General features: G+C 41.3%; 3 protein-coding genes across 4 annotated transcripts; 2 read left to right on the top strand and 1 right to left on the bottom strand.

Annotated features, from left to right (window-relative positions):
• The first annotated feature begins 27,564 nt into the window (after window positions 1-27,564).
• On the top strand, window positions 27,565-121,567 carry LOC103722587 (D-lactate dehydrogenase [cytochrome], mitochondrial). Of its 2 annotated transcripts, none has more exons than XM_039117740.1 (18): window positions 27,565-27,929; window positions 28,011-28,104; window positions 29,834-29,934; window positions 39,491-39,539; window positions 39,743-39,835; window positions 57,497-57,587; window positions 63,396-63,456; window positions 63,587-63,623; window positions 63,705-63,766; window positions 69,145-69,241; window positions 70,046-70,120; window positions 79,184-79,292; window positions 83,296-83,405; window positions 87,744-87,806; window positions 95,748-95,827; window positions 96,011-96,141; window positions 105,147-105,190; window positions 121,197-121,567. In XM_039117740.1, the coding sequence occupies exons 1-18, from the start codon at window positions 27,685-27,687 to the stop codon at window positions 121,314-121,316; spliced, it is 1,662 nt and encodes a 553-aa protein (XP_038973668.1). In that variant the 5' UTR covers window positions 27,565-27,684; the 3' UTR covers window positions 121,317-121,567. The 2 variants fall into 2 exon arrangements, with proteins under 2 accessions (XP_038973668.1, XP_038973667.1); XM_039117739.1 differs by having other exon boundaries at window positions 57,497-57,611.
• On the bottom strand, window positions 34,256-35,459 carry LOC120105372. Its single transcript, XM_039117741.1, has 3 exons — window positions 35,060-35,459; window positions 34,906-34,981; window positions 34,256-34,807 (listed from the first exon to the last, which is right to left on the bottom strand). Exons 1-3 carry the CDS (start codon window positions 35,144-35,146, stop codon window positions 34,365-34,367), a joined length of 606 nt encoding a protein of 201 aa, XP_038973669.1. The 5' UTR covers window positions 35,147-35,459; the 3' UTR covers window positions 34,256-34,364.
• Window positions 121,568-133,400: 11,833 nt separating the features above from the next.
• LOC103722585 (probable carboxylesterase 15) lies at window positions 133,401-134,672 on the top strand. Its single transcript, XM_008813189.3, has one exon. The coding sequence runs from the start codon at window positions 133,521-133,523 to the stop codon at window positions 134,514-134,516; it is 996 nt and encodes a 331-aa protein (XP_008811411.2). The 5' UTR covers window positions 133,401-133,520; the 3' UTR covers window positions 134,517-134,672.
• The last annotated feature ends 9,507 nt before the right edge of the window (window positions 134,673-144,179 follow it).

Genomic DNA, 144,179 nt, shown 5'->3' with positions numbered 1-144,179 from the left:
CTCCAAGTATTTTTCGACTCCCAAGTTAGCCGAGTCGACTCCAACAAGGCCCGAGTCGACTCCGAGGCAGAACAGTTCAAAAGACAGAGAATCATCTTTTAGGCCTCTGAGAGCGAGACGTCTCCCGAAGATCTCGAGTCGACTCTCAAGTCAGTCGAGTCGACTCCAAGTAAATCCGAGTCGACTCGAGAAAGAAAGAAAGAACAACAAAAAAATTCAAAAGCTTCCTAAAGACAAAGAAGAAGAGGAAGCTAGATGAAAGAAAGAAAGAGTCAAACAAGAAAATGAAAGCTAGGAGCAACAATGATGATATTAGCTCCAAAGAACTACAAGAGGTAACTAACTTGTGCTTCATGGCACAAGAAGATAAGGTAAAATCTGAATCTACCTTTACATCAAATGATTTTCAAGAAGAATTCCCTTATGATGAATTATTAAATGCTTTTCATGATTTGTATGGTGAATGTAGAAAATTAGCTATGAAGAATAAAAATCTTAAGAAACTAAATCTGAAAATTTCAAAAGAAAGAAATTCTAGTGATGAAATACAAGATAAACTAAATTCTGAAAATGAAAGCTTAAGGTTAAATTTAGAACAATTGATTCAAAAAAATCAGAGTTTAATTAAAGAAAATCAAAACTTAAGTAAAGAAATTAACCAATTAAAATCTTTTATTAATAAATTCACTGTAAGTTCATAAAGATTAAAAATGATGTTTGAAAGCCAATATGTTGCTTAACATAAATCAAAACTTGGCTTGACACCTTTACTTAACAATAAATCTCTAGAGAAAAAGGTTATCAATTCACCAAGCAAACCATTAAATAAGATAACTTATTTTAAACATGATCAAAAGAATGGGCATAACAACTTTACCTATCGTTCTAACATAATTAAATCAAATGGTAAAGTTATTACAATTAAACAAATTTGGGTTCCAAAAGGAACTATATGTCCTAACTCTCAAGGACCCAAGCAAGCTTGGGTACCCAAAATGAAAATATGAGGATGTAGATGTAGGTGTGCCAAGATACCCATGGAACAAATAGAACTTTCATACAAATGGGTGTTCTAGACACACGTCAAAAAATGAAATTTAAAATATATGAAAAGTAATTAAAAAATAATAATAATGAAATCAGTAACCCTTGCATCTCATCATTATTTTTGCTTTAGTATTTGATTACAATATGAATTGCAAGTATTGATCAATTTTGTGATATAAAAAATACTTTTGGAAATATAATCAAATCACTTCATTTTATAGTATGCTTTACTCACTATTGGATAAGTTGCTAAATGATTAATCAATTTATTAAGAATAACTCTATGAATTCTCTATATGCTTGATTGAGAGTTTTTATCCATGGCATTATTGTTTATCGATCATAGATATGAAAATGTGTACTTGGTATGCCTTTGAATATATGCACTATGAATACCAAGATTAAAGAAACCATCTTTGGCATATAAAATCAACTCATGCTAGTATGTGCTTAATCTCAAAAGACCTTGCCATTGGCTTACTTAGATTATCTTCTGAAAGGTCAAAGTTTGCTATGCATGTTAACCAAGGAAACAACCAAAAATCAATTTCTAAATCTAAATATGTTGTTTCCATACTAAGTTTTCAAAAGCTTACATTAGTTTTGTTCTTGGCACTCAAATTGAAATATTTTCTACATTGGCACAAACTCACAAAAAGGGTTCAAATGAAAAAGGTTTGCAAGCTATAAAAATAAAGAAGTATCATGGCATAGTTGTGAAAACCAATTTTGTATTAAGCCGTGCACAGAAAATAATAATGAATACAATTGTTTATGCACCAAGAACACCATGAGTAAAATAGGATTAATAGAATCCTTGAAGAATAAAAAAGGCAATGTTGTATGATGGTCATCTAAAAGCTATCATCATTGCTTGTCATCTATATGGTTTCTATTAGATCTATTTTTTGATGAAAACTCCATTTGATCTTCTGAAAAATAAAAAATGATCTATTGCATATCTGTCATATTTTTCAGCAGTATATGTTATGCTTGATATGGTTTCTTGAAAATAATGCCAAATCTGATAAAGATATTTCTATCTTTGGATATCATTCATCAAGCAATGCATATAGAACATTCAATAAAAAGATTCTAGTTATAGAAATATCAATTCATTTTATTCTTTATGAGACTAATGATTGAGTATCAAGATACTGAAATCAAATTATATATGTATATGGTTAATCTTTTACATATAACAATCTGAAAACTTGTTAATAATTAGAACCAAATTAGATTTTTCAGAAATGCACTTAATAAAGAAAAATTGATGACTACTAAAGGACTAAATCAAGAAAAGATGAAATAGATCTTGATGAAATTCTTGCATGATTAGAAGTTAAGATCACCATTATCATTTGCTTACTTTATGAGCTTTATATTTTGTCAAATGAATGTGTAGAATGCACTCCTATGTGGTTATTTCATTAAAAAAGGGTCTATGTAGAATAACCCCCTTATTTGAAAACACTCATTACAAATATGATAAAGCAATATATGATTTGGAACAAGCATCAAAAGCATGATATAAAAGCTTGAGTAACTTTTTGATAAAAAGTAATAAATCTATACATTAAAAAGAAGAATTTGTGATATCTTGCTTGCTCAAAGCATACATTGATGGCATCCTTTTTGGTTCTACTAATGAAGATTTATATGGAGATTTTACTAAGCTCATGCAAAGTGAGTTTGAAATATGTATAATGAATGAATTAACATTTTTTTCTTGAACTCCAAATTAAGACAAACAAGAAAGGGGATCTTCATTGACCAAAGTTAGTCCACAAGAAAACTCTTATAGAAGATTGGCATGAAGAAGGTATGTCTATGACCCCATCTTGTAGAATTTGAAAAGGATGAGCAAAGTAGATCTATTGTTTTAAAGCTATATTGAAGCATGATAGAATAAGTATTTTATCGTATAGCTAGTAGACCAGATTATATGCTCATTATGTGCCCTTGTGCAAGACTTCAATCTAACTCTAATGAATCATATTTTATTGATAACAAATAAATCATAATCTGAATTTTGATAGAAACAACTGTTTAAGTAAGTTGATTAAAACTTAGCTAGCGTGTCTTATTGATAATTATCTTAAGCAAATAAAATCTAAACTAAATTGATTTTGAAAATAAGAAATTGATTTGACCTTGATGAATCTTCCTATTGCTTCACATGCTTGTCCTTGAACCATCTTGGTTAATGAAACTATCTCTTTAGTTCAAGTGACATATGTTTGCTTATATTCAGGCAATCTCTTGAGTAAAGTGACTCAACATTCAATTATTATCATATCTTATGTTAAGTCACCTAGTTAAGAAATATGCTATATGAATATTTTGTATCTCGAAGAAACTAATGACTTTCTTTCAAAAAAGAAAAGGATTTTGTTGATAATGCAGGATCTATGAGCAAGAAATAAGAAATTTCAACTTGAAGGACACCTCCATGAAAGGTACAATAAACATTCACATGCAAACAAGAGAGAGGACTTTCTTCAGCCAAAAGGTTACACATAAGAAATCTAGTAGGTATTTGACCTGAAGAATGCAGAATGAATCGGTAATTTTAGATACCTCTCTCATAAATTAGCTGAGCAAAGTCAATAACTTAAATCTTATTGTGGCATGGTTAAAATCTTTAATTATTAATTTCTTGATATCATGTCTATATATGTATTAATTGACTTATGCTTTTAGAAATTGATTCATGGTTTGCTCAAACTAAAATATTCCTTTGCCTATATCATAACCATGAAATACACAAGTATATGCTTAAAATGCTGATTTAAAATGACTTGTGAGAAGCTATGAATTCTTGAGCATAATGAAAATATTGTTTGCATGATATACATCTATATGATACATAAGATTATTTCTTTATTCTTCTCTTTCATGTAAATTACTTGAGAATAACAAAAAGAGAGAGAGATAAAGAAAAGAAAATAGATATTATTCAAGAGAAGTAAAATCTAAGTAAAGGCAAATACTCCAATCTTAAGGAAAAGCAAAACAAGCATAATATATTCGGCACATTTATGAGACTTGTGTGAGCATTCTTTTGGAAGGGATAAAATCCGTAATTAATTACACTTAAACAGGGAGAGTTTGAAGTGAACATTTTAACCTTTCTATATTGCTCATCATAGGGATGGTGCCAATGGGAAGGCTAGTGGTAGTACCCGGCACTATTTGACCCAACTATTCGGTGTAGGGTATATTAGGGACGGCACAAGAGGGAGGCTAGTTGTAGTACCTCGTGCCCCTTCCAACTCCACCGGATAGGGAGCAAATAGAGTATAGAGCATAAGAAAGTAAAAATGAAAGACAAAGTAAATGAAAGTATATAAGAAGAATCAAATCAAATTTTTAATCACTTAAAAACACACTTTAAGGATGAAATCAGTGCAAGATTATATTTAAATAGGGGGAGTTTATTTGAAAAGAATTGATTTTGATCATTGACATGCTTGTTCTTAATATTTTAATGCATGACTTAACACATAATATATTTTGCATGTGGCATGATGTCTTGAATTATGGATTCTCAATATTTTGTAATGCTCCATGCTTGGACAATTTGATTGAATGTTTGAAATACTACATAAATTTTTTTTTGGTAGTATTGAAAAAAATTTTCAGATTTGTCGTTCACAATCATCTTTAAAATCTGAAAGTTGAATAAATTTGTAAAAAGGAGAAGAGAAGGATATCTCTATTTAGACAAAATGAATTGATTTTGTTTTATCCTTCAACTTGCCTAAATTTGGTATATAATGTTCTAATTCGTACCAAAACTCAACATTAAATACAAAGATTCTGAATATGCTCTAATATGTTTGAAATATGTGTTTTCAATCGTAATGATTTAAGATGAGCTACAATGTGGAAGATACATATCTCAAATTATGATTTTGAAAGCCTCTATTGAAAATCTTTATGAAATTCAGAATCTGATTTTGTATAAAAGCTTAAACTCAATATGATTTCTAGATAAAAACTATAGTTTAAGAAAAATAGAATAATTCTGATGCCTTGATTGTTTGCCCCGATACGCATCTGAAACATATCATTTCTTATCTTTAAAGTATACTAATATTGGTCTAAATGATGTGTCTTTCGATGATCTTGATTGCAAACAAATATTTTTAAATATATTATTTTATTTTGATATTGAAAAGAGTTATTGTGCTCCATGTATACATTGATGAAAAAACTATGATTAAGAAATTGAGTTCTATAAATATATATACCTCAATGATCATCTATATATTTTTCTCTCCTACATTCTTAAAGACTTCCATCAAAATATATATATATAGTGAATGATCTTAAAGCTAGAAATATTTCAGCTAACTCAAATGATTCTTAAAAGAAAGAAAATGTAAATGCTTTTGAAAGAAATTGAGCTTCAAATGAATCATTTTCTGATTAATATTTCTATACATTTTCTCTAAGATTAAGAGAAAGCATAACTTGTTCTTGAAGGATTAGAAAGAGTAATTGCTACAAATTTTGAATAATTCTAGATCACTCTACATTCTCGATATCATAGAATTTCAGTTCTATTCACGCTTATCATCAAAATCTGAAATTCAACAAATAAAAGAATGATTAAAGAAAAATCCATCTTTTGAGGGGGAGCTTTAGATATTCAATCTAAATGCAAAAGGTTACATCCATTTGATGAATATCTTGAATGTTTTATGGATTGATTTTGATAAACCTCCTTGTGTTGCCATTGCTTGCCTTGAGTTGAGTTCTATAAAGGTTGTCTTATCTCAAACCTTGAGTCTTATGAAAATATGCTGAAACTTATAAAAAATATATTTTCGAGATTGACAATTTTATTGAACATTATCTTTAAATTCTAAACTCTTAAATTGGAACGATCAATTAAGGGGGAGAAAGAAAATTTCAGAAGGAAAGATCATATGGAACTTAATCGCATAAATCCATAACTAAAGGAGCGAGAAAGAATACTAAATGAAAAGTGATCCTAATACTCTCCAATATGTATCATCTGAAATTTAATCTGAAAATCTTTACGATACACCTTGAGGCTTGTTATTTGGTTAGTATATCTTATGCATCAATCATGAACCAAATTGCAATTCAAATAGTTGATCTTAAGAGCCTCTAATTTAATGAAAAAGGGGGAGAATAATGTGTTGAATTTTCTTGAGTATCTCTTAGAAAATCTATTTTGAAATTCACTAATGAGTCCTAATTGGCTTGCTCTTTAGAACTTCAACTTTGTGCCAATTCATATTTTTATGTATCAAATTGTGCTTGTTTTCTAAAGGAATAAAAGAAAGTCTTTAAAAGAGCTCTAAGATGTATCAAAAATTACATGAATCCATATTTTGGTATTTGTGCCCTAATGCTCTTATTACCATAAAAGAACTTTGAAGTCATTAAGAATTAATGATCCAACATGATGATATATTTTTCAAGTATATAAGTTTTGATCTTATACTCTGAAAATTAATTAAATTGCTCTCATGTTGATAAAATACTTAATATATTGGGCAAAAGATCTTAAATGAACAAGCTTTCATACTTATTATTGAAGAGAGGTTAGATTTCCATTCGTGCTTTCCTTGAATATCATTTGTGGTACTTCTTGAATTAACTTAAGAAAGATTCCACCTACACTTGATTTGAAAACTATCTTTGGAATCACATTCGATGTGTTCTCCTCTGAATTTATCTGAATTGGCTCTGGTCTATGCTCATTAATCTTTTTCTAACATTATTGTCTTGAGTTATATGATTCATATTCTTGCAATAATTTGACATGCAAATCAGAGTACAAAAAGAAAAAGAAATATTTGAGTATTCTTCTCTTTGTGCTTAATGTCTCACTATCTTTTTGATGTTGTCAAAAAGGGGGAGAAATATCTAAGTATATGTTCATAATGCTTTATGTGTTGATTATGTTAAGTTGATTAAATCTAAAGCATTATCATGAAGTATATTTTAAAGATATATATTTTCTACTTCAAACAACTTAGCTATGCATTACTTCTAGAACACAATATATTTTATATTGCATATACTCCAAGTTTTGTCATCATCAAAAAGGGGGAGACTGATGACCCAAAGATTGATTTAAAGATTGATTTTGATGATCACAAAACCTTGAAGTATAAATACTAATGTTTGTGTTGCAAGAAGAAAGATAATTTGTTTTGCAAGAAACATAGCAAGTTGGAAAAATACAAGAAGGCCTCAAAAGCTCTCAAGAAAAGTTGGAAGAAAGCTACACTTTATTGACCCAAGTTTCAAGTTCAAATGATTCAAGTTAGAGGAGCAAATTCAAAGAAAGATTCAAAAGAATAGTCCTCGAGTCGACTCCTGGAAGTTTAGAGTCGACTCTGGCACTCTAGAGTTTCAAGAAACAGTGCTCGAGTCGACTCCGATACTCTACGAGTCGACTCCGACTGAGAACAAACAAAAAGACAGAGAGTTGATTTTCAGCGCTACAGTGCTCGAGTCGACTCCTACTTCAGCGCTACAGTGCTCGAGTCGACTCCTACTTCAGTGCTACAGTGCTCGAGTCGACTCCTACTTCAGCGCTACAGTGCAGAGTCGACTTCCAGCTACAGTGCCGACAGACTACTATTCACAAGTGACTCTTGTTTCAGCCGAGTCGACTCCTACTTCAGCCGAGTCAACTCCAGCACGCTGGGAGGCATAACGGCTAGTTTTTTCTTAATTCCAACGGCTCTATTTTTGTCTTTAACGGCTAGATTTTTGTTTCCACTCCCTCTAAAGCTATAAAAACAAGAGGAGAGCTAGGAAAGAAGGTATTGAAGTGGGAGAGAATATTTAGGAAAGAGATTTCAAAGAGATTACAAGAGAAATCTTCCAAAAGCACAAAAGGGCCATTCGAAGTAAAAGAGAGAGAAGAAGAGCATCCAAGTGAATCCTAAAGCTTCCTCTCCAACTGTGTGCTGCCTCGGTGATCCTCTACTTCGTGCAAAATCAGAAGAGGGTTAAGTAAAGAAGAAGCCGAGTTCCTTCATCTACAAATTTGTTTGAGGGCTTCTTCTCTTTACTTTGCTTGTTTATATTTGCTATATTTGCTTATTTGAGAAGCTTGTATTTGATTTAAACTCTTGTTCTAATATCTTGTAACTTGATTCAATCAAGGGATTGAATCAAGGGGTTAAGGTTTGTTGGTGAGCCAAAGAAAAAACCAACGTTGCAAGGTTGTGGTTGGTGAGCCTTTGGAAAAACCAACTGGGTTGATTGTGAATCCGGAAAACAATCGTGGTAAGGTTGTGGTTGGTGAGCCTTTGGAAAAACCAACTGGGTTTGATTGTGAACCCGGAAAAACAATCGGTTGGTTCTAGTCGGTGAGCCTATGAAAACCGACCGAGTTCGTTGTGATCTCGCAAAACAACAAGTTGGGTTGTGAGCTTGTAAAACAACCGGCTGTAATCTGAGGGATTATAGTAAAATTCCCAAGAGGTCTTGGGGAGTGGATGTAGGTGCTGGGGTGCACCGAACCACTATACATCTTTGTGTTTGTGATGCCTTATCTCTTGTATTTCATGCCTTACATTCATTCTTGATTGTGTAATATCTCTAGCTTTGTTTTGTATAGAGTTATAAGTGATTGTTTAGAATTTACTTAGCTTCCTCTTCATTCTTACCATACACATAGATTAAAATTGATCATATAACTATAAGTTAATTTTAGATCAATTGCACCCTAAGGCCATAGTATAATTGCTCTAGCTTAATTTTCTACTACTTTACTTGTAATTGCCTAGAGCTTAAGTAAATAACATCTTATCATTCCGCTGCATTCAATTCAAAGTAAAAATTAGGGAACATAATTTTTAGAAAACCCAATTCACCCCCCCTCTTGGGTTGTCACCTTGGGCAACAATAATTCTACACTAATTTTATCCTTAAGGTGTGTTTTCAAGTGATCGAAACTTCATTTGGCTTTTCACAAGCTTCTTATATACTTTCGTTTATCTTGTCATTCATTTCCTCATTTTTGAATTTCTTCCTTTAAGCACTTAGTGAACATTCTGATCTTCATTTCCTTTTTGTTTTACTTTACTATGCTCTATACTCTATTTGCTCCCTATCCGGTGGAGTTGGAAGGGGCACAAGGTACAACCACTAGCCTCCCTCTTGTGCCATCCTTAATATGCCCTACATCGAATAGTTGGGTCAAATAGTGCCGCGTACTACCACTAGCCTCTCCATTGGCACCATCCCTATGATGAGCAATATAGAAAGGTTAAACCGTTTCCTTTAAAAATGTTCACTCCAAAGTCTTCCTGTTTAAATGTAATTAATTACGGATTTTATTTCTTCCAAAAGAATGCTCACACAAGTCTCACAAATGTGCGGAATATATTATGCTTATTTTGCTTTTCTTTAAGATTGGAGTATTTGCTTTTACTTAGCTTTTACTTTCCTTGAATAATGTTCATTTTTTTTTCTTTATCTCTCTCTCTTTGTTAGTCTCAAGTAATTTACATGAAAGAGTATAATGAAGAAATAATCTAATGTATCATATAGATGTATATCATGCAAACAATATTTTCATTATGCTCAAGAATTCATAGTTTATCACAAGTTATTTTAAATCAAAATTTGAAGCATAAACTTGTGTATTTCATGGTTATACATTACGTAGGCAAAGGCATATTTCAATTTAGGCAAACCATAAAATAGTTTCCAAAAGCATAAGTTAGTTAATACATTTATAGGCATGATATCAAGAAATTAGTAATTAAAGACTTTAATCATGCCACAATCAGATTTAAGTTATTAACTTTACTTAGTTAATTTACAAGAGAGGTATCTGAAGTTACCGATTCATTCTGCATTCTTCAAGTCAAATACCTACTAGATTTCTTATGTGAAAGTTTTTTTGGCTGAAGAAAATTCTCTCTCTTGTTTGTATGTGAATGTTTATTGTACCTTACATGGAGGTGTCCCTCAAGTTGAAATATCTCATTTCTTGCTCATAGATTTTGCATTGTTAGCAAAATCTTTTTCTTTCTTGAAGAAAAGTCATTAGTTTCTTTAAGATACAAAATATTCATACAACATATTTTTTTTTAACTAGAAGACTTAAAATAAGACATGACAATAATTGAATATTGAGTCATTCTACTCAAAAGATTGCCTATCACGGCTGGGAAGAGGCTGGGAGGAGCCGATCACGGCCGCGGTGGAGGCTGGGATCACGGGAAGGATGAAGCCGGAGGGAGCTGATCTGGATGCGCTGGATGCGGGATCACTTGGAGGCCGTCGCAGGATCGTGGGAAGAGTCGATCCTGGCCACGGTTGAGGCTGGAGTTCCGGGATGGAAGGCGCTCGGGGACGTGGCATGGATGCGGTGGGGACGTGGTTGAAACGCGCTGGCAGTGACACGGATGAATGTGCTTCGGTTGGGACCTTGCTGAGAAGAACTCAGGGAGTTGATAAAAAACTGTATGGAAATGGCTGAGAAGATGGCTTGCTTTGAAGACGTTGAGGATAGAAAATCCGTGGAGAACATCCGTTGTTCCAGAAAGATGGCAGGGATGAAGACATGCTTAGTCGGAGGACGTCGGGGAGGTGCTGGCTATGAGTTCGGGCGTTGGCTTGGCCGGGATTGGGCAGCGGGCACTACAGGAAAACCAACCTATCCTGATGCATTTTATGACCTTTCGCAATGCTTATAAGCGTCGGCTAAAGTCCTGCTGACGCTTCTCAAAGCATCACCAAAGCGTCGGCAATACCTGAGTGGGAAAAGTTTTTTCCGACGCTTCTTAAAAGCTTTGCAAAAGGTAGGTTTTTAGCGACGCTTAAAAGCGTCGCTAAAAGCGTCAAGGCCGACGCTTATAAGCGTCGGCGTTAGCCAACATTTTTTTTAAAAAAAAAAATTTCTTCACTAGGTGGACCTGGAGACCGCCCAGTGAAGACAGACATCTAATTTGATCCAGAAACCCTAATTCTATCCAGAAAGTAGCAAAAGATATGAAAGCATACTTTAAGAACATCCGATTTAGAGTACAGGAAATAAAGATCTAGATCTAAAAGAAAAGAACTAAAATTGAGAAGTATGAAGACGGGATCGAATTGGAAGAGAAGGCGACCTTGACCAAACAACAAGAGATAAGGCGGCTATGGTCGTACCTTAAGAAATCAAGGGAAAGTTAGGCGGAATCGGCCCTTCTCCTTCTTCATAGCGAGTAGAAACCACCAAGAAACGATTGATAAAAAGAAATTGGGGAACGAATTAGCATATCCCGAGGCCACCATCTCACTGGATTCTTGAGGTGGAGGATCTTGTCAGAGATTGGGAGGCCGAGCGAGTTCTCACTGGATTCACGGATGTACTCGTCGATCTCTGGATCCATGGTCTCTTGGCCAAGAAAATGTATAAACCCTAGAAATCCTAAATATTTGGCTGCAGTCAAGAAGTAGGGGACCTCGGAAGCCCGAGGAAGAGGGAGTAAGGCGGATCAAGAGAGAACCCTAACCTGGAGATCTGAATGCCTGGAGTCATCTTTCCTCCTCCTCGCTTGCCTGGAGTCATCTGAACGCGGTGGATTGTCGGTGCTGTAGGGAGGAGGAGAGGAGAGGATCGAGAGGGTTATAAGAGCTAAAAAAGAAGGGAGAGGTGATGCCGAACCTGGTGCTGGAGAACTCGTAGAGCTTCATCTCCGTCTTCCACCTCACCATCTTCCCTCCTCCTTTTCCTCCTCCTCTTCAGCGGGATGGAGGTGAGAGAGGGGGGAAGGCGGTGGATTGTCGGGGCCGTAGGGAGGAGGAGAGGGTTATAACAGCTAGGGCATCGATCGATGGGAGGATGATATTTGAGTGAATTTGGCCTCCGACGACGCTTATAAGCGTCGTCGTAGGTCCGGCCATTAACGACGCTTTTTAAGCGTCGTTGATTTCTAAGCTGTACCGACGCTTTTTAGAAGTGTCGGCAAAGTTCAGCGGTGAAGGGGGATTTTCCGACGCTTTTCCCTAGCGTCGGGATAAAAGCGTCGGAAAATCTCCATTTTTCTATAGTGGGGAGGACGCACGCGAAGAAGATGACGTGCTGCTGAGGTTGGGACGCTGCGGGAGGAAGAAGAACAGTGACATCAAAACATTTTCGTAACACTGTTCATATGAACAGTATTTTCACGTAACACTGTTCATATGAACAGTGCTTTCACGTAACACTGTTCAGATGAACATGTGTTCACGTAACACTGTTCATATGAACAGTGTCATCTTGGAACACTGTTCATATGAACAGTGATTTCAGCATGAATAGTATTTCCAGCTATTCTTCATGGGATTGGAGGTTAAAAAGTTCTTTTTCTTTGTGATGAAGTGAGAGTGGGAATCTCTATTCCGGAAGAGTGCGGGTGCTAATCCGGAAAGGAGGAAATGCGAGGATCACTGAGAGATCGCACGCGGGCTTGGATGTTTGGGTGCTAATGTGCTCGATCAGATCATGGCAGGATTGGGCCCGCGCGGTTTGGGACCATGATGCATCCCTCTAAACCCTACCAAATGCGTATTTAAACTTTAATTTATACTAACCTGTGCCAAACAAAAATATAATATTAACTTAGTGATTTTATCGTTATATGTTAGCAGTAATACTAATTTAAGCAGCGTGTAGATCGCACTTTTGTGCTCTCATCACCGGTCGCCGCATACCCCACTGTTCATCTCTCTCACCGCCGGCCGCCTCTCCCAAACCCCTCTCCCACTTCACACCATCACCTTCTTTTCCCCGCCCCTTCCATTTTCTGTCACAAGGCCTACTGTCTCAGGCCTGATCCCTCCACGGGCCCAAGCCCAATCAACCGGCCCATCATCCACCAAGTTATTGAAGCTGCATTCAAGCCTGCTAAGTTGACTGGATCCGACCCTCACGTCGACAACTGGAGAGTCCATCAGCTGCAACCGCGCATCGATCGTCGCCCCAGCCCAAGTCAGGCTTCTTCCCTTACTGCAAATTTTATTTGTTTATCTAAATTTAGAATTAATTAACTCTTATGTGCTTTATTGATATTGCTTTCTGAAAATTCAACACATCCACTCTAAACAACACCAAAACCCTAGTAGTGGCCTATCTTTGTTATTAATTGTAGGGCTACCTAATCTTTGAAAGTTCTTAGAGGCTCTTGTGTAAGCCTGCAACACACTGAAAACTAGTACTATTTGACTGCAACTACTTACCTGAATTTATTAGGTAATTCTAAGCTGATTTCAATTGCTAGAGTTAGCTACCGATTTTATTGAGCATATACTTTGAAATTTCGACTTACTTTCATGCATTAGGTCTACTTAGGAACCTCTATAATTGGTAGGATCATACATATCTTCATTCATTTTATGCATCTACATAGTGATCGTGTCGCATCTCATTCTGAGTACCAATTAGACATGGATTTCAAAATCGAAACTCTATTAAAAGCTATCCAAGACACTAATGCTCAAGTCCAAAACACTAATGCTCAAGTCCAAAACATTAATGCCCAAGTCCAAGCCAACAATGCCCAAATTCATGACCTAACCACAATGTCCACCCAGGTTAATGCCCGACTTGATTCAATTGAGGCTTCACTTCAGAGAGTTATTGAATCCAAGAAGTACCTCCCATTTACCGGGTCTTGAAGGGGACGAAACCCTAGAACAAATTCTAAAACAACAAGGCTCTGTTCGGCAGGGCAATTTTGGTAATAGGTATGTTCCAGGTCATCATCATGCCTACCCTCGCTCTAGAGGACCTGATCCCTTCTCTAATATTGATAGAGGTTACCGACATAACGTAGAGCCCAGAAAACCTCGTGACCATGTTGAAGGTGTGACGAAAGGCATCCGGGTTGAAGCCCCTACCTTTGATGGTCGCAATGACCCAAAGATCTTTTCAGACTGGTTGTATGAAATGGATCACTTCTTTGAGTGGCATAATTTGTCTGAAGAAAAGAAGGTTCGGTTCGCCAGAATGAAGCTCATCGGTCGAGCTAAACTTTTCTGGCAAAGCACCGAACATCTGTTAGCTAGGAGACATCAATATGAAATAACTGATTGGGCAGAGATGAAAGAGAGACTTGAAGAAAAATACCTACCCCTTAACTATCAAAACGATCTACTTAACCGATGGAACACTAAGTCAATATTTGTAAGGCGCCCTGACACATGGAGCACTTCCACGGGCCTTAATTTCTTAGGGTCCAAACCTTCTATAGGGTCCACTATTCCTAGGCCCCCTTCTACTGCCCATGTCTCAGGCCGAGACACTAATGGCAAGGGAATCCTTGGTGAGCCTCTCAAACCATATTCCAAAATTCGGTGTTACAAATGCCAAGATTTTGGTCACGTTACCTCCCAATGTGCTAACAAATTTTTCGTTATTGCTCAGCAAGAGCAGGAAGGTGACATAACTGACTTAGAGGAGCAAATCTATGAACCAAACCTCGATGACATTCAGGACATTGAGGAAAAGTGTGATGACAAACCTGAAACCCTAGGATGCACCCATACTACACCTAGCTTGCTTGCACAGTCAGATAGCGAGTCTAACCAGTTCACCATGAGTGTAGTTGGATATGCCCTCGAACAACTCATCGAAACTGATGTTAGGATTTCTGAGCCTGCATATGCATTTGCACAACACATTCATAAGTTGCATCAGGAAATCTATAAGGCATTCATGCATGTACTGCTCAATATAAGTGCGAGCTGATTTTCATGCTAAAGAATTTCAAACTTGGGGTTATGTAATGATCCATCTTAAGGAATTACAGTCTCTTAGTATTGGACCATTCAGGGTGTTGCACAAGGATGGCACTGACGCCTATATCATTGACTTTCCATTTAATTTTGGTCATAGCCTTACTCTTAATATTACAGATTTGGTTGCAATCCCTGTTGATTCTTTTGCTGCACACTCTCTTGCTCCCGATGTTTATCCTATTATTGATTCCATGCCATCTTCATTTCCTTTTCTCCTCCATCGAGCACAAAAAGAGTATATTGATTCTATTTTAGCCGAGCAAATAGTTTTTGATAGTGATGAAGGCATCCAGCGTTTTCTGGTTCAATGGCGTGGACGACCAAAGTCCGGTTACACTTGGATCCAGCACAAGGAGAGACTGCCGATTGACCCAGACTTGTTGGAGTATTATCGGGGCTTTACCGAGCCGCTTTCGTCGAGGTCGACTTTTTTCCACCCGGAGAGAGTTGGTGTGGACACCAGTGCCAGGTCAGCCGATCGCCACAGGATCTAGCTAGCTCAGCGGGTCCCAGCCGATTCAGCCAGCCTGATTTTATTTTAGATTGATTTATTTTAGTTGAATTTATTTTATATTGATTGGGTTTGTTTGCATATTGTCATTTGGGTTTATTTGCATATTGTCATTTTAGGGCGTTTTTGGAATTGTTTTACTTGTAGGGGTTTATTTGTTATTTTGTGACCCTATATATATGGGTCCATCCTCATGTTTAGGGTTTTGATGAATGATGAATGAAAATTAGCCTCTTTATCTTCTTCTTCCCCCTCCTCTCCTCCTCCTCTTCTTCTTCCCCCTCCTCTTCTTCCCCCTTCCCTTTTCTTCCTGCAGTTGTCCTGCATCACAAATGCTATCATGATAATTTATCATGACCTTTCATTACTTATTTAAACTAATTGCTGCCATTTTTCTCTTCGCCCTTCCTAGTGAATGCACACGGATAAAGTCTCCCATGATCCATTTATAAAATAATTTTTGAAGTAGAATGGCAGCATTTTTGTGGGTCTAAAATAGAGTCTTAAAATTTTATGTGCATTCTATGAAAATTTACCATATAGCCAAATGATGTTGAAGATTGAAATTCGTACAACTTGGATTCAGGAGTTGGAGTGAGGATCCATTGCCTCCCTTTCCCAATGAAGAGCAAACAAAGTAAGCATCTCTCTCTCTCTCTCTCTCTCTCTCTCTCTCTCTCTCTCTCTCTCTCTCTCTCTCTCTCTCTCCCCTCTTTCCACTAGTACCTATGTACCATAGGGCTCCTCTCCACCTCCTTCTCTTGCCTCTCTTTCTCTACTCTTATAATCCTAACTTTGTATAACCCACCAGATCTCCCACGTCTTCAAAACCCCTTGCTTCTCCCAGTGCCACCATTCGATGGCAAGGAGCAAGTACTCTCATGGACATGCTTCGTCATCCCCATCGCCATTGCAGACTCAACCGGCAAAGCCCTTGCTCTTGATATTTGGCCAACCCATTCTCTCAACAACCATGTCCTTGAACACTGGTCAGAACTCTTCTTCTTTCTTGATTGATTCTTTCACTAATTTCATTTATAGATTGGGATGTGACACAAAAATATTAAAAATTAATTTGGTTTATGCCAAAAGGTTGACTACGGAGGCTATTTTTTTCTTTTGAAAGTCAATGAACATGTTCATAGAAAGAAGATAAGATTTTAATATGGTTTTGATTAATAAGACACTTTAAAAGCATATTTTTGCAGATCCATTTTTAGTTTATGTACTCTCATCCTTTGGAAGGGATTTTATAGGCACTGCAAGTATTCTTCCACACTCTAGGACTTCAGCACATCATCATCAATATAGATTTTCCTAAATTGGCCTATCATGTCATGGAAGATAGTATTTATCTAAATTAAGGCTATTTTGGGCAAATTTAACATATTCAGCCTCTCTTAATGAAGAATAGTATCTAATTCTTTCCACTTTGAACCTCATCAAATTTTTTTCAATAGATTCATCAGATTGCTAGGTCAATCTAGCTAGATTGGCTACAGACACTTCAAATTTAGTTTTATAGACCTGCGCATAAAATTGATACTCTAAATCTTGCTAAGTATGAATAGAATTAGGTAGCATATTGACATACCAAGTAAAGGTAGAACCAGTTAGCAAGTTTGTAAAAAGTTTTAATTTGAGGAAATCATTACTTTTTGGAATCCCCAGATAGGACAAAAAACCTTCCTATATGCTCCATGGTTGATACCCTATTATCTCCTAAAAATCTAGAAAATTCGGGCACATTATAGCCCCTAGGAAATTCATAAGCTTGGTCATACCATTTAGGGCTGTCGCTTGAGCAGACTTTGTTAAACCTATCCACGATAGGAAGGATTTGATTTGGGATGGTTTTGGACAAGACAACGTGGAATTGGCTAGTATAATGGATTCCAAAATATATTATAACCACCTATAGCAGCTTGGCATGGCTCCCTCGTCCCATGTTTTCATGCATATCCTAGAATTTGGAAAGGATATACCCACTAGGGTATTTTTCTCCCAAGTAGAAAATTGTAAGGGTGGCTTTCAGGCAATGTAGTGAAAAATTGCCTTCTTTCGGGTGCTTTATAAAGATTATACTATGGAATTTTCGTGGGGCCGGGAAACCCTCCGTTGGCCCCGCATTCCGTAGGTTGGTGCAGTTGCACAACCCTGATATCTATGTTTTGTTTGAGACTCGGATTTCCGGAAGAAGTCTACAGAGGGCTAGAAGGGCGTTGCCGAGGTTGTGGGGATTCTATGCTGTGGAATCTCAAGGATTGTCGGGAGGCATCATAGTAACTTGCGGATTGGGGCGTTGTAGGTTGGATAGTTTCAATGTCTGTAGTCAGGAGGTAATTATGGTGATTTCGGAGGGCAATAGGAGTCCCTGGGTTCTCTCTGCGGTGTATGCTAGTACTGAATATAGGGAAAGGAGGATACTGTGGGATGAAGGTTCTCAGGTGATCAGTGAGGGCCACCCAGTACTGATGGCGGGGGATTTCAATTGTATTGTTGACTCACAGGAGAAGATGGGAGGGAAGACCTTTTCTCACAATAGAAAGGTTAAGGAGTTCCAAGATTTTCTTACTTCTAATGGATTGATTGATCTGAGCTATTCGGGCCCTAGGTTCACATGGTGCAATAACCAGCAAGGGCGGGCCTGAGTTTGGGAGAGGTTAGACAGAGCCTATGCCACAGCGGGGTAGGTTCAGGGTTTTCCAGATCATCATGTTAGACACCTACCGAGGATTGCTTCTGATCATAGCCCTTTGTTGGTGAGTATAGAGGTATATACTCCTGTTCTTTCCCCCTTTAGATTTGAGAAGTTTTGGCTTTACTACCCCCAGTCCTGGGATATGGTGAGGGAGGCATGGGGCGCCCCGATTAGGGGAGATGTTATGTATCGGGTGTCCCGTAAATTGGAATTGACTGGAGGCGGTTGTGGAGGTGGAACCATGAGGAGGTGGGAAACATCTTTAGGAGGACGGAGGAGGAAGAGGAGGTCATTGCCAGGCTACAGTCCAAGGAGGCACAGAGGGGAGGATTATCGGAGGAGGAGGTGGGGGAGCTTAGACTGCACTTGGCTACTCATGATTCTCTCCTCAGACAGCAGGAGACATTGTGGAGACAGAAATCCAAAGTTCAGTGGATCTTGGAGGGAGACCGGAATACCAGGTATTTTCATCAGGCGATGGTGATCAGGAGGCACCAGAACAAGATCAGAGTCATCAGGGGAAGATGTCAGAGGATTCAGACATGATTCGGAGGGTGGTAGAGGGGTTTTTCAGGGCTAGGTGGACGGAGATGACAGGGGGTGGGAGACGAGTGGTGTTGCCGGTGCCTGGAGTCTGGGTGTTGGAGGAGGAGACTGCAGAGCTGATTAGGCCGATGACGGCGAGGGAGATTAGGGAGGCAGTGTGGTCCCTCGAGGGGGACAAGGCACCAGGTTCGGATGATTTTTCACCCTTGTTCTTTCGGAGGTATTGGATGATAGTGGGACAGGATGTGACGGTGGCTATACAGCAGTTTTTCAGTACAGCAGTGATGTCATTAGATTGGCAGAGGACCTTTATCACTTTGATACCGAAGCGATAGGATGCTACTGAGCCGGATCATTTCCGACCGATTAGCCTGTGTACCACATTGTACAAGGCTACAGCGAAGATACTTGCTGTTAGGTTGAGGGATATTCTTTCGAGGTTGATTTGTCCGGAGCAGGGGCTTTCATTGGAGGGCGCAGCATTTCCGACAATGTCCTAATAGCCCAGGAGTTCATGTTTGATTTGGGTAGGGGCCCGATGAGGAGGAGCTTGATGGGAGTCAAACTTGATATGGAGAGGGCCTACGACAGGATGCATTGGGACATTTTACAGCAGTCTTTGCTGGGGTTTGGTTTTCATGAGACAAGGATTCGGTGGATCATGGGATGTGTCAGGGCTCCATCATTCGCCATCCTGGGGAATGGCACGCCGTCTTGTTTCTTCACATCCTCAGGAGGGCTGCGCCAGGGATGTCCCCTATCCCCCTTGTTATTTATTATCTGCACGGATGCACTGTCTAGAGCCTTGCATCAGGCGGTGATTACTTAGGAGCTGGAGGCTTACAGGCCAGTGGTGGGGGCTACACCGATTTTCCACGTGTTGTTTGCTGATGATTGCTTGTTGCTTGCCCGATCGACGCAGCAGGATGCACGGGTTATTTACAGGATTCTTCGGGACTATTGTGCCGCATCTGGATAGCAGGTTAATCTTTCGAAGTCAGCTATTAGCTTCAGCCCGAAGACTAGACAGGCGATGAAGCAGTCTATTCTGAAGATCTTGGGGGTGGGCGAGCAGGATGGTACCATGAGATACCTGGGAGTCCCGATTCTAGGTCGGCGGTTGCGTGGCGGGGATTGCTCTTCCCTCGAGGTCAGCATCAGGCAGCGGTTGGAGGGCTGGCAGATGCACTCTTTGTCGATAATGGGTAGGATCACCTTGGTCTGGTCAGTTCTCTCTTCGATCCCTATCTACTTCCTTTCCAATTCCTTCATCCCAGTGTCGGTGTTGAGGTCTATTGAGCAGCTACTTAGAAATTTCATCTGGGGGAAGCATGGAGGGAGGGGCGGTGTCCATTTGTTGGCATGGGAGGTTTTGTGTCGGCTGACCAGGCTTGGAGGTCTGGGGGTGCAGTCTTTGCTGGTGAGGCGGGAGGTGTTGGTGGCCCGACACGTCGTAAGATTTATTCTAGAGCCTAATAGTATGTGGTCCTCGCTGATGAGGGCGAAGTATGGGGTGTTGTTGTCTGGAGTGAGAGTTGCTCGCCATCACTCACCGGTGTAGAGAGAGATATGTGCCAGAGCTATGTTGGTCCTTCCGGAGATCAGTTGGGCCATTGGTGATGGTAGATACATCGATGTACTGGAGGATTGCTGGGTGACTACGCAGCCGCTCAGCCGGTTGCCGACCATGGTGGATTCTGATCGATTGGCAGGCCACATGGTTAGTGATCTGATGTCCTCGGAGGAGGGTCGATGGAGGAAGGGGCTAATTCGGGAGGTTTTGGGGGAGCACTTAGCGGAGATGATCATGGCTATCTCGGTACCTACTCGGGGGGCACCAGACGGGTTAGTATGGATGCCGACGGGGCGGTCGCAGGTGCGTGCGAGGGACTTACAGGTTTTGTTCAGTGGGGAGCCAGTACGGCAGATCGACGGAGGTTGGATATGGAGGATGTAGATTTATCCACGGGTGGCACTCTTCTTTTGGAAGGTGGCCTGGGGATGCCTTCCTACTAGTAACGTGCTAGGAAGGCGGGGCATGTGGATTCCTGGATGCTGCGGGGTGTGCACGGATTCTGAGGAGACTATTGGGCATGTTCTTCTGTAGTGCCCCAGGGCTAAAGAGATATGGAGAGGGTCACCAGTCTCGCTACCCCAGTGGGTGGTGTCGGTACAGGATTTGCTACAGCTGCTGAGAGACTCGTTTCGGAGCCCTAGATCTGCTGAGGTAGGGGTGATTAGAGCATATCTGGCCTACTACATTTGGTTGGACAGGAATGCGGGCTTGTTTGAGGGCAGGAGGTCTCCTCCGAGGTTGGTGGTCAGTAGAGTAGTGCTTCAGGCCGGGGAGGTGATTTCATGCACGGCTATGTATTCTCTTGGGATGGCCAAGGACATCTGGGATACCCGCTTTGCTGTTACAGCGCCCAGGTATGCTCTTGTTTCTTGGGTGCCCCCACCCCCTGATTTTCTCAAGGTGAACTTTGATGGCAGCGTGTCTTTGGATGGGCGGTCAGGAGGGGTTGGGTTTGTGATCAGAGACCATCATGGTGGTTTGGTTGCAGCAGGGGTCGCGTACTCTAGGTCTCACCATCGTCGTGGCAGAGCTTTGAGCAGCTTGGGAGGGTATATCATATGTGGACGGGTGCTTGGTGCCGAGCGGGTGTACATCGAGGGAGATTTATTGATGGTGATTGAGTGGATACGGGGTGTGGATAGGTTCGGAGATGGTCACCCCCTTATTCCTGACACACACAGATTAGTGGCGGAGCTGGGCGAGTTCCAGGTTGTACATGCTTTTCGTGAGGCAAACATGGCTGCAGACTGGATTGCCTCCTATGTTGCGAGGCATTCTGGGGAGTTCTTGTGGACGCCCACGGTAGAGCTCCCGCCCTCATTGTAGTCTTTACTTTCTTCTGATTTGGCAGGATGTACTCACTTTAGAGCTATATGAATTGCCGTTTTAACCAAAAAAAAAAAAAATTGCCTTCCGACATTCATAATAGGTACTACATTAGCTGATGAGGCACATGCTCCCTAGTGTTCACAACAGGAACTGAATTAATTATTGGAATGACATACCTTCTAGTATTAGTTCCTACCTTCATTAAAGTCTTCCCATTGGTCCCTTGGTATGACATTTCAGGTTCTATCCTAGTTGCCATGTTCGGCCTAAGGCCGGCCAACACAACAATTTGTGCTTGAGGGACTTGATTCATTGCATTTGTGGATATGACATTATCTTGAACATACCCTTTTGTTCCATAGAGTTCAGCTAGATAGAATTTGGCCTTTCCTTTATCATTTATTTTTGCAAGTCTAGCCTCTCTAGAATCTTCATATTTCTATATTGTAGATCATGGCATGGTGGTTTACTAACTACTTGGAGATTTCTTTCTGGCACTTGTGCAATTCGGATGTATTGGAAGATGAATGTGGCAATAGATGCTTATCGGCCAAAACTGTAATTAGCCTCTCAACTTGCTTAGCAATTTAAGTCGAAGAAGAATCCTACTGATTAACAAACAGCCTCATGACTATAGCAACTTGACTTGTTACTGCTTTCAGAAGATCCTTCTGGCTTTTATCCAAATGATACTTGAACTATGTGATAGCATCATAGAGCTGAGTCACTATCCATTGGAACAATCCCACATAAGGAGGTTATCCTTCATGGCCAAGATCCCTTTATGGGGGTATTTCCTATTGAGTTCCAGAACCAGCATATGGAGATTGCCGTATTAGTGGACTATTATGCTATCCCTTCATGGTAGCAACATTTTTCATAGGATTCTTAGACTAAGTGATGCTTGAGATTTGTGCATCACTTCTTTTTTCAATAGTATTCCAAGTAATTAGTCCTATCAGGCATGCCAAAACTTATTTCCCTCTTTTTCAACAAGATGGGATAACAAGCTTGCAATTGGATTGAGAAATTACATGGATGTGCCATTGGTTTGTTATCGGAATTAAGAGGAGAAGATGTTGGGTTTGAGTGCCTTGAACCTTCAAGAATTTTTAATTACTAGAATGCTACCTAATCTACTGATAAACTTTTGATAAGCTAAAAGATAATAAAGAAGAAAATACTGAAAAAATTAAAAGATTCATTCAAATTCATCTATTGTCCGAAGAGTCAATTCTTTTCTTTGCCCATTTTCCTTTTATACTTTTCATTCTCTTGATTAATAACTGTCTGAAAATGTCTAGAATTTAGTCCACTGCATGCATTGGTTAATTATGGCCGGTAATCCACTTCTTATGCTAGTTATCAATTTTAATTTCAAATTTGAAAATATCACTCCAATTCTTCATTACTCACCACTCTCCATTTAAAGCATAATAAAATGTAACCTGGGGCTTAAATATCCGATTAATTTTATGTAACTTTAGCTCCTTAATAATGACAATGTTCGGGCCCACCTTCTAGAATGAATTCTGCCAGGTTGATATCTTTTCTGAGTTCCTTTTCCCCCTCTTCTTATCTAGTACAATGTTATTAGCCTTCAGTTTCTTCTAGTAAACAAAACGTTTAGTCTTCGTTCTTAAATACTATCTATCGGCCAATTTTCATTGACACTCTTAACTGAGGATTCTTGCCTAAAAATGTGCTATATCAAGACATGGTGCAAACAAATGGATTCTCGCCTAAAAATGGCAATCAATGTTGCCATATATGAAAAAGTTCATGATAATTAAAATTCCATAAATATTAGGGGTTGGACCAACTAGCAACCAATCATATGCTGAGTGGGAATTTTTCTAAAGTTTAGGATATTTTTGGAGATCCGTCAGTGGGTATTGCATCACATTTGTTGATTCATTTTTATCATGAAACAGTAAAAAGCAACGTACCGTAGCTCGATCCAATGCAGAAGCTTTGTATAGAGCAATGGCAGCCACTGTATTGCATCTGTTTTATTAGAACATAAGGAGGGGGGGTTCTATATACACCCCCCCTATTGCTAAGGACACCCCCCAAAAACCAAAAAAAAAATACCCAAACTAACCTTTAGTGTAATTACCATATTGCCCTTGAAATTTTCTCAGTACACCCCCCCTTCCTCCTCCTCCGTTTCGTTTTGAAAAGAAAAAAAAAACACCCCTCAAACCCCCCTTAAACCCCTCGATCCATTTACATCGTTTAGGCGATCTTTGAAGGAGATTTAAGCCCCATTCGAAGCATGGACAAGCAACTAGTGATTTGGGACGAAGAATCGGCCGCAAAGGTACGTGTTCCACCTTGTTTCGAAATATTTTTTTTTTCACGGTTCGTGCTCCGTTCGGCACTGGATCGCCGAACAAAAGGCTTCTGTTCGGCTGAACAGTGCCGAACAGAAGCCTTCTGTTCGGCAACCCTTAACCGAACAGAAGCCTTCTGTTCGGCTGCACAGTGCCGGACAGAAGCCTTCTGTCCGGCACTGTGCAGCTGAACAGAAGGCTTCTGTTCGGTTGAGGGTTGCCGAACAGAAGCCTTCTGTTCGGCACTGTGCAGCCGAACAGAAGGCTTCTGGTGCCAAATCGCGTGCCGTGCTGAATTTTGTGCCGAACAGATCCTCTGATTCATTAATTCTTGGTGATAAATTATTTTATATGTAGGGCTATGCTACAACCGAATCGAGTATATAATCCGTGCAGCCAATTCAGTTGAGTTGTGATGCAGAGTTAGATTTGATTGCGCTACGATTCAAGAAGTTGATGGGGCTTCTCAATTGCAGATGATCAAGAAGTTACGAGAGATTGCAAGTCCAGATAGTACACCTCTTTTAGAGCCTGCAAAACGGAAGACCGGTTCACGTGGGCGCGCTTCAATGAAGGTTGATACGTCTACTCGACGTGACCCGTCTGCGTTTGAGTTGGTTCTATCTTGACAGGATAGTTATTCACCTGGTGTTGAGAAAGTTACCATCCGCAATCCATCTACTCAGATTCAAAAGAGGCAGCCCAAGCAAAAGGTAAGTACCAAATATTTATTTCCTTACAATAGGTATTACAACGTCTACGGGACGGTCCGTGCCGTGCCGGTATGTGATGTGCCGATACGGGACATGTCGGGACGTGCCGTGCCGAGATGTGCCGATACGGGACATGTCGGGACGTGCCGTGCCGAGATGTGCCGATACGGGACATGTCGGGACGTGCCGTGCCGAGATGTGCCGATACGGGATGTGCCGTGCTGAGATGTGCCGATACGGGATGTGCCGTGCCGAGATGTGCCGATACGGGACATGTCGGTACGTGCCGTGCCGAGATGTGCCGATACGGGACATGTCGGGACGTGCCGTGCCGTGCCGGTACGGGATGTGCTGAGACGGATAACTATTTGGATATTTCTGCCATTGTTACATATTTTCTATCATTTGATATTATTTGCAGGTTTTTCGTACTAGAGCCCAGTCACATACGCCCATTATCTATATTGATGCTATTCCTTCTGCCTTGAGACCATACATCCAGCATATCAAGGATGTAAAAGCTGATGGGAATTGCGGATTTAGGGCAATAGCTGACTTACTGGGATTTGGAGAAGATGACTGGGTACGTGTTAGGAAGGATTTATTGCAAGAGTTGCAATGTCATTCGGACCACTATCGCACATTATATGGTGTGGAAGGGACGATTGCTGAGATCACTCATGCATTATCATATTATGATGATTGTCCACCATATGACAGATGGATGACTATGCCGGACATGGGTCATCTTATAGCATCCTGCTATAATGTTGTCCTATACCATCTCTCGTTGCAACAATGTCTGACCTTCCTACCTCTCCGTTCTGTGCCAGTACCTCTTCTATCCCGCAAAGATATCGCTATCGGATTCGTAAATGGAAATTATTTTGTTGAGGTACTACGTTCACAACACTTGCGAATATTTAATTTTGCTTATTTATAATTTTGTAGCTATTAATATTTTCTTATTTCTAATTTTGAAGGTGTTCTTGTTGCCGGGACATCCCGTTCCGCCAGTAGCGACCAACTGGCGAAAATATCATCTTCCTTGTGCTACCGGATGGGAAAATTCATATGAAGCCCGGATTCAACAGTTCAAAGAGAGCATCTCACTTAATGTTATAATTAGCGAGACAGTAGAGTTAGATTGATTGTTTATATATGTACAATTTTTGAAAGTTGTAAATTTTTTTGGGCTCTTAGAGTCATGTACTGTAAGCTGCTATATGCGTCCTGAAACTGATCAGGACAGACTCATCCTCTGGACCTCTTGGACATGGTCCAACGGACTCATCGTCTTCGCCCCTAGCGGGCATATCATCATGCTCTGACTCAGGAGAGGGCGATGGCATATGAGCAGGCTCGGGAGAAGCAATCCTAGCACGACGTCTCCTAGCTGACGCCGTAGGTCTAACTCTGGAGGGACCGGGATCCATGTCTGAAAATATAGAAATTCAATGTTAGGCTATATCAAAGAAAATAATTCAATTGCATACATAAATGATAAATGATAAAACAAGCCAAAAAAGAAACAAGTTACTTCTTGGAATCTACATGATTGGGTTTTGTGATAAATAATTCAATGTTACTTCAATTGCATACATAAATGATAATTCAAAAGTATACGACTCGTAAACTCAAGACATAACTCAATAATAGACTTTACCTAAAACTATGCCGCAGTTCTTAGTTTTTGTTTTTAGTTTTTGTTCGTTAACTAATGTTGTGGTTTTATTATTTGATAGAGCATTTGATATGAGATAATCATTCCAAGATCAAGAATGACATCGATGAAGGTAACAAGATCATCATATTTGGATGCACCATGTTAATGCTATATGATAATGATTCTAAATTATCCCTACTTCTCAAATTACTATCTAATCTAGTAATGAAAAACTTGTCCTTGATGTTGGGTATCCAATTCACCCTAAGGACGTGATCTAGGCTAAAATTTGGGAATAAAAATAATCCTTAGTCTAGCAACAGAAAAAAAAAAAAAAATTTGGATTCGGCCCCATGGGGACCAAGATACATTGGGTCGGCCCCATGGGGCCGACCCAATTGCAGCGGGTCGGCCCCATGGGGCCGAACCGAAGGCACTGGTTCAAAGAACCAGTGCCGAACGATTTGGGGAGGCGGGGGGGGGGGGGGGGGGGAGCTACCTCGAGGTGGTCGTGGAGGCGCCGGCGAGGTGCTCGTTGCTCGGGAGATGGCCGGGGAGGTGGTTCCGGGAGAAGCCGGCGAGGTGGTCGGAGATCGGGAGAATGCCGGCGACGAGAGGGAGAAGGGGGAACGGGGGGGTTTTGGGCGTTGGCGAGGTGCTTTGGGCGGAACAGTTCAAAGGGAGACGGAGGGGGTTTGGCCGCCGGCGAGGTGCTTGAGGCGAGGTTTTTTGGGCGGAAGGGAGAAGCCGGCGGGTGTTTTGGAGGGGAAGAGCGGGGTGGGGGGGTTTGGGGGGTGTAGAGAGCAATTTAGGTGAGGGGGTGGGGAGGGTGGGGGGTAATTTAGGAATTTTTAATTTTTTAGGGGTGTCCTTAGCAAATGGGGGGGTGTAGAGAGTATTTAATTTTTTTTTAATTTTTGGGGGGTGTCCTGAGCAACAGGGGGGTGTATATAGAACCACCCCATAAGGAGAAGCCTGAAGTTCAGTTTTTTAGCTGCTCCTAAAAGTATTTTTCTGATTTTTTTTCTCTTATAAATACATTCTTTGATAATATTATTAATATTTTTTAAACATATTTTTATTTTTAAAATTACAAAAAAATTTCTTTAAGTAATATCAAACACATGCCCTTAGCCCTATCATGCCTGCAAATGCTGATGTTTTGGGACCGTCGCCGCCCGTACCCGTAGGCCATTTTTGACCTTGGTGCAACAAAATGCGGGACAAACTCATTGAACACTCACAAGAACTAGCCAGATAGGCTGGAATAAGAAAAATGGGGGGCACGAAAGCACAATGAACGCGTTGAGAAAGCACGTGTCCCAGAGAGCGAGGCTCCTCCCCTCGCTGGCTTTATTAGTGCCTGCGTTTTACTCTCCACTACCGCCGCCACGTCACTCCCACGGATCGCGGCAATAAGGCCAACCAAAAACAAGGAAGCTCTGAGCTCTCCAGACTAGTCTCTCCCATCCCTTCCTCATCGACCATGGGCTTCCTCTCCGCCTGGCTCTCTCGCCTCGCCTCCAGGCCCTTCTTCTACCGAGCCCCCCGCCACCCCTTCTCTCCTTCTCCAGCCATCACTGCCCTCGCTCCTGGATCCGACGCCAAGGAGCGCCTCCTCTCGTGGACCCGCTCGCTAATCCCTCTCGCCGTTGCCGCCGCTTCTGCTGGAGCCCTCGCTCTCGATCTCCGTCCCCATCCATCCCTCTGCGATCCCGCCCTCGACCACCGGTTTCACATCCTTAAATCCTCTCTTCTCGCTCGATTTGTTCATTAATATATGTAGTGATGGTTTATTCTTGACGGTTGTAGAATTGGAGGGAAGGACAGCACCGAGCTAGTGGTACAAGGTTCTCGCAAGGAGCTCCCGAAAGAGTTCATTGAAGAGCTGAGATCTTTCTTACAAGTAAAATAAGGAATTCCTTTTGCATTCTTTATGGTTTGTCTATTGGAGATTATTGGTTTGCTTTCTTTGGATAAATGTTACTTCTCTTAGTAAATTTTGCTTCTCATTTTCTACGTAAATCAGAAAATTTGAAGTCTCCTTTGTTTTTGCTTTTATTTTCTGTTTCTGTTTTCAAAAAGCCAAGAACAAAAATGAACTAGACTGAACAACAAATATGATAAAACCATTTTTGTTTTCTTGTGATGTCTTTAGATCTTCTGGTAGCAACGACTTCTTGCTTTCTAAAGGAGTGAAAATAGAAGCAAGAATAGTAGGAGTTTTGCGCAAATGCTATTTTCATTGTAAATCTCCATATGGTATTTCACTAATTTCTAGAAGCAAGAACGCAAAAACAACAATGATACCAAACAAGTCCTAAGTTACGGGAGTCTCCCCATGTGTTAATGCAAATAGAAAGGCAGCGGGCTACTCTCAAAGATATGGTGAACCTCATCATGGCTGCTTTATGGTGCACTCTGAGAAGATGGCACCATGGTGAATGTGAACCAACCTTAGAACAGATGTGAAGGAAAAAAAATAGAAAATACTCTTAAAAATAGGGATCATAGGCCTATAGGAGTACTCCTTCCCATTTCTTGTTCTCTTGGGGATGCCTTAAAAGCATCACTCCATGAATCTCTCTTCATGTTGAAAATAGTATTTACTTTGGAAGTTTAAAAGAGGTTGACTGTTGGAACCAAGTGGGGCTACCAATGGCTGTCAATTTCTTTTAGTTTTGATGCCTTTTGGAATCAAGCAGATGCTGATATACAGTGGACGCATCTTATGTCTTTCTATATATTGGAATGCCTCTCGCAGGGGCTAAAATAATCTATTTTCCCTTAGATGTTGTGGTTCTGTGTGCAAAGAACCTAGAAATAATGAACATTCTCTCTTCCACTTTTTTGCATACTGTTAAAAGTTTTTGGAGTGACTAGAGGCTAGGGGTGTAATCGAGCTGAGATTAGGTCTGATTGAGCTTAATTTGTGACAATTTTTAGCAGCTCGAAGCTCCTCTGCCTCTCTCTTTCTATCTCTCTCTCTCTCCCCCCTCCTTCCTCCTCTCCCCCTCTCCCTCTCCCTTTCCCCCTCTCTCTCTACTCTTCTTCCCTCTCCTTCTTCCCCTTGCCCTCCCTCTCCTTGTTTCAATAGGCTCCGGCATGGTACGGTATGGACCCGTATTGTACCAAGCTAGCCATTGGCCAGTACGAGCTCCGGTATAGGTCCAGTAGGCCTTGATTGAAAGGACAATGTCATAGATGTGCCTCCATAGCCCGGGCCATTCGTAGGCTTTTTCGTTGTCTATTTAGTATTTGTTTTATGCTTTTATTTATTTTTTTATTTACCATTTGCTGATATAATTAACACATATCCTACACATGTCCTCTTAAATCGTAATTATTTCTGACTCTCCATGTTTCTCTCTCTCGTAAAGGCCACATACCTTCATAAAGAGAGGCAAGGAGGTCCATGCCTCTAAGGATGCATCTTATGGAAATGGTGTTCCTTGGAAATCCACCATATCCTAAGAGATATAACTCTTTAAGACATCCGTAAGAGAAAAGCCAAATTCAGAACAAAATATAAATAAATTTAAAAATTGGAATCACCATATGATTGAAAATTGGGAAAATAATCTATAAATTCTAATAAAAGATTATAAACTTTCTTTGCTGGGATCATTGGACAGGGTAACATCACACTGGACTATGATGAGAGATTCTACCATGGGAAGCCACAAAACAGTTTCCATACTGCTGTAAATGTTCCTGATGTGGTTGTCTATCCAAGGTGCATTTCTTGCTTTTATTTTCTTGTATTCCTCCCCTTCTTCAGCCTACTTTATTTATACATAATGGGATTTATTTTAGTCTTTCATATTGGCTGTTTGTGGTGCATGCGATGATTTACAAAACCTAGCTCCACTCTGTAATTGATAGTTACTTTAATGTGATATGTGTTCTCTGCATGGCCATATGCCTTAAAGTATGATTGGCCTTTCCAAAAGTGACTCTTCTGGCATCTCTCTCTCTCTTCTCTATTCTTCTATATCTTTATACAGGTTTAAAAGGAATTATTCTATTTAAAAAAGGAACTGCATCTTTAAGCGAACTGCACAGCATAAGTTCTAATATGTTTAAGGGCAAAGGAAAATGTTGCAGCAGCATGTAAAGTGTAGAGTACTCAAGGCATTGCAAAATCAGTCATCTTTAAATTGCACTAAGCTGCTTTTATTATCTAAGAGAGGTGATGGATCATGTTCAAAAGCTTTCTGCTACAAAGCATAAAGTGAGAAATTTACTGAACCAAGATAATGTAAGTGGATTTTCTCTTGAAAACAGTCATTGGTTTCACATTCTTTGAGTTCAGTTGTATGCATCTGTTAAAATCTTTTAGTATAGAGTTGATGATTCATTTGATCAGAACATGATGATTCCTTCTTCTATCCAATAACTTTAATGTGAATCATAAAATTAAATATAATGTGCTTGAGATTTAGTTGCACATTTTGGTTAGGTTATTATTTAATGATTAAATTTGGTTTTATGCAGAGTGAAATATGACAAACTAGACTTATAGATACACACTCAAGGCATATTTTCTTCAGTTGTCATAACAATAATTATATGTGTTGCACTTTGTTGACTTATGAAATGGAAAAAGGTGTTTTAGTTGCATTAGTAAATCTCATTTTCTCAAACTTAACGTAATTAAAATACTCTATTGACTTCTATAATGCAATTTCAGTAGGTCAAAGTCAATAACAAAGAAATTTTGTGGGACAGTTCCATTAAATTTCTTGCATGGCTACCAATTGACTTTTAAAGGATTGCTTGTTTATACCACTTCAGCTTATCTGTTGTATGAGATTATTCAAGTTCTTCAAATGGCAATCAATGACTTTAACATTTCTTGTTATACCACTTCAGCTTATGTGTTGTATGACATAATATTTGATTGCCTATGAATGTCTAAGAATGAGGAAAAAGAACAAATGCTAAAAGTTTTTTTGGTATGGAGGTTATAGGCTGGAGCGTTTGACAACACCTTAGATATTAATAGTGATGTGTTATATTTTATTTTACACATGTCATGCTTTGATTGTTATGCAGAAATCGGGGATAAACTTTGCCTCTTGTCACTCCTTAAGATAATTTCTGAGCTAGATAATCCAATTTTGTTTGGCAATTGACCAAGATCTCACACAAATCCGCCACCTTCATGTATTAGCCAATTTCATGTTATCATTGACTATATTTACTTATAATGAGAAATCTAATATTTAATTGGTTTTTGATGGTTGACAATAGTCAGCTGCCTTTGAATTGAAAGTTCCTCGACAATTTGTCGTAATAATGTAAAAATCAACCATCTTTTTGGCTGATGCCATCATCGCATATAATGACCACCATTTTGGTTGGTTGATTTGATGATTGGTGATATTTGACATCTTTAGTTGATAAGTTGATTTGATCAGCTAAGGGTGGCCATTTCTTTGTTTTCAATGACTATTTCTTTGGGTGCTTCAAATATAATAATATGATTGAATTAGGCTAGAAATTACCTTTTTGTTCATCCAGTCATTATGCTTTGGTTTGTACTTTGGTGTATATCAATTACCTAATGTCGGTGTAGAGTCCAACGAAATTATCATATGAATTATCTATGTCTTGTGTAACAACCCATTTTTTCTAGATTATATTATAAAATAAGAGAATTTGATTGTTTTGTATTGAACTTTGGGGTCTTGGCAATTGGGTAATTGAAAATATGAATTATCTCCATATCGGACGCCAGGAGCCCTTACATGATTAGGTGCATTGATCATCACATGAGAGTAGCAGGATATGCATTTCATGGCCAAGGAGGATATTAAGGTGGTCTTCGATTCATCGAGGAGTCAAGGTTCACTCATGCCACATAGGATAGGGACCATAGTACATGACCAATAGGCGGTGAGGATATGATTGCATGCAGAAGATGGGGTCCTTGAAGTTGTGAATGCGAGGTTGCTAAAGATGACATAGCACATGGGGTAGGATCGACGTATCAAGTTCAGAATGTTGTATGGGATCCTATTACCCATAGGCTGGCTACTTTCCTTATTGATATGGTGCTTCAGATATGTCGCCCTCTAGTAGCTACCTAAATGAGCTTGGAGCACTTTACAGGTCGGAAATTCATGCCGGCATATTCAGATGTGTCGCTCCACAATCACTGTATCGAGTAGACAACTCCTAAAGCGACACCATCTGCAACACGGATAGGGACTATCTTAGCTATGTACCCTATGGCAGTCCGATGAGCTTATAGGAGCAGGCGACCATGTGGATAAAGCATTGGGTTGAGCCCATTGCATATGAAGACAATCCCAACATCTATGAGAGACATCGCCACTTCACAAAATTTTAAATATTGATATGTATTTAAATTGACTTTGTATTCTATATTTTATTGATTTTCGTTATGAATATAATGATTTATTTTCTTTAACTGCTTTTACCATTAAAATTATGGTCATTTTGTAAACAAGAAGCATGAAAAAAGAAATGAACATTAAAGAGCATCAAAACACCTAAAAAACATCAAAATTAATGTTCAAATCACTCAAAAACTTCTTCAAACATCATTAAATATCAAAGAGTTTGGAAAACAAAAAAAATGTAAGCCGATTCAGAATTGGTATGCTTGACCATACCGAGTGTCAGTATGGTACCATATCAGTACCTGATTTTTACAGGCGTCGGTATTGGTACAGAAAATCTTGCATTCAAGAATTTAGTGATTATGTTGATGAAAGTTTTTTCTGTTAATAATTTGTGAAAAATACAGTAAGATCCCACCAACTTAACTCAAGAAACATCTTACTCCCAAAATTTTAAAATTGTCAAGGGGCTAATTGAAAAAAATTTAAATTTTGGGAGCAAAGCGTTTCTTGCAAGGTTCACAATCTCGGTACCGGATACCATATTGGTACCTTATTGGTTTGGTATACCTCTGCTTCGGAATAGCTCTTACCTATTTTCTCAATTTTCATCTTGATATGCCTCGGTACGAACCAGTATGTATCTTAGTACGCCATGGTATAGGTCGGTACGCTTCAGTATAGAGTGGTACATCTCGGTATGAGTGGTACGAGCAAGGTTCGCGGTACCGATCGTACCGACGTACCGGTCGGCTCCGGTATCGGTACGGTACCGTTGCCGAACCGAGCCGAACCGATACCGTACCGATAGGGTACATTTAGCGACCCCATCGTCGTTTTTTTTTTTTTTGAAGTTTTTTGGATGTTTTTATGTTTAGGTTTAAGGTTAAAACTAGATGATGCAACTTATTACTTCCAAATGATTCAAATAATGAGATGAAGAACATAAAAAATTTTCAAATTAAGATACAATCAATTACATACGTTTAAATCACTCTCGAATATCTAAAATCGGGTCGAATGGCGATGCTTCTCGTCAATATCTGGATCATCAGCATAATATGGAGGCAGATCAACCCATCCCTCTAACCAAGCGGCATTGTAGTCTTGTATGCTCAATCCTCGAGGAATGCGCGTTGGATCATAAGAACTCTCGGATCTCTCGCTGAAGCTCTGGCTCTGAGAGGTGTCTTGATAAGGGGCCCATCCGAATATGCCGGCACTAAAATCCGATCCGTAAGATCCTCTGGGCTGCACAGGATAGTAGCTACCGGAAGATGACTCTGATGCACCATATCCATAGGCTGGCTGAGGCCGCGGATAATAGGAAGACTCGGAACTTGATACATCAATGGATTCGACTCCATATGGAAGGTCATCTGCAGCTGCATCCTGGCCTCTTGAACGACCTCGAGGAGCTCTTCTTCGATATGCAATGGTATCTGACCGGCCTATATCAGACGGCCTACCGTGGTCCGTATCTTGTGTAGCATGTGTAAACTGAGACTCACCGGTGTATCGAAAATCTCCTTCCGGCTGTGTCTCATAACTAGTACCATACTGTCCTCCACTTCCTCCATGGCTAGTAGATCCATCACCACCAGAATCTTCATCGCTGCTGGTCCAAGTCTCCTCGACACTCTCCATTGGGGCCCTTTCCTTTCCTTTTCTTGTTTGTTGGGATTGACCCCCTCCTGATCGAGTCGACTGGGTAGTAGAGCGTCCTCGTCCTCGTCCTCGCATGAGAGGATCATAACGGGAGCATCGGACCAGTCATGCGGTGACTGGCTCCCCTCTAGCCACTCATATCAGCTGTAGGAGTGCGTGGAATGTTGCGCTCAGCCCATTGCTGTGGATCGACCATAGCCTTGGTGGCTATGATACTGGCTGGTCGTCGAGGCGATCCCGGCTCATCAAGCTCGGGCTCCTGCTGCTGGGCCGCAAGCCAGTCGAGCATAGGATTATCATCATCATCTGTAAAAGTCCTATAGATGGGATCTGCATACTTGAGCTCCACTTCCTCTTGAATGCATTTTAGCCTCAACCGTAGATTGTAGTGCACATAAACTAAGTCGTTGAGGCGCTTTTGTGTCAAACGGTTCCTTTGTTTGCTGTGGATGAGGCCGAAGGTGGACCAGTTGCGCTCACAGCCAGTCGAGGAGACCGTTTGGGAGAGAATCCGGATAGCTATCCGCTTAAGATTTTTTGCGGATCCGCCAAAATGAATCCACCATTCAGCTGCAAAAATATTGAAAATAATTACATTTTATATATATGATGGCCTCATAGTTGAAGATAATTCAGATGCAAAAATGTCTTGCAGATTTGTATTGTACCTGGATTCATAGTTGTCTTGCTCACGACAGCTGGTCGCTGTCCAAAGCTGTGGCTACCCTCTCTAAATAATTTGGTCTGTGGAAAGAAGCTTGTTGTAGTATGTCAATAATATAAGATCTGATATATTTACATATGTTACTAAATCATAGTTACCTCTTCTATACATAACGCGGCGACTTCTGGATCAGGCTCCATCTTATAAATAACATTACGCAGAGCATGAAGAAGTTCATCATCCATACCAATTCCACTCTCGTACTGAAACCGGGGATTCAGATAGTATGCTGTACATAGATGACACCATCTTAGTATAACTATACAAATATATCAATCAATATAATTATCAATATTATCGCTTACCTACTAGATGCAATTCCCTACCCATTTGGGCTCCCCACCGCCGCTCAATGATGTCGATGTACTCCTGGGCATGGGCTACATCTGCCTCCATGATCTGAGCCTTTGCATTCTCCATCATGTGATACAAAAAGCCCATCTGGGGATACCTCTCGCTATCCACGGCCCGCAGCACTTCATATAATGGTTTGATAGCCTTGACCAAGGTCCGCCGTACCGGTACCGGTCGGCGTACCGGTGGCCTGCCGGACCGGTACGGTACCGGTCCGGTCCGGTCCGTACCGGCCGGTACCGGTGGTTTCAAAAACCACAGCGCGCGGCGCTGTGGTTCTAAAAAAAAAAAAAATCGTACCGGTGCGAACCGGCCGGTTCGCACCGGTACGAGGCCCGTACCGGCCGGTACGGGCTCCGAACCGGCCGGTACGGGCCCGAACCGGCCGGTACGCACCCGTACCGGCCGGTTCGGATAAAAAACCGGGAAATACCGGTTTTTTATCCGTTCCGGTACCGGTCTAGGTCCGGACCGGTACGTACCGGCCCGTACCGGCCGGTACGGGCCGGTACGGCATTCCATGGCCTTGACTATCGCATTGGCCCGCTGCCAGAATGACTGCCTGCTTACCAAGTCTTCCATCCTGCTTCCTTCAGTGCCGGCCTGGGCATATCTACTTTCCTGCCACTCGGGACTAACAAACATCTGACGTAGGGCTCCTTTCTTCTCGATAAGGCTATCAAGTGCAATGTAATTCGTAGCAAACCGTGTGACTCCTGGTCTAAGAATTTCTTCCCCTGCATACCTTCTCATTAATGAAAGAACCCAAGTATGGCTATAAATATACCTGGTGATGCGTTGGGCTATCTCCACCGTATGTTGCACCCTACGGATCTTTCCAATATCCATCAGGATGAGGTCGATGCAATGTGCAGCACATGGGGTCCAGAAAATTTGTGGTCGCCGCTCCATCAAGACCTGCCCGGCCAACTTATATTGCGGTCCGTTATCAGTGACGACCTGCACGATATTCTCCTCTCCAATCTGATCAATCACCTCCTCCATAAGTCTGAGGATGTATGAGGCGTTGTGCACCTTATCCGAAGCATCAACTGACTTGTGGAAGAAGGTCTTCGTATCACAGTATGTCAGAAAGTTGATGATGGCCCGCTTTGTCGGATCGGTCCAACCATCACACATCAGAGTGAGCCCATATGTGGGCCACTTGCTTTTATATGAACCAATCCAATTCTCTAGCTCCTCCTTATTGTTGTCAAGAAGCTCACCGTAGATGTCCCTCGGACCTAGAGGATCAACACCGGGACCGGCAGTCTGTATGGCAGAAATGGCAGACTTGTAGTATGTATTGTCTGCAGCATTTGCTGGAATGTGGCTGAAGTGGAACCAGGATCCAATAGCTCGCCACATATCCTTCTTCTCCTTCTTCCACATTGTGTCTACTCTTTGCTGCTTCGAATCTCTTCTGGGAAAGGCATGCGGATCTACATCATGGATTGACGCACCTGGTGGAATCCCTCCGGAAGACTTCTTTCGGCTACCAAAACCACCCAGGATAGATGCAATCCGGCTACGTCCTCTGCCCTCGCCCTTCCTGACAGATGTTGTCCTTTGAAACTCTGGATCTTGTCTGCTTCCACCAGAACCGGCGCTCGACTCAAAAAACGAGGGCCCAAATCGAGCCCGATGCCTCGCCAACTCCTTCTGCTGCCATCGATCATCCAGACTCGCCCGCATGGCAGCCTGGATCTGTGCCTCCTCCTCATCTGGACCCTCGACCTCCCGTGACTCCATCAAGTGATAGGAAGGTGCTTCTGCAGCTTGGCGTTCCACCTCCGCTTTCTGCTTGGCAGCCCTCTCCTTGGCTGCTTTGATCTCAGTGAGGTTTTTCCTCATCAGCTGACGGATGGTCGGTGGGCACTCCGAGCATGCAGATATCTCACGAGAATTACCGGCTAAGTGCTGCTTTAATCTGGTTACTCCTCCTTCTTTGAAGCACTTGTAACAATAATTGCACTGAAACTGGTGACGTTCACCGAGCATCTTCCCATGCTCCCAGCCAATATTATGCTCTTGGGGTTGCCCTCTCCTTGATGGCTCCATTCCTACGACCACATTAATTTTTTTCAATTTTTATTTTTTTGTAATTAAAAATTAATTTTTAAATTTATTAATTAAATTATAAATTATATAAATTCTGTAAAAAAACAGTTAATGTCATTGAATCATTGAATCATTTCCTAATTTTTGGCAATTAAATTAAATTATATATCAACAACATATAAAAATTTCAAAACGAAATGGAATCATTGAATCATTTCCTAATTTTTGGCAATTTTTGACTTAATTTTTTTAAGCAATTTAAATGAAATATTAAAAAAACAATGTAGGGGAATTTTACCTTATTTTGTTTTTGCTGGATTTTTCTTCAAGAAAAACGACGCTCTCCGACCTTTCTAATTTTTTTTCATGCCTTTGTCTTTGCCTTTCTCTTCTTTTCCTCCTCCTTTCTCTTTGCCTTTCCTTCACTTAAGCTGATGGATTTGGCTTCAGCCTTCAGCATTCGGTCGGCTTTTATAGCCAACCGTTGGGTCACTGTGGCACTTTGAAAAGTGCCACTGTGAGCCACAGCGCGGCACTTTCGAAGTGCCGCGTGAAGTGCCGCACAAAGCGGCACTTTCGGTCGCATTGCCGCACAAAGCGGCAATTTAAAAGCGCCGCTTTCAAAGTGCCGCACAAAACGGCACTTTGAAAGCTCAAAGTGCCGCACAAAACGGCACTTTGAAAGTGCCTCTGGCCAGCGCTGTGGCACTATCATAGTGCCACAGCGCTGGCACCTCATTTCCAGCACCGAACCGGTACCGGTGCGAACCGAGCGGTTCGCACCGGTTCGAGCATGTACCGGTGCGAACCAGCTCGGTTCGCACCGGTATGGTGCTCGAAACATTCGGTTCCGACCCATATTGGGTCGGAACCGATTTACACACTGGAACCGGACCGGTTCCAGTCGGTACCGGTCCGGTTCGGGCTGAACCGACCGGTACAGGTCGGTTCAGCAGACCCTGGGTACGAGGCTCTTACCAACTTGAATGTGTGTTTTGTACTGATTTTCTTTCGGTACGGTACGCTCCGTATCGGATGGTACATGGCAGTATGGCAGACCTTAGTTTCTCGAGAAAAGTTGGACGGTCTTACTATATCTTTTCCCTTAAAAATAAGTATTTTTATTAATTTAGTTCAACTTGGTTGAGTCATCATTGGTTTCGAGATGTTTTGTGGTTTCTTTAAATTTCAAGCTAAGGTTGATATGGTTAAATGATGGTGGTATCAAAAGGGGGTGGCTGACGGTTGTCCCACTGCTATGTGGGCGAAGTTGAATATGGCTTTCTGAGTTCTGCATTCAAAGCATAAAAAAGTGTTGCTATTCCACATAACCAAATTTTTTGCCATGGTAAACCTATCCTGTTGCTTGAATATGGCCTTTCAAAACTTGGAAGCTTCATGCTATGAAAGTTTATGGGATTGAACGGAAGTAGGATGATACAAAAGGAAAAGGAAGAATTGAAAAGGGTCGTGAATTCTCCTCTATTTAACTTGGGATATTTGTTACATACAAATGGCACATGTATATTAGACCTTGATAGAATTTGCACAAGTTTTAGAATGCTAATATATTTACTCAGTTTAAACATTCCTTCAAGTTGGAGCATCTGGTGTCTTTTATTTTTTTGTTGGAATGTATGTAAAGTTCTACATAGCTGGAAGATTGTTTTCTGTCAATTTTACATTCTAAAAATTGTCTTTAGATTGGTTAAAAAAAATCTTTTCTTTGCAAGATTTACTGCACACTAGTTTCATGTATCACAAGAAAATGCTTATTTCTCTTTTGCTGAAAGAAAGACGCGATGTTCTTCACTTTTTCATGATGGTTGATTTAAAGTTTTTATGACTTACACCTTTGCTTGCTTGAATATTCTAGTTATGCATGCGCTAAAAGAACATAATACACTTTAGTTCTTCCAAATTTTGGAAATTTCTCAAACATCTTATATGGTGGTACACGATATGATCAGAATTGAGTACCTACTGTGAACAAATCCTCCAATTTACCTCCGATTACAGTAAAAGGTTTTCAGTATCTCCTGAAATCTAAGCAGAACTTCAATCTAATTTTGCTCTTGTTTGAGTAAAAAATATTCAATTTCTTGTAATTACAGGTCACATGATGACGTACAGAAGATTGTCACATCTTGTAACAAATACAAGGTATTGCTTCTTTAATAAAACTTCTTTTTAAGTAACCAGGCTTTTGAGTTTAAATGGTGCTCGTCTAATATCTATATGCTGATTCAGTTTGTACGAAAAGTTCAGTTAAATTCTCATGATTCACACCCTTATTCCTGTTCTGTATATTTGGTCATGTTTGGCTTCTAATGAATGCTTATATGGTAATTTTGCTTTGGAAGCAGGTTCCTATTGTACCATATGGTGGAGCTACGTCAATTGAGGGCCACACTTTAGCTCCTCATGGAGGTGTTTGTATTGACATGTCATTAATGAAAGTATGCATTGAGCTCATAGTGTCTATTTCATATCCTAATTATAATTTATGAGTTATCAAAATAACTGTCTGTCTTGTTGCCATATCATTGCTTATTTTATTTATATGATTATCACATTGTTATGTTAACACTTGCGGAATATTATTTCACTAGGGTGTAGAAGTATCACTAAGTTGAATGCCTTCATATATTTTTATTATGTTAAAGAAAGAGATGGATGTTCATCCATGTTAGTTTATCTAACGACAGTAGTTGCTAAGTTGGTAGAGAGATTGGAAATACAGAAGATATCCTTGTAGATAGGGGATGTAAAACCTAAATTTCCTCTTTGCTTATGTATGCATCAATGGTAAGTATGTAGATTATCTTAGAGATGGCCTGCAACAAAGTAAGTAGGAGATCTTTTAGTTTGTCAAGAAAAATATGAATTTTAGTGGACAACTCTGTTTATAGGGCTTTTGGCTCCAAAAAAAAGTCTTAAGCAAAGTGTTACGGGGGAAATAAGCCGCCATGCCCCACGTGACCGGCACGCGCGCCCAGGAAGACTACGGCTGCCCTTTGATCCAGCAATCCGACCCCGAGTCGGACATCCTCGGCTCCGCAGCCCGACCCCGAGTCGGCTGCCCTTTGATCCAGCGCTCCGACCCCGAGTCGGACGTCCTCGGCTCCGCAGCCCGACCCCGAGTCGGCTGCCCTTTGATCCAGCAATCCGACCCCGAGTCGGATATCCTCGGCTCCGCAGCCCGACCCCGAGTCGGCTGCCCCTTGATCCAGTGCTCCGACCCCGAGTCGGAGATCTCTTGATAACGACAGGCTATTCCCCAGAGGCACGCCGCGGCCTCCTGCTCCACTACTCCCTGCAACGGCTGTATCCGATGCTGCTCCACGATCTCCTGCATCAGCCGTACAAAGCGGAGCCCCACTATGCCCTGACGTGGCCGTACCCGGTGCTGCTCCACGACGCCCTGTAACGGCCATGTCAGTGGCCACACCATCGTGCCCCACGATAACGAACCCCCCTGAGAGACCCCCCCAGCCAGGTATATATGCGGCTGGGGGGAGAAAGGGGGGGAGGTGAGCAATATCTCCCAGAGCACTCTCTTACTTGCGATTATCACCTCTCCTCCTCCTCCAATCTCCTCTGACTTGACCGTCGGAGGGCCATCACCACCCTGGTGGTGGTGCAAGGCTTGTTTGCAGGTTTCTTGGCGGAAGGTGGAGCGCAACCAACACCAACCAAGACAACTCAGACGGAACCCCGTTCACACCGCAGTGCCAATCGTTCTCGGTTTGGACCACCAGCAACAGTTGGCGCTAGAGGAAGGGCCCGAATCTTAGAACGATCATAATGGCACGGCGAGGTGGTCGTGGAGCTTCCAATGCTTCCGGTCGCGGAGCCTCTCGCGCCTCCGGCCGGGAGGCTGCTGCGTCCCCAACGCACTCTCAGCAGCACTCCACCGCCCCTTCTCCCATTCAGACGGTCGAAGCTGCCCAGTTCGACCAGCTAGCCCAGCAGGTTCGCACCCTCGCGGAGGCAGTGCAGAATCTGCAGGGCGTGATCTCTCGGGTGCCGCAACGGGCTCAGGAGCCGCTGCCCCCCGAGCACTCGCCTCTTCCTCACAACCCGCGCTCCTTCCTCTCCCATGGAGAGGAGCGCCGGCGCGAGGAGGATTCTCGAGTGCGGTCCATTCTGCCAGGACCTTCTCATCGGAGCTGTGCGGGGTACGAGAGGCGGACCCGGGCGCGTTCTCAGACACCCCAGTCCTCGAGGGGCCCGCACTCCAGTCGGTCCCCCTCGCGCCGCTCCTTGTCCCCCACCCACCGGTCGCGCTCCCTGGACCGGCGGGTGGACGATCTCCACAGACAACTCCAGGTCCTGAAGGGCCACTCCAAAGATCCCTTCGCTGACTTGGAGATCTCCTCCCAGCCGGCGCTTGCCTCGAGGATCCTGCGGACCCCGAACCCGCCGGGGTTCAAAATGCCGGCGATCGAACCCTACGACGGGGCGGCGGACCCGCGGGACCACGTGGAGAGTTTCAGGACTCTTATGCTCCTCCATGGAGCATCGGATCCGCTCCTCTGCAAGGCCTTCCCGGCGACCCTCCGTGGCCCGGCAAGGGCATGGTTCGCCGGCCTGGAGGCTAACTCCATCCAGTCCTTCGACCAGTTCACCCGCTTCTTCATCAGCCATTTCGCCGTCAGTAGCAGGCGGCGACTGGTCTCCGACTCCCTCTTTGATGTCCGGCAAAACGAGGGAGAAAGCCTGCGGGATTATCTCACCCGCTTCAACAAGGCTACACTGGAGGTCCGGAACCTGAGCCAGGAAGTGGCTCTCTCAGCCCTGAAGCGTGGCTTCCGGAAGGGCAGACTCACCTTCTCCCTGGACAAACGCCTGCCGCGGAGCTTCCCGGAGCTGTTATCTCGGGCAAACCAGTATGCAGACGCCGAGGAGGCAGCCTCCCACCGGAACAAGGAGGCCGCCGAGGCCCCTCTAAAGCCCGGGAAGAAAAGGCGAAAAGAGGCACCCCAGAGGAGGAGCCCGACGCCTCAACGCCGGCGCAGAAGCCCGTCACCAGCAAGGAACCACGGCGCCACACGCCCTCGTTCTCCGCACCGACGCTTCAACCGGTACACCCCACTCCTGGCCCCCCGGGCCCAGATCCTCATGGAGGTCAAGGGGCGGGAGGACCTCCCGGTCCCGAGGCAGATGAAGAAGATCCCTGGGAGGAGGCCTTCTCGGGCGTACTGTGAGTACCACCGAGACCACGGCCACGATACCGAAGACTGCTTCCAGCTTCGGGACGAGATCGAGGCTCTCATTCGCCGAGGGCGTCTCGGTCGATATGTAAACGACCGACGTCCCCCGGCAGACCCGCGTCCGGTCGACCCGGCCCCTCAGGAGCCTCGGGAGCAGAATCGACCCGTTGCGGGAGTGATCCACACCATCACTGGGGGCTGCTCTCGGCCCGTGAGGAACGCAGGGGGCTCGGCGGAAGCATCAGGAGTGGCCGTCGCGAAGAGGCAGCGGGTCGGAAATGTAATCACTTTTTGTGATGAAGATGTAAAGGGGGTTCAGACTCCCCACGATGACGCCATGGTGATCTCTCTCACTATGGCGAACTATGATGTAAGGCGTGTTCTTGTGGATAGTGGAAGCTCAGCTGATATTTTGTGTTACGAGGCCTTCCAAAAGATGAGCTTGTCCCGACAATTGTTGCACAAAACATCCACCCCCCTCATAGGATTCACTGGAGACGCTATCTCGGCCGAAGGTGTCATTGAGCTGCCTGTGACTGCGGGCGTTGCACCCGCAGAAGCCACGGTGCGACTCGGGTTCTTGGTCGTCCGTGTCCCCTCGGCCTACAACGCTATCCTCGGACGACCCGGACTGAACGCCCTTCGCGCGGTGGTTTCTACCTACCATTTGCTCATGCGGTTCCCCACGGCGGCCGGGATTGGAGAGGTCCGAGGTGACCAACCAACCGCACGGCAGTGTTTCCTAGCAACTCTCAAAGGGAAGAAGCCCATAGAGGCCCTAAGCGTCGAGTCCCTTGACGCCAGAGACGAAGTGGCCTTGCGGCACGGGGAGCCGGCCGAGGGCGTAATCGAAGTTCCCCTCGAAGAAGGCCGCCCGGACCGCACGGTCCGGGTCGGTGCCAACCTCGACTTGGAAGCTCGGCTCCGATTAGTGGAATTCCTCCGAGCCAATGCTGATGTGTTTGCCTGGTCGGCGGCCGATGTACCTGGGATCGACCCGGAGGTCATTTCTCACGCCCTCAACGTCGACCCGACCCACCGACCAGTAAAGCAAAAGAAGAGACACTGTGCCCCGGATCGGATCCGGGTGGTCGACCAGGAGGTAGACAAACTCTTGGAGGCAGGTTTCATAAGGGAAGTGAGCTACCCCGAGTGGCTGGCAAACGTCGTACTTGTCCGGAAGGCGAGCGGGAAGTGGAGGATGTGCGTCGACTACACCGACCTGAACAAGGCGTGCCCCAAGGATAGCTTTCCGCTTCCGCGAATAGACCAACTGGTCGACGCGACTTCCGGATATCAGCTGCTGTCTTTCATGGACGCCTTCTCCGGCTACAACCAAATAATGATGGCTCCACAGGACGAGGAGAAAACGGCCTTCATAACAGACAGGGGGCTGTACTGTTACAAGGTAATGCCCTTCGGTCTGAAGAACGCTGGCGCTACTTACCAGCGCCTCGTCAATAAAATCTTCAAGGAGCAGATCGGCCGGAACATGGAGGTGTACGTGGACGATATGCTGGTAAAGAGCCGCCATGCGGATCAGCACATTGCGGATCTGGAGGAGACCTTCGCCACCTTGCGGAAGTTTCGTATGAAGCTAAACCCAGCGAAGTGCGCCTTTGGTGCTTCGGCCGGGAGGTTCCTCGGCTTCATTGTCAACCAGCGGGGGATCGAGGCCAACCCGGACAAAATCAAGGCTATCCAAGATATGTCCCCTCCGACCAAAGTGAAGGAGGTTCAGGAGCTCGCTGGGAGGGTCGCCGCGCTCGGACGATTTGTGGCAAAATCGGCCGAACGCTGCCAACCGTTCTTCAAGGTGTTGAAGCGCCCGAAAGACTTCCTCTGGACGGCTGAATGTCAAGTGGCGTTCGACCAGCTCAAGGAGTACATGGCGTCTCCTCCCCTGCTGTCCAAGCCGCAAGAGGGGGAGATGCTCTACCTTTACCTGGCGGTCTCCCCAACCGCAGTCAGCGCAGTACTGGTTCGGGAAGAGGCAAAACTTCAGAAGCCCGTGTACTACACCAGTCGAGTCCTCCGGGATGCCGAGACGCGGTACACGAAGGCTGAAAAGATCGCCTTCGCGCTGCTGACTGCGACCAGGAGGCTTCGCCCCTATTTCCAGGCTCATTCTGTCACCCTTTTGACCGATCAACCACTGCGGCAGATCCTCAGCAATCCTGAGAATGCGGGACGGCTGGTGAAGTGGGCAGTAGAACTTGGTGAGTTCGACATCCGCTACCAGCCCCGGCCCGCCATCAAGGCCCAGGTGCTCGCGGACTTTCTCGCTGAGTGCACTGTGCAGGAGGCGGAACCTAGGCCGCCGGAAACACCCAGCCTCGATCTCCCGATCTGGACGCTCCACATTGACGGGTCGTCGAACCCTGAAGGTGGAGGGGCTGGGCTGGTCCTTACCAATCCCGATGGAGTGATAGCCGAGTATGCCTTGAGGTTCGGATTTCCAGTGACCAACAATGAGGCGGAGTACGAGGCCCTAGTCACGGGACTCAAACTCGCCAAGGAGCTCGGCATCCGGCGTCTGAAGGTCTTCACCGACTCCCAGCTGGTGGTCGGGCAGGTTCGAGGAGAGTTCGAGGCACGGAGCCCGACCATGCAGAGCTACGTCCGGAAGGTGCAAGCACTCATTCCCGACCTCGGCAGTATTGACATTCAGCAGGTCCCAAGGAGCGAAAATGCTAGGGCCGACAGGTTGTCCCGCTTGGTGGGCGCTGAGGCACACAACTTGTCAAGGGCGATATACCTGGAGACCCTAGATGCCCCGAGCATCGGCGAGGCTGAAGCGGTAATGGCAATTGATCCGGAACCATCTTGGATGGACCCGCTTGTAGCTTACCTCGCCGAAGGGATCCTCCCCGAAGATGAAGATCAAGCTCGGCGACTTGTTATGAAGTCCGCCCACTACGTACTCTACGAAGGGAGGCTGTATCGGACCTCGTTCACCGCCCCCCTCTTAAGGTGCCTCCGCCCTTCGGAAGCGGCTTACGCCCTCAGCGAAGTCCACGAAGGCATCTGCGGATCGCACCTGGGGGCTAGGTCCCTGGCACATAAGATCATGAGGCAAGGCTACTATTGGCCGACCTTATTGGAAGACTCAAAGGATCACGTACGGAAATGCGACGCCTGCCAGCGCCACGCCAACATCCAGAGAGTCCCCTCTGTTCCCTTGGCGCCAATCACCGCCCCCTGGCCCTTTGCACAGTGGGGAATGGATATCCTCGGACCATTCCCCATCGCTTCGGCCCAGAGGAAATTTTTGATTGTCGCCATCGACTACTTCACCAAGTGGGTGGAGGCAGAGCCACTGGCCACCATCACGGAGGCGCAAGTCCGGAAGTTCGTAAAGAAGAACATCATTGTCCGATTTGGGGTACCTCGGGTCCTCATCTCGGATAACGGTCGACAGTTTGATAACAAGCATTTCCGAGACTTCTGCGAGGAGTTCGGGATCGAACATCGGTTCACGTCCGTGTCGCATCCCCAAACCAACGGCGAGGCCGAGGTCACAAATCGGACAATCCTCCAAGGTATCAAAGTGCGGATCGGACGGACGGGGCAAGCTTGGGTCGAGGAACTCGAGAATGTCCTTTGGGCGTATCGGACCACGCATCGGACTCCAACCGGGGAGACGCCTTTCAGCCTAACCTATGGCACGGAAGCCGTTGTCCCCGTAGAGCTCGGACTTCCCTCACCTCGGGTAGCCGCACACCGACCCGAGGCCAACTCGGAGCAACTCCGAGGGAACCTGGATCTCTTGGAAGAAGCAAGGAAAATGGCGCAGGTTCGGATGGCAATGTATCAGCGGAGGGTGGCCCGATATTACAACTCCAAAGTCCGACCGAAGCTTTTCAGAATTGGAGATCTGGTGCTGAGGCGAGCTAAGGCATCTCAACCTACGGAAGGTGGGAAGCTAGCGCCGAATTGGGAAGGCCCGTATAAAGTTCGTTGGGTAAACCGACCTGGCTCCTACCAGTTGGAAGCCCTAGATGGCCGAGAAATTCCAAGGGGCTGGAATTCCGCTAACCTGCGGATGTATTACCAGTAGAACAACAAGGCCAGAAAGACAATTTGAAAAGGTGCAACACTTTTCATTTCAATAATTTCTGGTTACAATGGCGTGCTCGTGTGATTACAAGGAATTCCCAGAGGGGAATTAGGGAGTAAAGAAAGCAAAGAAGAGGTGGAGAATCCGTGGAGCTGAGGACCGAGGATCCCAAACCCTCAACCCAAAGCAGCTGCAATCCCACCGGAAGTGGGTGCTTCTAACCGGAGGCGCCATCCAGCACCTCACCAAAAAGACGAGGAGCCGCCGCAGAAGAAGCTCCCGCTGCCCCCAGGGGAACGCCGCCTCCAAAGGATATTCCCATCCTCCCCAGTGGTAGGAAAGAGAAGGAATTCGAGGGGGAAGAGCATATGGAGGCGCGGTCCCGGACTGAGCGTCTGGTGCAGAGCTCAATCGGGAGGCTGAACTTCAAGGAGGGGAGATGTGATCCCGGATGAAACGCCTAGAGCGGAGTTCCGCCGGGAAGACCCTCCTTGTTGATCCCAGATGAAACGGCTAGTTGGCTGAAGTCGCAAGGGGAGCGCCTTCCCTTTCCTTCAACAGGAGTCTCTCAGTCATATGCCAAGGAGGAGGTCCGCGATCCATGGCAACCTGAACAGCTCCGGCTTGGCAAACTCCATCGTACCTGCACCTGTATTTATAGCCAAACTGCGGCCCCCTGGTCGTTCCGATGCGGGTGGCTCCAATAAATGCAGGCGCATTGAAACCGGAGCCGTTCCGGCTCCCGAGGCGTATCTCCCCGCGATTTCCTAAGCGTCATTCTCCTTAAACCGCATTCTTTGTGCAGGACAATCCGGGTGTCATGTACCCCTAGGTCCACATATCTCCGCTCGCGCCCAGGCCGTATCCTCCTCGAAGAACCCGCGTATCGCGGCCGCTCAACTAACACTCCTCGCAAGCAGCAGCTGGCGATCCGATTTCCCAGGTAACGCATTAATTAGCGTTTAATGCCCTTCTCGTGTTTCCCCAGGCAACGCTTAGAGAAAAGGAGAAACATGATCGCGGCTGGCCACGGAGAAACCCCGTCGGGCAGCGAGCGACAAGCGCACGACCAGCGAGCGGAATTTCCCGAGGCTCGGCCCTCGGATGCCTGGCTAGCCCGATGATCATCCCGGGAGCAGACTAGCCGGAAGCCCCGACCGGTCGCCTCGGCTCGCGCCAGCCTTGGCCGACCAACGAGCGGAATGTCCCGAGGCTCGGCCCTCGGATGCCAGGCTAACCCGACGATCATCCGGGAGCAGACTAGCCTGAAGCCCCGACCGGTCGCCTCGGCTTGCGCCAGCCTTGGAAGACCAACGAGTGGAAGGTCCCGAGGCTCGGCCCTCGGATGCCAGGCTAACCCGACGATCATTCCCGGGAGCAGACTAGCCTGAAGCCCCGACCGGTCGCCTCGGCTTGCGCCAGCCTTGGCCGACCACCGAGCGGAATTTTCTGAGGCTTGACAACCTCGGATGCCAGGCTAACCCGACGATCATCCCGGGAGCAGACTAGCCTGAAGCCCCGACCGGTCGCCTCGGCTTGCGCCAGCCTTGGCCGACCAACGAGCGGAATTTCCTGAGGCTTGACAACCCTCGGATGCCAGGCTAACCCGACGATCATCCCGGGAGCAGACTAGCCTGAAGCCCCGACCCGGTCGCTCGGCTTGCGCCAGCCTTGGCCGACCAACGAGCGAAAATTATCCTGAGGCTTGACGGCCCTCGGAAGCCCTCGGATGCCAGGCTAACCCGACGATCATCCCGGGAGCAGACTAGCCTGAAGCCCCGACCGGTCGCCTCGGCTTGCGCCAGCCTTGGCCGACCAACGAGTGGAAGGTCCCGAGGCTCGGCCCTCGGATGCCAGGCTAACCCGATGACCATCCCGGGAGCAGACTAGCCTGAAGCCCCGACCGGTCGCCTCGGCTTGCGCCAGCCTTGGCCGACCAACGAGCGGAATTTCCTGAGGCTTGACAACCCTCGGATGCCAGGCTAACCCGACGATCATCCCGGGAGCAGACTAGCCTGAAGCCCCGACCGGTCGCATCGGCTTGCGCCAGCCTTGGCCGACCAACGAGCGGAATTTCCTGAGGCTTGACAACCCTCGGATGCCAGGCTAACCCGACGATCATCCCGGGAGCAGACTAGCCTGAAGCCCCGACCGGTCGCCTCGGCTTGCGCCAGCCTTGGCCGACCAACGAGCGGAATTTCCTGAGGCTTGACGGCCCTCGGATGCCTGGCTAGCCCGATGATCATCCCGGGAGCAGACTAGCCGGAAGCCCCGACCGGTCGCCTCGGCTTGCGCCAGCCTTGGCCGACCAACGAGTGGAAGGTCCCGAGGCTCGGCCCTCGGATGCCAGGCTAACCCGATGACCATCCCGGGAGCAGACTAGCCTGAAGCCCCGACCGGTTGCCTCAGCATGCGCCAGCCTTGGTCGACCAACGGGAAGAATTTCCTGAGGCCTAACCCTCGGATGCTTGGCTTAGCGCCGGAAGAGTTTCCTGGGGCCTAACCCTCGGATGCCTGGCTTAGCGCCGGAAGAATTTTCTGGAGCCTAACCCTCGGATGCCTGGCTTAGCGCCGGAAGAATTCCTGAGGCCTAACCCTCGGATGCCTGGCTTAGCGCCGGAAGAGTTTCCTGAGGCCTAACCCTCGGATGCCTGGCTTAGCGCCGGAAGAGTTTCCTGGGGCCTAACCCTCGGATGCCTGGCTTAGCGCCGGAAGAATTTCCTGGGGCCTAACCCTCGGATGCCTGGCTTAGCGCCGGAAGAGTTTCCTGAGGCCTAACCCTCGGATGCCTGGCTTAGCGCCGGAAGAGTTTCCTGAGGCCTAACCCTCGGATGCCTGGCTTAGCGCCGGAAGAATTTCCTGAGGCCCAACCCTCGGATGCCTGGCTTAGCGCCGGAAGAGTTTCCTGAGGCCCAACCCTCGGATGCCTGGCTTAGCGCCGGAAGAATTTCCTGAGGCCCAACCCTCGGATGCCTGGCTTAGCGCCGGAAGAGTTTCCTGAGGCCTAACCCTCGGATGCCTGGCCTAGCGCCGGAAGAATTTCGGGAGCCAGGAGTCAGCAAGACGCTACCGAGAGTTAAAAGAAAAAGAAGGACGAAGGCGAGATGAAGAAACATTCAACTTGCATTAATTTTCATTGTTTCAGGGCCGAGGCCCATACAATTTGGCAAAACGCCGGTATAAAAAAAAAAGAGAAGACAACGAAAGGTACAAGAGGTCAGCTTGGAGGAACTCCCGGGTCGGGAACGTCGGGCTCGTCCGCAGGAGGTAGGGAAGCAGCAGGAGAACCAGCAGGCAATGGCGCCGGAGAGGAGTCGAGAAGGGAAATCTCGCTCAGGTCAACTTCGGGGTACTTAGCCGACACCCTTGCCAGGCCCTCCTCGAAGCCTAAGATAAAGGCTTCGGCCCCCGCGTCCGACGCGTCACGGACAAACTCGTCGGACTGACGATAGGTCTGTACTGCCTCCGACATATCATGAGCGAACTCGGCGGACTGGCGATAAGCCTCTACCGCCTGACGCCCCGATTTCCGCACTCCTCTCGGCCAGCGCCGCCTCTGCCCGCTCCATAATCTGGGCTTTCGCCTCCAAGACCTTCGCCACAATCCGGCCTTCCGCCTCGGTGGAGACCCTCAGCAGCTCAGCCCGAGCCTCCTTGTGCTTCGCTTCGGCAGCAATGCGAGCAGCCTCAGCCTCCGTCAGGCGCGAATGAAGCTCCTGATCGCTCGCACGGGACTTCTCCAAGGCCGACTCCAATTCGCCCAGCTTAGCTTCAAGAGACCGGATTCGGTTGCGGGCGTTGTCGGCTGACCGCTGGGCCTTCTCCCACCTCTCCCGGTAGTCGGCAGCTTTCCGGGACTGCTTCTCGGCCCGCTCATCCGCCTTCTTGACCTCGCCCTCGAGACCCGAGGCAACCTTGAGCTGCTCCTGAGCCTCCAACAGTTGCTTCTCGAGGGCAGCAAAGCCGAGTGCCCGCTCTTCGGCCTCCCGGAGCCTCGCCTCGAAGTCCCCGGTCGTCCTGCCTGCCACAGCCTGGCCTCCCTTTTCCACTGCTTTCAGCCGGTCCTCGGCCTTCGCCAGAAGCCCCGCCTGTTCCTTGTAGCACTCCTCCAGACGGATCATGTACTGGGCGAGCTAAGAAATAGAAAAAATAAGGGAGTCAGGCGGAGAACAACAGAGCCAATAAATGGTGAAAAGCGGCCAGAAGAACACTCACCGACATGAGACAGACACAGCTGGCAGCCCCAACGTCAGAGACCTCCAACTCCCGGATCCGCCGACGGTCCTTCTCCAGCAGCACTGTTTCGATGAGATTTCGGGCGCCATCGGTAGTGAAGGCAGACCCCGATTTCTCCCCAGAGCCGGACGGTGGTTCTGCAGCCTTACCCCTATCCATCGCCTGGGGAAGAGTCCGGCCGATCGCGCTCGGGGCGGGGGTCACCCCAGGAATTGATAGGGTCCCGCTCGGTCGGGGCCTCGGCGCGTCCCTCCTCGAGTCATCAGGAGCCGACCGAGTCGAAGGCCGGGTCGGGGACCGATCACGTCCGACCCGTCCGTCTCGGGCAGGCTCGGATGATACCTCCGGAGTAGCGGCAATCTTACCACCGGAGGGCTGATACAGCGTCAGCTGCCGGTCCGTGCCCACGACGTCTCCCTGATCGGTGGGCCCGGACTCGTCGGTCGGCGTCGGAGGCACCTCCTTACGGGACTTCTTCGCCGGTGGGGCCCCGCTCGGAAGAGCTCGTTTCCTCCTCTGGGCTGCTTCCAGCAGGGACGCCCTACCAACAGCCTTTGTCTTCACCGACCGCATGACGTCGTCGATCTCTGCAAAAAGGACGGGATAGTCGGAGACGGAGAAACCAAAGGAAAGAACGGGACGAAAGAAGGGAAAAAGTCAAGAAAGAATCGGTGGCGGACTCACGGTCGGTGGGGACCGAGCTCAGACCGACATTCACCAAAGTATCCTCGGAAATAAGGCGGGCCACCGGGGGGAGCTGGCCCTCGGCAACCAACCCCTTCAAGGCGGCCAAGCCATCGGACTCCTCCCTTGACAGTCTCGATAGGCCGATCGGAGACTTCATCGGGGTCTCCCAGGTCGCCCTGATTTCCCAAGAGGGATCTGCATCAACAAAAAAGAAGCGCTCCTTCCATTTGTGAATGGAGGTAGGAGCCTCCTTGACAAGGCCGCATCCTCGCCGCGCTGCGAAGCACCACCACCCTTTGTCCTGGGGGTGGCCGCTCAGGCTGTAGAACTCCCAAAAAACATTCAGGGTGGCGGGGATCTCGTGCATACGGCAGAGAACCTGGAAGACCATCAGGGCCCGCCACGAGTTCGGCACCAGTTGCGTCGGTGCCACTCTTAAACCCCGTAGCACCTGCATGACCAAGTCCGAAGGGGGAAAGCGGAACCCGGCCTGGAGAATGCCCTCATTGATGGCGATCTTCCCTGGAGGAGGATGGGACATCCTCTCCTCAGGCCCCGGGAGCGTGGCGTTGCAGGCCTCGGGAAGGTGGTACCGAGCCACGAGTCTGTCTAAGTCTGTGGCGACCAGCTCCGACTTAATTTGGTCTGCTCTCACTTCGCCCATTCCTAATGGCCAATAAACCTACGGTCAGGACGGGGACAGGAAGGGGGGAAAGACCGGAGCGACTGGAGTACACTAGTATAAGAGGGGAAAGTATGGAGAGCCCTAAGTAGAAGAATGGGGAAAACTCACCGGAAAAGAGGTAAGAACGGCTCCGAGAGCGCCAAAGGAGAAACAAGTGAACAGTCCGACGGCAGCAACAGCTGCGCAAAGGGGAAACTTGAAAATATCTGTAAAGAAGAAGACGGACGGGGAAAGGCCCCCGATTAAATAGGCGGAAAGGCAAGTGACGCCTCGATGACGCCAGAGGACGCCTGGCTGCCGAAGGGTCGCTCGCGCCCCAAAGGCGAATCGACACCATTAAGGAAGGATGTCCGCCGAAATCCTCAGACTGCCAGGTCGGCAATAACCGCCATACGCCATAAAAAGGGCGGGGAGCTCGAAGCGCGCGCGCTTCTCCGAGGAACGGCGGCAATCCCGAAACATCACTCCCTTCACCTGTTCTCCTTCTGGTTCCAGGCTCGGAAGTGGGGGGCTACTGTTACGGGGGAAATAAGCCGCCAGCCCCACGTGACCGGCACGCGCGCCCAGGAAGACTACGGCTGCCCTTTGATCCAGCAATCCGACCCCGAGTCGGACATCCTCGGCTCCGCAGCCCGACCCCGAGTCGGCTGCCCTTTGATCCAGCGCTCCGACCCCGAGTCGGACGTCCTCGGCTCCGCAGCCCGACCCCGAGTCGGCTGCCCTTTGATCCAGCAATCCGACCCCGAGTCGGATATCCTCGGCTCCGCAGCCCGACCCCGAGTCGGCTGCCCCTTGATCCAGTGCTCCGACCCCGAGTCGGAGATCTCTTGATAACGACAGGCTATTCCCCAGAGGCACGCCGCGGCCTCCTGCTCCACTACTCCCTGCAACGGCTGTATCCGATGCTGCTCCACGATCTCCTGCATCAGCCGTACAAAGCGGAGCCCCACTATGCCCTGACGTGGCCGTACCCGGTGCTGCTCCACGACGCCCTGTAACGGCCATGTCAGTGGCCACACCATCGTGCCCCACGATAACGAACCCCCCTGAGAGACCCCCCCAGCCAGGTATATATGCGGCTGGGGGGAGAAAGGAGGGGAGGTGAGCAATATCTCCCAGAGCACTCTCTTACTTGCGATTATCACCTCTCCTCCTCCAATCTCCTCTGACTTGACCGTCGGAGGGCCATCACCACCCTGGTGGTGGTGCAAGGCTTGTTTGCAGGTTTCTTGGCGGAAGGTGGAGCGCAACCAACACCAACCAAGACAACTCAGACGGAACCCCGTTCACACCGCAGTGCCAATCGTTCTCGGTTTGGACCTCCAGCAACACAAAGGTATCCCAATTTCTGTGTTTTTTTCCTTTTACGTGGGTTGGGTCATAATGCGGGATTTGCACCCCGTCACCAGCAGAGCCCACACACCAGCCGAGCAGGGGAAGAGAGAGTGTCCCTCAGAAGGTATTGTCCGCTTTGGGTCCGATTTGGGGGTCGAGCGTACCCGGAGCCCTCCTCACGGCGCCTCACGGTTTTGCCCCACAAAAGGCGCCTCCTAAGGGAAGGGTGATTGAGCCCCCCATTATATGGCACAGACCTTCCCGCTGATTAGCCGATGTGGGACTAAATTCGGGGAACCCCCCGTAACACAGCCCCCCCAGCGGGGAGGTCCTGTGCCCGGGTCGGCTCCTTTGCTGGATAGGCGGAGGGCCGAGGCCCTCCTTCTAGCGCCATCTGATGCGGGATTTGCACCCCGTCACCAGCAGAGCCCACACACCAGCCGAGCAGGGGAAGAGAGAGTGTCCCTCAGAAGGTATTGTCCGCTTTGGGTCCGATTTGGGGGTCGAGCGTACCCGGAGCCCTCCTCACGGCGCCTCACGGTTTTGCCCCACAAAAGGCGCCTCCTAAGGGAAGGGTGATTGAGCCCCCCATTATATGGCACAGACCTTCCCGCTGATTAGCCGATGTGGGACTAAATTCGGGGAACCCCCCGTAACAGGTCAATTTGTGGCTTCACTTTTGCATACTAGTTGATCTTATCTCACATATTGCAAAATATTATACTTTCGGTTGCCAAATTGGTAATCTTTGAAATTCATTTTATTTTCGTAAATATAAACAATTAATATTTATTAGGATGATCTTACTAGAGTTGGTATAACACCAAAAGCATGATCCATTTGGATGTCCTCATCTAGTTGACCTTATGTTATTTAGTACTGGATGCTTTTTTGAAAAGCCTTGGTCTGTAGGAAAATGTTGATATGGATAATGGAAGAGGTTTCTAAGTTTCAATGCTCTATAATGGGGAATACTTATGTTGCTACAAGATGAAGGATCCTTGGCCTCCTAAGCAATTTAGGGCCTGTTTGGATGCCTGCACAAACTATTCCATGGATAAAATACCCATGCAACTGATTTTTGAAGAGAGGCAGCAGCTGTAGAGAAAAATTAGACAGTGAAATATCTGGATAAAATACCCGTGAAATATCTGGAGCTTTCAGACCATTGAATTCCTTAAAATTAGGATAGTAGAATCATTATCAAATGTAATTTCCAGTATCTCAACATTTTTATATTCACACGAGCCAAAGTTTCCTTGATCTGAAACATTTCACTCTCTCATGCGAACCTCTTGCTACCGTTTACCATTAATTGTTTATCATCAAAACAGCTTATCTAGGCATCTTAATGTTGTCTACATCAAAGTCCCTGTCTTGGTGCTTGTAAAAATTGGGGATTGGGTCGGTTTGATATTGGGATGGTAGGGTACTGGCACTTTGTATGCATTTATATCCTGATGCATGCACTGGGACACCAATACATTTTATTTTTCTTCCTTTTGATGTTCTTTATCATTGCTTAGTTTTTTTTTTTTTATGTTTGTCTAGGTCATAAGTCAAGGCTATATGAGGTTTTGATGTTTTTCCTATGCTTCATTTTTTTTTAATTTTCAAATTTTCTCCCCTTTTCCCCTCTCTTTCTCCCTTCCCCTTTCTTCCTATCCTTGTTTGAATGCCAACAACAAAAAAGGGAGAGGGGGTGGGTGCCTTTGTTGCCTATCTCGGTAGATATTGGTGCATACTGCTGGTTTTGATCCCCATTCCTCTTGTTACCAGTCAATAGCAATTGATAGTTTGATGCCAACCAGGATCAGAGGGGATAGGGTTCCTCTGTTCGCCTTAGCAATTGATGTTTTTTTTTTTATGTTTGTCTAGGTCATAAGTCAAGGTTATATGAGGGTTTGATGTTTTCCTGTGCTTCATTTTTTTTAAATTTTCGAATTTTCTCCCCCTTTCCCCTCTCTTTCTCCCTTCCCCTTTCTTCCTATCCTTATTTGAATGCCAACAACAAAAAAGGGAGAGGGGGTGGGTGCCTTTGTTGCCTATCTCGGTAGATATTGGTCTGTACAGCTGGTTTTGATCCCCACCCCTCTTGTTACCAATCAATAGCAATTGATAGTTTGATACCAACCAGGATGGCTCGGTACGGAGGGGATACGGTTCCTCTGTTCAACTTAGGACTCCATAAATCACCTGTACAAGCCAACATGCCTGACATAGAGCAATTCTGATTGTGACTTAAAGCTTTGCTCCACACAACTATGATGGTTTTTGAAGATGGAATCATATTGCAGTAGATTTTTCTTGCTTAAGGATTTTGGTGAATTTAAACTTCTTGAGTATTGTTATTACCTAATCGTAGGATTAATCTGATGTTCTCAAAATTTATAATCAGCCATTTGAATTGTTTGGCAGACAAATGTTTGGTATGATTTAAGGAATTGCCAAATTGTTTTCTTAACTGCTCCTGAAAGTACATTTCTTACTAGTTGTAGTTCCTTTGCTTATACAGAGGTTGATGTCAGGAAATATACTGGTTAGATACTATAAACATATTCTCATAGTTTGTTGTACCGGCTAGAACCGAGCAGTATGGGACGTACCATACTGATTCGGTACGGAAGGTATACCGACCCTCAGTACGCCAGAAAGACTCCGTATTGTACCATACCGACACAGTGCTAGTGTGGCACCAGTACGGAATCTGGTATCGAGATGGCGAAGCTTGCATATTCGTAGACATATCATTTGCTTTTCGTGAACTAAAAGAAAGGGCTGGTTGATGCGAAGTTCCTACCATTTGAACTTTAATGGAATATTTTGTACTAAAATAAAGAAAATTAAGACAATATATTTTCAGGGAGAGGGTGGATTTGGTATTGCATTCTAGTGTTCATAATGCATTGATCTTGTTACTACACTTAATATATCGTGCTTACTCTAACTATGCCTATCAAGTAAAACTATTATTCTTGAAAATTCACCTGGCATTTTGAGTACAGTATTGCATGGAATTTTTAGGAATCATTGAATATATAAGAATAATAAAAGTGTAGAAGTGTACTAATATGGAGGTTCCAATACCGAAGAAAAAATTTTGATTACGGGAATACATCTTACTCTTCAATCAAGTGATTTTCCCTGTCTTGAAATGTAGATTTTGGATGAACCTTGTCAGATGTAAGGAAATTTGTAGTGTCCTGTTTCCTCAATCATGAGTCCTATTTCCTCAGTCATGGGTCAAGCCGGTGTGTCTTGCATGTAACCTAGTCTATCAGTAAGTTACCATGCTGGTACCAAACACTTCTAGATATGGTACCATATGGGTGCGCATTATATGCCTTTTGCTATGTGTGCCAATAGGTATACTGTGTCTCAATATTGTACTGTACCATATCAGTAAGGTACCGGTAAGGTTATTGTTGTCCTGGTCCTTGTAGTAAACCTTGCATTCGTATTTCATGGGCTTGAAAAAAATTATCGAGAATCATAATTCATTGAAATTTAAAAATTTGGAAACATTTTAAGGTGCATGTAAAGAAAATTCCTAGGAGACTATACTTTCTTGATGAGTGTTTGGACATCGCTGGCTGCTGAATTTAGCTGTGGCATATTTATGAAACCTAGCTCTATAGATGGATTTCTAATATTTGTAGAGCTTCTAGAAGTGCATCTGCATAGGTGGTGTTTTCCTGGAATTTGTGACTCAATATGATTTCTCTTTTTGATATATATAATTATTTGTTCTTTTGGTTTGACCGTGCCCATGTGCTTTCCCCATCTTTTTGCCTTTATGCTAGCCAGTTATTCACTTTTTGTCAAACTAAGTACCTCTTGTCCTCTACCAAGAAAATTGCTTTTCTATCTAATGATAACCTTTTGATCTTGTCTACTGCAGAAAGTCAAGTCATTGCATGTTGAGGACATGGATGTAGTTGTTGAACCAGGGATTGGATGGATTGAACTTAATGAGTATTTGAAGCCCTATGGTCTCTTTTTTCCACTTGATCCAGGCTAGTAAATGTTTATCGTTGCATTCCTGTTCTCCTATGATGCAGTTTCTTATCAAGTTCTATCAAATAGGGAGCTTTTATATTGGTGATTATTTAATATTTGATATGGAAGCAGCTTGTAGTTTGATCTGAATTTCTATTACTTTTCTGGATTGTTGGCTTGTTTTTATATGATGAACCAGAGTAGCTGTTTTGTCCTTTCATCTGTAATCCTTTTTTTTCTTAATTAATTTCTACTGCATTGCTACTTGGTATCAAAGCATGGAAAAGGGGAAAAGAATCTCCATCGGGGAATGAAATAGAACATGAAACTGTGAGCTCCCAAGCTGTGGGAATGTGATATCTGACTACATGCTTGTTGAACAAATGAATAATAAGGTGTACCTTTTTCAAAAGATACATATAAAACATTGATAATGATTTAGGAGGAAACAATAAAATGATATCAATTCAAGTCCTAGATCTCCAGTTGAGATTTAACACACAATTTACAAAAATGCTGTCATGCATATTTCTTATGCTAGGGAATGGTCATTTATATAGCATTGAGGTCCACTAAAATCAATGCCCTCACTAATACCATATCAGTAATCAAGTCAAGGAATAACTAGACTACACTTCTTTAAGTGTTTCCTGCTCTTTGCTACAATTTAATATTAGATGAGGAACCCATGGTGATGATAAATCAAAGACATGTTGGAAACACTTATAAAATTTGTTTTAGATTATAATTCTGTGTTCTAACAAATTTTTTGTTTATCCATCATCCCTCCCTGACACAAGTGTATACATATATGATCACTTCCTGGTTATAAATTTGACATTTTCTTCCATTAATGTCAAAAGCGAATCTTGAGTTGAAAATTGATTGTTCTGTGTTCATTATCCTATTAAACCAATGCTTGGTAGTACTATAGTGGAGCCAAGGTCTGCAAACTTGGTGTTCAGAACAATATTGGTACCTTATCCTATAAAACCAATGCTTGGTAGTTTATGTACTATAGTGGAGCCAAGGTCTGCAAACTTGGTATTTGAAACAATATTGGTATGCCACTTGTTTGGTATGGTACGGTTGGTATGATATGGTATGCACTCCATACCATGGTACTGTCCGAAACTAGGTGGTATGGTTCAGTACCGTGTGGTACGGGTTTGTATGGATTGGTACGGGGTGGTTTCACTTGGTTCGGACTAGTACGGACTGATTTGGCTTTTATATGGAACCGAAACTGAGCACCATGGAATGCCGTACCGGCCCGTACCGGCCGGTACGGGCCGGTACGTACCGGTCCGGTCGTGGACCGGTACCGGAACGGATAAAAAACCGGTATTTTCCGGTTTTTTATCCGAACCGGCCGGTTCGGAGCCCGTACCGGCCGGTACCGGCCTCGTACCGGTGCGAACCGGCCGGTTCGCACCGGTACGATTTTTTTTTTTATAGAACCACAGCGCCGCGCGCTGTGGTTTTTGAAACTACCGCGTACCGGCCGGTACGGAACCGGTACCAGCCGGTACGTACCGGACCGGTACCGTACCGGTCCGGCCGGCCACCGGTACGCCGATCGGTACCGGTACGGCGGACCTTGCTGAGCACTATACTAGTACCTTACCAATACAGTATGGTATGGTCAATACAAGGTGGTACGGTTGGTAGGCAGACCTTGATTGGAGCTAATCTATCAAAAAGATTTGCAAGCTACATTTAGATTGACCATAAATATAAGTTGAAAAAGAACTATTAAGAGAGCTGAAAGTCCCATCAACTCCATTATATTAAAAAGCAGATAGCAAGCATGGAGCGACTGGGAGAGTTTCATAGTGGATAGTGGATAGTGGATAGCAGATGCTACAATGGGCATTATGAACCCAAAGCAGGCTGTTAAAACATGTGAATTTTTTCCTTAATAAGTATGCAAAATCAATACTTTACATGAACATAATGCAAAAACAAATCAAGGACAAGCTGTAGAACATCTGCCAATCTAACATCATAGTATACTATCAACATTCATATAATATAAAGGTCTACAATGTAGTGACAAATAGCATCATGCACCAAATATAGTAACATCACTCAAAGATTTCCATAATCATATTCGTATAACATAATGTACCAAACAAAACATCATTATCAACAGCTAATAGACTTCACTAGAGTCCAGACAAGAAAGTTAAATGACAAATGATGATTGATTATCTTAATGATCGATCATCATTCGCCACTTCTAGGAGGTTTGCTTCTTTATATCACAACTAGAGGAATCCAACATTTCAACAAAGTCCTCACTTGACTTAGATGACTCGGACACAATCTCATCTTTTGATTCTTTGGTTTCTATGGCTGTAAAATTGAAGCAGCTATTGTATCTCCAACATCCTTAGATCTAGCTCTCTTCCTTGTGTACATCTTACTTGCTTTGAAGCCTTCCTCTCTTTCTCTTTGGCGAAGGTGGTGTGCCAACTATGGAGCACATGGTGTTGGAGTTTTGGTGACACAATGCTTGGAGGGATGCCTTTGTTCTTCGCTTCACTTCTTTCTACTCTTTGTTCGGTTAGGGCACCACATAAATGAACCAGCCATTTTGTAAATGGACCCCTAAATTGGTCAAAATATTGCTTAATTGCTGAAATGGTTCAATTAGAATATGCCCAATCAGCATTGGAGCATAGCACCTACTATAAAGCAATAGCATTGTGGCCGTTGTAGCGGCTTTTCACTTACTATATCAGATGCCAAGATTTGCAATCTTGATATCGGGTACCATATCGGTGCCTTATTGGTTCAGTTCGGTTTGATACACTTCAGTACGAGCCGTTACGTACCTTGGTGCACCTCGGTGCACCTCTGTATGCCTTGATATAGGCCGGTATACCTCAGCATGGGGTGGTACGCCTTGGTACGAGGCTTATACCGATTTAAAGTTCAGTTTTGTACCAATTTTCTCTCGGTTCAAAACTTTATTTCTTAAAAAGGTTTAATCCTTTACCTCTCAATAGCATATTTGAGGAAGAATATACATTCTCACGATTTGTATCCAAAGGCCAATTAGAAATTGAATAAAAAAGATTGGATTATGGATATGGAGTCACGAAGCATAATTTTTTTGAATTGGATTAACTCTTCCAATTGAATGAGTATGAGTAAAGAATCTATGGATGAAGATACAAAAGTTTATTTCCAATCGTAACTAGATCTTCAATTTTTTTGTAAATGGGAAATTGAAGCCAAATAGCTATAAAACGATGGTTTTGGTTTACTAGAACCATCAGCATATTGTTTCAGCTCAGTAGAAACCAATTATTTTCTCAGGATCCTGCGAGTGGAAATAGGGAACGAAGTAACTAGACTAAATGGATTTAGTATAATCCCCCTCCTCTAGAGGGATCATCTAGAAAGCAAGTAGCTTTGGACGGATTCATGCAGAAAAGCTAACATAGATGTTATGGATCTAATTTTTCTCTTTGGGAATACATCGATCTTCTATAGTCATATGGTAGACCAAGTTGGGTGCTATAGGCCTAGGCACTATATGAAGTTGCCATTCCTCATGATATAGCAAACCGCTATAGCTGCCATAATAGCTGATTTGTGAAACATTGATCATCTCAGATTTTAATGAAATAAAGTGCAAAATATGAGTCAGTTGACCAGAGGAACAAGTTCTTTCTTTACCCCTACGGGTAGGAATAAGAGGCTAAACCATGGTATGCCGTACCGGCCCAAACCAGACATCATCTCAGATTTCAATGAAATAAAGTGCAAAATATGAGTTAGTTGACCAGAGGCAACAAGTTCTTTCTTTACCCCTACGGGTAGGAATAAGAGGCTAAACCATGGTACGCAGTACGGGCCGTACTGTATCATATCGGTTCAGTACTGGTACGTGGTGTACCGATACTCAGTATGCCAAAAAAATTTTGTACCGTACCGACAGTATGCTGGTATGGCATCGGTATGGGGTTCGGTATTGAGACGGCGGACCTTGAGCTAAACACTTATATTGAGGTAATTATTTAGTTTCTTTTATTTTTTCATTGGTGGGGAATAGTAAAAATTTCTTTTGCTTTTCTTTATTGGTCAAATTATGGAATTTTGAATGCTTTCCTAGTCTAACTTTTAAACTCTTTAAGAATAAAATTGTACTTAGCCATACCAGATTTAACAAAATGTAGCAATGCTGCAACATTTTTGAAGAGAATAAAATAGACACTAAGATAAATAAGCCTTTAAGAGTAATGATGAAAATTCACTATCCATATGATCTTTTAGGTCTTGTGTTATTCCTGAAGTTCCAATAGATCTCCACCCTTTTGGATCTTGATTTATTAATCTTAAGTGCCTTCCTGGTCAATCTCCATTAGTTTGAGAGATCCAAATTTAGATGAGAAGCATGCATGTCTTGATGAGCAAGTAGTGTTGCTTTCTTAACTCTTTTCAAATATTTGTTTGTCTTTGTCATTTCATTAATAAACTTTGACACCACTTTGTTGAAACTTTATTCACAATTTTCACAATTTTATGCTATTTAAGTCTAAGATTTTTTCCCCTAGGGGTTTCACTATCAAATACATATATATTTTAAGAGGGTGGACCTTGACGCAACGGTAAGGTTGCTTCATTGTGACCTAGGTGTCACAAGTTCGAACCAAGGAAGCAACGTCTACTTCAGTGAGATGTAGGTGTGGGGGAGAACCATTTTTGGAAGAGCAGTACGGGTTCTCCACTAAATCTCATGCTCGTTTACGTAACTTAATAAAGAAATGTCAGTTCAACAAATTTTTGGTCAACCAGGTCTTGCCCTAGTAGTCACATCTCTGCTTAGCAACTAAAGGTTTTCGGTTAGATTCTAGTTGGTGCATCCCAAAAATCTGATCTGGTAATTAAAGTGCGGGTGAGGTCTCCCTCTCCCTCTCCCTCTCTTTCTTAAAACATAAAGAACTTCTGAATGTAAAATCAAACTATTATGGAGCAAATTCCTTCATTAGATTGGTCCTTTATGTCGTCAATTAAAAGAACAAAGATGCCTTGGTGATGTGCATTTATTTATTATGAAAAAATAAACTGCCTTACTTGTGGTGGATAATCAATGAGCCTGTGTTTGGAAAAAAAAGATCATGTGGTGACAATAATTTCATAATATGACCACTTATATTCCGCTGAAGATTACTCTTATTATGTTCCTACGATTGGATTTTTCATATGTATTATAAGTATGTCCACTGATATATGAAGAATTTTTAAAATTGACTGTTTTATGACCTATCTTTTAGACACAAGTCTGGGGACAACCATCTTTTTTTGTGTTAGCAATTTGAATTATATTTTGTCTTAAAAATGAAATAGTTCTTTGTATTTCTTGTGTTCTTGATCCTGTCTAGACTCTCCAAGTCTAGGGAACCTTCAAAGTTCAAAGATTGCCCCTTGGTTACATGAGCATAAATTGCATGACCAATATATAGGTCTCCTACTTGCCGGTTGGCCTTTGAGTGTTATGGCATGATGTCTCTTGCTTGTATTTAATTCTGTCCATTAATTTGAGATGGATTCAAAAGAGACTACCATCAAGTTCGTAAGTCATAACCATTCATAATTTCATATTCCTTTCTTGATTTTTGATGCGATATTACTTGATTTATAAGTCCAACCATGTATTAGTGGAATGAAATATTTTAGTAGTTAAGAATTTGACTTTTTGCTGTTCTTCTCAAAACCTTGGTGTTGGCACCAGATGTCCCTTTAGTTAAATTAATTTTTCCTCATCTTACTAGCCCTTTGACATGCAGGACCTGGTGCTACTATTGGGGGCATGTGTGCTACTCGTTGTTCTGGTTCTTTAGCTGTTAGGTAGTGCTAAACTTTGGCTATTATGCTAAACATTACAAGCTCTCAACCAGCATATTCTTAGCTCAATTTACCAATTATTAGGTTGAATATATTGTTAATTAGAATTGATGATTTAATTATCAGTTTTCAGGTATGGAACTATGCGGGATAATGTCATCAATCTTCAGGTAGCTTTATTAATTTATCCTTTAACTTTTTTTCAAAGAGTAATTTCTTGGTACAAATTTTCAGGTGTTATCTCTTTGCAGGTTGTTCTAGGAAATGGTGATTTTATAAAGACAGGTTCACGTGCTCGAAAGAGTGCTGCTGGGTAGGCTGAAGCTTCTCTTTGATGTGAAAAGATACAGTCTTTACTTATTTAGTCCAAGTATTGCTTTTGGGGCTATTTAATTTAGCAACTACTCAGTGTTTTACTTGGATCAGCTTTTTTTCAACTTAGTATTCATGATCCATCTCTTAAACATTTGAGTTTTTTTTTTCTGTGCATGCCATATTTTTATTCTTTACTTATGTGTATGATCAACTTGACACTTAAACTGCATAAATTTTCAGAGCATATTAAAATTTGATTAATCTTTTACCAACTTTTAAATCCATAATCTCTGAAAAGAATATATTATTCTCTTCTATAGAACTGACAGATAGGAAGTCTTCTTATTGTATCCAAATGAAACTTATTAACTTACCTTATATTTCTACTCAAATAAATGATCTACTGATATATTCTGATATTTCAAGTGAACACTTTCTGTTTGTACATTCATAGTAAAGATATGAATAGCCTTTTTTAAATATTTTTTAATGATCGACTGGTTTAATGATCATGATGAGATGGCTATGTAACAATATCTCATCATCTGCTAGATTACCTGCAAGGTTGTTACCTCTTTAAAAAGGACCATCTATCTCAAAATTATATTAAGGTTCCTTTCAAGAAGTCCGCATTTTATGAAGTTTGATTTCGCAAATGAGGGATGCATGGCGTCGTGGCAGGGTGTCTTTTGAAATTTCTAGTTTTGATTTATTATTGTATGATTTGGCTGACTCCACGAGCTTTAGAAATAAAATTTCTACAACCATTTGTTTGGAAATTTATATCCAGATTATTATTTTAGCCAGGGGTTGAAATATTGGTTCAAGTATGATGGTACCTTTACCTATGCCTAATCCATGAAGTATGGGCCAATGTAGTATTGTACTGACCCATGCTACACATCTTGGTGATGGCACTGTAAAATAGAGGTGAAATTAGGTGTTGATATGATACTAGCATGGGGTGCTTTCTGGTATTGGTATCTTACTGATATTACCTAGTATGGATGGGGATACATTAGCTCAAGGTTTTTTCTCTTCCTCATACATCTGATCTTTCATCATTGTCCTTAAACTCCGATCTTTATGTAGTTGAGAGTTCTCCAAATTGTATTATAAAGCTATGCTACCTAGACATTCATGTCCAATGCTTAGAATCCATGTCGTGTATGTATCCAAATTGGACATACATTTGACCAAGGATCCATGTCTTGGTGGTACAGACGTGCCCCACCAGTAATGCAGTGTTCTAGGAAGAAAATGGTGCTTTGAAGCCTGATGGGTGCTGGATGCTGCTTCTGTCTTGAACTGTGATGCCCCTACAATGTCGATTGCATCCTGACATGGGATGGATTGATAGGGATGAACTAGGGTTTTGGTTCGTCTAGACTCTTGGCCATAATTTGCCATCCTTGTTCCATACTATCCAAGGAGTAAACTAAGATGGGACTAGCACCGAGATTTAAACCCTTGTGTTAGACACTCGGTCTTCATTTTTTTCTTTGATTTCAGGTTGTGAAAATTGGTAAAGAGTTGGATTGCTCCATCGAGCAGTTCAACCATTATCATAATGGTAGGAGATTAGTCAAAAGCATGGATATTGAATTAAATTTGCAAAATGTCATTTTTCAAAATCCTTGAGCTAAATAGGAAGTCTAGATGGGAAACATGCATATTTGAAGACTTTGATGAATAATTACTTTTCTAAAGGGGATATTGCTTGGTGAAATGGTAAAGGCTTACGTTGACAAGCACAAAGGCGTAGTTCGAATCCTGGGGCATCCACTTTGTGCAAAAGAAATGCCAATAGTTAGGACTGCCCTTTGTTTGCCCCTTTCAGGTCCTCGGATTGTCAGGACTATAACGGGTAATGTTCTTTTTCAAGGGTGGTCCTTGGTAGAACTGTAGGTTTGCTCCACTATCGCTTTGGTGTCATGGTTTTGAAACTTGAAAACGGCCTCTTGACTCACGGAGGCAAAACTATGTACATCAAACCCTACTTAGATCCTGCAGTGGTGGGAGCTTGGTGCATGTTGATGCCATGTTTTACAACGTTAAGATACATATATTAGTCAAGATTATTTAAGATACATGTATTAGTCAAGATTATTTTTTCTACATATCTCATATCTCCTTTTTCTACTATTGCTGATTCAGATACTTGGGCATCTCTCCAAATCCAATTTTTTATATTTATGCAACACTTGTATAAAAGGAAATAATAGAATGATCTTGGAAATAGGTCTTGACAGCAAGTTTGGAGTGGCTTTAAGCTCTATATTATTAGACTTCTAGTCAACATCTAATCTTTAAATGATGCATTGCCATGCACATTCTTCTTCCTTGCAAATAATTTTAGTAGCCTATATGCCTAAACACTCTATAGTTTCAAGCGAAGACTCTATACTGTTTTTCATTGGAACGATACGACATTGCCACGGTGCTGATACCAACATATGGCAGAAACTAACAGATTTTAAGAACTTGAAAAGCTATCTATATTGATTGGTATCATTAGTAGTCAAGGTCCGCTGAACCGGTACTGGGACCCTATTGGTTGGCGGACGGGTCGGTATGGTACTGATGCATGTACACTTGGGCTGCTAGTGGAACCGGCACACTCTTTTCTTTGAGTTTTTCAAGTTTCATTAATTAGTAATCAATCTTTTTCAACTTTTTTTAATGATTTTAAGTCTAATTTGATGTTTTTTGATATTTTTTGAATTTTTTTAATATTTTTTGATATTTCTATGATTCTGGTTTAACCTAAATAATGCATTTTATTGTTTTGAAATGTTACAAAATATAAAATGATTAGTAAAATGCTGCATGCTATAAGAAGCAACATGAAATATCCTAAAATCAAGTTGTGAGGTAAAAAATATAAAATAATACAATCAATTAAATATATTTAAAGTACAACATACATATCGATGTCTAAAATTTCGTCGAATAGCGATGCCTCTTGTATATATCTGGATTATTAGCATAGTCAGGAGACATGTTTGACCATTTCTCTAATCAAGCGGCATTGTAGTCTTATATGTTCATCCCATAAAAAACGTTCTGAGTTATAAACACTCTCGGATCTCATGCTGAAGCTCTGGCTCTGAGAGGTATTTTCTGGTGGATAAAATGCATGATAAAATAGCTGTGAATGGGTCCATCTGAATAAACTGGTAGCAGAATCTGATCCGTAATATGCTCCAGGCTACGTAGGATAGTAGCCACCGGAAGATGCCTTAGATGCACTATATCCATATCTGTATCCATATGGGTCATAGGCTGCATGTGGCTCTACGTAATAGGATTCAATATATGACTCGGAATCTGATACGTTTATAGATCCTCCTTCATGTGTGAGGTCAGCCAAAGCGAGGAGCAGGATAGTCAGATCCAGTGAAGATGAAAGTGAGGTGGTTGGATCTAAAAAAGATGAGGTGGTGCATGTGAGATCTAGTAAGAAAAAAAGGTCAAGCAACTGGATCTAGTGAAGTCGAAGTTGAGGGCAACTTGATCTTGTAAGGATGGTAGCAAGGTAACCTGATCTTATAGGCGTTGAAGTGTGGGTAGCTGGATCTCTATGGGAGAGAGAGGTTAAATGATTGGATTTGTGGGGAAGGAAGCATGGTAGCTAGGTATTGAGGAGAGGGCCAACAGAAGGATAGGCTGTCTTGCTCTTGAGATAAGAGGGATCGAGCTTTAGCAATATGGGTAGTTCATCCATCAATATGTGGTTAACCTGCAACCAAACCAGGAACCTGTGACTCAACCACCATAGCAATTCAATCCAGGGTCACTGAGTTCAGAACATTGTTTATATGATCATCCATCTTCTTAAGCTGTCAGTTGAGCGCGAGCATTGTAACTATGATCTTGCAGCATGTTGCTTGTGTATCTTGTAGTATATGTTTCTCTCACCATGCTCTTCCTAGTTTTCCTCTCTCACCTACTAGTGCATTTTGTTGATCTCAACCATCTTCCTCTTGTTGAGTGTTTGTCAAGTAAAGCCTTTATTCCTTTCATCCCTACTGCCACCTACTATTCTGCCTATTGTTAGGCCAGGTCCCTTTCTACTAAGGCCTCTGACCCTCTTGATTCACTTTTAGTTGATGGCTGTGCTACTTCAGTGTTTCTATCTTCACTGCAACTGCTTCTCAATTGGTTGGACGACCTTTTATTGTCTCTTGCTTCGGTGCATGACAAAATTTCAGTCAACATTTTTTGCAGTTTTACAAAGTTGTTCTCCACCGAGCGTAATACAAGACAATCTGCATTTAAACAACGCTTGATATCTAGGTGGTCATTCCTCTTGTATATGAGACCCATGCTTCATCCGCATTGTAGTTATCTTAGGGTACAAGACCTCTTGGAGCATCCATGAAACTGCATGCCAGACACAGGAAGGTTTAATCTGAGTGTTCATTGAAGATACAAATTTCCCTTGGAGTTCCCTATGGCGTTGTTGTTGAAACAACCCCCCCCCCCCCGCGCACATCAAAACCAGGGAAAGGGTCATCATGGTGTGCTTCCATTGTGGCACACAGTGCCCTATATCTACCTAGCTCTTCCAGTTTCTGTTGACTGTCTGGTCATTGGGATCCATGAGGGCAGCATCAGTTAAGCTCCTAAAGTTCCTCTTTCAGGTAGTCGCTATCATGTTTTCTTTGGAAAAGATTTTTCTACTTTTAAAACATGAAATTTTGATGCCAAGAGAATTGTGAATTTGACCAAGCTTCTATGTTTGAGACACCCACCCAGAATAATCCCTAAGACCATTAATTCTGTGCAAAACTGCAAATACTCACCATTGAGTATAATATTATCATGATAGACCAAAATCTAGTGGTAACACTGGATTTCTTGTGAACAGATTGAGTGATTAGAATTCAAGATGACTCTGAAATATCCCATGTGAGTATGCAACTATATCTTATTTTTCCAAACCAAGCTTTGAGAGATTGGTTAAATCCAAAATTATATTCTGCACCATTTCAGTATATTCTGTAACCTACTTGTTTCCTTGTTGGTTATTTTGCTGATGTTTTATAAAGTGGCATCCTTTTGTGCTTTTGTCATGTTTATAAGTATTTTGGCTTCAACAGATGGTTGTGCTTATGATATAGAACCAACTTGCATAGCTCTTGAAACATATTTGTGTAAGGAGCATGTTGCTAATAATTTTTTACCTTTTCCTCTCAATGGCTTGTTGGGATGTCACCTTAAACAATATGCTTCTCATCTCCATAATTAACACTTATTTTGACAATGCATATGTAAGTTTCTACAGTTACGAGGATGCATATCTGACAAAGTAGGAAAGGACTCTTCACCAGGATTGGCATATTGCTAACGTTTAATATTGTTATGTATCAGATATGATCTTGCAAGATTGTTGATTGGAAGTGAAGGAACTTTAGGTGTTATTACAGAAGTCACTTTGCGGCTTCAAAAACTTCCTCAGCATTCAGTGGTATATCTTATTTCCTTTTGTACGCATTACATCATTGCACAATAATATCTATATTTTAGGCACATATATTTTCCTCAATGTTGCTGCATGCCATTCAACTGATCTCTTGATTGTTTTTATGGGAGAATAATCAGGAATCTACTGATAACCTGGTGAAGGATTAACTTGGTTGAATGATTTCTTAGTTATTTTTCGTAATTACAAGAAGAATGACACTTTCATCTTCCCTGTCAACACCATCAAATGGTCTGTACAGCAATAGAACTTGATGGTTTAGTCACTTTGTCTGACATTATTGTGGAAAACTGATGATAGGATACAAAAATATCAGATGATACTGATCTCCAGCACTTTCTTAGAGGAATCTGTTAAGGGCACAATATTACATGCTATACTCATTGATAAGAATTTATTTTTTCTAAAATAGATGGGACCTTGAAAGTAATCCTCAGTAAGTTTCAGCAAACTCCATCTCTGTCCCCTCTTCTCCCTATACTGTAATGAGAACATAGGTTTTGCAGCCGAAATATTTGTTACTGCTACTATGCTAAGAAATTTTATAGTTACTATATATTTTGTATTTTTTTCTGATTATGATTTATCCATTATTAGTTCTTGAGAATCCAATCTCTCCTGAAACAAGAAGGAGAAAGATATTGGATACTATATCTTGTTTCATGCTTGCATATAAAATATTATTCACATTTTTTTTAAAGTAGTACTATCCGTAATATTTCTTACAATTTTCTTCTGGTTTTTCCTTTGTCATTTTAGTTTTTTCAGAAGAATATTTTATTATTTCAGGTTGCAATGTGCAATTTTTGCACGATCAAAGATGCTGCTGATGTTGCCATTGCCACAATGCTTTCTGGTATACAGGTAGAATAGATAGTGAATCCCCATCTCGTGTATTTCTACTTTTTGGATGGCCTATTGTGTTTTTACAACATTTCCTCGTCTTCATGATTATTTAGAAATATATTAGAGTTTATATGGCATCTTAAATTATTTTCTTATAACATGTTCGATGGTTCTAATTTGACAATATGTGTTCTCTTCAAAAACAAAAAGAAATAGGCAACTTGCATGAACTTAGATATTTTTTACATGAGTTGCATTGTTTATGGATAGTGAAAACCTCCTTTATGCCCTCGTTTGTTTTTCTTACAACTGTTTACACTTGTTGTCACGCCCCAAACCCAGAGCGTAATAGAGCCGCATACCTGTATGGCGGACCATACAGGCATGCAAGGCTGTAGATCATATCGAAGCAATAATAATTTCTAAAAAAATATTTAATCAACATCTTATTCAAATAATTCTTACAATATCACCAAGGTGATGTAAGTCAACAATTGCTAAGTACTAACATAATCCAAATAAAATATTCTAACTAGATTGACTAAAACTTTAATGACTGAAAGTATCTTTGAAAGAACTAGTACACTCCCCAAGTTCCGAGCAATCATGCATCTGGATTTGAAAAATAGAGAAACATAATAATAAGCTACATTAGGCCAGTAAGCAACATAATACCCCAAGTGGAGTCAAAGCATACCAAATAATTTAGTTAAAAGCACATAATATTGACTGAAAAATAAATTAATTTTTGAATAATGTATTTTTTTTGAAGTATACCATAATTTTTACCAGAAATGCCAGAAACAGAAATTAGAAATCAGAAATTAGGCTATAGCCATGTAACCCAGTGGCATGGGTTACACAAAGTGCCAAAAATCATTATTATTAACCATCGGTGGCAACGGTGTTCATTATTCTAATCACCGGTGGTACGGTGTCGAAACTGGTTTCTCATAAATTACGAGTCGACAAGCCCAACGAACAATCTCCATTGGCGGGGGCAGAACAGATCATAGCTATGCTGAGAATGCATATTTATAAAACATATTTTTTATGATTTGCCCGGTCATTTTTCAGATTTCATAACATAGCACAACATATTTTAAAATAATCATAATATTAACATGCTTGACTTCAACTAATTAAATTTAATCAACTAATTATTAACTAAGTATAAAATAGATATCATGATTAAATTTAATCAACTAATTATTATTTTACCAAAAATTTAGAAAACACACTTTGACGTATTAGGTTTCTTACCTCTTATCACTTCAAAATCTCACTCTAGTTAGACGAGTCAGGTGCACCTATTTTAATATAATTAAAATGTCATAAATTTCATTATTATTGCAGAAGTCAAGCGAAGTCAAAATTAAATACTATTGGAGAACGACCACATGACCCCAAATCAGGTTGGTCAGGTCATAGTGTCCAACTGCCTAGGTCGGTTCGAGCCATGGTATGCTGAACTGGCCTTGACCGATACGGTTCAGCTATAGAAAATGGTACACAACCCGTACCGACAGAATCCAGCTGGAGCCAGAAAAGAAAAGAATAAAAGAGCGAGCGGGGGAGGGAGGGAGAAGGAGAGGCCTTCGCCGCCATCGGAGGGCTTTGGGGGCGGCGGCGGAGGCTGCGGGGGGGGGGGGCGATGGAGGCCACGGGGGCGGCTGTGTCCCTTCTGATGCGGATGCAGAAAAAAATTTGAACATTTTTAAGTGAAGTCTGCAAGTGAGTTGCCATCTTCACTTAAAAAATCTTAAATTTTTTTCCACGTCCGCAAGAAACAGGGGACGCGGCCTCGGTCTCCATCGCACCCCTGCGGCCTCCGCCGGCCCTCCGCTGGTGGCGGAGGCCTCTCCTTCTCCCTCCCTCCCCCACTCGCTCTCTCTTTTACCTCGTCTTCTCCGGCTCCGGCTCTCGGTACGGGCCTAGTATTGAAACGGTACCTACAACGATGAACCGGTCTGGTAGGCCACCGATATGCCTACCGGTACCAATTCAGAATAACTTTATCCGAGGAAAGAGAATTTAACTAGTCAAGTAAAGATCAAAAGTGGCCAAATTTCAAAAGATCTAGCTGGGGCTGAAGTAATAGGCCGATCTACCGCTCGGATATCGGAGCGGTTCAGGGCCTCCAAATTGGGTCAACTTGGATCTAAGCAATAAAAAAAATAAAGCTTACACTAGAATCCCTAAGACTTTCTAGAGAGAGAAAGAGGGAGGAGAGAATCTCAGCTCGAGTTCGGCCAGGGGTTTGGGTTTGGTCCATCAATGGAACAGGCCATCTTGGATCATCAATGTATTCGGTCCATGAGTCAAGTAGAGAGAGAAAGTCCTATAGAGAGAAAATCAAGAGAGAGAGAGGAGAGAGAAAGAGAGAGAAGAGAAGAGAGGAGAGAGAAAGAAAAGAGAGGATACTCTCTTCTTTCTTCTCAAAATAGGGGACAGCTCATTCTCCTCTTCTCGGAATAGGGGTGATGCGGCCAAGGGTGGTCGAGCTCCGGCAATGGCCTTTAGCCGTGGCACCACCGGTAATGGTAGTCGGCCGACGCGGAGAAGAAAAGAGGAGGGAGAAGACCATCAAATAATTGATCAACTCGGCATGAACTATGGCGAACTCCCTAACTGTCAGCTACTTGCTCTTAGGGGTCCTAGATGGCAGCAAAGCTTGGCCCTTTTCCGGCGACCGACGGCGATGAACAAGGAAGAAAAGGAGTCGGGACAAAGTACTCTATTTTTGGATGAGGGCTCGGTAATTTTGCCGCCTTAACTCAAGGAAGTCGATGTCTAGATGACCAAAGGAAGAAGAGAGGAGGGTGGCTCGGGTCTTACCTTAATCCAACGACGATCCGACAAGGTTTTTGGTGAGGAATCGAGAAGACTCGGAGAGGAAGACTTGAAATCGGTGGCATTTTGCGACGATTCTGGTGGCGGAAATGAGAGGAGGGGAAGGGAATTAAATAGGCAAGATGTTTGAGTTCGATTCGAACTCGAATTACCCTCAGGAAGCCTTCTTGTCTGCCGGAAATCGGGGAGGAAGAAGACTCTTCTTTGCTTCATTGTGCCACAGGCACGGTCAGGCTGGGCTTGGCCCCCCTTCAGGCCGGCCCACGAGCCCACAGAACTAGGCTGGTCATGGATTGGGCTGGGCCTGGCCACTTCGGGCCAGCCCACGAGCCCTAAAGATGTTTTTTTTTTGGGTTATGGCCCAAATTCAATTGGGCCAATCAAATGGACCAGGCCCAAATTGCTCAAAGGGCTGTGACTTACACTTGTTATATTTGTGATTATCAAGAGTTCCATTAGAGTAAATAAATTATGTCCCTGAGTTGTATGAAGAAAATGAGCACAATTACTTGGAGCTGTTTGCTCCACCAAAGGCCTAATGGCAAAGTTCATTATAGAAGTAAAGGTTAATTATACCACCATATGTCAAGACTCCTTAAACAAAAAATAGCAATAAAAGGAAAACCACAAAGAAATAGAATGTAGAGCATATTTCTTTCGTTTGACGTATGTCTATTGCCTTATCTGGGTGCCATCATATGAGGGCTATACTGTTCTTTTCTCCCTTAATCAAACCGTTCAGTTTAAGTGTTGAAGTCTGGAAATTTTCATGGTAACGGTTTCCATGACTCCCATGTACTATCTTCAAGCATTGCATTAACCCATTGTACCAATACCTTTATAAATGCTTTATGTTGCCTTTTAACCACCTTTCGAGCAATCATTGCTTTATGTTGCACTTCTTAATCTGCAACATCAGGCGAGGTGCTTGTAGGAATTACATCAGATCCAACCTTTTTTTAGGCATGAGACATGGAGAACAAGATGTGTCTTTGATTCTTTTGGAAGGTTTAGGAGATAAGAAACCGGATTGATCCATTATGACAGATGTTTGCTTATAAGGTGCAAACATGAAATAAAGTGAATACCCTTTTTAAAATCAATTTAGTTCTTGTTTGCTTGGTCCTTTATTCATCCATGTTCCTATTGAACATTATCTTGTAGAATTCGCATCCTTGATCCCAATTATGTAGTTCGAAAATACAGCCAGTGCAAATTAGACTTTGTAGAATGTATATAATTGAAGGTACGGGAGCAACTTTCGCTGAACCACCCTGAATTGCCTGTTCGGGGTGTACCAACTACAGTTCTAGTCAATTTGATGACAAAAAAGATATCAAAACAACATCAAAATCCTAAATTAAACAGCCATAATAATTAAAATAATAACTAAAACAAAAAAGATTAAAAAGCAAAAGAATGAAAAATAAAAAAATTAAAAAAATGGTGTAATGTTCAGATGACTGGTATGCCATATCATATCATGTATTGATATGGTACTAGACTGGTACCATACATACAGGTTGCCAACCGGTATGGTATCCGGTACTAGTTCAACAAACCTTTTAGGGAAGGCTGTCCATACATGACTTCTTATATAGATTCATCTTGATTGAGCGATGAAAAGTGGTGTTATAACCAAATACGTTTTCTGCTGAGTAACAATGTCCATGTTTTTGACATTAGAAATGCAGTCCATCACCTCAAAATGCCAGATTACATGCTTGACAGGCTTGTGGACGTGTAAAAACCCACCACATACATTGAAGCATTAAATATTGTTTATTGTCATTTAAGTTGAGATGCTTTGGAGATTAATACATTACTTTTCTTGCTGGATTTCTGGGCTTTAGCCATGTCTAGGTAAAATAAATTTCCTTTAAGACTTGAGAAATAGACAAGCATTTAAAAGTTGAAATTTTAATTCAGCTCTGAAAATCTGGGATATGAATTGAAGCTAAGAAATCAACTTTTTATTCATAAATGATTCGAAGTTGAATATATTAATGAAGTCAAAGAGGGGTTTATTCCATACTTATATAACACCTATTATATAGTGCTAACACCTGCAATACTGAATGCTTTTGTTATTTTAAAGTTCAAATTAAAATTAACATTAAAATACTAACTTAAATTGGGCTTTGGTAGCAGTCGGAATTCAGCTCAGTAGGAGCCGAGGCATTGGTTGCTAGTCTGAGTTGCCAGTTGGTAGAGAGTTATTGTTATAGTCCCAATCATATTTGGAATGTTTGAATGCCTGTGTTTCATTTGGTAGACTTGATTCTCGTTAGGAGTATTAGTTATAATAGGTTATGCTGTAAGAGTTGGATTGGGATTTAACTTATGTTGTGGCCTATATCCTAAAGTTCCAAGGAGAGATTATGGGCACTGATGTTGATTCAAATTAGGAGAAGTGATGATCCGACCTTTGTTGGCTGGGACTAATAGTCTGTTGGCCGGATTCTTTCACTATCCAAACAGTGATAGCTCTCAAAGGTGTTGAAGTCCATGTCTTGGACTATTTTATAAGAGTTAAGCAAGTCTAATGAGTTGCTGAGTTTTCTTTATTTGTTGCTGTGACTGAGAACTTGGGAAGCCTTGGGTCTTGTGTGCTGAGAAGTGTTGACCGTTGGGTGATGGTACACTTCTCAGTTGAGCCATGGTTGTCTTAAGTTTTCATTATAAAATATTTTATACTTCTCTTGAACAGTATTTTAAGCATTCAAACAAAAATTTCTGCATATGTTTTTTTCTTTTAAAAAGAATTCTGCATAAAATAATTTCTGTCAAAACTCATTTCCAGCAAACATAGTCTGTTTTAAAGTTCTGCAATATAATTTTCTGAATATCGTAATCTAGTTTCTAACTTTCTAAATACTAGATTGTGTATATCAAATTTGTAACATTATTTTCTGTAAAATAAAAATTCTGCAGATAAATTTCTTTGTAATAATTAACAGTTCTCTAAATTTCTGATTGTTAAATTTATTTGTATGTTATTTCATAAAATTAATTATGCAAAATAAAATTTTATTTATTGGATTCTTTTGAATGTAATATTCCAACTGTTAGAAAAAATTCTGTAAATTATTTTCCTGGAATTCAGAATATGGAACTAGTGGTTAAAATTTAAATTTGCTAGATCCTATGCTATGTTGTTTTGTACAAAAAAAAAAAAAAATCATGTTTGGGCTTTATTTTCATATTGGTCAATTCTGTGTAGATCAAGAGGGCTTTCATGCTTATTGGCTGTATCTGGATTTTATTTTGGGCTGAGTGTCACACGCTAGCATCTTTAACCTTTTCCAAGACTTTTAGGTTTCTTTTTTTTTTTTTTGGTGAAAGAAAAAGGGGAAGGAGGGAGGAAGGGACAAGCCCACCCCCGCGTAGCAGCCCCCACTGGGCCCCCATCCCACCAGGCGAATGTTCGATGCGAGCAGAAATGACTATGTGTTGGGCACCTCGGCCGGTTTTACTCATACCCTCCCCACCCGTGGGCCTGGCTCGGTTATCCGTCTGGACTCCGGTACGAATACCACGTGTGAGTAAATCACACCTGGCACCACCGAGGCTACTAGCAGAGCGATACGCTCTTTCAGACCTCGTGTCCGAGCAGGGAGCATCCGGTCTCCACAATTTAATCAACGCCCGTGTGTTTGACTTTTAGGTTTCTAGAAATAATTTTGAAAATTATTTAGGGATATAAGGATTCTAGCAATTTATGAAAAACTATCTTGGACTATCTAAGGATATAAGTTTTCTAAATGACTATCTAGGTCCTTGCAAGGTGGCTTTCATGTATCTTGGACTTTATTAAGGTTGTGTGGTTGAGGTAGGATTGAGATAAATTGCAATTTTTGGGACTGTTGGTTTCCGTAATTGAAGAGGAGAAGTTGTAAGTGGTTATAGAAAGTATTCGTTGATTTTGGAAACTAAATGTACAACTTTCAATTTGTTTTTTATAAACAACCTTGAAGTTATTAATTTGCTTTTAAATCTGATTTTTGTGCTTCAAATGTATCTTTGTAATGATAGGATAACATTGTACCAATGGTGGGCATTCATCAGGAGTCAATCATCAGACAGAAGATTATTCAATGTGGCTTTACCTTCAAGAACTTGATGCAAGTCCCTGTACAGCAGAAGTGAATTATGGAGCATCATGTCATGATGCATTAGGGGGCTGCAGGACATAGGAATCTCTTGTAGACTTAAATTTAGTTGTCAATTTACTATATTTTTGTTAAATTTCTGATTTTTTTTTTTACTTTTTAGTGGCATTTTGAAGAAAGACCGTGATTAAAAATTCTTAAATCTTATTTGCAGCTTGATGACCATGATAGCTGAAGTGGTTTATGGAATTGTTCATGGTACTGTTCATGGTATGCCGAATTGGCATGAACCGGAAGGTATGGGGCGTATCGTATCATATCGGTTTGGTACTGGTGCCTGTTATAGGTGGCATACCGACACTCGGTACGCCAAAAAAAATTCGTACCATAGCGCACCGACACTGTGCTAGTATGGCATTGGCATCGGTATTGCGACGACGAACCTTGGTACTGTTCATAAACTTCATATTGCTATAATTCTGTGTGAGGACCCGTGCGGGCGTGTGTTTAGTCCCACATCGGTTATTCGCTGGGTAGATTTTGGGTACTTATACAGGATCAAGGAACCCAAATAATACCTTCCGGCTAGCTATTTTGGGTGAGGTCCTGGGTTGTTACAAATGGTATCAGAGCAGACCTGGCCCATAACTTATGTGGACTAGGGGACACTGCAGCATGGATCCATTGGGGTTACCACGGACCGACCGTGGTGTTTGTGATTAGATTTGAATGGATTTGAACCCTTAGCCTGACGAGGATATCAGGGCTTGAACGGGAGGAGTGTGAGGACCCGTGCGGGCGTGTGTTTAGTCCTACAACGGTTATTCGCTGGGTAGATCTTGGGTACTTATACAGGATCAAGGAATCCAAATAATACCTTCCGGCTAGCTATTTTGGGTGAGGTCCTGGGTTGTTACACTCTGAATGGCAACCATGCCTTTATGGGGGTTACTTTCAGGATTAAGAAGAACTGTTTGAGTTTCGTTCCGTTTGAAATATGGTCCTTAAGTATTCTTTCAAATTTCAATAGAGTTGGATGATTCATAATCGAAAATGATGATCTACAATGTATTTTTGCTCTCCTGAGTTGTGGTGTGATTGTATAATGGAGGTGTGAAACCTTCAAACATTAGATGTAATTTGTGGATTCCAGCGTAAGTTTAATTTTATAATTCATCATCCCTTTACTCTTTTCCTTCCATACTTTTCTATTTTTCATTTTGCATATCCTGATTTTGTGAGGATCTATTTTTATTTTCCTATTTTTCCTCCAATATTAATCCTTAAACTTTATTGATTGATCTATAGCTTGCCATTGTCAAGCTCTATCACTTTGTTAACAAATCAACTATTCAAGAGCCCCTTCTAGTCCTTTGTTTTCTTTATATATGTACACACCTGCGCGCGCACACACACATACATATGTATGTATGTATGTATGTTTATTTCAAGTCTTAGTCCACCAGTTATTACTTAAATCCTAAATCTCAGCAATGCATACAAATCCTGAATCTTAGCAATGTATCTGTTTCATCCCTATCATAGACCCCCATAGATCCTTTCCATAGACTGTCCATTATCTAATAATGAGCTAGGACTTCTCAAATTTCAAGCAATGCCATAGGAAAATTACATCAATGGAGTCAAGACTGGTAAAGGACAACATTCAGTGACTTTGACCCTGGGCAAGATAGTGGTAATCATCATTTCAATTTTCCTTTCCATGTATGATCTACTTCTTATGAATTACATATTTAAAATTTATTTCTGAAACTATAGGTGCTGGGCCTTGGCTCCGATCAGATAGATAAAACCCTGAAGTCAAGTTGACAGATTAGTTGTTGAAAGAGACCTAATAATGAAGGCAATGCTGACTTGAATTTTTCACACGGTTATGTTTGGTTCTCCATATAAAAGTATTCCACTTTAATGGTATATGAGATGGTGAAAGGACTTTAATTCAGAAAGTATAAAGTGATTCTATTTTTGTTTACGAATTTGTTCTGTTAATAACTTAATATCATTCACCTTTCGCATTGATTTATTTCAAAATTTTCAAGACAATCAATATATATCTATATAATTGCATTTTTCTTCTTTTTCCAACTTTATCCAGGTCTCGAGAGTGGAGCTCTTGGATGAGGTTCAAGTAAAAGCAATAAATGTGGCAAATGGGAAAAATTTACCTGAAGTTCCCACCTTGATGTTTGAATTTATAGGAACAGGTAAACTACAATACTATGTTGTATGTTTGGCAGTACTACTATTGCTGAATTTCTTTTCAACAATAAGAAAGTAATCCTTCAGAAGGACAGATGCGATAATTTGAATCATGCTAGTTATTCAATTGCTAACAACTAAAATACTTAGTATACGAAAGTGAAGGTCCTAAATATTAGTTATTGTGCATTTCTCATTAACTTGTTACTTTTGTTTTCTGCACTCCCCAACTGTATTCTAGTCAATTTGTCTGTATTATCAAGATCATTCAATGCTTCAAGGTTCAGATCAAGTATCAAAATGGTTATTGGATACTTGACTGCATATTCTCTTGGTTTCATGACACTCTTCATTATCTTGAAAGTTGTCAAGCAGGTGACAGGTCCCACAACCAACAACCACTAAAATATTCTCTTTTGTGCCTATAGTCTTCCTTTCTTCTTATTGAAATGATTTGTCCCTTGATCTTCATCCTCCAGATAGACACAAGTTTTATCCATAGTTGCTATTTACATTTTAGTGTGCAGTCCATTGGACTTGCTTGTTTGGGTTGTAACTTTGTTTGCACCATTATTTCCCCCTCTCGTCCTCTCCTTTGTTTCTTCTTGGTGGGTTTTGCCACACTCCAATTTAATGAAGATAGGCTTGACCTTTTTTTCATGCGATCCTATATTTTCATTCCTGTTTACTCTATAGTATAATTTTCAACAACTTAGAAAGGAAGATCATCGATGTCACTATAAAAGCAATTTTTACGAAGAATCATTTACATCCAATTTCATTTATATAACTGATGAAATTTTGATTGACATTTTTCTTCCCAGAACTAAAGTTTTTTTTTATTTTTTTTATTTTTTTATTTTTAAGTTCCATCTTCTGTGCTATTGGCATACATTTTTGTTTAATCATAAAGGCTTCTGTCCTTGGTCACTCTTCCATTTGTTTGCTTTCATTGTTTTACTGATTTTAGACTAAGCATTCCTCTATTTTCCCTTATCAGTCTATTTTTCTTTTAATGCCTATGGATTTTTATTAGTATTTGTCTGCCTTTACCAAATTTTCCACTAATTTATTTAATATTTTATGTAATGGATCTTATAAAACATAAGTTTTATATAAACTATTCTCTGCAATGATGGTGAACATAGCATTCAACATGTGTCTAAACTCAAAAGTGATTTCTAAGATTTTTCCACCAATTTATTCATATTCTATGCGAGCCTTTCTAACTAGGATATAGCCATATCGCTGAAGTATGCCTGACATATCTTTTGGCCATTGCAAATAGTAACAGGCCTCTCAAATTTGTTCATTGTAAAACTTTTATGTCCTAGTTGAAGCATGGTTATTAATTACTTGTTGTACTGCACATGTTTCAGCACATGTAACAAATAAAAATAACTTAAAATAATAACTTGTAATTAATGTAAATTGCAAAGTATATATGTTTTTCAAATAATTATCTTCCTATATTTTTCTTTTAATGTTTTGAATTGATGAAAGGTGTTTGTACTGAGAACATATGCATGCTTTATATTTTATGCCTAAATTAAATTTCACAAAATGTGGATATAAATGGTCTGCCGTACCAATCGGTACGGGCCGGTACGGGCCGGTACGTACCGGTACTGGACGAAACCGGTACGGTACAGCTATATTTTTCGGTTCCGACTATTCGCAACTCGTATTGGTCGATACCGGCCCGTACCGAACCGGTATTGGCCCGTACCGACCTCAAATTTTTTTTGGCTTTTGGTCCGAACCAGCCGAATCGGTACAGTACCGGTTCGGTTCGGTATGGCACCGGTACCGGTACACTGGTATGTCGGTATGGTCGGTACAGCGGACCTTGGATATAACCTATAAAGCTCAAATCACACCTAGGCTCTATCAAATTGACCGGAACCACTAAATGGTTGAACCGTTGAAGGTAAATTCTCCTAAATTATATGCAGTAGTTGTCTGAGTTTGATAGATTCTTCTTCCTTTTGCATTATAATTTAATGAATTAATTAAAAGATAGGTTGAAGTCGAACTGTAATAGTATTGACGAGGTGCACTTGATGCGATGATAGCTGGAATGATGTAGATATTGAGTCTTCACACGGATGGCTATGGGAACCGTTCAGTGAATCTTTGAGATTGTTTTGGATGCCAATTAGTTCAGCCGATCACTTGTGTTAAAATAATCCTGTGGTGGATCATAATTTCTTGACCGACTCACTAGTGTATTTTGGGCATAAAAAATTGAACATAGGCCTATTTTGGGAATAAACTCAGCGGAATAAATTGCGTGGACAATTGCTTGATCTTCTTGGAACCTGGAGGTATATTTTGGGAATAACAAAATGAAATTTTATAAATATATTTTAAGAACAAATTTGATGTAGGGGTGTTTTTGTTGACTCTTATTGAGATTTTTTTAGAAAAATACCCCTTAGTTCAGCCGATCACACATGGTAAAATAATATTGTGGTGGGATCATTTTAGTTTCTCATCCAACTCTTTTGTGTATTTTGGGCACAATAAACTGAAACTCTATAATCCAGCATAATTAATTTCATTGGCAATAAGTGGATCTTCTAGGAATCTAGAATAATGTTTTGTAGATAACAAATGAAACTTTATAACTATATTTTGATAATAAACTTAGCAAATGGGTATTTGGCTTAATGAAAGTTGTCACATGCAAGAAATATTGAGATTCTTACATAACAGTAAGAACTTATTTTTTGAGTAAAGTTTGATGGTTATTCATAATCTACTTCCCTGTGTCTCCAACTAAAAAGGGAAAAAAATTGTGGTGAGTTTGTTGGAGCATGGATTTGCTGCAGAAAATATATTATAGAATGGAAGTTGCTGTTGGGTCATCATAAAAATAAGGGGGTTTTAAGGGAGGATTATTTCACGAACTTGAAAAGAGAAATGATGTATATGGGATTAAGGCTTAAATGTGTTTAAAGCCAGGGAGACCTGAGGGAACTTAAGGCTTGCATGGATAAAGTGATACAGGACTTAAATTAGATGATTGCTAATTTGCAACAATGATCAAGTAAAATCTTTGAAGTGATATAGGATCGTAGATATGGAAACAGGTGAAGGAAGATCTAATAGTACCTAAATTGGAGAGAAATATTGTGGTATTTATAAAACTAGCTTCTTAACAGCATCTCTGTGTGTGTGTGTGTGTGTGTGTTTGCGTGTGCCTTGATGGGCGACAGCATCTGGATGGTACCCTTATTTCTTTTGGGAAGTCAGAATATAGCTCGCTTTGTGTTGTGGCTCTCTAATCACCGGGCCAACCATAACTGTAGCTTTATGTAGTTTTGAAATTGTTCTTGTTTTGACCATGTTCACTATATAGCTAATAACATCACCAATGCTTCAGATGATTGCCCTAATCTGTTTAGCTGAACCATTTGCTGCTATACTGCATTAATCCATTTCCTAAAATGGATACTTTACCATATAGTGAATAATGTTATACACTGATTAACTAGATCATCTAACATAATGATATGGTCTCTAATTGTCTGACATAATGTTAAGTTTGTGTTTCCTCAAATTGATTTTGTTATTTTTGGTTAAGCAAATCATCATTATAGTGATTTTTAATGTAATTATTCCTTCTTGACTTGCTTGCAGGTATGCTACTAAAAATTGTAAGCTTGCATGTAGTGTAAGTCCTTGTAGTTTATGGTACTGCATGGCATTAAGTAATTATCGAGCATCAATCTTGTGTCAGACTTGCAATTTCTTGATACACTCTAAAGTTCTCACCTATGTCAGCCTTAATTCTATTATTTTCTGACATTACTCTGTTCACATGGAATAGTTTATGAAATTTAACCTAAAATCTACTTTGTTACTAAATGTGTCATTTTGGATATTTGTCCTGTATTATTAAGTGCATCTTCTCTGAATATAGTTTCTTATGTGGTATGAAGTAGTCTCTATTTTCTAGTCTTCTGTCCTACTGAAACTTTTCTTTCCCATGCATTTTGTCAGAGGCATATGCAAGGGAACAGACATTATTGGTTCAGAAGATTGTATCTGAACATAATGGCTCTGATTTCATCTTTGTGGAAGATGCTGATGCCAAAAGGGAACTATGGGAGGTCAGATAACAAATCTGATTAAATTCTTGTTGTTAAAGGGTTTCCTAACTTATAAGAATGCAATCTATTCCTGTAATTTTGGAATTTCAGATATGTTGGATTGTTAGTTTTCGTCCTTTGGCTATCATATTAATATTTAGTACTCTTTATAATGTTAATGCTGTGTCAATTTGATGCGTATTTAAGAGACCTCCAAAACACATGATCTTTGGCTTATAATCAGCCTAAATATTCTAGACCAAGAATTGCCGAACCGGTACCGGTAGGCATACTGGTCGGCCACCGGACCGGTTCGAACCGGTACCACTAGTTCGGCCTCCAAAAGCCAAAAAAATTTGACCTCGTACGGGACAGTACGAGGGCTGGTACGGGGCTAGTTCAGACTGGTTTGGACTGGTACGGGCCGGTACTATTTTCACTGCTATACCAGACCGGTCAGGGACCGGACTGGTTCGGTACGGGCCGGTTCAGCATACTATGTTCTAGACATTCCTCAATGGTGTGGGTCCTCATTTTAAATGGCCATGGTTGGTTTTGCTCTAGTGTGACTGACGCTTCCATTCTACCAAGTGTATTCCATTCATCCAACATTGGTAGGTCATGTTTTCTGATCTGTAACCCAGCCTAGTATGGGGTCATTCTCATCATGGGCAAAGTCCTCGAATGTGTCATCTTGCTTACGCTCTTTCCTCTATTCACGTACTTGAGCTTTAGCCTCATCCTGTAGTGGACAAAATCCAGATCCCACACCATGAGTTTAGGCGATTTTTGAGTTTCATGTGGACCACAATAAATTTACTCCAGTTGCACTCACATCCACTTGATGAGACAGTCTATGAGAGGACCCAAATGGTAGTCTTTCTTAGGTTTGGTTCAAATGTGCCCCACTAGACCCAGCATTTCCCTGCATTCAGAAAATACCTAGCTATATATGAACTCAAGTCCTCGGCTATACATTGATGATAGGGTAGCAACAATTCTCCTAATTATACGTTGTGGTATTTTAGATTTTGATTTCTCTGCTTTCTCTGTAAAGCTCCTTTTCCTCAAAAATTTTCTACTGCTCAGTCAACATAGATTTCCTGATAGTGGTCATTGATTTTAATAATTTTTTTAATGCATAAGTACACTAGCAGTCCTACTATCATAGGCATCTACTCTTTTATTATCTCACTTATTGTCTACTCTTTTTGCATTCAAGTTGCATCACCTTCCAGCCTGTACACCACATTTCTTGCAGTCATCAGCAGCTCTTATCCAAGGCAATATTATGGTCATACTCTTACTAGTACTTAGGATTTAAATTGTAGACTATACATAATAAATGAGAAAATTATTAATTTTTAAAAATTAAATGAAAAACCATAAATTCTGAAAAAAAAATACTCATGCTTCTAAATTTCATGCAGATGTATCTTAATTTTCATCAACTTTATGTTCTTTAATTTTATAATTCTAATCAATCGTCTAGTTAATTACTATAATTTAATTTGATTATTTTAGATAACTATTAAAATTCATGGTAAGTGCTGAGAAATTAGCTTTAAGTTGCCGATATTTGTTCCACCTTTTTCTACATTTAATACATAGTTTCTATTTTTAAATATGTTTTATTAAAAATTATTTTAGAATCACAGAAATTCTGAATATAATTATTCATGCATCTAAATTACTTGAGGTTATATCTTAATTTTCCTCAACTTTATGCTCATTATGTTCATTAATATTCCAAATATTATTCAATTATCTAATTAATAATTATAACCTTAACTTGACTATTTGAGAAAATTATTGAAAGTCATGATAAGTATGCAGATATTAGCTGTCTGTTGCCTACACTTGTTACACCTTTTTCCACAATTTCTACAATCTTTTCCTAATTTAAAATAATTTTTAGTTAAAAATAGATTTAAAAATCAAAAAATTCTGAAAAAAATTGCCTATGATTCTTAGTAAACATGCCTTAAAGATACTTCATTTGTTTCTTCAAACATGAATAGTAGCATTTTGGCTTCATTTGCTGTGTATATTCAGATGTACTGAATGTGCTGAAACTTTTTCAAAACATGAAAAAATTAAGTAGCATGTCTCTAATAATAGTCTAAACATGTTACATTTTTCCTACATATTTTTCTATTATTTTAGTAATTAATTTTCTGTAATAATATAATCTTATAAAAAGTAAATATACATTGAAAAAGAATAAAAATTACATTCTTGTAGCTTGATCCTTACTTTGCATTCTACATCATATCACAATTTCATGTCGAAAAAAAAGAACTGGGCATCTTTCCCCTATTTTATTTTATTTTTCCCAAATTATCGGAAAAATTTCTATCACAATCCCTCAATCCCAGCACAGCTTTCCTCCCCATCCCTTCCCTTCCTCTGCCTTGCTTTCTTCTTTCTATCCACTCCTTTCTGCTTGATGCCTCAATAATTACAAGAGGCAGGCACATGTGGGACCAAGTCACACTGTTATCTGAGAAAAAACAAGACAAGGCACCATGTGCATCCAGCCATCATATCTTTCATCCAACACACAATAATCCTAGACTGAAGCAGTGAAGTGTGACTCGTGCTATTTTTAAAAATGAAATGAGTTTGGTAGTTGAGAGGTAAGATTGTGGATCATCAACCATGAACACATGGACCATGGGCAAATGGAGAGAGGATTGGAGCTTTTCCATTTGAAACAAGAAAGGAATGGACCTTCACAAATTAGGACTAAGGTTGTTTCCTTCTTAGCTTCTCCTATTCATTTTCCTTTACCAATGAAAGCTCCGAACTCTGAAGCTTCTCGGTTTCTCTTCGTTCCTCTTTCCCAGTGAAGGCTCTGAAGCTTCTTGTCCTCTCTCCATTCATCTTTCATGATGAAGCCCCCGAAGCAAGACAACAAGACCTTTACCAGGGAAATCCTCACGATGAAGGCCCTGAAAGAGGGTCTTCTCTCTCTTTGCCTCCCTCTTGATGATGCTCTATGGATGGGTGGATCAAGAGTCCCAAACTACTGGGATGGATGAGCATCCTTGACCTGGATGGGATGTAGGCGAAATGGGTGGGACAGCCCTTGAACATGGCTTTTGGGATCCTGCAAGTCCCAAATCCGTTAACTCATGGGAATGGGACAGGATGGCCATGCCCTTGTCATGCTAAGATTTGAAGCCCTGCTCTAAATTGCTCAATAGACTGAAGACAAAAGCACAACTATATTCTTACATGTTTCAGCCCAAATGTCATCATTCTATTTTGATGTACTATACCTGATTGTAATACACTAGAATGCTGATAATGTGCACTGCAATTTTGTTATCATATTATTATGGAAAAGCGGTTTACTTTATTGGCTAAATTGGATAGAAGGCATTTAGTTAAATAACTACTCTAGAAGTAGACCACACTGTCTGGGATGCAGGAGAGGCCTGCATCCATGAATCCGTTTCCCTCGTTCTTCTTCATTCTTTCTTGTTACATTTTCTCTGCTACTAATAGTCCTGTATAGAGCTATTCTTGATCTAATGCCTGTCTTCTATGATAGCCCCTCTGTTTATCCTATGATTCTTAGGTTCTGTTCTTCTTTGGCCCATATTAGAGGGTCAATCCAACCATCCACAATAAAATATCTCTCATCTTTGAGCCCTTGTTCATCCAAGTCACCTTCACTTTGGGACTTAATAATCTTTCATTCTTTTCATGTTAACAATGAGTTGTGATTACAAAAACATCTTTAAACGTTCAGTGTACATATTATTTGACATTTACAGTCTGTTACTCTTATAACCTTGAATCATGGACTACTGTGTCAAAACCAGGGCTCAGACCGGTTGTCTAACGGCACGGGTCAGTACGACCCCATGCCATCCTGTGCCAGCCCCGTATTGACATAGTAGACGGGGCAGGGGAGAGGGAGTACGGGAGAGAAAGAGAGAGAGAGAGAAGGGGGAGAGAAGGGAGAGAGGAGGGCCGGGTGAAGGCCGGCGAGCTGCGCGGAGGAGGCAGAGGAGGGGCTTTGCCTCCGATTCCTCTGTTTCGTTCGAAACAAGAGGCCCTGAGGGCCCCTTTTTATTTTCGTGATTTTTAAGTGAAGTTGGCAAGGGGCTCGCTATATGGTGTGCTTAAAGGTTTTGTATGCTTAAAGATTTCTAAATTGAATCAAAAATTGCTTTTCATTTAATGTGATAATAGTACTATGTACTATCCCAAATGGGATAGCAATACAAAAGTTGATTGCCTTAGTCCAAAAAGATCCTACCTGCAGATCGTGGAATTTGTAAAGAATTGTCACTTTTCTTTTGACATATAGCTCAGTAATTTTACTTGGATGACGTTTGCTTGCAGATAAGGAAGGAGGCACTTTGGGCTTGCTTCGCAATGGCACCTGACTTTGAAGCAATGATTACGGTTAGTCTATTAATGGAACAACTTTTACTATTCTATTGAATATTTAGTTGAGTTCTAGTTCAAAGATAATTTGCATAGAACTTTCTTGATATGATGATGAGCTAAAATAAACCCTTTTAGCCTAAACCTGGTATATATAGTAGATAATTCCTTAAGTTGTGATGCATGTGGTCAGAAAAATATGCAAGCTGCCCATCTGCCTTGTATATTTTGTCATGAGTGACTGGGGAAGCAATTAATTGAAAACTCATCTTATGTATATTATTAGAATTGTTGGTTAGTGGGGAATTTTGTTTTCTCAGATGTTTATAATCTTTTTGTACCTAATTCGTGGTTACTAGCCTTTCTTTCTTCTATTTGATAAAATTCCTCTTTATTTCTTGAGATCAGAGCTTTTTATATATAGGGCGTACATGAGTTTTTATTAAGAATTAAGAAAATGCCTAATACAACTACTGTTCCCTCTCTTGATTCTTCTTCTTCTTCTTCTTCTCTAAATTCTTCTTATTTCTTCTCTACTTTCTACTATTCTCTCTTATATATTTCTGTTTCCACTCTTCTTTGCTGGATTATTGACTGTAAATTGATTTCTACACACTTAGAAATCTACGAGTCAAGTCAACTAAGCCTTAATCTCCAAACTAGTTAAGGTCAGATACATGAATCCTTTTCCTCCATTCCACTTGGTTTAGGGTCGTACTTTCTGCAGGATGTTGAGATATCAAGTCCTTCATTCCATATGATTTTCGCTCTACCTTTACCCCTCTTCATTCCTTCTACATGCATCAAATTATTCCTTGATATTGGAGCACGCCTCGGCCTACGTTGTATATGTCCAAACCATTGAAGTTGTCCTCTCAGGTTGTTTTTAATTGGTGCTGCCTCCACCTTTTAATGAATGACTTAATTCTTATTCTATCTTTTCTTGGATTACCACACATCCATGCCATCGTTCTCATTTTGGCTACATTCATCTTGTGCATATGCTGTTTTCTAATCACCAATATTCTATATCATAAAGTGTAGCTGGTCTTACGTCTGTCATATAATTCTTTTTTTCAACTTGGCAGGTTTCCTACAATCATATAATATCCCATATCTACTTCTTGATTTCATCAAGATGCTTTTATCATCTGAATAACATCCTCTTCAATCTTCCTTTCTTTATAAATAATTGATCCTAAATACAAATGATCACTCTTAGGAATTTTGTGATCATCAACTTTTGCTTTACATTTATCTCCATTTCAAATTTTGCTAAAACTGCATTCCATGTATCCCGTCTTGATTCTACTTAACCTAAAACCCTTGGATTCTAACATACTCCTCCATAATTTCAACTTATGTTTACCCCTGACCTTAATTCCATAACATGCATCAAGGAATATTATCTTGAATATACCTAATAAGTTCATCTATAACTAGCGCAAGAAGGTAAAAACATAGAGCCGATCCTTGGTGTAAACCTATTGTGATTAGAAAGATACTAATATTATCACTAGTAGTTCTGACACTAGTAACCATTTCATGATACATGTCCTAAATCATATTAATATATCTAATAGAAACTCTTTTTTTCTAACACCGGCGATGGAACTTCTCTAGGGGCTCTATCATATGCTTTTTTCAAATCAATAAAAACTATATGAAGATTTTATTTCTTTTTTTTATACTTCTCCATCAACTTCCAAAGGAGAAAAATAGCTTCCATAGTCAACATTCCTGCCGTAAAACTAAAATGGTTCTCTGATACTTTTGCGTCACACTTGAATTTGTGCTCAATCACACTCTACTGAAGTTTTATAGTATGATTAATGAGTTTAATACTATGATAGTTAAAATAATTTTGAATATCACTTTTATTCTTATAAATTTGTACTATAATGCTCTTCCTCCATTCATCAGACATCTTTTTGATCTTTAAAATCTTATTAAACAAATTAGTCAACAAAGTTACACTCACACCACCTAGACACTCCAAACCTCAATAGGGTTTTCATTTGGTCCAATTGCTTTTTCTATTTTCATCTTTTGATAGTTTTGTTTATACGAGATGCTTTAATTCTACATGTATGCTTAACCATGGAAGGTGGTACCATCCCAAATTGCTTGTTTGAGGCATACAGGGCTATTACCAAGGGTGGACCGGCATGGTTCTGCATCTTAGTTCTAGAAACCAACGAGGGAAGGGGAGAGGGAGAAGGAAAGAGAGAAAAAGAAGGGAGAGGGGGAGGGAGGAGGGAGGAGGGGAGAGAGGTCAAGAGAGCGAGAGAGAGGGCTTCCCTTTCTCCTCCAACACGGCGTAACAGGGGCGAAGTCCCTATTTCGAAATAAAACAGCGGTTTTGTTCCCTTTCTATTTTTTTGAGTTTTTTAATGTGAAGTTGGCAGCTACTTTTGACTTCACTTAAAAAAATTCAAAAAGAAAGTGAAGTTAGCAGTTGTTGCTGACTTTACTTTAAAAAAAAATCAAGAAAAAAGGGATGGAGCTCCTGTTTCATTTTGAAACAGGGGCTCTGCTCCTATTATGCAGCATCGGAGGAGATGGGGCTCAAAAGTCCTTGCTTCCCCCTCCCTCTTCCTCCCTCTCCCTCCCTCCCTCTCTCTCTCTCTCTCTTTTCCTCTCTCTAAACAAAACAGGGCCCCACCCCTATTATGTAGGCTCAAAAGCCCTCTCTATCCCTCTCTTGGCCTCTCTCTCTCTCTCTCTCTCCCTCCCTCCCTCTTGCTCTCTTCCTCCCTCCCTTCCTCCCTCTCCCTCCCTCCCTCCCTCTCTTTTCCTCTTGCTGCTTATCCCTCTCTTGAAGAAGTTACTTTGTTCAGTACGCACCGGAATAGCACGACACAATACTGTACCATATTGTATCACTGGTCTACTGGCATGGGTGCCGGTTTCAATATTGCAAACCTTGAACTTAACATTTCTATCTCAATGGAGCTAGTAAGGTATCCTAGATTGTCTACATGTGAATAGCTTATCAAAGTAACTTCTTCTTTCTTTAACATTTTGATCTTCATCTTTGATGCATTTAATCCGAGTCAAGTCTCTAGTTTTTCTTTCTCTTAGCTTCGTAATTTTATAAATGCCTTTCTTCCTATCCTTGGTTTTTAACTTGCGATATAACTCTTCATATGCCTTGAATCTAGCCTCTTGTATTTTCTTAATCTATTGGAATATCATCATTCTTGATTTCATTCATTCATCTTTTTGCTGATATTTTCTTGATTACCTTATTTTTGCATTGCTGAATCATGTTTCTGCCATGATCGTAGCTTGATCTGATACAGACACTTCCCTTTTACTCCTAATCTCTGAGCCTATCTTGTCCTTAAGATCACCTAGTTTGACATTCTTTGAGCCCTAGAAACTCTTGTGAATGTTTTGAAACCTCCTACACAGCAAGCATTTAAAACTTTCAAAATCATAAGAAGCCTTATTCATATATCCCATTTCATCATGTGTGTTATATGTCATTGAAATTAATTGTTTTGTTAATTATCTTGTTTAATTTGTTATTCTTAGTCACGGTCAGCGGAACCGTTTCGAACCGGGCGGTTCCGGTCGTACCGAGCCATCTCGGTGGCGGACTGGGACGGTTCCGATAACGAAAACGAAACTCGTTGCCGGAGGAGGAGAAGGAAAGAGAGAAAAAGAGTGCTAGCAAAGGAAGGAGGGAGAGGGAGAGGGAGAAGAAGGAAGAGAGAGGGAGGTGGAGGCCGGCCAGCGGAGGGCCGGTGAGCCACGTGGAGGACGCTACTCTGGGCTTTGCGGTTGGGTCTCCTGTTTTGTTCGAAACAGGGGTCCGGTTTCTTTTTTATTTTTGCGACTTTTAAGTGAAGTCGGCAAATTGCTTGCCGACTTCACTTAAATATCGTGAAATTAAACTTACCTACTTCACTTAAAGTTGCAAAAATAAAAAAGCAGCCAGACCCCAATTTCGAATGAAATAGGGGACCCAACTGCTAAGCCTCCTCCGCCAGCCTCTGCCTGGGTCGCCGGCTTCCGCCGAACCTCCTCTCTCCCCCCTACCCCTCCTCTCTCTCCTATTCGCCCTCTCCTGTCTCCTCTACTGTGTTGGTATGGGGCCTGCACGGAACGATACGGTTCCAACACAGCAGACCTTGGTTTTAGTCAATCAAGATAATTTGGCATGCTGGAAGAATTCATCATTTTCCTAGCTTTTTGAGTGATTATTTGGAACTTTGTGAAGGTTTTAAGCATCCCCTCTATTGCATTTGTGTTGACATATTTTGTGTCACGACTGGAAACCCAGCCTTGCCAAGTCCGAGTATTGCAACAATTTCAATTGATCAATGGCCATATTCATTTCGATTAATTGTTGCATAAGCATATAATTCTTCATTTTAAACCTTGAGTCATGTTATCTTAAAATTATTGGTCATTCAATCATCCAAAATTAGACTAGTATAACTTGTGGCACCGAATGAATCAAGGTCCATGTACATTACTTAAAGTATACATATCTCATCAAAACACATTTATATTTTTTCCAGCATGTATAGATTTCAATACTCCTGCTCCTGTACCTTTGTCACACCTTACCTTATGATACACCAAAATGAGACTAAGTTCCTTTCTGAAGGAGGCTCTGATATGCACATTGGATATAGTTCGAGCCCTTTTAGCAGCCTAAGTACAAACACTACTTATTTTGCATTATATATATATATATATGTATGTATATATTTGAAGTACATAGCTTCATGCAGCTTCATGAGTAGCTAAACATAGCGATTAGTATAGTATTAGGAAAATAGAACGATGGAAGCAATAGGAATTCTTATTAAAACTCAAATAGTTGGTGAACATATTTTATAATATCAGATAAGTGCATTTATTGATACACCTTTGTTCTGGAATACTAGACTGCCTTTGAAACAATTAGTATCATCAATATACCCACCTTTTTGTGCAAAAATGTTGAATACACTTGTTTGGGGAAATCTGAAACATGTAGAATAATTGAATACACTAGGTTACACTAAAACACTTGAATACATGGAGATTTCGAAATACTTATCACAATCATTTCAATATGAACTAGTCAGTAACCAACTATTATACTTGCTGGTTAGGGGTTCACTAATGCCAACTATTATTTCTGCTAGCTAGGGTGCACAGGGTCATGCCTCTACTGAGAACATTAAGGCCAACAATTTACTCCTTGTTGACCAAGGTCACTGCATCGTGTCTCTATTAAGAACTCAAAAGCCAACAACTTACCTCTTGCCAGCCACGGTCATTGCATCATGTCATTGTCAAGAACACGAAGGCCAGCAACTTAGCCCCTGCTGGCCAGGTTCACTATCATAATATGACTGACCAGAAGTGCTCATTTCATTTTACAACAAATGAAACATTTCAGTTTTAGACAATGTAATGATTAATGAACATTCCGAATGACAAGAGTCAGATGCAATCTCGTTGATACATTGATAGAAATTCAAATCATGATAACTTACAGTTGATACATTCAGGTGCCAAATAGTCATTCAAAAAACGTACCTCTCAAATTTCACTTGCCACAAAACATTAGAGAAAAGATCAGAAATTCATGCAAACTTCGATCATTTACTGATAACATGCATATGTAGCATATAGAAATTCACAGTATCCGATACATTGCCAAAATTAGAATTTATAAGCTACCTCAACTTTTGTTAGAAATAAGGACTTTGGAAACAATCATGGAGAGTGGGGAATAGAAGTTCTGAATCACCATAAATTCAATGCGATCATTTATAAAAATAGGGTGTTGACTATGTAAGGATACGTGACAAGGTATGTTCCAAATCTTCACAGCACAACTTATGTTCTAGCTTGTTACCACTGTTTATTTCCTTTCTTCACTTGCAACTTCCTACAAGTAGTTGAGAATTTTAGAGTTGAAAAATAGTAGAAAGAGGGGAACACCCTCCTATTTATAGATGGACTTGTAATCATAGATGGACTTGTAATCATCAGGTGTCTGGCCGCCACAAGCTAGCTGCTGGGTGTCAAGCTATAATTTAGTTGGTTGGCAGATTAGTACACATGAGGTGGTTAATCTAATAGGACAAGCATGAGGTGTTAGATCAAACATGTGGTATCACTTACGAGGTGGTAGGTTAAGCATGAGGTTTCAATTCCTACTCTAACATGAGATGGCTTTCATGCACGAGGTGACAACTTCAACTTGTGGTGGCACAAGCATGAGGTGGATGCTTGGTACCAAGGTTCGCTTCTCGGCGGTACCAAATCGCATACCGATACCATCCTATGAAAGTGTGGGTATGCGGTACGACACCAGATGGCGAGGCATACCGAGTATCGAGACGGTACGAAACTGTATACCGGTTCGGTACCGGTACAGTACACCCAATATGGTATGACAAACCTTGCTTGGTGCTATTCATGAGGCATCACTAAGACGAGGTCGTGGCTTACTAGAAAACATGAGGCGACCATCATTTCTAGTATTACAATGGTCATTGAACTTTTCTTATTCCTACCTAGTCTTATCTGTCATGAACCTTGAGTCCTCACTGATATTTAATTTCCATACATGGGATTCAGTTGTATGATGATCCTATTTACATGTATCAATAGTTGATATAATATAATGCTCACATATGCAAATGATCATGTATGGATATTAATATGTTGGGGTGTTACATTTCAACTTTCGAGTCAATTAGATAGTATTATCAACAACCTTATCCTGTAGATGGGGGGTTTGGTTTTTTTGGTCTTCACACTTTGAAATGCAACTCTTTATACCTGTACTTAAATGGCTGATTTTCCAAACTGTGTTTTCATGACCCAAAAAAGCAACCTAATTCTTGTGCATGGGACTAATAGTGGAGTTTATGAATTAAAGGTCATTGGACCAGAACAGATCCTACCTTGTATCTATCTGAGTTGATCTTTTCTTCTTTCAAAAATGCTTTTCCTCTTCAAAAATTAATAGCTTTTTCTTGCTAAAGGGACTAGTGATGGAGTCTATGATTCAATTTTCATTAGAATCTATACCTACTTTGACTCATTAATGATGATAGAGTTATATGCCAAGACAGTCATATTTGAAGGTAAGAATGACAGATCAAATAGTTGCTTCTTGTACTGGTTTTATGAGGAAAAGCTACCTAACTTGTATATATTTGAATACACCATTGCTTTTAAATGATTTGAGCCCAAAAAAATGCTTGAATGCTTTCTCATGGGGGTCATTGTGCTGATCCATGATGCACTTGTGATGTGTCCTTCCTACACATTCTGTTGGACAAGATGTGATACCTTTTCTTTCCACCCTTGCACATTATAGCGACTGTTCTGATGCCATTGGATCAAACACTTTATTTTTACTGCAAAAAGATGTAATATAGTGCTTGGGCAGCCAAAAGACTTTAAAAGTCTCTAGACAGGGAGGCATGGTCAAGCCCGCTCAAGAATAATGAATGTAGAAAACTGATAATTATGATCCAAGAAAATGATATGTGACATAATAAATAAGATGTAAATCAATGGGGAAGCACCAACATGGCAAAATTCAAGTACTAATTCATGCATAAAAGTCAACCTCCATAACATTATGAGGAGCACCTAAGTGACCTGCCTAGGACTTCAAGGTAGCCATGTTTTTAAACATTGCTTCAGCATTTAGGCAAATTGATGAAGGCACTCCTGCTTCTGATTTTAGCACCTTCCTTTTTTTCTCCCCCTTAGAAGGAAAGAAAGAGGGTCGATTCATTGGAAAAGGGACTACTTACAGAGGCATGATCAGATAAACGTGGAGTTAGGGCTTTGGAGTTTGTATTTGACTGTAGAGATAGAACATGGTGTAGAGAGTTTGCCTGCTTGGCCTGTAATTATAGATACTCATAGTCTATTTCAGATAGATGAACTTCCCAAGCATCTCTTCTCACAGAGCTCTTCTTGCAGGATGTCTGTGTTCCTTTATCAAGGCTTGCAGAATGCATATCAAAATCTAAGCAAGAGCTTGATGCATCACCATTGTTGTGGTATGTAATTGTGTTTAAATGTACAACCAAATTGGATTAAATTAGAATAAAATGCTAGTACCATACTAATGGTATACTTGCATAATGAAGCAGTAAAAAAATGTGCCTTCATTGTTCATGTAACATACAGAAAGTCAACCACTGATTGTCTAATATTTTCAGAAATTCTGTCCATGATTGCAGCACGGTTATTGCTCATGCTGGTGATGGAAATTTCCACACAATTATTCTCTTTGATCCAAACCAGAAAGAACAGCGATTAGAAGCAGAGAGGCTAAACCATTTCATGGTTCACACTGCCTTGTCCATGGAAGGTACTTATTTCATTTGAGAGGCTATGATAAATTAGGTTTCTAGTTTCTACCAATCAAGATCAGATACATTAGATGCATAGAATAAAAATGTCTACTAACATGACAGGTCATATTGTATTGCAACTTGTTTCTGCATCTACAATTTGATGCTGATAGCTGATATTTCCATGAATTAAACCATTTTACTACTTTACCGACAAAGAAGATTGTTTTATTGAGACAGACAGTTTTACATGAACCATTCTGTGGTATGTGGATTGTGTTGGACAGGCATGATAAGCAATTAGCATGTTGTTTCTTATATCATTATATGATTCTGACAAACTTTATTGAGGATTGCTTGATGCAAGAATCTTCAACCAGGAAATGCTAGTGTAATGTCACTCAACATTTTAGTTAATAAGCTACTAGGCAATCCTAAGCTGTGATCCATTGAAGGCCTAGGTAAGGTACGTACACAGCTAGATGGGTTCATAGAGTCAAAATTATATAACACTTAATTTTATTCAAATATTTTAATGTACAGCTTATGTAGTTTTCAAAGTTTCCAAACAACATAATACTAAAATTATTATAATATTTACAGGAACGATAAAGCGTGAGTTTACAAATATATATACCTATAAAATCCCTTTAGTTTCTTAGTCATTTAGGTAGAGAAAGGGTTATCTCACAGATGATAAGTACGTAGGATTGACATAAGGAGGAAGGATTATTTGATGGATAACTGTAATCTCATTAAGCAATCAAGCATTTCAAATTCAAGGATCAAAGACCTTGTTCTTCCTGGTCTGTCCCTATAATCTTGGATTGGATTAATGAGGAATAGGGTCTTAGGATAGGTCTGGGGCCTCGGGATCTACCAAACCGGCATCTTGTTTCGTTCACCTGGTAAGGGTACCCACTAGAGCTGAACTAGGACCTACCAACTAGAACCATTGCGACCTGGGGTGAAAAACTAGTCGGAGGCTCTTTCTCTACCATACCCGCGTGCTGGAGGAGGAAATAGAGGGAGAAAGAGTAGAAAAATAGGAGTAGGGGCTGGCCGGTTATGTGCTTCTCTATGGTGGTGATAACGACCTTTTCAAGGTGGATGATGTGGGCGATTTGGGCTCTGATGTCCTCATCCTAAAGGCCAATGGCCTCGACAGCCTCCTTATTCTGATGTTAAGGATCAGTGTTGGCCAAGGCGTGGATCACAAAATGATTGAGGGGGAAAAGAGATAGCGGGGGAGTCTGGACTAGAGTGAGTGGAAATGTTTTCTTTCCAAATATTTCATTGGGATGCTAGCTGCCCTCTGTGCGTGCACGGAATTGTCTCAATTGTGTCCTAACCCAGCACCTAACCTAATACAAGTCAATAAGGGTCTCAACACCTTGATTTGAACCCTTAATTAAAAAAAAAAAGACTCAGCTTTTCAGACTTTTCTTGCCTCTACAGTAAACATTATTTGGAGAATCTTGCATTTACCAAAGAAGAAGTGCACGTGTATTAGTTAATAAAATATAGGGTAATTGACTTTCCCATCCCTCTAAAGACTCCACTGTAACAAAAAGTCCTTGTTAATTAAATCTAAAACAACCGGTCCAGAAACTTTCCAAACTGTAATTTCCGGTCCCTGAGCCCCTTTTATTTTGAAATAAGATACCGAAAATGCCCCTTCCCTCATGATCTCCCATCCTTCCGAAGAAGAAGAATTTCAGAGACTTTCTAAACTGTAATCTCCCAGCCGCGGCTGCTGCCGACCGCGGCCTGCCCCCTCCCGCGGCCGCCGCCGGCCCGGCTCGCCTCCTCCCGAGCCCCCTCCCACGGCCGCGCCGCCGGGAATGCCTCCGCCCCTGCCCCCATGGTGGGAAGGTGCCGAAGAAGAGGAAGAAGGGCGCCGTCCCGCGTCCTGCGGCTGTCGCCGGCCACGGCCCGCCCTCCTCCAGCGTCCGCCGTGGCCCAGCCCCTTTCCGGCGCCGCCGGCCTCGCGGGAAGAGAAGAAAGAAGAAGAAGGGAAGAAGAGAAGAAAAAAAAGAAAGAAAAGAAAAAGTTTGAACTGGGGTCGACTCGTGCTCTGCTGGGGTCGACTCGTGAGAATCTTGGGTCGACTCGCTCACTTCTACAACAATTTTCTAAGAACACTTAACTGTGTGCACAGTCCTGTTAACTGTGTTCGCAGACAACTTAACTGTGTGCCGCCAGCTCGCGGAAGGAGAAAAAAGAAGAAAGAAGAAGAAGAAGGGAAGAAGAGAAGAAAAAAAAAGAAAAAAAAGAAAAAAAAAGGAAAAAATAAAAATAAAGTTAAATAAGCTTGGAACAATTAAATAAGTTTGGAACACACTTAATCTAACATGACACACGGTTAAATAAGCTTGGAACATATTTAAATCATCCCGGAACACACTTATTCTACCCCAGAACACAGTTATTTCAACTGTGCACACAGTTAAGTGTTATTAGAAAATTATTGTAGACTTATGCTGAGCTGGGGTCGACCCCTAAAGAGCTGGGGTCGACCCCTAAAGAGCTGGAGTCGACCCCTGAAATCAGGCAGAAAAACAGCTCTCTGGAAAGCCTGAGAGAGTAGACTTCAGGTGAGCAGGGGTCGACCCCAGGTCTGTGAACACAGTTAACTTGTCTAGGAACACAGTTGTTTAGGAACACAGTTAAGTTGTTTGGGAACACAGTTAACTTGTCTGGGAACACAGTTAAGTTGTCTAGGAACACAGTTAATTTGTCTAGAAACACAGTTAACTTGTCTAGGAACACAGTTGTTTAGGAACACAGTTAAATTGTTTGGGAACACAGTTAACTTGTCTAGGAACACAGTTGTTTAGGAACACAGTTAAATTGTTTGGGAACACAGTTAACTTGTCTAGGAACACAGTTAAGTTGTCTAGGAACACAGTTGTCTAGGAACATAGTTAAGTTGTCTGTGAACACAGTTAAGTTGTTTAGGAACACAGTTATCTAAGAATACAGTTAAGTTGTTTGGGAACACAGTTAATTTGTCTAGGAACACAGTTGTCTAGGAATATAGTTAAGTTGTTTGGGAACACAGTTAACTTGTCTGGAAACACAGTTAAGATGTCTAGGAACACAGTTAATTTGACTAGGAACACAGTTAACTTGTCTAGGAACACAGTTGTTTAGGAATACAGTTAAATTGTTTGGGAACACAGTTAACTTGTCTAGGAACACAGTTAAGTTGTCTAGGAACACAGTTAAGTTGTCTAGGAACACAGTTGTCTAGGAGCACAGTTAAGTTGTCTGTGAACACAGTTAAGTTGTTTAGGAACACAGTTATCTAAGAATACAGTTAAGTTGTTTGGGAACACAGTTAACTTGTCTAGGAACACAGTTAATTTGTCTAGAAACACAGTTGTTTAGGAACACAGTTAAGTTGTTTGGGAACACAGTTAACTTGTCTGGGAACACAGTTAAGTTGTCTAGGAACACAGTTAATTTGTCTAGGAAAACAGTTAACTTGTCTAGGAACACAGTTGTTTAGGAACACAGTTAAATTATTTGGGAACACAGTTAACTTGTCTAGGAACACAGTTGTTTAGGAACACAGTTAAATTGTTTGGGAACACAGTTAACTTGTCTAGGAACACAGTTAACTTGTCTAGGAACACAGTTGTCTAGGAACACAGTTAAGTTGTCTGTGAACACAGTTAAGTTGTTTAGGAACACAGTTATCTAAGAATACAGTTAAGTTGTTTGGGAACACAGTTAACTTGTCTAGGAACACAGTTAATTTGTCTAGGAACACAGTTGTCTAGGAACACAGTTAAGTTGTTTGGGAACACAGTTAACTTGTCTGGGAACACAGTTAACTTGTCTGGGAACACAGTTAATTTGTCTAGGAACACAGTTAACTTGTCTAGAAACACAGTTGTTTAGGAACACAGTTAAATTGTTTGGGAACACAGTTAACTTGTCTAGGAACACAGTTAACTTGTCTAGGAACACAGTTGTCTAGGAACACAGTTAAGTTGTCTGTGAACACAGTTAAGTTGTTTAGGAACACAGTTATCTAAGAATACAGTTAAGTTGTTTGGGAACACAGTTAACTTGTCTAGGAACACAGTTAATTTGTCTAGGAACACAGTTGTCTAGGAACACAGTTAAGTTGTTTGGGAACACAGTTAAGTTGTCTAGGAACACAGTTAATTTGTCTAGGAACACAGTTAACTTGTCTAGGAACACAGTTGTTTAGGAACACAGTTAAATTGTTTGGGAACACAGTTAAATTGTCTAGGAACACAGTTAACTTGTCTAGGAACACAGTTGTCTAGGAACACAGTTAAGTTGTCTGTGAACACAGTTAAGTTGTTTAGGAACACAGTTATCTAAGAATACAGTTAAGTTGTTTTGGAACACAGTTAACTTGTCTAGGAACACAGTTGTTTAGGAACACAGTTAAATTGTCTGGGAACACAGTTAACTTGTCTGGGAACACAGTTAACTTGTCTAGGAACACAGTTAACTTGTCTAGGAACACAGTTGTCTAGGAACACAGTTAAGTTGTTTGTGAACACAGTTAAGTTGTTTAGGAACACAGTTATCTAAGAATACAGTTAAGGTGTTTGGGAACACAGTTAACTTGTCTAGGAACACAGTTAATTTGTCTAGGAACACAGTTGTCTAGGAACACAGTTAAGTTGTCTGTGAACACAGTTAAGTTGTTTAGGAACACAGTTATCTAAGAATACAGTTAAGTTGTTTGGGAACACAGTTAACTTGTCTAGGAACACAGTTAATTTGTCTAGGAACACAGTTAAGTTGTTTGGAAACACAGTTAACTTATCTGGGAACACAGTTAAGTTGTCTAGGAACACAGTTAACTTGTCTGGGAACACAGTTAAGTTGTCTAGGAACACAGTTAACTTGTCTAGGAACACAGTTGTTTAGGAACACAGTTAAATTGTTTGGGAACACAGTTAACTTGTCTAGGAACACAGTTAACTTGTTTAGGAACACAGTTGTCTAGGAACACAGTTAAGTTGTCTGTGAACACAGTTAAGTTGTTTAGGAACACAGTTATCTAAGAATACAGTTAAGTTGTTTGGGAACACAGTTAACTTGTCTAGGAACACAGTTAATTTGTCTAGGAACACAGTTGTCTAGGAACACAGTTAAAGTTGTTTGGGAACACAGTTAACTTGTCTGGGAACACAGTTAACTTGTCTAGGAACACAGTTGTCTAGGAACACAGTTCAGTTGTTTGGGAACACAGTTAACTTGTCTAGGAACACAGTTGTCTAGGTACATAGTTAAGTTATCTAGGAACACAGTTAACTTGTTTGTGAACACAGTTAACTTGTCTATGAAAGCCTGAGAGTCGACTCCTGGTGAGCAGGGGTCGACTTGTGCTGTTAAGGGGTCGACTCCAGGTCTGTGAACACAGTTAAGTTGTCTGTGAACACAGTTAACTTGTCTAGGAACACAGTTAACTTTATTTTTGTTTTTATTTTATTTTCTTTTCTTCTTTTTCTTTCATTTTCTTTTTTTTCTTTTCTTTTTCTTTTTTTTTTCTTCTCTTCTTCCCTTCTCCTTCTTTCTTCTTCCTTCTCCTCTCGCGAGGCCGGCAGCTACGGAAGGGGGTCGGACGGTGGCGGCCGCAGGATGGGGCCACCGGGGGGGGGGGGCAGCGGCTCCTCTTCTTTGGCACCTCCCCACCGTGGGGGCGGAGGTATTTCCGGTGGCGCGGAAGGGGGCAGCGGGTGCGGGAGGGGGCGGGCTGTGGCCGGCGGCAGGCGCGGGAGGGGGTGGGCCGTGGCCGGCGGCTGCCTTTTTCTTCTCCTTCTTCGGTGGGAATGGGAGAGGCGGGGGCATTTTTGTCCCATGAAGCAATGTTAAAATATATATGGACCGGTTGTTAAACAACCAGTCAACAGGGATTTAATGTTAAAGTTCGGTCAATAAATGGACCGCCGAGCAAGTTCCCCTAAAATATATGCACTCCTAACTTTCGTTTCTACAGTCCTCGTCTATTTTTCTCTCTGGTGTTCATACATATAAGAATTTCAAATGTGGAAGGAGGGATGACATATTACTGTTACAGAATAAAAATATAGAATAGCTTGTAGATTGCCAGTTGTGTGTTGCAATCAAAGAAGCTCCACAATGAGTGACCTTTAAGTGTCTAGCCACCAAACTAGGCACATGGCTGATATCCATGTGTAGGAACTCTTAACGTAGCAGGTGCCTTGCCTATTGAGCTACCCAGGCAAGTTGGTGGGACTACTTAGGTGCCTGGACACACCTTTAGCAACTCTACTAGGGATTCTGTTGCTCATCTAGCTATCATGAATTATGAGGTTATGCTTCCTTGTACATCAGTCAACTAGCTTATAGTGCAAGTTATTTGTAACGTAAAAGAGCTGCATTCTTTTGTTACTATTTTGATTAGGCTTGATTCACAGCTTTACGTTGTTAATTTTAATTTTATACTTATAGCTTTACTCTGATACAATAGCACACCTTTACTAGAAATGGATTGTAAGTGTTACTCTGAGAGAAGACGTAATATTCTATTAGATTTGGTGGCAACTTACTTGGTACTTATGTGTCAGGAAGCAAATTGGTCATTCTATTACACCATAGAATGATGGTCCAAATCATTTGAGTTGTTTCTAAATTTGATTTTTCCTTTTGACTCTTTGTTTAGCTTTGGGCTCAAAGCTTATGGCTAAATATGCTTTCTTTCTAGGTCAGAGCAGTATGTAAATACCATATTCGGTTGTTATGTGGCTAGCTTAGAGGCTTTGAGCTGCCTTTTAATGCAAAGAACATCTGGTTTATTTGTGAAGATGCCCATGATGAGTTAAACCAGGATCTCTTTTAGTTCATGTTTATATGATTATCATTTTTTGATGGGCTCCTCTAGCCTGCTTCACTGTCAGATTACATAAAAGTAGCAAGTAAACGTGAATACTTCGATTAATGATGTCTTTAACAATGAAACATTAAAATAGACATTTATTTTATTATTTTGTATTTGTTAAATTTCAATCACAGTTCGGATGTGCATGTTTTGATCTTTTCTTGAGCAAGGGTGGATATGGTATGTGTGCCAAATTGCATGCTGTGCCTATGCTTTGAAATGATTGGTACACCCATGGTACAGTTTTTTTTACCTTTTATTTTTTTTTTGTTTTCATGCAATATTTTTTTCAAGAAATATGGTTCAGTGTTCTAGTCATGGTTTTCATTGTGTGCTGATGTTTTTGTATTGCTAGATTATTATATGGCATCACATAACTTGCAATCGTAAATCCATTAAAAACTTTTGTATGTTAACATTAACAATTGAAAATGAAACAGTTCCAAGAAATCATTGAATTAGATGAACATTTCCGTTTTCAATTTGATGAAGCATATGAAATCATTTCCTGGAACACATAGCATTCATTTAATTAATGACAATATGATTGCAATTTGATGAACCATGCGAGTATATTCTTAATGGAAATCATTAAATTTAAGATTAACAATTGAAATGATTCACAAGGATTAATTGTGTAGGTTCATCAAATCTGAAAAAATCTGTGGAATATAACTTGCAATTTTCTACCAATTATTCTTGCTTTTGATGTTGGATTCAGGCTTTGGGGATTGAATCTGTTAATCAAAGGTCATTAGATCCACCAAGCCACCAACAACAAGATTCCCATGCTATTTCTTTAAATCAAACACTAAATAATCTTTGAATTTTTCAAAGAGATTAAAGAAAGGTGGAAATAGGATACCAGGCTAGAATACCCTTTCTAACCAGAATCTCCAATTACTTGATTCAATCCTGCAAAAAATGCACCAAAGGGATGCAACCTTCTTCTTATACTTTTTCCCACCTTGAGATGGTGGAGAATGAACACTAAAATCATTAAAGACCCCATCGTAAGGGAAAGTGAGGGTATTGCTTTGTTCAGCATTGAGTCAGCTTTATATGGGTAGAGTCAATCTTGATACAGCCTGAGTCACCTTGATATAGGTTTAGTTGGGGCTGGTACACGCAGTTTGCCCTTGATTACCATGAATACACACCACAACCCCCTGTTAATCTCCTAATCGGTACTTTATGTATCATCTAGTATGGGTCTGGTAAAGTTGGTTTCTGGAAATTTACTTTCAATATGCATGTGGTCATTGGATAAGTAGTCTTAGCAACAATTCTATAACATAAAGAAAAAGGATAATATGCATGTGGTCATCTAGGCTGTCACACCCTGTGCGATGGCCATTTTTGGCTGCGAAGTGGGGGTTTCCCCTTTTTCTTATTGTTTGAACCTTCTCCTTGCTTGCTAGGTGGGCTGTATTTGATGCATTAAAATTTACTTTGCACAGTCATTTCGAATCAATCTATTGAATAGGTGTATATGAATCTCAACATATATAAAAACTACATACTAATGAAATTGCAAGCTAATTCAGTATTAAAGATAACATTTCCATTAGAACTTAATCATTATCATATACACAAATTCTAGACCATCTTCACCTTGCTGGCCCTGAGTGCATGGCAGGCTTGTAAATGCCCTTGTTCGTTACCAGGTTCATGATGTATACTCAGTATAGTTTCAGATCACTGAGTATATGGGATTTGAATAACTCCACTTATATTTTCAGGTTGAACTCAAATTACACAAAAGAGTAGCTTGAGAAACTGCAATTATGATAGCATGTGCATGATTTTATTTATAACATACTGCCATATTTCTTTTGAAATGTTACCTTTTTAATAATAATAAATACTCCTTAGAAATTAAATTTTTAAAGAAGTTCTAGTAGGGTACTAGAAAACAACCCGAATGAGCATCATTTTGTTTGGTTATTCCAAATTTGAGGAGTTCCTTTTGTGCAGCCCAATATACCTTCTTCCGTACGTCCTTTCTTTTATTGGCTCAAAAATAAATGACTATGAACTATTTTCTAGATCTATAATATGAAGATGTATACTAATTCGTGCATGCAATAATTGTATCTTTTATCTAAACTTTTTGTCATTAAACAGGAACATGTACAGGAGAGCATGGTGTGGGTACAGGGAAAATGAAGGTATTTCTTCTGTTTTTAAAGTTCAGCCATTGATTACACTTGACATGGTATTTGGCATGACATCATGCTTAAGTTGTGTTCAAACATTCAATTGCTATGGGCGCATTATTGCAAAGTGTGGGAAATATCAAGTTAAAAGAAAGTATTTTAAAAAAGTATAATGGAAAAATTAAGCCCATTTTGCAGCACCTAGAAAGTGTTCATCTGGTAGTTGGATTTATTGCAAAAGTTGTAGAGTAGTAATTGTATGGACCATGATTTCTTCTTTCCTTTCTTTTTTTCTTCCCTTTGATGAGAAGAGAGGTCTAAGCCACCTGATATTTAAGATAAAATACCAATGTCAATTACAAAAGCTGGAGCTCTAAGCTTCTCCAAGTGGTAGTTCCCCTCCACCCCTTTACAATAGCTAGTCAACTTTTTCCATAAGACTACAAAACTTTATAAAGCTTTTCCCATTATTGCAGTCAACCAATTTGAAAACAAACTTAGAGAGCCCCTTAAAGTCTCGTAACAAGAAGTTTCCTTCGTAGCAAGGTTTGCCGAACTGGTACTGGGATCCGTACTGGTCGGTGGACGGGTTGGTATGTTATCGATTCGATACCGCATCGACATGGTATGCTTGGGTCTGCCGGTTCCATACCGGCATGCTTAAAATTTTTTTTGAGTTTTTTAAGTTCAGTTAATTAGTAATCAATCTTTTTCAATGATTGTAAGTCTAATTTGATATTTTTTATTTTTTTTAAATTTTTATGATTCTGGTTTAACCTAAATGATGCATCTTTTTCAATAATTAGTTTTAAAGTTTTTTAAAAAAATTAAATATAAATATTTAAAAAAATTAATTTCAGCTCAGATCCATGTAGAATCTAACAATGGATGCTATATATATTTTTCTAAGCCCGTGGATATGCATTAAAGATTATTTCTTAATTTTTTTCAAATTTAGGCCTAGGCCACTGTGCGCATTATGGTATCAAAACTTGAATAAATAGATACCAAATTTTTCTAGAGAGTAGCATGCGTGCCCTTAAATACGCTTCTAATTTTATAAGTTATATAACTATTATTTTTTATTCTAAAAATATATTTTTAATTTTTAAAAATTATATATAACCCAAAAATTTATTTTTTATCATCGTTTAAATCATTTATAGATCTACAACATATAATAAAATTATGCCCAAATCGAAAATTTTGGCATGATCTTCTCTTATTTTGCAAATTTTTAGCTACTTTTTAAAGTCTCCTTTCAGAAAATAGAGAAAATGAGATAAAAAAGAGGAAGCACACTTCATTTAGGCTTGGATCTTTCAATCGTGCTGAATCAGTGTGATTTTGCAAATTGCGGAGAAGGGGGAGCCATTTAGGCGTCTTAAGGCTAAACGAAGCAGAGGTGTTAGGAAGGCCTTCCCAACACCTTTTAACAAACGAAACAAATGGGGAGAGGGCTTAGTTCTGAACCGGGTCTACTCGGTGCCAACCGGATGGTTTGTACCGATTTTAAATAGAACCAATCGATTTTGAACGGTTTCGCCTGTTTTCGGCCGGTTCCGGACAGTTTGGAATCCGTTCCGGCCTAGAACCGATATTAATGGGAGAACTGACCTGGTTCCTCACGGGGTCGGCTCGGTACGGGCCTAGCCGAGCGGTCCGGTCCGATTCGGCCTACTTTGCTTCATAGTGAAGATTCTTCTAATACATTCCTTCCAGATGCTCCAAATCACCACGAAGCCAAATAGATCCCAAGCCAGTCTGAACTGTTTCGGAATTCTTTTCTTCCTCAACTGTCCACAATGACGACAATGAGGGAGCATTCCCTTAGATTTTTATGGTTTGAAGTAAGGTTTACAAAACTGGCACCGAAATATCTTGGGATGGTATGGTCAATATATATAGTATGACCCGATACTCAGATAGGCTTCCAATACTGATTCTCATTTTCAGCCATGGTACCACTCGAAACCAGATAGCATTGTTCGATACCGGGTGATACAGGCGGTTCTGCTCGGTTCAAACCAGTATGATCTAATTCGGCTTATATACCAAACCAAACCTCAATACTGTACTGGTACCAGTATGGTCTAGGGCAAGCAGCATGGGTTGGTATAGCAAAGCCCAGTCTGAAATATTTCCTTTCAAATTTGTTTAAAGAAATTGCAACTTAGAAATAAGCCAGAAGCATTTTCCTCCTATTAACAAAGTACACACTGTACCTTTACCATCAATCCTTTGCTCATATTATTTTTGGTACTTGGTCCAATGCCAGCTGCATGAAGATTCTAACCCCATCATTAATAAGTTTATACATTTCTTTCACTGAAATCCTTCCTTCTAAATATCCTTTCTATTTCACCTTATGTCCTTTGATAGAATTCTGGACTAACTGCTTCCAAGCATTTCACTTTGTGCATTCTTCCTGTACCTCCTGATTCAATGACCTGTGAAATGAAAAAGCCCAACCATTTTTGGCTTCCGCTAAATTGTTTAGCCATGGTGCAAGCCTTTTTATCCACTGTCTGAAAGAAAGATGGACAAAAATTGCAAACTGAATTTCACTTAACCAGGCAGTGATCCAAAATCTTATGTTCTTACCACCATGGGAGAAAGTTGATTCCATAAATGCATGGTTCTGCAAATGTCTCTCCACAAAGGTGACATCTTCCTACAAGGTATAATCACAAAAAGCTTCAATCTGATTTTCCTGTGATAGTTCAAAGAGACCATTCTTTCAAATGAAATCTTCTTGTCTCAAATATCTCCATCCTCATATAGCAAGCAGAGCCATATTCATCCTTTCTAGGTCTTTTATCCTCTCGAGTTTTGCATCTGTTCCTGATTTAATGAGACAAGAAATCCCTGCAGCTTCTGTATTCTTTCCAGAAAATTGTTTTACTAATACCATCAATTCTTTTAATCACCCAATTAGTTAGGTTACATAATGGCATATGGTACACCGAAATAGCTGGTAGAACTGAATTTGCCATTGTTTGACTTCCTCCAAAGAAGAGAATTTACCTTTCCATGCAGCTAGCCTTCTATCTACTTTGTTAATCTCTTCCAACTGTCTATTTCAGTTTTTCCATCTGACAACAGGAGTTCAAGATAATTAATAGGAAGATTATCCCACTTGAAGTCCAGAAGTCAGGACCAGGGCTGCAACTCTTCCTGTGTTTCCACTCAAGTTCACTGACTTTTATTAAGTTGACTGAGAGCCTGGTTAGAAGTTCAAACACATAAAAAATAAGTTTAAAGATTGGTACCTGCTTTAATCTGCCTCGCAAAACAGCATTATATCATCTGCATATTGTAAGATAGTAGTGCCTTCTCCCTTTTAGTTCTCACCAATTCCTGCTAGCAAACTCCCAATGATTCCAAATACTACTGTCACGCCCCGAACCCCGCACCCGGGTCCGGTACGCGACCGGCCGCATGAGCCCTAGAGCAGTGCCCTAAAGATCATGCAAGGCCTAAGATGAACAAAAATCCGATAATTCCACAGTTAATCACTTAATTCAAATAGACAAGTTCGACATGTCCAAATAAACAAATTAGTTTAATTACAATATCTTCAAATGTTCATCGACATCGACATCAAAGAAAGATAAACTAACTAACTAGCTAATGACTTTGATACTCGCGCTCCGCGCCCAACCCATCCATGTTTATGCATCCTGCAACACTGAAAAGAGAAAACAAAAAGAAGGGGGGTGAGCTTTACAGCCCAGTAAGAACCCCTACACATCCACACCAACACAATAATAATATAGATTTGAAAACCACGATAAATCGATGCACATTTCATGAAAACATAAACAGTTTCCAAAAGACTCAAATAATCAATAAAAGTATGTACATCAAACATCAATAAAAGTCCAGTCACACAAGAATGATATAGCATATCATAGCTCATAAACCTTCATTACTGTTTTCAATGCTTTTTCTTTTCATTCTATATTAACTTGATCCGGATCAATTATTTTTCCGACTTTGAGCTACATCCCGGTCACGTTTTCGGCCCGTGACGGGGCAATCGATAGTATCACATTTCCAGCCTGTGATGGGGCAATCGATAGTATCACATTTCCAGCCTGTGATGGGGCAATCGATAATAACGAGATAAGCTCAAAGTCCCTGTTCATTTAATCAATTCACAAACACACATCCATTCCCTTTTTCCACTTTATTTCCGGCCTAAACTAACCATGGTCACGTTTGCGGCCCGTGACAGGGCAATCAATATAACATGGTTAGTCTATACCACCACATCCATAAATCCAAATATGCAGGTATAGGTTATACACATACATGCATCCATCATAATACCAATCACAAGCCATCACGATCAAAATATAATTAAATATAAAACTGTTTTGCTTTGTCTGGATCATAGCATATCAAACATATATAATGCGAAAATATTTTTATCATGTAGGATTGGCGTACAAGGATTCTTACCCTTTATTGAAAACTCAGACAACTAATCATCCGCCCTCATGGCGATCTATGAACCGGAATGCGCAGGACTCTGCTCAGCGTCCTCTCGTCCAATAGATTGTTTCCCTACAGAACCAAGTTATCATTAAAATTTATCAAAGATATATGATGATCTAGGACTCCTGTTTAATCCTCTAAAGGGTCCTCTAAAATCTAGCATCCCAAGACTATCTAGAGTCCTCAAAGCCATGATCTCCCTAGATCCAAGTGTAAGGAGAGAATCCAACAACAAATAATATAATAAGAGGAAAATATAATAAGAGAAAGGGAGTGGAAAGACCCTCTCTCTTTCTCTTTTCTTCCTTCCCGACGGAAAGGGGAGAAGGGGGGTTCGGCAGCAGGTGGCCCACGGCCGGCGACGCCCACTGGTCGTCGGCCTGTGGCGGTGCCGGCGGTGCCACACCCGGCGAGATTTCAATTGTACCTGTCACCACGGTGTTAGAGGCGTCGGTATCGTGTTGTGTAAGAGCATAGACTCGCCCCTGAGTTCTAGGCCTCTGATGTCCTCGTTGTTCATTCTGAGTTGCTTGGTTGGTTGGAGCTCCCTGAATAGGCTGAGATACCTGTCGAGTTTGTTGCTCTCTGTGATTAGGACAAGTGTCTGCCCTATGGCCCTGTTGGCCATATAAAAAACAATTCCCATTAAACCAGTGACAGTCTCTTCGATAGTGGGGGCCACCACAACTATAGCATTTTACAGTATCCTTGTGCTGAGTTTTATCATTCATAGTAGTTTGTTTCTTGGGCTTGGATTCAGTATTTCTGCCCTGCTTATTTTGTAGCTCAGCTTGTCTGTTCCTCTTTTTCAAAATTCTTTCCCTCTCTTCTTGAGTGTCATTTAAGCCCCTTTCAACTACCAAAGCTTTGTTAACCACATCCTTGTAGGAAGAAAGCTCGAAGGTAGACACCTGTTGTCTGATTCGGGCTCTAAGTCCACTTTCAAACTTCTCAGCTCGTTCTCTTTCATTCTCCACCTGTCCTGGGGCATACCTGGCCAATTCCTCAAACTTTGCAGCATACTCTGCGACCGTCATATTCCCCTGCTCTAACCGGGTAAACTCTCGAAATTTCTGCCGTCTCACGCTTTGGGGAATATACTTGTCACGGAAAAGCTCCTTAAATCCTTCCCAAATCAAAGATGTAGCGTTCTGTCCCATCTTTCCTCTTTCCACATTCCACCAAATATCCGCTTCTTCCAGCAGCATAAATGTAGCAAAAGTAACCCTATCCTCATCAGGGCATCTCAGAGCATTGAAAACCTTTTCCATTTCATTCAGCCAAGTCTCAGCCTCTAAAGGGTCAGAAGTGCCTTTAAAAGCTGAAGGTGCAAACTTATTGAATTCTGCCAAACTAACATGATGCTCCTGCCGACTCGTAGCCCCCTGTAGGTACTGAGGAGTCACCTGCTGCTGCTGATGTTGTAACTGTTGCTGCATAAATTGTTGCTGCTGTTCCATGAAGCGTTGTTGCATCTCCATCATTCTCATCATGTCTGAACGGGAAGTAGCTTGTTGCATCATTGTTTGCATCATCTGAGAAGCACTCAGTGGTTCATTAGGCTGAATTTCAGGCTCACCCGAGGTTCCTGTCCTTGGAGTTTTCGGGGTTTCCATCTTCAGAGCACTACCAACAGGGTTGACGTGGTGTTCCTGAGGGTGCATACTCCTGGCCGGTGAGGGTGGAGCACCTTCTTGTTGTTTGGAGGGCGTCCCAGCAGCGGAGCCTTCGGCAAAGTGAGTCGGCCTCCTATTACGTCCACGTCCACTCCCTCGTGCCATATCAACCTGCACAAGTTACTTTTAACATTTTAGGATTGCAAAGAAAATGTATCTATGGGGTACTTTAGTAAGTTATTTAATATTCTTCCCCCACTCACTCAAACCTGAACCTAAACCCTAGGATACCTTAACCTTAAGCTCTGATACTACTCTGTCAGGCCCCGAACCCCGCATCCGGGTCCGGTACGCGACCAGCCGCATGAGCCCTAGAGCAGTGCCCTAAAGATCATGCAAGGCCTAAGATGAACAAAAATCGGATAATTCCACAGTTAATCATTTAATTCAAATAGACAAGTTCGACATGTCCAAATAAACAAATTAGTTCAATTACAAGATTTTCAAATGTTCATCGACATCGACATCAAAGAAAGATAAACTAACTAACTAGCTAATGACTTTGATACTCGCGCTTCGCGCCCAACCCATCCATGTTTTTGCATCCTGCAACTCTGAAAAGAGAAAACAAAAAGAAGGGGGGTGAGCTTTACAGCCCAGTAGGAACCCCTACATATCCACACCAACACAATAATAATATAGATTTGAAAACCACGATAAATCGATGCACATTTCATGAAAACATAAACAGTTTCCAAAAGACTCAAATAATCAATATAAGTATGTACATCAAACATCAATAAAAGTCCAGTCACACAAGAATGATATAGCATATCATAGCTCATAAACCTTCATTACTGTTTTCAATGCTTTTTCTTTTCATTCTATATTAACTTGATCCGGATCAATTATCTTTCCGACTTTGGGTTACATCCCGGTCACGTTTCCGGCCCGTGACGGGGCAATCGATAGTATCATAGTTCCAGCCTGTGACGGGGCAATCGATAGTATCATATTTCCAGCCTGTGATGGGGCAATCGATAATAACGAGATAACCCCAAAGTTCCTGTTCATTTAATCAATTCACAAACACACATCCATTCCCTTTGTCCACTTTATTTCCGGCCTAGACTAACCATGGTCGCGTTTCCGGCCCGTGACAGGGCAATCAATATAACATGGTTAGTCCATACCACCACATCCATAAATCCAAATATGCAGGTATAGGTTATACACATACATGCATCCATCATAATACCAATCACAAGCCATCACGATCAAAATATAATTAAATATAAAACTGTTTTGCTTTGTCTGGATCATAGCATATCAAACATATATAATGCGAAAATATTTTTATCATGTAAGATTGGCGTACAAGGATTCTTACCCTTTATTGAAAACTCAGACAACTAATCATCCGCTCTCACGACGATCTATGAACCGGAATGCGCAGGAGTCTGCTCAGCGTCCTCTCGTCCAATAGATTGTTTTCCTACAGAACCAAGTCATCATTAAAATTTATCAAAGATATATGATGATCTAGGACCCCTGTTTAATCCTCTAAAGGGTCTTCTAAAATCTAGCATCCCAGGACTATCTAGAGTCCTCAAAGCCATGATCTCCCCAAATCCAAGTGTAAGGAGAGAACCCAACAACAAATAATATAATAAGAGGAAAATATAATAAGAGAAAGGGAGTGGAAAGACCCTCTCTCTTTCTCTTTTCTTCCTTCCCGACGGAAAGGGGAGAAGGGGGGTTCGGCAGCAGGTGGCCCACGGCCGGCGACGCCCCCTGGTCGTCGGCCTGTGGCGGTGCCGGCGGTGCCACACCCGGCGACGCGCCATGGTGGTGTCACGCCCGGCGACGGCCGGCCGGAACGGAAGGGGAGAAGGCTGAACAGAGGCTCGGCTTTCCCCATCTGCCCGGCGGCTTCCCGGCCACATCCCCAAGGAAATAATAGCCAAAGACGAAGGAGAAGAAGGAGAAGGTGCTCACCTTGCCTTCGGCGAGCTCCTCCCGACCGGCTCGACGGCGAAAGCTCCGATCCCTCCCGCGGCAAGGTAGAACCCAATCTCCCTTCTCTTTTTTTTTTTTGTGTGTGTGTGGAAAGGCCCTCGGTTGATGCCCTAGGAAAAGAAAGGGAGGAAATCTCCCTGATTTGGTATGGTTTTATCACCTTATAACCTCCCCTCCGATGGATTCGAAAGGAGGGGAGAAGGGTTTGAAAACAGGGGAGGGAGCCAATCGGGAGTCTCCCTCCCTCCTTTCTCATGTGTTGGGCCGCCTTGCTTGGAGGCCGGCCCAACCACATGCGGGCCTTTACATTCTCCCCTCCAAAAAAAGAATTTCGTCCTCGAAATTGACATACCTGAAGTTTCAAAAAGCTGCGGATATTTGACTTTCATCTCTTCTTCGAGCTCCCAAGTAGCCTCTCTTTCTATATGATTATTCCATGGTACCTTTACAAAAGGAATGGCTCGGTGTCGTAGTACTTGATCCTTTCTGTCCACAATTCGTACCGGAAACTCCTCATAAGTCAAATCTTCCTGAAGATATAATGGCTCATATGCTACCACATGACTCGGATCTAGGACATATTTCTTCAACATTGACACATGAAAAACATTGTGCACACTGGATAAAGCCGGTGGTAAAGCCGGTCGATACGCCACCTCCCCAACCTTGTCCAAAATCTCAAATGGACCAACATACCTAGGGCTCAATTTGCCATGAACCCCAAATCTCATCACACCTTTTGTAGGTGACACTCTCAAGAAAACATGATCTCCAATTTGAAATTTCAGTTCTCCTATTATCAGCATAACTCTTTTGGCGACTCTGAGCTGTACGGAGTCGTTCTCTGATCACTTGCACCTTATCAACAGTCTGTTGTACTATCTCTGGGCCTAATAATTTTCTCTCGCCCACGTCATCCCAAGAAATAGGAGATCGACACTTCCGGCCATACAATGCCTCAAAAGGAGCCATTTGTATGCTTGCTTGATAGCTATTATTGTAAGCAAACTCTATTAGTGATAAGTGGCCATCCCACGCTCCTAGATCCATAACACAGGCTCTCAACATGTCTTCCAAGATCTGGATGGTTCTTTCTGACTGTCCATCGGTTTGGGGGTGGAAAGCTGTGCTAAAGCTCAATTTGGTTCCAAGAGCCTTACGAAGACTCTTCCAAAACTGTGATACAAATCTACTGTCTCTGTCTGACACAATGGTAACTGGGACCCCATGCAACTTCACAATATGCTCTATATATAAGCCTGCCAATCTTTTTAAGGAGAAACCAACTCTGAAAGGCAAAAAGTGTGCTGATTTGGTTAGCCGGTCAACAATTACCCACACGGCATCATTACCTCGTAGGTTTTTTGGCAAGCTAGTCACAAAGTCCATGGTGATATGCTCCCACTTCCATTGAGGAATAAGTAGAGACTGTAATGGTCCCGCAGGTCTCTGATGTTCTGCTTTTACCTATTGACATACTAGACACTGAGCTACAAATTGAGCAATATCCTTTTTCATACCACTCCACCAAAAATGTTTCTTTAAATTCTGATACATCTTTGTGCCTCCTAGATGCATTGTATAAGCCGAGCTAAGAGCCTCCTCTAAAATTTCATTTCTTAATTCTGGAACTTTAGGGACGCACAATCTGCTACCAAATCTTAAGGAACCATCCTCATGCACATGGAATTCGCTTTGAACACCAGACTCTACTATTCCCCTTACCCTCTGTAATTCTGAATCCTCTTTTTGAGATGACTTAATTCTTTCAATCAAGGTAGGCTGCACCATAAGATTAGCAAGTCGTACTTGAGGATCATGCAGTCGTACTTCAATTTCATATCTCTTCAAGTCCAACAAAATGTTTCTTTGTGTAGTGATCAGAGCCGCTAATTTACTTGAAGATTTTCTGCTTAGAGCATCGGCCACAACATTTGCTTTTTCCGGATGGTAATTGATAGTTAGATCATAATCTTTTAATAGCTCTAACCATCTTCTTTGCCTCAAATTCAGCTCCTTTTGAGTATAGATATACTTCAAACTTTTGTGGTCCGTAAAAATTTCACAATGTTCACCATATAAATAGTGCCTCCATATTTTTAAAGCAAAGATCACAGCTGCTAACTCCAAATCATGTGTAGGGTAATTCAGCTCATATGGTTTCAACTATCTAGAAGCATAGGCTATCACCTTCTCATTCGGCATAAGAACACAGCCGAGGCCCTTGCGTGATGCATCACTATAGATGCTGAAGCCTCCTGTTCCAGATGGAAGGGCCAATATCGGAGCTGTCACCAATTGTCTTTTCAACTCCTGAAACTCTGCTCACAATCCTCCTTCCATTCAAATTTTACTTGCTTTTGGGTTAGGCGAGATAGAGGCATGGCAATACGAGAGAATCCCTCAACGAATCTCCGATAATATCCCACTATTCCCAAAAAGCTGCGCACCTCGGACACATTAGTAGGTCTACTCCAATGAACTACTGCCTCTACTTTCTTTGGGTCGACAGAGATGCCATCCTTGGAGATCACGTGCCCGAGAAAGGTGATACTGTTTAACCAGAACTCACATTTCTGCAACTTGCCATAAAGCTTGTTTTCTCTAAGAGTTTGTAATACTATCCTCAAATGCTCCTTATGCTCTTGTGGACTTTTTGAATAGACTAGAATGTCATCAATAAATACTACCACAAATTGATCCAGGTAGGGTTTGAACACCCGATTCATAAGATCCATAAAGGCTGCTGGTGCATTTGTTAACCCGAAGGGCATAACTAAAAACTCATAGTGTTCATATCTAGTTCTGAATGCTGTCTTTGGTATGTCTTCAGCCTTTATTCTCAACTGGTGATATCCGGAGCGTAGATCAAGTTTTGAGAAGATTTGTGCCCCTTGCAGCTGATCGAACAAATCATCAATTCTCGGTAAAGGGTATTTGTTCCGCACTATTACTCCATTTATTTCTCGATAATCTATGCAAAGCCGGAAACTGCCATCTTTCTTTTTCACAAATAGTACAGGAGCACCCCAAGGAGAAACACTAGGCCTGATGAAACCCTTGTCCAACAGCTCCTGTAGTTGTTCCTTTAGCACTTTTAATTCAGCTAGAGCCATCCGATATGGGGCCTTAGAAATCGGTCCAGTGCCAGGATCAAATCAATGGAGAATTCAACCTCTCTATCAGGGGGTAATCTTGGCAAATCCTCTGGAAAGACATCAGGAAATTCCCTCACAATAGGAATGTCTTCTAGTTTGAGTTCTTCCAGCTGGGTGCCCATTACCATGGCTAAGAATCCTTCATCACCTTTCCGAAGGAGTCGCTTGGCCTGTATGGCTGAAATTACTTTTGGCGGAGGTGACATTCTGTTGCCATTAAAAGTACACTCTAGCTGACCAGAAATTTGAAATTTTACTGTTTTCTCGAAGCAGTCAACAGTGGCATGATATGCTGCCAACCAGTCCATCCCAAGGATCATGTCGAAATCCTTCATCCCTAGGACTAGTAAATTTACTTTCATTTTCCTGCCTTCAATATTCAAGATACAATCTTTGTAGACAGAGTTAACTAAGATTACATCTCCATTAGGGATGGAGACACACAGTTCAGTCTCTAGTGGTAAAGAAATCAATGTACTATTTCTTCCGACAAAATCAGTAGATACAAAAGAATGAGTAGCTCCAGGATCAATCAAAATATAGGCATTCGTGGATGAGATTTCAATTGTACCTGTCACCACGGTGTTAGAGGCGTCGGCATCGTGTTGTGTAAGAGCATAGACTCGCCCCTGAGTTCTAGGCCTCTGATGTCCTCCTCGTTGTTTATTCTGAGTTGCTTGGTTGGTTGGAGCTCCCTGAATACGCTGAGATGCCTGTCGAGTTTGTTGCTCTCTGCGATTAGGACAAGTGTCTGCCTTATGGCCCTGTTGGCCACATAAAAAATAATTCCCATTAAACCAGTGACAGTCTCTTCGATAATGGGGGCCACCACATCTATAGCATTTTACAGTATCCTTGTGCTGAGTTTTATCATTCACAGTAGTTTGTTTCTTGGGCTTGGATTCAGTATTTCTGCCCTGCTTATTTTGTAGCTCAGCTTGTCTGTTCCTCTTTTTCAAAATTCTTTCCCTCTCTTCTTGAGTGTCATTTAAGCCCCTTTCAACTACCAAAGCTTTGTTAACCACATCCTTGTAGGAAGAAAGCTCGAAGGTAGACACCTGTTGTCTGATTCGGGCTCTAAGTCCACTTTCAAACTTCTCAGCTCGTTCTCTTTCATTCTCCACCTGTCCTAGGGCATACCTGGCCAGTTCCTCAAACTTTGCAGCATACTCTGCGACCGTCATATTCCCCTGCTCTAACCGGGTAAACTCTCGAAATTTCTGTCGTCTCACGCTTTGGGGAATATACTTGTCACGGAAAAGCTCCTTAAATCCTTCCCAAGTCAAAGATGTAGCGTTCTGTCCCATCTTTCCTCTTTCCACATTCCACCAAATATCCGCTTCTTCCAGCAGCATAAATGTAGCAAAAGTAACCCTATCCTCATCAGGGCATCTCAGAGCATTGAAAACCTTTTCCATTTCATTCAACCAAGTCTCAGCCTCTAAAGGGTCAGAAGTTCCTTTAAAAGCTGAAGGTGCAAACTTTTTGAATTCTGCCAAACAAACATGATGCTCCTGCCGACTCGTAGCCCCCTGTAGGTACTGAGGAGTCACCTGCTGCTGCTGATGTTGTAACGGTTGCTGCATAAATTGTTGCTGCTGTTCCATGAAGCGTTGTTGCATCTCCATCATTCTCATCATGTCTGAACGGGAAGTAGCTTGTTGTTGCATCATTGTTTGCATCATCTGAGAAGCACTCAGTGGTTCATTAGGCTGAATTCCAGGCTCACCCGAGGTTCCTGTCCTTGGAGTTTTCGGGGTTTCCATCTTCAGAGCACTACCAACAGGGTTGACGTGGTGTTCCTGCGGGTGCATACTCCTGGCCGGCGAGGGTGGAGCACCTTCTTGTTGTTCGGAGGGCGTCCAAGCAGTGGAGCCATCGGCAAAGTGAGTCGGCCTCCTATTACGCCCACGTCCACTCCCTCGTGCCATATCAACCTACACAAGTTACTTTTAACATTTTAAGATTGCAAAGAAAATGTATCTATGGGGTACTTTAGTAAGTCATTTAATATTCTTCCCCCACTCACTCACCTGAACCTAAACCCTAGGATACCTTAATCTTAAGCTCTGATACTACTCTGTCAGGCCCCGAACCCCGCACCCGGGTCCGGGTACGCGACCGGCCGCATGAGCCCTAGAGCAGTGCCCTAAAGATCATGCAAGGCCTAAGATGAACAAAAATCCGATAATTCCACAATTAATCACTTAATTCAAATAAACAAGTTCGACATGTCCAAATAAACAAATTAGTTCAATTACAAGATTTTCAAATGTTCATCGACATCGACATCAAAGAAAGATAAACTAACTAGCTAATGACTTTGATACTCGCGCTCCGCGCCCAACCCATCCATGTTTATGCATCCTGCAACTCTGAAAAGAGAAAACAAAAAGAAGGGGGTGAGCTTTACAGCCCAGTAAGAACCCCTACACATCCACACCAACACCATAATAATATAGATTTGAAAACCACGATAAATCGATGCACATTTCATGAAAACATAAACAGTTTCCAAAAGACTCAAATAATCAATATAAGTATGTACATCAAACATCAATAAAAGTCCAGTCACACAAGAATGATATAGCATATTATAGCTCATAAACCTTCATTACTGTTTTCAATGCTTTTTCTTTTCATTCTATATTAACTTGATCCGGATCAATTATCTTTCCGACTTTGGGCTACATCCCGGTCACGTTTTCGTTCCGTGACGGGGCAATCGATAGTATCACATTTCCAGCCTGTGACGGGGCAATCGCTAGTATCACATTTCCAGCCTGTGATGGGGCAATCGCTAGTTTCACATTTCCAGCTTGTGATGGAGCAATCGATAATAACGAGATAAGCCCAAAGTCCCTGTTCATTTAATCAATTCACAAACACACATCCATTCCCTTTTTCCACTTTATTTTCGGCCTAGACTAACCATGGTCACGTTTGCGGCCCGTGACAGGGCAATCAATATAACATGGTTAGTCTATACCACCACATCCATAAATCCAAATATGCAGGTATAGGTTATACACATACATGCATCCATCATAATACCAATCACAAGCCATCACGATCAAAATATAATTAAATATAAAACTGTTTTGCTTTGTCTGGATCATAGCATATCAAACATATATAATGCGAAAATATTTTTATCATGTAGGATTGGCGTACAAGGATTCTTACCCTTTATTGAAAACTCAGACAACTAATCATCCGCCCTCATGGCGATCTATGAACCGGAATGCGCAGGACTCTGCTCAGCGTCCTCTCGTCTAATAGATTGTTTCCCTACAGAACCAAGTTATCATTAAAATTTATCAAAGATATATGATGATCTAGGACTCTTGTTTAATCCTCTAAAGGGTCCTCTAAAATCTAGCATCCCAAGACTATCTAGAGTCCTCAAAGCCATGATCTCCCTAGATCCAAGTGTAAGGAGAGAATCCAACAACAAATAATATAATAAGAGGAAAATATAATAAGAGAAAGGGAGTGGAAAGACCCTCTCTCTTTCTCTCTTCTTCCTTCTTCCCGACGGAAAGGGGAGAAGGGGGGTTCGGCAGCAGGTGGCCCACGGCCGGCGACGCCCCCTGGTCGTCGGCCTGTGGCGGTGCCGGCGGTGCCACACCCGGCGACGCCCCATGGTGGTGCCACGCCCGGCGACGGCCGGCCGGAACGGAAGGGGAGAAGGCTGAACAGAGGCTCGGCTTTCCCCATCTGCCCGGCGGCTTCCCGGCCACATCCCCAAGGAAATAATAGCCAAAGACGAAGGAGAAGAAGGAGAAGGTGCTCACCTTGCCTTCGGCGAGCTCCTCCCGACCGGCTCGACGGCGAAAGCTCCGATCCCTCCCGCGGCAAGGTAGAACCCAATCTCCCTTCTCTTTTTTTTTTTTTTGTGTGTGTGGAAGGGCCCTCGGTTGATGCCCTAGGAAAAGAAAGGGAGGAAATCTCCCTGATTTGGTATGGTTTTATCACTTTATAACCTCCCCTCCGATGGATTCGAAAGGAGGGGAGAAGGGTTTGAAAACAGGGGAGGGAGCCAATCGGGAGTCTCCCTCCCTCCTTTCTCATGTGTTGGGCCGCCTTGCTTGGAGGCCGGCCCAACCACATGCGGGCCTTTACAACTACAGTGATCTATTAATGCCACTACCACTATGCTTGCTGGCTGAGATATTACAGCCAATATGTTTTGATTTTTGTATGTGTTTGATTTTTGGATGCTGAAAATATTTGTTAACTTAAAACATGTTCCTTTAACCCTCACCCTCGCCTTGGGAGACCCACATCCATGAAGGCACATTGCTAGCATTTGTGGAAATGACAGGAGAAAACTTGCTTTATGCTTTTCTTATGGATTTATGACTGTAGTATAAATGATTCTAGTTATATTTTTCACAAATGTATATGTCAACTTTCTGTACCAAATTATTATGTGTTCTCAGATCTGAGAGGTGGCTGTCATTAATTCTATAAGCATATGTTTAAATTTATCATTGGGCTAGTATACATTGCATCACAACATTTAGGTCAGGATAGAATCTCAAGTACCAATCATGTTCAAGTTTTTTGGGTCCAGCTTATCAGTTGATTTAACTTATAGAAAAGTCTGAATTCTGCTTTAAACCCTCTCATGCATAAGATTTCTAGATTTTCTTGCTTTCTTTCCCCTTTGGTGCACGAGATTTTTCTGATGCCATATACTCATTTTATTCCTTTCAGTACCTTGAAGAAGAGCTTGGCATTGGGGCATTGAGGACTATGAAAAGAATAAAAGCTGCGTTAGATCCCAACAATATCATGAATCCAGGGAAGCTGATTCCTCTTCATGTCTGCATTTGATGTCATATGTCTATTTCTTACACATCCCTGTTCAGAACGAGTGTTACAGAAAGCTTTTCTATTTGAATAAAATAAAATAAAGCTGTGAAGATGGTCAAAATGCGCCATGGGAGCGATGCTTGCAGGAATAATAAGGGCTTCACAATCTCCTGAAACAGCTTTCTGACTAGATATCTTGGTAGCTTTATGATAAATAAAAATTTCCACTGACTGAATCAATGAATATATGAACACCTATTTCTCTGCTCTTATTGGCAGATTGTGCAGCTTGAACCTAACAGCAAACATAATCATCATCCATCTGTTGTTGCATGCTAACCAATCATAATGTTAGTTTTTGCATTCTGACTTATGGCAAGATCCATGGAATTAAAATATAATTTCTTCATTTTCATAGAAGACTCATAAACATGCCACATGAATCTCAAGCAAGACTCCAAGCCTTCTATGATGTGCTCATAGAAGGGATGTGGCTTCTAAGACAGGATATGCTCCCGAATTTGGAAAAGCATTACTCATTGAAGAATTCTCAAATACGCTTTGGAGAATTGAGAAATATTATGTTATGTGCCTGAGTTGTGTTGGTAATTGTATGTTTGAGTCTGAAGCTAGGTAGCAAATATATTAGTGATGGTAATATTTCTTTTCTCCTCTTTTCAATCTTTTCTTCATGCATTTTTTTCAGTATTACTTGCAAGTATGTGATAGGTGCGGTAGGCCGCCTAGTCTTGCCCTCTTGTAAGTTTATCTCATCCCAAATGCGTTTTGCACTACCTGAAATTCTAACCTTCCATTAAATTCCCCTAAATATTATTTGTAGGATACGGCTGAATGGTATCTTTTTTTAACTAGGATTTGGATAAAATGATATATTAGGTACAACTGTATAAATCTAAGAGTGGCAGAGTAGTGATTATAGAATATATTTGGTTGCACAGAAAATTACTTGAAAATTTTAATTTTTTAAAATGTCTAGTTTTCTATTTGTTTCAAAGAAAAAAAATGATGAATGTGGAAAGTTTGTAACTTGATTGCTACAGAACTCTTTCAACGAAAAGTTTTCCGTTTCCATTTCCGTGGATGTATTTGCAACCAAAGATGCACTTAATATTCGAGGGAATGTTGATTAATTATTCCATATCTGTTAGCAAAGAAATTTCAAAATGATAATACTCATTATTTCCTTTTGTTATCATGTCTAAAATGATAACATGCTGTGAGGTGGAGCCTCTCTAAATTGCAGAAATTCATTCCACACATTGCAGAAATATAGTTCATATTAAATGTAATCATCACTGAAACTCAAAACTTAAGAATGTGATAGAAAATTTGGCCATAAAACATGAAGAGTTAATACCTTTGAATGTGGATGGATCTGGATATTATACGAGCTCCAAAAATATAGAGTCAAAATTTTGACATGTAATTTGCATATAAAAAATATATATGGTAATGCTTTAACTCGTTAACTTGATTCACCTGCTGCAAGTCGGCTGGAATTATTTGTTTGGATTTTTCACCTGTTTTATAAATAGGACGGTGTTAGGTTGACATATTTTTGATCTATCCTGCATTTGACCTGGCTCGTATCTCATCCGACCTTACCTAATTATCTAAAGCAATACAATTATATTCTATATGTGTACATCCACTTAGATTTGGTACATAAATGGATGTAACATATGCACACATATATGCAGACATGCATGTATATTTTCGAAGTAAATAGCTATGTTGAAACGTTTCAATCATGTTGACTGATTGTGTTTTCTAGGATTACCATAGAACCATAAACCCAAAGCAAGATGTTTCACTTTGGCTAGCAAATCAATGTCTTGATTTTCCTCACAAAAAATGCCCTAGAAGTGGTCGGAGGGCTATGTTTGGTGAAATATTGTAAAACCAGCAAACTGGGCCGGTCCACTTGACCGGCTTAGAAGGTTTGGCCCAACAGTAAAAAATTTGGATGCATGTGCTTGCACGTGCAAGAAGGAAAAGGAGGTTTCAACCTCAATTAAACAGAATTCAACTCTAGGCCAGGTTACGGTCGCGACCGAGCCTCTAGATGTTTCAACCTTGATCGAAGCTCACTATTAAAGTTTCTCTTTGATTTTTTTCTTCGAACGCCGACAACTACCAACATTGATGTTGCTGCCAATTGTCGCCAGAAGGTATGTAAGAAACTGGCAATCTTTGATGGACACTTCTTCTCTTTCTTCCATACTCCTTGGAGCCTCGATTCTCACTGGTGATCACCAGATTATGATTGAGAAAGGCAAAGCCTTGTTTTTGGAAGTTTAGCCCTTCTTTTCCTTTTATGGCTGTTATTTTCCACCAACGCTCGTTGTTAGCTCCAGAATGCTTGGTTTCCACAGTTTAAGGGTTGACACCCTTGTTTTTATACTGATTTAGGCCCTGTTTGGGGAGCTTTTTGGCCCTCCAAAAGTACTTTTAGATAAAAAATGGTGTTTGGTAAAATTTTCAGAAATCTGTTTCAGCTTTTGCGGGAAGCTGAAAACAGCTTTTGGGGAGAAGCTCCAATTTGGAGCTTTCCGAAAATGCTGTTTTCAGATTTATCGGAAAGCTGTTTTTTGGACCAACATACCCTCATTTAAATCTCACTTTTTTCCCCAAAATCCTCATCCCACCTCTTCCTTTCTCACCCATCCTCTCCCTCTCCCTCTCTATCTTCTTCTTCCTCTCAACGCCGCTGCCTCTGTTCTTCTTCCTTTTCTTTTTTTTTTTCTTTTTTTTGTTTTGGGAGCTCGTGGCTGCCCACGGTGGTAGCCACCATGCCGGCCACCACCCATGGCCGGCGACCCTTCTATATTTCAATGAAATAAAATAATAAATAAATAACTAAATAAAATAAATAAAAAGAAAAATAATGAGTGAGTGGCAAATAATCTGATCTAAATAAATAAATAAATAAATAAAAATATTGGTAATTATTTAACCAATTTTATCACCTAGTTAGAAAATTTATTAGAGAGATAAATGGTCATTAGAAGGATGAAAAATTAATTTACACTAATAATTATAATATTTTTTATATTTATTATTGTATTATACTATAAATATAATATTATATTACATTATATCATAATACATTGATATGTTATGTTAAATAATTTAATATTATATTAAATTATTATTCTATATTACATAATGTTATAGTACTATATTATAATAATATTATATTACATTACATTAATATTATATTATATCATATATTTATGTATTAATACGTATTATATTTTATTATGCTCTATTGTATAATACTGGTAATGTCCTTTATGGTCATTTTGTCACACAAATACATGTTAAAGTGCCACAGCACTTTAGAAATGTAGTTATCAAACAGCAAACAACTTTTTATAAACGCTCTGCTTCAGACAGCTCTACTTCCAAAACTCTACTACTAACAGCTCCCCCAAACAGGGTCTTAGTATTGCCCGTGCCAGTTGTCGCCAACCACTGGCCACTGTAGGTCCCCTAAGTTCAAGCACTGTCCAAAGCCACCTTTTCTCTCTCTCTTCTTTGGTTGGAGAGAGAACATTTGTTCTTTCTTTCTCTCTTTTCTCTCTTTCCCATCTTCTCTCTCTCATTTCTCTCTCTAGGGTTGTTGGACCTGGTAAGAATGCCTCTTAGTGATTTTTGGATCAACTCTCGTGAAGAGTTCCGATCCAAGGTAGTTGGGTGGCGTGCCATCCCCTACCCTGGCCTTTACCGAACATTGTTAGATTTGGTCATTCTGATTTTCATTAAACCATCTATACCCTAGTCTGACTATAGTTAGATAAATTTTATTTTTAATCAGATTGACCGAGGTGCCAGCCAGCCTACTTGCTCAGCCCTATAGAGGGTTGGAATTGAGGATTTTATTTTTAAAATAATTATAATAAAAAATTTTTATTCTCTGATAAATATTTTTGAAATTAATTGGATATTGATATTGGATTGCGCTCGCAAGGTAAGTAATTTAATTCTTTTTTCAGATTTATCGATAAATTATAAATATTTTCTGAATTGCATTATTCTTAATTTATAAACTTGATGCATAATATTTTATTTTTATGTCTTTTCTGAAATATTGTATGATTCTTGATCAAATGTATTGACTGTGCTCGATTGATTTTGATACCGCATGACTTTATATATCTTATAATTTAGAATAGTGAACATGCTTTTGAGAAAAAGAGTTTTGTTCAAAATGAATTTGGACTCCTAGCCAGACTATTTTTTGATACCCTGCCAGCGTGGGTTGTACGTTGACATTTCGATACCCTGCTAGTGAGAGTTGTATATTGGCACTTCGATATCTTACTAGTGAAAGTTATATATTGGTATTTTGATACATTGCCATTGGGGATTATGCGGTTACACTTTAATGTAGTTATAGCTCATAGCTATTGAGATAAACTGGATATTTTGAAAAAAAAATGATTTATGAATGAAATTTGAAATTTGAAATAATTAGATCGTATTTAGATTTGGTTATAAATTGATATATGTTGTATGCTTATTTTCAGCATATTAGTAATTATTTTATTACTTGATTTATATAGCTAAAGTGTTCATGACTTATTGGGTTGTTTTGCTCATTATTCTATAATCTACTATTTTTACAGATTCAGAGAATTAGCTTAATCTAGGGGTTTGATATGGAAGAGTGACTAGCAGAATTTTTGGTAAAGATTATCTTAGACTAGGGTTTAATTAAGTTGATGCAATATTTTAAAATATTGTTAGAATTGTGATGTATTTAAATTTTGAGTTAGCTATTTAAAATAAAGTTTGAATAATATTATTTAAATTTATTTTGTTGTATATTTATGATATCATATTGAGATGCTTAGCATGCTTGTAGGAATAGTTTTTTATTGATATGCGACAATGACATGACCTCCGGTTCGCAAACTCTGAAGCATGATAATTGTAATTGAGTATGCCTAGATTTGAATCAAGGTGAACGAGGAGTCTTGAACTGAGACCTTTTAATATGACATTACAGCAAATGATGGTGGCAATTGCTTAACTGACATCCTTAATGGTACGGACACTAAAAGCAGCTTATCAAGGTGATTATATAAGCAGCAATGAAGCAGTAATGTCGTATGTGAATTTTGGATATATGCTAGAGCCAAAACAAATGATGAACTTAGAAGATTGTATGAGAGGATGCCATCTGATCCCGTCTAATCAGCATGATAAGGTGATTTGGTGACGGCACCGATTAAATGCATAGAGGAGCCTTTGAGCTGGCTGTTCGAGCTATCCAGAATACTTTGTTTCCCATGCAAGTAAAAGTTTTCAACTGGCTTTGTTTCGATAAAGTTTAATGCCAAAAAACTTAGCGCTATTTAACTTGCGGTCCATCCGTGGACTGTGGTGTAACAATATATACCCTATACAGTAATTTACCGTCGCTAACACTATTTGTTAAACATAATTTTGTTTTTACATATTGTTACGGGGGAACTAAGCCGCCATGCTCCACGTGACCGGCACGCGCGCCCATGAAGACTACGACTGTCCTTTGATCCAGCAATCCGACCCCGAGTCGGACATCTTCGGCTCCACAGCCCGACCTCGAGTCGGCTGCCCTTCGATCCAGCAGTCCGGCCCCGAGTCGGATATCTTCGGCTTCGCAGCCCGACCCCGAGTCGGCTGCCCCTTAATCTAGCAATCCGACCCCAAGTCGGATATCCTCAGCACCGCAGCCCGACCCCGAGTCGGCTGCCCCCTGATCCAGCACTCCGACCCCGAGTCGGAGATCTCTTGATAACGACAGGCTGCTTCCCAGAGGCACGCCGAGGCCTCCTGCTCCACTACTCCCTGCAACGGCTGTATCCGATGCTGTTCCACGATCTCCTGTATCAGCCGTACAAAGCGGAACTCCACTACGCCCTGTCATGGCCGTACCCAGCGCTGCTCCACGACGCCCTGTAACGGCCATGTCAGTGGCCACTCCATCGCGCCCCACGATGACAAACCCCCCTGAGAGACCCCCCAGCCAGGGATATATGCGGCTGGGGGGAGAAGGGGGGGTAAGCAATATCTTCCAGAGCACTCTCTTGCTTGCTATTATCATCTCTCCTCCTCCTCCAATCTCCTCTGACTTGATCGTCGGAGGGCCCCCACTACCCCAGTGGTGGTGCGAGGCTTGCTTGCAGGTTTCCCGGTGGAGGGTGGAGCACAATCAACATCAACCAAGGCAGCTCAGACGGAATCCCGTTCACACCGCTGTGCCAATCGTTCTCGGTTTGGACCACCAGCAACACATATATATCCTTCTAAATATTGAAATTTATATGAATATTCTTCTCAAATTGATATTTGTATATACATCCTCATCAAATACTTGTTTTGTATGTACACCTCTTTTTTTTTTTACATATCTATCCATGCCATCTAATGTCGTTAAGAAGTTAGCAGTTGAAAATTAAAATGACGAAAATACTCTTAGCAGGTAAACATGCAAAAAGAAACGTTTATAAGGATATACATGCAAATAGCAATTTTGAAGCATATTAATACAATTTCATATATCTAGAAGCGTATACACGCAAAAAAAATCCTTGATTATTGAAATTTTCATGAATGCCCTCTAAGTTTATATTTACGTGCATGCCCTTACAAAATACTATTTTTATATGAATACCTTTAACATGGCGATTTATCTAACGTAATTAGCCAAAATTATATTTATTTAAATTAAAAATTAATTAAAATTTTGAAAGTATCTTGTTATTTTTAAAGTTGATAACAGGTTAAGAGATTTCACTGGAAACTAATATCTCTATCTCTTTTGAGAAATTTTTCAGTCTCTTTCGACCCACTATTTTATTTTTTCGTTTGGAATCAAAACAATTTTCTTAACTCCCTTCTCCACCATAGACAACCCTTCATTATATTCTTTTTTACATAAAGATAGTCAGATCCTGCTTTTAGCTTTATGAAATATTTAAAAAAAGTATTGTGAGAGATTTGCAATATTTATCTTTTACTGTATGAGATTTGCAATGTTTGTCTTTTAGAGTTGAAAAAAAATTCCTGTGTAGACTGATGGCTGATTTAAAATTACTGTGACAAGATGAGCCCCATACACTATATCTTCTCTTCTTCTAGAAAATTGAAGTTCCAAAAAAAGTGGCTTAAGGTACACAACGTAAGAGGTTGCCTTCTACCACATAGACCAAAAGTTGTTAATAGGTTTGAAGGGTTCGATATCCTTCAATGATTTTGCTTGGGGATGATTGATATTATTCTTCCACCTATGAGCATGGCAGTAGTAAGGAAGATTGATTATTTTAATCTATTATGTGCTTTTAAGTGATTCTAATCCTTTCTATATTCTAATATATGTCCTCATATATGCATCTATAACATTAAATATTATAAACTATATTTCGATGAAATAAGATATAGTGGTTGGTATAACTAAAGAAGAATAAAGTAAAATAATCTCATGATTAGTGAAAGAAATTTCATAACTATTTTTGTTATTAATTGTTGAATCGATCTTTTCCTTGAGCAATATATTTATGAAAAATATTGAGGAGCAGGCACTAGATAAATCCGAGTGTTAAAACAGATTGAAATTGAAAAAAGTAAAATTAAAATTTTTTGCATGAATACCTTTGCAAAGTATTATTCGCATATATACCTTTATAAATGTTTCTTTTTGCATATCTATCTATTAAGGATATTTTAGTCATTTTTAATTTTAAACTACGAATTTCTTGATGGTGTAGATGGTGTGGGCACATATGCAAGAAAAAGAAATGAAGAGTATACATGCAAAATAAGTACCATGCACCATGGACACATTTCACCCAAATCATATCTTCCCTATTTGACTATCTCCTTCGTTGAAAGAAGAGCTCAAAAAAATCCTTCTGCTTATTCCATCAATCTCTAAAAACAGTCTCTAAAGAAGAGTCCTTCCTTTACTATTTCATCATTCTCCTTCCATCTATTATTAAAATAAATTGTAGAATCTCTTTCCGTCACCTCTTCATTCTTTGGAAAGAGAAATCCCTACAAAAAAAATCTATCCTTACTCTTCATACGGTCTCATCTAACATTCAAATGGTCATGTCTTCGAAGGACATAAATAGCCTAGCTTTCATTGCTATGTGCTCTTATGGTAGTGAAGCCATAACATTTTCATCTTACACGACATAATTCTTGATCATATTTATAATAAAATAGCGAAGGGGTGGAAACATCTATCTCTTGCAATGATACATATAGAATTCTACATTCCAAACAATTCTAGCATGCTTATTACACTCATGGCTGATAAAGATGTTAGGAGTGTGCATGAAATGCATGCTAAGTTAAATATTGTACGTAATAATTGAGATGGTTGTCATCCATTCTGCAAGCTTAGTAAAGACACTAATGTAGTAATCGATATAAGGTAATATACAAATTCTTTGTACTCCTTTGTTTTGCTATTCTACATTTGAATTAGTCTTGTTGTCTATATCTAGCAGCTACCTATAATTACTAATTATAAACTACATATATGCAATCTATTTCAAGTGCAAAAGTGCTTTTATTTTTGCTTATATGTTAGAAAATTATCTTCTTATTGTGGGCTATTGTAGAATATTGAGAATATATGCCGTTGCAAAAATGCTCTATAGAATAGCTCGCCTCCTTTGATAGCTCAAATAATTTTGGTCAAGTTGTCAAAGAAATAAGAGCCACAATTAAAGAAGAACCAAGTCGAAGAAACACTTTGATGCTTGGAAGAGCTCTATAGAGGGTGTCAGTTAGGAGTTCAAGGATGTGAAAACTTTTCGTGACTTAATTTGCAACTTCTGCATCACAAATTTTGGAAATTTTGTGTTCGTGAATAATGATCTTCAACATGTGACCATGGAATGTGCATATAAATAATGTGGATGTTGTATTCATGTTTCTCGACTTGGGAATCAAGAAATTTTTGCAATTAAAACAATAAACAATGAGCATATATGTGGAGGAGGATTGCAAGTTTGGTCTCGTCCTAATGCTTCCAAGCATTGGGTTTCTAACATTGTTAAAAAAAAAATTCCAGATATACCATTGTGTAGGCCAATTGATATGGTAAATGATATGCATCAAGAATATGGTGTGGAATTACCATATCATCTTTGGCATGGGAAGAGGGTGGCTATGAAAAAGGTTTATGGTCACAGATCAACCTTATAATCAGATATGCTAGTATTGCGATGCTATTCTTTAGATCAACCTCGACAGCATAGCGGAGTATGAACCAATGAAGGTCAATTCACCTGCCAGTTAATTTTATTTCATACTTCAATTAAGGGTTTCATAAAAGGATGCAAACCTCTGATTTTCATGGATCAAACATTTATATAGCATAAGAAAAGAGGAGTACTATTTGGCTCCGCTTGCAAATATGCAAATGATGAAATGTTCTCCATAGCATACTGTTGTTGATATGGAGATTGATGATAATTGGGAGTAGTTCTGACAGATTTTGAAAAGAGCAATAGATACTTGCGGTGACTATCATAGTCAGTAGTTCATGATTATGATGGATAGACGCTGGAGACTTTTCAAAGTAGTGTCGAAGTATTTTTCTGGTAGTTACCACTTATATTGTATCCATCAAGTGAAAGAAAACTTCAAAAATTGGGTTTGCAGCATAATTTTTCAAAAGTTTAACTACAAATTTAAAATATATGTGCACATTATGATATTTTTGGCCTCTTATGTGATGCTTTAATAATTGTCCATGCAGGTGCTTGTCCATTATCATGCAGCTTAGAGGAAGAGGCAGCTTAATTTATTAAATGCCGTTGCATATACTCTAAAGCTGAATATTTTCTAGAAGCTAATTAGGAAACTTATAGCGGATGCCCTAGGATCAAAAAAATTTCTTATGAATGCGAGCTGAAGTATTGGGCAAATGCAATATTTGCAGGTCCATGTTGGGAGGTCATGACATCTAGTATGGCAAAGTGCTTTAACAGTTGGATCTTGGAGGCTCAGTATTTTTCTGTACCTTAGATGGTTAAACATATCAGGCTTTAAATGATGCAATTAATGCATGAATGATAGAATCAAGGTTACAGTATCCAAACTCATCTTTGCCCCAATCCTAAGAAATTCACAAGAGAAATAAAAGGTTGTCCATGTTTACAGTAAACATCATGATTTATGATGCAAAGATATGAACTACTCATGCAAGGTTGACCTCCAAAAATGTTGACCTCCAAGAAGGCACCTACTCTTGTAGCGAATGGCAAATCTTCCGCATCCATGTAATCATGCATGTGTATGCATTGAGAAGGCTTGTAGATCAATTCACCACTTCACCGATAACCATTTCTAAGTTAAAATGTACAAAGCAGCATATGCGAAGCCATTAATCCAATTCTTGATATTGAGGAGCCCAAAGTGCCTCAGACAAGATTCATATTCTACTTTCTATTACAAAGACTCGTCTAAGCAAGCCTAGAGAGAAGAGAAGACCATCGTAGGTGGAGTCATCACGATCTATCATATGTGGGCGATGAGGGAAGCATAGGCACTATAGAAAGACTTATAATGAGGTCATCGAGTAAATATTATGGAGTGAGTTGTTTTGTAAGAAGTTGATTTTAGACATGATATGCACAACAAATTTTTAAGATGGTGTGAAATTGTAAGTTCATGTGAGCTTTTAAAAGTTGAAAATATCTCTAATTTTCTGTTAATCATACCATAAGTTAATTTACCATGGTACATAGTGAATACACCATGATACACAGTTAATGCACAATAGGACATATTTAATATCCAACAGCATTCTCGAATATCTCGCTACGTATGGTTCGATATAGAGAAATTTCTTCAGCTTCAGAGTTTATTTAGGATATGTGCTCGTTCTTTATGGTGGAGTTTTGGCTTAGATTGGGCTGATTTTCATGGTGCATTGCATTGCCCTACCTAAGAGCAGCCCTTTTGGGCATTGGTCCATCAGCATGCTTAACTATCTCCACCTATGGTCTAATATGGAGATGTTTTTTTAGCTTCGAAGTTTATTTGGGATGTGAGCTTGTCCTCTATGGCGGAGTTTTGGCTTATATTGAATTGGTTTCCACGATGCTTTACTCTACCTAAGATCATCCCTCTTGTGTATTGGTCCATTGGTACGCTCAAATATCTCCTTGTATGATGCGATACGGAGATGTTTCTCCAGCTTCATTGATCTATTACGATGCAAGCTCCCTCCCCATAGAGGAGTTTTGACTTAAATTGGACCTACTCTGTTCATTGTGTGGCATATGATATATTAATGCATCCTAGCATTTATATTTATCCCAGATTATAGCAATGAGCTTCTGTTTTGCCCTAAAGCAGATATAGCACATTATATTCTGTTCATTATGCGGAATATGATGCGGCACATTGAAAATCCGATAATACGATGCACCATATAGTGTTCAGTATCATAATATATACTTTGCTGTTATTTGAGTGTTAAGGAATTAGTTTCCTGCATTCTTTGGAAACTATTAAGAACACAATGGATGGTTTCTAATTCATAAATGAATCAGTGGGAGTAATGTCATAGGTTAATACCAAAATGAATTTGCTGTTTATCCGCCAGGCAGAATTTTTCATAAAAGGACAAAATTTGATGAAAATTATGTATTTTTGCAGATCAAAAAGAGCGACCAAAGTTGACTTGGAACTTATATCAAATATTGTGCATTCCAAGAGTCCCAAGAAGCCTTATATGCATTCCAAGGGCTTATAGATCTTTGCTATTCTTCTTTTTAGGCAGCATATTATGGTACAAAATTAATATACTATATGATGCATGCGGTGTAGAATATATTTTCTCATCATACAAGAATACTGCAGGAGTCTGGCAGAGTAGAAACCACCTTAATCCATGACAATGTATGCAAGAAAAGTACATTAATTATAGTATTGGGTCCTGTAGCATAGCTTTGGCACAAAACAAAATTTAGCTGCATTTCCTCTCGTCCTCATTCAATTATTGTTAGCCGGACGATCCCATTAGTTCCTAGTTGCCAAAAGCAAATAACCCAAATCAAATTGACAAGAATGAGCGGCAGGTGACGTTATACACTAAAATCCTACGCAAACGCCAACCCCCACCCACTCGCCATCCCTTTCCATTTCTATATACATCGCCCCAAAAATCCCAAATTCTCAATCTCCAACGCCATGTCTTCCTCCTCCGCCGCCTACGAGGTCGAGGAGTGCCGCGGCGTCCTCCGCGTCTTGAGCGACGGATCCGTTGTCCGCTCCACCAACCCCAGCTTCCCCGTTCCCGTCCACGACGATGGCTCCGTGGACTGGAAGGACGCCCAGTTCGACGCCGCCCACGACCTCCACCTCCGCCTCTACAAGCCTCGCCACCGCCTCCCCTCCGACGGCCCCAAATTCCCCGTCTTCTACTACTTCCACGGCGGCGGCTTCTGCATCGGCTCCCGGACCTGGCCCAACTGCCAGAACTACTGCCTCCGCCTAGCCGCCGAGCTCCGCGCCGTCGTCGTCGCCCCCGACTACCGCCTCGCCCCCGAGCACCGCCTCCCCGCCGCCATCGACGACGGCGCCGCCGCCGTGAAGTGGCTCAGCCGCCAGGCCTCCTCTCCCTACCCCGACCCCTGGCTCGCCGAGGCGGCCGACTTCGGCCGGGTGTTCATCTCCGGCGACTCCGCCGGGGGGAACATCGCTCACCACCTGGCCGTCCGGTTCGGCTCGGCCGCCGGGCGGGCCGAGCTGGAGCCGGTCCGGATCCGCGGGTTTGTTCTCTTGATGCCGTTCTTCGGCGGGACCCGGCGGACGACATCCGAAGCGGAGTGCCCCAAGGACGCGTTCTTGAACCTGGAGCTGAACGACCGGTACTGGAGGCTCTCGCTGCCGCGGGGCGCGACGACGGACCACCCGGTGGTGAACCCGTTCGGGCCGGAGAGCCCGGAACTGCAGCCGGTCGAGTTCGAACCGATGCTGGTGGTGGTCGGGGAGCGGGATCTTCTGAGGGACCGGACCGCCGAGTACGCGAACAGGCTCAAGGAGGGGGGAAAGCCGGTGAAGTTGGCGGAGTTCGAGGGGCAGCAGCACGGGTTCTTCACCATCGACCCGTGGTCCGAGCCGGCCAACGAGTTAATGCGGGTCATCAAGCGGTTCGTGGACGGGAATCGCAGCGGCTCGAATTGAGTCGGTTAGAGTGTGCTCTGTGAACCGGTTTGTGAATGGGGTTGCTGATGCATTAGTTTGAATCGAAATTTACTTTAATTGTTGAAGAAGCAAGCGAGTCCGAGTCTCTGTTTCATGGATGGAATGTAGGAAATAAGATTTATAAAATTTCTTCTATTTCATGTTGAATTAAGGTCTCTTGATTTCTTTTAACATTCAGTATATGCTTTTTTTCTTTTTCTTTTTCCTTTTTTCTTTTTTTTTTGGGGGGGGGAGGGGGGGGGGGGGGGTCTAAACATTCAGTATATGCAATCAAATAAAAATATTTCTTAATTAACCTTTTTTATTTTTAAAAAATATAAATAAAATTTACTCATTTGAACAACGTGTGTTCGAATATATCTGGACATGCTTGGTACCGAGAGATCTAGGGCTTGCAATCAAAAGTTTTATGATCCAAGGAAATAAATGTTAACCACACGATGGACAAGTTGACAAACTGTGGAGTGATTGATTAAAACCCCATTTGATTTTGATGAGCTCAAAGCATTTGAGTATATCTTTTGATTACTAATGAATTCAATTGAGTGTTTCAGTGAAAATCCTGTCTAAGTGTCCCAAGACTTGGTTCATAATTTTTGGATAAGTTAAGGAGTCTGTTTGAACCAATGTCTGAGACTCGAGTCGACTCCCGAGTATCACGAGACGACTCCAAGCGTATCAAGTTCACTGGCACGAGCTCGAGTCGACTCCAGATAAGTACGAGTCGACTCCGACTGAGAACAGACAGAAGGACAGAAAGCTTCAACTCAGAACCTGTCAGCGAGTCGACTCCCGAAGTGCGCGAGTCGACTCCGATGTTCACCGAGTCGACTCCAAGGAAGTAAGAGTCGACTCCAAGCAGTCACAGGCAGAAAAGTCAGAGAACAGTTTTCGGGTCTGAGATTCGAGTCGACTCCAGTGGAACGCGAGTCGACTCCAGTGGAACGCGAGTCGACTCCGATAGGTGGCAAGTCGACTCCAGAGAAAGCAAGAGTCGACTCTCAGCGGTACACAAAGAAAAAGTCAGAGAGCATTTTATGGACTCTGAGATTCGAGTCGACTCCCGCAATACGCGAGTCGACTCCAAGACACCGCGACCCCAAGACAGACAGAAAACCAAGTTACTGCCTCTGAGATTCGAGTCGACTCCCAGACAGCTCGAGTCGACTCCAAGACAGCTTCACGTCAAAAGGCAGAAGACCATCTTTCGGAAACTGAGAGCCGAGTCGACTCCAAGGAAGTTCGAGTCGACTCCAAGACTGGACGAGCCAAAAGACAGAGGATCGGGAGTTCGGGCTCTGAGATTCGAGTCGACTCGAGTGGACAAAATTCAAAATTGGATCCACGGACTTCAGTGGATGAGCCGACTCCAAAATTGCCAAGTCAGCTCCAGAAGTTGACGAGTCGACTCCAGGTCAAGACGAGTCGACTCCCAGTCGTGAAGGCAACTTTAATTCAAATTTGGAACAGTTGCTGAGTCGACTCCGGAAAAGCTTGAGTCGACTCCCGCTACAGCCGAGTCGACTCCTGATCGCGCGAGTCGACTCCAACCTACCAACGGTCATATTGTCAGGCTGCGCAGAGTGTTCAGAACGGGCAGAAAAAGCACTCTAACGGCTAGTTTCCGTGGGGGTTGGCTTAAATAGCCACAGAGGACTGTAGCAAGGCAGAGAACAACCATTCCACTCCAACTAATCAAGCATTCAAGCTCTGCAACGTGCTCTTCAACGAAAAAGAGGAAGATCTGCATTTACTGCTTCCAACTACATCTTCCCAGCAATTAAAGTCTCCTTCTCCTGCATTCAAGTCGACTACTCTTTCAAGAGGAGACCAGAAGTTTAAGAAGCCATTCCTCATCTCCAATCTAAAAGCGTTTGAGGCTTCTTAACTTCATTTATTGTTCATATTGTTTTCATCTGCTTTTTGAGAAGCTCATTTTCTGTTTTCTTTCTACAACTTGTATTTACTTGGTTCAATCGGAGATTGAATCAAGGGGATTGAGGTTGGTTGGTGAGCCGAGTTAAAACCAACGTGTGTAAGGGTTTGATTGTGATCCCGGGAAAACAATCGGGGCGGTTCTAGTCGGTGAGCCTGGGAAAACCGACCGAGTTCGTTGTGAGCTCGTAAAACAACAAGTTTGGTTGTGAGCTTGGAAAACAACCGGCTGTAATCCAAGGGGGTTATAGTGAATTCCCAAGTGAGACTTGGGGAGTGGACGTAGGAGCAAGGGTTAGCTCCGAACCACTATAAAACCTTGTGTTTGTGTTGGATTGTCTCTCTTCTTCTTTCCCTCACATCACTCACAGCACTTAGCATTAATTAAATAACTTGCAATAGTTTTTAATTAGTCAACCACATCGTTTTAATGATTCAAATTATTTTAAAACCCAATTCACCCCCCCTCTTGGGTTGTTTATCTGGGCAACAAGTGGTATCAGAGCCTAAACTCTTCCACCCAAGAGTTAAAAGATCAAAATGACAACCCCATTTGGATCTTCCCACATTGAGGGTCAGTCCACCCAAAGACCCCCTTTCTTTAATGGATCCGACTACTCATACTGGAAGGCTAGGATGAGAATATTCATCCAAGCCCAAGACTATGAGATGTGGACCATTGTAGTAAATGGCCCATACATCCCATCCATATATGTAGAGGGTATCAAGGTACCCAAACTAGAAAAGGATTGGGATGAACATGACATGAGGAAGGCACAACTAAACTCTAAAGCTATGAATGTGTTTTATTGTGCCTTGGATAGAAATGAATTCAATAGGGTCTCTACTTGCAACTCTGCAAAAGAGATTTGGGATAGACTTGAAGTGACCCATGAGGGCACGAATCAAGTTAAAGAATCCAAAATTAATATATTGATTCATAAGTATGAACTATTTAAAATGGATTCTAATGAGACAATCACTAGCATGTTCACTAGGTTTACTGACATTGTCAATGGCCTAAAAAGCCTTGGCAAGAGCTATACTAACAGTGATCTTGTCAGAAAAATACTTCGCTGCCTACCAAGGTCATGGGAAGCCAAGGTGACGGCAATCCAAGAAGCTAAAGACTTGAACAAGCTTCCACTTGAAGAGCTCCTTGGATCCCTAATGACTCACGAGCTAACCATGAAGCAACACAGCGAAGAGGAGTCCTCCCACAAGAAAAAGGTAATAGCTCTTAAGTCTACTTCATCTAACAAGGACTTGTCTTGCAGTAGCAGCAGTGACGAAGAAGAGAATGAGGAAGATGATGGTGAGGCTCTTCTTGTGCGCAAGTTCAAGAAATTCATCAACCACAAGAAGTCCTATCATCAAAGGAGAGGCCCCTCAAATTCCTACCGCAAGGACAAAGGTAAGGAAAGGAAAAATGAGGAGATTGGGTGTTACGAGTGCAAGAAGCCGGGTCACATAAGAGCTGAGTGCCCCTTACTGAAGAAGGGGAGTAAGTACAAGAAGAAGAAGGCTCTTGTCACAACACTATCCGACTCCGACTCATCATCCTCCTCATCAGATGATGAACAAGAAGAAAAGGCCAATTTCTGCTTCATGGCCAATGAAAACGAGGTAACTTCCGATACGCATCCTGATTTTTCTTTTGATGAACTTTATGATGCATTTAATGAATTAATGGTAGAATATAAGGCCATAAATCTTAAGAATAAAGAACTAAAAATAGCTAATCAATCATACCTACATAAATACGATAAATTAGTTAAGGATAAGAATTTAATCATCAAAGAAAATATAGAACTTAAGACAAGCAACCAACTTTTAACTCAAAAGACTAGTACCTTAACTAAAGATAATGAAAAACTAACTAAGAAACTTTCAGAACTTAAAAATCATAAACAAATCTTAAATAAGGATCTCACAAAAGAACTTAATGACCTAAAAGCAGAAAATCAAACTCTAACTAAAGAACTTAACAAATACAAACCCTTAGTTGAAAAATTTACATATAGTTCTGAAAAATTAAACATGATACTTAATAGTCAACGAGCCGTATTTAATAAAGCGGGTTTAGGGTATAAACCAAGAAATAAACAAAAACTTCTTAGTAACTTCTTTGTTAAAGCTGGGGAAACTAAAACTAAGAAAATAACTTGCTTTTGCTGTGGTACTATAGGTCATAAAGCGAATGTGTGTAATTTTAGGAAAAATAAAACAAAAAGGAAAATTAAAAGGGTATGGGTTCCAAAAGGAACCAACTTGACTAACCATGAAGGACCCAAGAAAACTTGGGTACCTAAGATGACATGATTTGCTTGTGTAGGAGTGTCTTGCAGCCAAGGTCAACAAAAACTGCTGGTACTTGGATAGTGGCTGCTCAAGGCACAAGACGGGTGACAAAGATCAATTTTTCACCCTTGAAGCTAAGAAGGGAGGTGCTGTGACATTTGGAGACAACAACCAAGGTCACATCATTGGTATTGGTAAAGTTCAAATCACCCCTTCTACTTTTATTGATAATGTTAGATATGTTGATGGTCTTAAGCATAACTTATTAAGCATTAGTCAATTATGTGATAAAGGGTATGATGTTATGTTTAAGCCATCACTATGCATTATAACAAACCCTAATGATAATAGTTTAGTTTTTAAAGGGATTAGACGTGGAAATGTATATGTTGTAGACCTAGAAGATCTTGCAAAACATAACCAATGTTTAGTTGTAAATGAAACTAAAGATAATGATGCTAGTTGGTTATGGCACCGTAAGTTAGGTCATGCAAGCATGGACACAATAACTAAACTAGTTAAAAGAGACTCCGTGATAGGTTTGCCAAAATTAAAATTTGAAAAGAACAAAATATGTGAAGCATGTCAATTTGGCAAACAATCTAGGAACTCTTTTAAATCCATAAAATATGTCTCTACCTCTAGGCCTCTAGAATTATTACACATGGACCTATTTGGTCCAACTAGAACAACAAGCCTAGGTGGAAATAAATATGGTCTAGTTATAGTAGATGATTACTCTAGGTACACATGGGTCATGTTCCTAGTGCATAAGGATCAAGCATTTTCTATGTTTAAGAAGTTCCATAAGGAAGTAACAAATGCTAGAGAGTCTTCAGTCATAGCCATTAGAAGTGACCATGGTACCGAATTCGAAAATCAGTCATTTAATGAATTTTGTAGTAAGAAGGGGATAACCCATAATTTCTCAGCACCTAGGACACCACAACAAAATGGAGTGGTGGAAAGGAAGAATAGAACACTAGAGGAAATGGCTAGAACTATGTTATGTGAAAGTAACCTCCCTAAGTACTTTTGGGGAGAAGCCATTAATACCTCTTGTCACATACTAAATAGAGTTCTATTGAGACCCATTATAAAGAAAACACCTTATGAACTGTGGAAAAACAGAAAACCAAAGGTTAATTATTTTCATGTGTTTGGATGTAGGTGTTTTGTGCATAATAATGGGAAAGATAATCTAGGAAAATTTGACCCTAAATCTGATGAAGGAATATTCTTAGGTTATTCTACAACTAGTAAAGCCTATAGAGTCTTTAATAAAAGAACCTTAGTTATAGAAGAATCTATACATGTTGTTTTTGATGACTCTAGTGACATCTCGTCTAGTAAGAAGGTTAATTTTGATGATGATAAGGAAATACTTGAAGAAAAGATAGATGAGATGGGATTACAAGATGATAATCAAAAGTTGATTGAAGGAGAATCATCAAGCCAAGAGGCTATTATGGATCATGGGCTAACTAAAGCTTGGAGGTATGCTCATGGGCATCCTAAGGAACTAATTCTAGATGATCCATCTCAACCCGTTAGGACTAGAGCATTCCTTAGGAATTTGAAATCAGTATATGCAATCAAATAAAAATATTTCTTAATTAACCTTTTTTATTTTTAAAAAATATAAATAAAATTTACTCATTTGAACAACGTGTGTTCGAATATATCTGGACATGCTTGGTACCGAGAGATCTAGGGCTTGCAATCAAAAGTTTTATGATCCAAGGAAATAAATGTTAACCACACGATGGACAAGTTGACAAACTGTAGAGTGATTGATTAAAACCCCATTTGATTTTGATGAGCTCAAAGCATTTGAGTATATCTTTTGATTACTAATGAATTCAATTGAGTGTTTCAGTGAAAATCCTGTCTAAGTGTCCCAAGACTTGGTTCATAATTTTTGGATAAGTTAAGGAGTCTGTTTGAACCAATGTCTGAGACTCGAGTCGACTCCCGAGTATCACGAGACGACTCCAAGCGTATCAAGTTCACTGGCACGAGCTCGAGTCGACTCCAGATAAGTACGAGTCGACTCCGACTGAGAACAGACAGAAGGACAGAAAGCTTCAACTCAGAACCTGTCAGCGAGTCGACTCCCGAAGTGCGCGAGTCGACTCCGATGTTCACCGAGTCGACTCCAAGGAAGTAAGAGTCGACTCCAAGCAGTCACAGGTAGAAAAGTCAGAGAACAGTTTTCGGGTCTGAGATTCGAGTCGACTCCAGTGGAACGCGAGTCGACTCCTATAGGTGGCAAGTCGACTCCAGAGAAAGCAAGAGTCGACTCTCAGCGGTACACAAAGAAAAAGTCAGAGAGCATTTTATGGACTCTGAGATTCGAGTCGACTCCCGCAATACGCGAGTCGACTCCAAGACACCGCGACCCCAAGACAGACAGAAAACCAAGTTACTGCCTCTGAGATTCGAGTCGACTCCCAGACAGCTCGAGTCGACTCCAAGACAGCTTCACGTCAAAAGGCAGAAGACCATCTTTCGGAAACTGAGAGCCGAGTCGACTCCAAGGAAGTTCGAGTCGACTCCAAGACTGGACGAGCCAAAAGACAGAGGATCGGGAGTTCGGGCTCTGAGATTCGAGTCGACTCCCAGGACAGTCGAGTCGACTCGAGTGGACAAAATTCAAAATTGGATCTACGGACTTCAGTGGATGAGCCGACTCCAAAATTGCCAAGTCAGCTCTAGAAGTTGACGAGTCGACTCCAGGTCAAGACGAGTCGACTCCCAGTCGTGAAGGCAACTTTAATTCAAATTTGGAACAGTTGCTGAGTCGACTCCGGAAAAGCTTGAGTCGACTCCCGCTACAGCCGAGTCGACTCCTGATCGCGCGAGTCGACTCCAACCCACCAACGGTCATATTGTCAGGCTGCGCAGAGTGTTCAGAACGGGCAGAAAAAGCACTCTAACGGCTAGTTTCCGTGGGGGTTGGCTTAAATAGCCACAGAGGACTGTAGCAAGGCAGAGAACAACCATTCCACTCCAACTAATCAAGCATTCAAGCTCTGCAACGTGCTCTTCAACGAAAAAGAGGAAGATCTGCATTTACTGCTTCCAACTACATCTTCCCAGCAATTAAAGCCTCCTTCTCCTGCATTCAAGTCGACTACTCTTTCAAGAGGAGACCAGAAGTTTAAGAAGCCATTCCTCATCTCCAATCTAAAAGCGTTTGAGGCTTCTTAACTTCATTTATTGTTCATATTGTTTTCATCTGCTTTTTGAGAAGCTCATTTTCTGTTTTCTTTCTACAACTTGTATTTACTTGGTTCAATCGGGGATTGAATCAAGGGGATTGAGGTTGGTTGGTGAGCCGAGTTAAAACCAACGTGTGTAAGGGTTTGATTGTGAGCCTGGGAAAACCGACCGAGTTCGTTGTGAGCTCGTAAAACAACAAGTTTGGTTGTGAGCTTGGAAAACAACCGGCTGTAATCCAAGGGGGTTATAGTGAATTCCCAAGTGAGACTTGGGGAGTGGACGTAGGAGCAAGGGTTAGCTCCGAACCACTATAAAACCTTGTGTTTGTGTTGGATTGTCTCTCTTCTTCTTCCCCTCACATCACTCACAGCACTTAGCATTAATTAAATAACTTGCAATAGTTTTTAATTAGTCAACCACATCGTTTTAATTATTCAAATTGTTTTAAAACCCAATTCACCCCCCCCTCTTGGGTTGTCTATCTGGGCAACACAAACTATTTCACAGTCATGTGAATTTATGAAAAGGACTTAAAGAAGCATTTTTTTTCCCAATTTGGTTGGATGAAGGGGTCTCTCAGATCTATTTTGTATTGACAAAATTTGAATTTTTGGATTAGATAATTTTGTTCTTATAGAAATGCTTAAAGACAAAAACTTAGGCAAATATGACCCGAACACACTAAATGTAAACTTTTTAAAGAAATGATAATTCAAAGCTAATGAATGATTGACAATCCAAATAAAAAATACAAGCAACTGGACATGTTATACAACATAAAGAATATATCGAAACGAAAGAAAACATGTTTTATGATTATCTTTAATCTAAGTGTCAAGTTGGTAAATCTTGCCATTCAAATCCACCCCAATCTTGGTGCTGGGCTACCTAGGTGGTTGTGGAAGATCAGTGTGTTGCTAGTTCAGGACGACGAGGTCGGCCCGAGCTTGCTGCTGGTCTTTGAACTGAGGTAGAAAAGCTTGATGTCGGGTGTTACGCTTGGATGGAGATTCTTGCACAGGAACTAACCTGAAATAGCAAAAATATGGAAGTCTACCTGCTGGAGAGTATCTGGTGGGGGACACTTCGATGCCTAAATCAGCATTGATCTTAAGAAACAATGGAGGTTTGAGAGTAGCAGGGTGGTAGTATGGTAGTGGAGTCAAGATAAGTTACTTCAGGGTCACCCAAGGGTATGCTTTATATAGACGAGGGTCGTCACCCATCACTGACCAAATTGGGTATGTGTGTTGGCCATTTTGATAACAGCCTGTATATCTCGCCCAAGTATCACACCCATGCATCTTGACCGCAACGATTGCTTACACATCCTATATATAAGGAAACTACATGTGATCGTGGGCTGAGTTGTTTCCAACCGAAGATGAGTTTGAAATTTGAATAGCTTTGCATGTGTTTTTTTGGCTAGCCATGTGGTCAGCTTTCATTAGTCAGTCTGCCACATCAGTTGTGGTCAATTCTGAGGCATATCACTTGTTCCCACTTTCGTAGCCGAGCTGACTTTATAGGCTCAGATAGTTGTTACAATAGATGACCAGCCAAGTCGAGCAATTAAGCAGACCAATTAGGGTTAAGTTTTCTAATCGGGAGTCGACTCGCCCACGACTTCTTCAGAAGTAAAATACCAGCTCTTTTTCAGGAGATGACTCGAGTAATTCCAGAGTCAGCTCGCATTCTGGTCTGTAAAAAAAATGCTCTCGGCCATTTTTCTATAAGAGTCGACTCGTGAGCAGTCTGAGTCGACTCGGCCACTATGCTGAACAAATTGCCTTGTTGCTTTAATTTGCGGAAGACGGCTCGAAACTTCTGAGAGTCGACTCGCACACTGTAGCTTGAAAACTTGTTCTCTGTTTTTCTCTGTAAGAGTTGACTCGTGAATAGTTGGAGTCAACTTGCGCTCTGCGACTTAAAATTTAGCTCTTTGTCTTTTCCGTAAGAGTCGACTCATGAACAGTTAGAGTTGACTCGTGCTCTGCGACTTGAAATTTAACTCTCTGTCATTCCTGTAAGAGTCGACTCGCCTCATCTGGGAGTTGGCTCGAGGAAGTGCCAAACATTGACCATGTGCCAGAGTCGACTCGCGAATTCTGAGAGTCGACTCGAGTGCAAGGCAAAGACTTAAATGGTTCCTAACATGAGTAAAACTCAACTTAAAATCCT

This window comes from Phoenix dactylifera, unplaced genomic scaffold (assembly GCF_009389715.1).
Source record: "Phoenix dactylifera cultivar Barhee BC4 unplaced genomic scaffold, palm_55x_up_171113_PBpolish2nd_filt_p 000268F, whole genome shotgun sequence".
In the NCBI taxonomy this organism is placed as follows: Eukaryota; Viridiplantae; Streptophyta; class Magnoliopsida; order Arecales; family Arecaceae; genus Phoenix; species Phoenix dactylifera.
This window is presented reverse-complemented; position numbering and strand designations above follow the sequence as displayed.

Coding starts and splice junctions, on each gene's coding strand:
- LOC120105372 (XM_039117741.1), bottom strand. CDS start 35,146: ATGGATGATGAACTTCTTCATGCTCTGCGTAATGTTATTTATAAGATG. Junction 34,982..35,059: donor CCGCGTTATGTATAGAAGAG/GTAACTATGATT, acceptor TTCTTTCCACAG/ACCAAATTATTTAGAGAGGG. Junction 34,808..34,905: donor CAAGACAACTATGAATCCAG/GTACAATACAAA, acceptor ATATTTTTGCAG/CTGAATGGTGGATTCATTTT.
- LOC103722585 (XM_008813189.3), top strand. CDS start 133,521: ATGTCTTCCTCCTCCGCCGCCTACGAGGTCGAGGAGTGCCGCGGCGTC.
- LOC103722587 (XM_039117739.1), top strand. CDS start 27,685: ATGGGCTTCCTCTCCGCCTGGCTCTCTCGCCTCGCCTCCAGGCCCTTC. Junction 87,807..95,747: donor ACTTTGAAGCAATGATTACG/GTTAGTCTATTA, acceptor CTCTTCTTGCAG/GATGTCTGTGTTCCTTTATC. Junction 105,191..121,196: donor TGGGTACAGGGAAAATGAAG/GTATTTCTTCTG, acceptor TATTCCTTTCAG/TACCTTGAAGAAGAGCTTGG.